The 140554-nt window shown below is 50.6% G+C and overlaps 7 protein-coding genes across 20 annotated transcripts in view; 3 read left to right on the forward strand and 4 right to left on the reverse strand.

Moving 5' to 3' along the window:
- The first annotated feature begins 2742 nt into the window (after nucleotides 1-2742).
- Nucleotides 2743-5645, forward strand: LOC122384889. The gene is made up of 2 exons (XM_043372698.1): nucleotides 2743-3846; nucleotides 4582-5645. Exons 1-2 carry the CDS (start codon nucleotides 2824-2826, stop codon nucleotides 5326-5328), a joined length of 1770 nt encoding a protein of 589 aa, XP_043228633.1. The 5' UTR covers nucleotides 2743-2823; the 3' UTR covers nucleotides 5329-5645.
- Nucleotides 5646-12128: 6483 nt separating this feature from the next.
- LOC122384896 (importin-4-like) lies at nucleotides 12129-32060 on the reverse strand. The gene is made up of 18 exons (XM_043372709.1): nucleotides 31970-32060; nucleotides 26100-26170; nucleotides 24928-25100; nucleotides 24407-24581; nucleotides 24007-24183; nucleotides 23470-23721; nucleotides 23041-23229; nucleotides 22451-22669; nucleotides 22082-22181; nucleotides 21308-21592; nucleotides 20430-20665; nucleotides 19935-20059; nucleotides 19335-19555; nucleotides 18809-19002; nucleotides 18404-18568; nucleotides 17877-18065; nucleotides 17245-17584; nucleotides 12129-12900 (listed from the first exon to the last, which is right to left on the reverse strand). The coding sequence occupies exons 2-18, from the start codon at nucleotides 26166-26168 to the stop codon at nucleotides 12779-12781; spliced, it is 3231 nt and encodes a 1076-aa protein (XP_043228644.1). The 5' UTR covers nucleotides 26169-26170; nucleotides 31970-32060; the 3' UTR covers nucleotides 12129-12778.
- Nucleotides 32061-32545: 485 nt separating this feature from the next.
- Nucleotides 32546-46076, forward strand: LOC122384904 (protein transport protein SFT2-like). 5 transcript variants are annotated; one of them, XM_043372745.1, is made up of 4 exons: nucleotides 32546-32564; nucleotides 37302-37544; nucleotides 45039-45190; nucleotides 45616-46076. In XM_043372745.1, exons 2-4 carry the CDS (start codon nucleotides 37320-37322, stop codon nucleotides 45896-45898), a joined length of 660 nt encoding a protein of 219 aa, XP_043228680.1. In that variant the 5' UTR covers nucleotides 32546-32564; nucleotides 37302-37319; the 3' UTR covers nucleotides 45899-46076. The 5 variants fall into 5 exon arrangements, with proteins under 5 accessions (XP_043228680.1, XP_043228671.1, XP_043228649.1 ...); XM_043372736.1 differs by having other exon boundaries at nucleotides 32550-32644; XM_043372714.1 differs by lacking the exon at nucleotides 32546-32564 and adding an exon at nucleotides 32582-32622.
- A 2858-nt stretch (nucleotides 46077-48934) lies between these two features.
- Nucleotides 48935-54740, reverse strand: LOC122384939 (cytochrome c oxidase assembly protein COX18, mitochondrial-like). 5 transcript variants are annotated; one of them, XM_043372812.1, is made up of 7 exons: nucleotides 54549-54740; nucleotides 53515-53832; nucleotides 52892-53029; nucleotides 50703-50850; nucleotides 50060-50184; nucleotides 49582-49692; nucleotides 48935-49234 (listed from the first exon to the last, which is right to left on the reverse strand). In XM_043372812.1, exons 2-7 carry the CDS (start codon nucleotides 53806-53808, stop codon nucleotides 49064-49066), a joined length of 987 nt encoding a protein of 328 aa, XP_043228747.1. In that variant the 5' UTR covers nucleotides 53809-53832; nucleotides 54549-54740; the 3' UTR covers nucleotides 48935-49063. The 5 variants fall into 5 exon arrangements, with proteins under 5 accessions (XP_043228747.1, XP_043228729.1, XP_043228720.1 ...); XM_043372794.1 differs by having other exon boundaries at nucleotides 54489-54695; XM_043372785.1 differs by having other exon boundaries at nucleotides 54514-54684.
- Nucleotides 54741-55331: 591 nt separating this feature from the next.
- Nucleotides 55332-92804, reverse strand: LOC122384921. Of its 3 annotated transcripts, none has more exons than XM_043372756.1 (8): nucleotides 92775-92804; nucleotides 60521-63329; nucleotides 59800-59952; nucleotides 59460-59561; nucleotides 58024-58228; nucleotides 57629-57705; nucleotides 57228-57323; nucleotides 55332-55983 (listed from the first exon to the last, which is right to left on the reverse strand). In XM_043372756.1, the coding sequence occupies exons 2-8, from the start codon at nucleotides 63272-63274 to the stop codon at nucleotides 55564-55566; spliced, it is 3807 nt and encodes a 1268-aa protein (XP_043228691.1). In that variant the 5' UTR covers nucleotides 63275-63329; nucleotides 92775-92804; the 3' UTR covers nucleotides 55332-55563. The 3 variants fall into 3 exon arrangements, with proteins under 3 accessions (XP_043228691.1, XP_043228707.1, XP_043228699.1); XM_043372772.1 differs by lacking the exon at nucleotides 92775-92804 and adding an exon at nucleotides 64308-64376; XM_043372764.1 differs by lacking the exon at nucleotides 92775-92804 and adding an exon at nucleotides 64283-64313.
- Nucleotides 92805-100575: 7771 nt separating this feature from the next.
- LOC122384978 (xaa-Pro dipeptidase-like) lies at nucleotides 100576-126119 on the forward strand. Of its 4 annotated transcripts, none has more exons than XM_043372877.1 (14): nucleotides 100576-100653; nucleotides 107197-107246; nucleotides 115825-116008; nucleotides 116285-116476; nucleotides 119213-119260; nucleotides 119555-119616; nucleotides 120022-120066; nucleotides 121270-121420; nucleotides 121737-121855; nucleotides 122312-122460; nucleotides 122750-122850; nucleotides 123248-123442; nucleotides 123899-124050; nucleotides 125147-126119. In XM_043372877.1, the coding sequence occupies exons 2-14, from the start codon at nucleotides 107239-107241 to the stop codon at nucleotides 125244-125246; spliced, it is 1506 nt and encodes a 501-aa protein (XP_043228812.1). In that variant the 5' UTR covers nucleotides 100576-100653; nucleotides 107197-107238; the 3' UTR covers nucleotides 125247-126119. The 4 variants fall into 4 exon arrangements, with proteins under 4 accessions (XP_043228812.1, XP_043228801.1, XP_043228794.1 ...); XM_043372866.1 differs by lacking the exon at nucleotides 100576-100653 and adding an exon at nucleotides 105411-105447; XM_043372859.1 differs by lacking the exon at nucleotides 100576-100653 and adding an exon at nucleotides 105422-105643.
- Nucleotides 126120-126203: 84 nt separating this feature from the next.
- Nucleotides 126204-140554, reverse strand: part of LOC122384972 — a 52033-nt gene continuing 37682 nt past the window's right edge. The window contains exon 3 of the mRNA XM_043372845.1: nucleotides 126204-129350. Coding sequence (XP_043228780.1) covers nucleotides 127054-129303 — 2250 coding nt within the window. The 5' untranslated portion in view covers nucleotides 129304-129350 and the 3' untranslated portion in view covers nucleotides 126204-127053. The remainder of the gene's footprint in view (nucleotides 129351-140554) is intronic.

Below are 140554 nucleotides of genomic sequence, written 5' to 3' on the forward strand. Positions count from 1 at the left end.
CTCAACGTGTATTCTCGGCTAAGCGAGCGTGATGCAAATGACTACCAGCAAGTAAAGGAAGCCCTGCTACAGCGCTACGGTTTGACGGCGGAGGGCTACCGCCGTAAGCTCCGAGAGAGCGGACCCGAGCCGGATGAGAGCCCACCTCAATATCTGGAGCGGCTGACGGGCTACCTGCGCCGTTGGGTGAGCTTGGCTGGCGAGGATTTAGAAGACCTAGTTGTGTATGAACAGTTTATGGAAGCATGTCCGAAACAACTGCAGACGCATCTACGCGAGCGCGTTGACTATGACCTGAAAGATTTGGGTGAGCAGGCTTCAAAATTCTTAGAAGCTCACGGCCGCTCGCTTTACAACTGGCCCAGACGCGCCAACGCCAGTGGTGATTCATCCTCCTCGCCCTCTCCACAGGCTTACGGTTCAGCAACTGCGCTACCGACGGCGGTCCAAGATGGTTGCGTCTTTTGTGGGTACCCTTATCCATCGGAAGAGTGTAGGAAGACGCGGGACCTCACGCCGGCTGAGCGACGAGAGCGCTTGATGCGCCGAGCGGGGTGCTTCTGGTGCCTGAAGCCGGCCTCTCACCGAGCAGTTGACTGCCGCCAGGGCCTGGCGCGCTGCTCGATCTGTAATGGCAAGCACAATCCCCTGCTATGCGACCGGTCGTCTGTGCCAGCAGCAGCGAGGGGCAGCCAGTCGAGCAGCGGCACGTCACCCGCTCAATCAGCCACGGTGACGGCGGCCAGTCGCACAGCCACCGAACCTGACCGTGTCGTGCTCATGCAGACGGCCAAAGTGGAGGCATCTGGACTGAAGAGCACGTGCCGCGTGCGAGTCATGTGTGACTCAGGCAGCAACGCCACCTTCATCAGATCTGACACAGCACACATGCTGGGCTGTCGGATTCAGACAAGACAACCGCTCCAGGTGAGCACATTCGGAGGAGGAAAGGCGTCGCATCAGCTGAGTGAGAAGGTGGAAGTGGGACTGACCACACAGGATGGGTCACTGCTACGTGTCGAGGCCTACAAGATTCCCAATATATGTGGCCCTCCGCCTGTCATCGGCATAGAAGAAATACAGCTTCATGAACACCTGAGAGGTCTGAAGCTGGCGGAGGAACCAGGTGCTGCGCTGGCCAGTGGTGGTGAAATTGAGATTCTCCTCGGCCAGGACGTCCTGCAGGACGTTTTTGACGGTGACATGCGCGTCGGTCAGTCCGGGCCAATGGCGATCAGCTCGCGGTTTGGCTGGATCGTATGCGGGCGGTCAGGCTGCGCCACTCCAGCCCCACAAGAGATGATGGCCAACTTCGTGCACACGGAGACGGAGTCGGTGAAGGCGACGCTGGATGACTTGTGGACGCTGGAAGGCATCGGGATCAGCAGTGATGGTGTAGGAGATGGCAGCGTGAAGAAAACGCAGGAAGCCGCTGCCCTGCAGCAGTTCAATGAAACCTGCACTCGCCTTCCTGACGGGCGCTATCAGAACCGTTGGCCATGGAAACATGACACCGGGGACCTCCCCTCAAACGAAGCCATGGCGCTCTCTCGCCTGGAGGCGTGCGAGCGGAGCCTGAGGAAGACTGGAAAACTGAGGCAATATGACAATGCAATCCAAGACTACATCGATCAAGGTCACGCTGAAGAGGCACCCCAGATCCCCACTGGGAAGGTGCATCTACTCCCGCACCATGCAGTCTTCAAGGGAGACAAGATCAGGATTGTCTTTGACGCTGCCGCTGGCCATCCCAACTCGCTGAACGATCACGTCCTCTCTGGTCCAAACATGATTGCTGACCTTACCGGAGTGCTGCTCCGATTTCGAACGAGAAGGATCGGAGTCACCGCTGATATTGAGAAGGCATTCCTTCAGCTGGCTCTACATCCTGATGACCGGGATGTCACGAGGTTCCTGTGGAGGAAGGATGCCTCCGATCTCCGCCCCACCACCTACCGCATGACGCGTGTGGTGTTCGGAGTGACCGCTTCGCCATTCCTGCTTCAGGCAAGCGTACGTCAACATCTGCAGCAGTATGAGGAGGCAGACGGACAGCTGGTCGCTCGCCTGCGGCGCGACCTATACTGCGATGATTTAATCACCAGCGTGAATACACAGGAAGAGGCTGAAGAGCTGTCACAGCGGACCCAAGAGATCTTCAATGATGCCAAGATGAATATGAGACACTGGACCTACAGCTTCGAGACGGACAAGGAGGCACACAAGCCTCTTGGCGAGGAGGCAACAGCTGAGCGTAAAGTGCTGGGAATCTGCTGGATCCCAGGGGACGATCAGCTGGTGTTCAAAACTGCCTTTCTGACGCAGCTCGGTCGAGAAGCACCGGAAACGAAGCGTAACATTCTAAGCGTCTCAGCGCGCTTTTACGACCCGCTTGGCCTTCTTGTTCCCTTTCTGGTTCGAGCGAAGCTGCTGCTGAAGAGATTATGGATCGCTGGCCATTCCTGGGATCAGACGGTAGCCAGTGACGTGCGCAAGGACTGGAGAAAGTGGCTTCTGGAGCTGGAGCAGATCGACGGTTTCAGCATCCCACGTCCCTACGCGACCGGCGGGGACTGCGGCTATCAGCTACACATGTTCTGCGACGCGAGTATGGAGGCCATGGCAGCAGCTGTGTACGTCAAACCGGAAGACAACTCACGCGCGCCCACTCTGGTGATGGCTAAGGCCCGTCTCACCCCACGCCAAGCCATGTCAGTGCCTCGTCTCGAGCTGACAGCGGCCGTGATCGGTGCCCGGTTAGTCACCTACGTGCAAAGTCAACTAGACATCACCACCGAAATCAGCGGCTGCTGGACTGACTCGATGGTAGCGCTTCACTGGATTAGAAGCAATTCCCAGCGGTGGGGAGTATACGTGCGAAACAGAATCAACGAGATCCAGAGCCTCTGCCCGCCGACCTTGTGGAAGCATGTCCCGGGCAATCAGAATCCTGCTGATCTGCCATCCAAAGGAGTACCGGCGGCGCAGCTGAGGAGCAGCCTCTGGCTGCATGGCCCAGAGTGGCTGGAAGGCGACAATTCAGTCTGGCCTCCGCAGACTCCGACAAGCAACGAGCCAGCCGAATGTACAGTGGAAGCAAAGAAGATGGCGCTCACAACGGTAGGAACTCGCGCCAGATCCACTGGGATCGGACAAGTGATGGACATCAACCGCTACAGCAGCTGGAGGAAGCTGATAAGGATCACCGCCTGGGTGCTAAGATGGGCTCGAGGCCGCAGCTTGGCGACAAGCCTCAGCGGTCCTTTGTCGACAAGTGAAATCAGCACCGCTGAGCGTCTGTGGGTCATGGACGCCCAACGAACCGAGTACGGCCAAGACCTGGATGCCCTCCAAGCGGGTCTTGACCTGCCGCGTCAGTCGAGCTTGAAGGCTCTCAACCCCGTGCTAGAAGAGGGCATACTGAGAAAGGATGGACGACTTCAGTATTCCAGTCTCTCAGAAGAGGAGATACGACCGGTGATTCTCCCGCCTGGTCACCGGCTGGTTTATCTCCTGGCTATGAAGATCCACGAAGAACTCTGTCACGCTGGAGTTCAGCAAGTTGTGGATGCCATCAGAGATCGCTATTGGATCACCCGGGGGCGGCAAACCGTGCGCGCCTCCCTGAACCAGTGCCGCAAATGCCACTTGTTCCGAGCCCAACCGTTCGCCATGAGACCGGCTCCTCTGCCTCGGAGCCGGGTGACAGCCGCTCGACCCTTCAGCTGCACTGGCATCGACTACGCTGGGCCGCTATATGTGAAGCGGCCGTTTGGATCCGAGCCCGAGAAGGTCTACATAGCGGTTTTCACCTGTGCCGTCACGCGCGCCCTGCATCTGGAGCTGGTGGGTTCCCTGCGGACGGAAGACTTCCTCCGCGCCTACCGTCGTTTTGCCGCTCGCAGACTCAGTCCGACCAGCATTATCAGCGACAACGCCACCTACTTCCAGGCCGCCTCTGCCGTCCTGGCCACGGAGGGAGTTTCTTGGAGCTTCATCGTGGAGCGGGCTCCATGGTGGGGCGGCTTCTGGGAGTCGATGGTGAAACTTACGAAGCACGCGCTGCGCCGCACACTTGGTGCAGCACTTCTCTCATGGGAGGAGCTAGAGACAGTGCTCTGTTCCGTGGAGGGGGCCATCAATGAACGTCCTCTCACTCAAGTCAGTGATGACCCGGATGACCTGCGACCGCTGAGACCGTCAGACTTCCTTCACTGCTCTCTGGAATCTGGTCCGAGTCCCGTCCGGGAGAGCGAAGCCCAGCGCCTGACACGCCGCCGCCGTTACCAGAGCCGAGTCATGGAATCCCTGTGGAATCGCTGGCAGCGTGAATATCTGAGGCACCTCAGAGATCAGCACCGACCTGAAGTGGAGCTAGCACCCACATCAGGCGATCTCGTGCTGATCGAAGGCGAGACCTCTCCCAATCGCCTGACCTGGACAACTGGCGTGATCTGTGCCGTGCATCCTGGACGGGATGGACGATCCCGTGCTGCCTCGGTGCGCACTGGGCGTGGTATCGTAAGGCGGCCCATACAGAAGCTGTATCTTGCCGTCACGCGCGCCCTGCATCTGGAGCTGGTGGGTTCCCTGCGGACGGAAGACTTCCTCCGCGCCTACCGTCGTTTTGCCGCTCGCAGACTCAGTCCGACCAGCATTATCAGCGACAACGCCACCTACTTCCAGGCCGCCTCTGCCGTCCTGGCCACGGAGGGAGTTTCTTGGAGCTTCATCGTGGAGCGGGCTCCATGGTGGGGCGGCTTCTGGGAGTCGATGGTGAAACTTACGAAGCACGCGCTGCGCCGCACACTTGGTGCAGCACTTCTCTCATGGGAGGAGCTAGAGACAGTGCTCTGTTCCGTGGAGGGGGCCATCAATGAACGTCCTCTCACTCAAGTCAGTGATGACCCGGATGACCTGCGACCGCTGAGACCGTCAGACTTCCTTCACTGCTCTCTGGAATCTGGTCCGAGTCCCGTCCGGGAGAGCGAAGCCCAGCGCCTGACACGCCGCCGCCGTTACCAGAGCCGAGTCATGGAATCCCTGTGGAATCGCTGGCAGCGTGAATATCTGAGGCACCTCAGAGATCAGCACCGACCTGAAGTGGAGCTAGCACCCACATCAGGCGATCTCGTGCTGATCGAAGGCGAGACCTCTCCCAATCGCCTGACCTGGACAACTGGCGTGATCTGTGCCGTGCATCCTGGACGGGATGGACGATCCCGTGCTGCCTCGGTGCGCACTGGGCGTGGTATCGTAAGGCGGCCCATACAGAAGCTGTATCTCTTGGAGGCCGCATCAGCCAGCCAGACGTCTCCAGAGGTCTGAGTGAGCGCAAATGGTGAAAGTCAATCCACCAGGAAGGGGCATGGGTGCTCGTGCTCCTATGCTCTCGTCATTGTGTACTATTATGATTTATGTGTTACTATTGTCTTGACTTCCACCCCGGGGAGTATGTTGTGTATTTGCGGTGTTCTGCTAGCAATTATAAAATGACCTCAACATGGAGGTGCCGAGCAGTGCAATGTCTCCCGCAAATATTGTGATTGTTTTTGGATAAAATCTGGGTTCGAGGGGGGACTTGGGAGTGACATGAAAAATGGAATACAGGAAGTGATATATTGTGATTTTGAATATTGAATAGACTGAAGAAAGGAATAATATCTGGAACAGTACCCTATTCTGAGATGCGACTAAAACATCGTACCCCATTCTGAGATCCGTCTTAAACATCATACACTGCTCTGAGATCCGTCAACAGTATCGTGCCCGGCTATGAGATCAGTCTAAAATATCGTACCCTGCTCTGAGATTCGTCTAAAACATCGTATCCTATTCTGAGATCCGTCCATCGTATACTGCTCTGAGGTCCGTCTAAAACATCTTATACTGTTCTAAGGCCCATATACTCTTTACAGTCTACACATAACGTCATCGCACCTTGCTATAATATCTGTCTACCACTACAGACCCACGTGGTCCTTCTTCGTGTGACCGTAAAGCGACCTGTGCCATGCCACCACCTGGGCCAGCGCCTGCAGCTGGTCCTCATCTTTCATTCTGTCCATCATCTCCTGTGCCAGCTTCACTCCGCGATCCGCTCCATCATTCACAACTGCCAGGCTGTTGACGTATTTGTGAACTGCGTTGTAACCTGAGATACTTTTGCATTTTTTTGACAGGCTTTTGCAACCATTCGAGAGCGCACTAATCCAGAATCTGGATGAGTGCGCCCTCGAATGGTTGCAAGAGCCTGTCAAAAATGGAAAAGTATCTTACCCTGTAGGTTACAACGCAGCACAAATACGTCAACAGCCTGGCAGTTGTGAATGATGGAGCGGATCGCGGAGTGAAGCTGGCACAGGAGATGATGGACAGAACGAAAGATGAGGACCAGCTGCAGGCGCTGGCCCAGGTGGTGGCATGGCACAGGTCGCTTTACGGTCACACGAAGAAGGACGTTACATGGGTCTGTAGTGGTAGACAGATATTTAACAGGGTGCGATGACGTTACGTGTAGACCGTTGAGTGTAAATGGACATCAGAGCAGTGTACGATGTTTAAGACGGATCTCAGAATGGGGTTCGATGTTTTAGAAGCAGCTCAGAATAGGGTACGATGTTTCAGACGGTTTTCAGAGCAAGGCATTATGTTTGTTTAGACGGATCTCGGAGCAGGGTACGGTGATGTTACGCGTGGACGGTCTCAGGACAGGGTACGGTGAACTTAATACCCATAGCTGCAATGTAAATTTGATTCTGTTCAATCTGCGTTTATGTGGTGTGCCATTGCCGCAGACGGTTCGATCTGAAGCGAGACATTTGAAGCACTAACCTGAGACCTTTATTTGATCGCTTACTCCCAAACGAAATCAGCGGCACATGAAATCACCCACACCAAGATTAAAACTGGCATTGCCTTCTATCCGGTAGGCACGCACGCAGTCGCGCGCGCACACACACAAACACACACATACACACACGCACAGAGGCATACGGGCACGCACACACACAGTTTCACACGTATGTATGCGTACATAAACCCGGATTTTCATCATTGTGCAATGTGCGTGGGATCTGAGCATCACTGAGCATCGAAGAAGGTAATATTGCTACGCTGCTTACACATATTTCCCATTTTGCATTCGGAGACTACAACGCTGCACTATCATATAACACCAAAATGCAAATAAAACTTCAGAGCACTAGCGGCAACCTTGTTCACCGGTAGTTTACTCTATAAATTGGTGTGTGAGGTTCAAATGAACCAAGGAACGGGATCCCGATGTATCCTAAGTGAATTGGAAAACTTTGTGAATTTTGGGACACCCTTGAGTGTGCACCATTACGAGACGCAGCAAATGGTATCCGATTTTAAGGTCTCAAGTCAACCGATGACATTTAGGTTAGGTATAGGTCGTGTCCCAAAGCACGGGTTCGTTTTTTATAACTTCGCAAAAAAATGGTCGCAGAGTCGCGATTTTGACACCATCGTGATCGTATTCGTCATGCTCAGGCAGGCGCGCACACAGGATTTTTGAATGGGGGGGGGGGGGGCACGACCTTCGAACTGGGCCCCCCATGCCGAAGGGCCCCCCCCCGAAAAAAATACGGGCCACGGGGTTATATTTCGGTTGGTTTGAAGCTTGAGCAATTGGTTTGTCAATGCATGGTAAAACAATTATTTCGGTACCAGCTTAATTTTCAAAACATATATATTTTTACGCTAGCATGTTTTTTTTTTCTCAAATGCGACTCAGAGCCGGTACATATATCTAATCAACTAATTTATTACGTAAAACATTTCATTAATAAACATTTTTGCAAGTCCCTCAGAAATCAGCCCCGGGCAGCGACTGACTGCCGGCCGGCCGACCGGCCCCGGGTGGCTAGAAGCAGGGGCCGGTCACTGTTTGGCCCGGATGTTAGGAGCGGGAGAAGCACTCCCTTTTCACGTATATTCGCATATCTTTTAGGCACATCGACATGAAATGTCATTATATCTGATCTGATACGATGCGGGATTACAGACTAGAGATCCAGCTTATAACATATATTTAATGTTTAACCGATGAATCAAATCAACAGGACTATGTACGATGCATGTCGGACACGTACCCAGAATTTCGCCCAAGAGGGGGTCACCTGCTGGTGCCCTGACCCCGGGCCCGCGAGTCACCCGGGGGCCCGGGGTCAGCGCAGGCAAGGATGTATCCAGGACCTTTCGATGGGAGGAGGGAAGCACGGTGGGTCCAGTCTCACTGGCAGACGGGTCTCTTTAAAACGGTCTTTGCATGAGAAAATGTGGAAAATTGGCACGTAAAAGGATCATTTATGCCCGAGGAGTGTGCCTGATGTACACTAATGCCTAATGTACATGGTATTTCACGAGCGAGCGAGCTCCTCAGAGTCACCGGTGTGTGGCGCGCTCAGAGGTGCCAGTGAAAGGCCGTCAGATGCGCTGGTGTTGGGTCCTCACAGGCGCCGTTGCGGGGTCTTAGGGTTTAGAGACACTGGTGGGGCCATCATTGGCATGTGTGTGGCCCTGCAAAATGGCCTGCAAGTGGAAAGTGGCCCTTCATAGGCTGGCAAGGACACTCAGAGGCTGGTAAGAGGCCCTCAGAGTCACTGGTACGTGGCCCTCAGAGGCGTCGGTGTGGGGACTCTCAGAGCCGCCGATGTAGGCCCTTAAGATGCTCTGGTGGGGGTCCCTTGGAGGTGGCGCGAGGGCCTCGCAGTTGCCGTTGTGGGTGCCTTTAGAAACACTGGTGTGGGCCGTTTGTTTATCACAGACGGATGTGGAGCCATAGCAGCCCATCCCTCGTTGGCCGTTGCCCGTTACTAGGGCCCTGAGCGGCCGGCGAGGTCTCTCAGAAACCGGCATTGGGCCTTTATGAAGATAATTGTGGCTATATAGGAGCCAATAACGCCCCCCCCCCCCCCCCCTCCACAAGCCCTGTGGTGTCCTTCCGAGTTGAAGTGCGGCCAGCGCGAACCCTCTGCTACCAACTGGCGCCGCAGGGCCCCTCGGTTTCGAAGGAACCCTAAACCCGAGAACGGGCACGTACCCCTCGCTCCCTTGCTATGTCACTGAATCCAAGTGATCAGGGACCCTTTAGGTAATCAGGGGCGTTTCAGATGACCAGGGGTTTTCAATTGATCAGGGGCCCACCAGGTGACCATGGGCCCCTCTGGTAACCAGGCGCCCCTCAAGTAACCAGAGACCCCATCAATAACCAGGGCCCCTCAGTAAACGGGGGCCACTCAGGTAACTGTAGGAGTCCCGCAGATAACCAGGGGCGGCAAGGTTTCTCAGGTCCGCTTTTGACAAGGCTCTTATTGACTCAGGTGCGAGCCCTTTGCCATCAGCAGAGGGCCCTTTCAAGCCTTTTGAGGGCCGTTTAACGTCTCTCGAGTTCCCATTGAGGCCTTCTAAGGACTCTTTGAGCAGTCGAGGGGCCTTTGAGGCCTTTTGAGGGCCTCTTGACGTCAGCTGAGGACCGTTGGACGCCAGCTGAGGACCGTTTTTGGGCCTTCTGATGGCCATTAGACGCCAATGGATGACCCTCTGACACCAACTGGGGCCCCCTGACACCAGCTAAGGGCACTTTAAGTTTGACGCTAGCTCAGGGCCCTCTGACATCAGCTGGGGGGCCCTCTGCCGCCAGCTCAAGGCCCTTTGACGCTCTTTAAGGCCTTCTGAGGGCCTCTTGAGGTCTTCTAAGGGCCCTTGAGGCTTTCTAAGGGCCCCTTGAGGCTTTTTGAGGGCCGCTTGACGCCAGCTGAGGACCGTTGGACTCCAGCTGAGGACCGTTTGGGGCCTTCTGATGGCCATTTGGCGCCAGCTGAGGGCCATCTGGCACCAGCTAGGGGCCCTCTGACACCAGCTAAGGACCCTTTAGGGCCTTTGGAGAGCCGTTTGACGCAAGGGCATGGCCCTCTGACGCCAGCTCAGGGACCTTTCACACCCTTTAAGGCCTTCTGACGTCCGTTTGACGTTAGTTGAGGGCCCTTTGAGGCCATCTGAGGGCCCTTTTAGGCCATCCATCTGAGAGCCATTTGAGGACATCTGAGGGCCCCTTAAGGCCATCTGGGGCCCTTCGAGGCCATCTGAGGGCCCTTTGACACCATCTAAGGGCCCTTTGACACCAGATGAGGGAGGGTCCTATGACGCTAACTGAGGGCCCTTTGAGGTCATCTGAGGGCCCTTCGAGGCCATCTGAGGGCCTTTTGAGACCATCTGAGGGCCCTTTGTACACGGTCTTCGGTGGTCTAAGGATTAGTTAGAGGCCCATTTGAGGCGGCCTTCGGCCGCCTCAAATGGGCCCCTGTTCCTTCGAGCTGGGCCCCCCAACTCGAATGGGGGGGGGGGGGGGCACGGGCCCGTGTGCCCCCCCCCCCTTGTGTGCGCCCTTGTGCTCAGGTGTGCCGTATGGTAGGTAGTTGGTACCTATGCTTTTTATTTGGTTGAACTCGGGTCAAGGTCAGGTCAAAGCCACTCCGGTAATAAAGTTGGTCGAAGGAAGACATGATCATCCGATTCGGCAGGCTTTCCTCGAGTCAATTGATTCCATTCCCTACTCGCTAGCCGAATTTGATCGGGATTTATGGAAAAAGCTCCTTAGTGATGTCATAAATGACGTCATACAGGGTCAACGATGCAAAAGCGCAACATCGGACCTTGCAAAGAGGTCCGATGGCAAGCGCATTTCCATGTGCTTGAGATAGTCATATCATTCCCGGCGCCAAAATGGGTTTCAATATTTCCCCCATTGACTTATGTATAATAGTGAGGTCACGTGAACGACCTACCCTCGGTTGACCCTTTGGCATAATCCGAGATATACAAGTTGTGAGACCTCTGAAGGATACTAACTAGGTCCGGTCCTGCCTGTTAGTTTGAGGATCTCCATATGAAAGCTCATCTGCTACCGAGGGCGTTGCGAAGTTGCTATATTTTAGGACCGTTCAGAGGCCGGACGTTCACTTAGGACGTCTATTTCAGTGACCTGACCTAACCTGAAAACGCAGTTGGTGTCGCAAGATCAGGCTCGAGTCTAAACTCAGGCATGCCAAGCTTAAGCTCGTTATCGCTGATGTGTTTCGAGCTATCGTGAAAAACCATATGCCCCCCCCCCCCCCTCTTCGCCGGTAGGGGTGAAGTTTCAATCGAGGCGTTCCCAATTTGGTTCGAACCTGGATTGAGGCCTAGCGCATCGAATTTTCGAACGTTTCACGCTGCCCAGGTCAAACGAGGCCACGTACTAACTAACGGTTTGCGATGACAATTGTTAGGTAGGTACGGTCTATGGGCTACCGAATTGATCGCAACTGCTTTTGATGGCAATTATTCTTATGCGTATATTTAGGAACACATGAAGTTTTTTTTTTTGCTTCTAACTAAACTAACCCGTAAATGACCTAAGGCCATCTCGTGACTTCTAATGGGTAAAATCGCTAGTGAAACAGTAGGTCCAGGTCCTGGCAAACCACGTAGCGCCATTTTCAGTCGGATGGGCACAATCTTCTGTGCAAATTTGGGGGTCACCTTGCTGACCCCTGTAAGGCAAACGGCTAGGAGTGATACCGAATGATTTGGGGCACGTATTCCACAACTGAAGGTCTATGTAAAGCAAGTCTCAAATGGATCTGAGACGTACCGAACCTGGGCTGAATCTGGGACGAATATGGGCAGCCTTGACGGACATGCGCCGCCCGGTCCCTGGACACGTCCCCACCTGAGCTACCTGGAGCGGGGTATGCTCTCGCAAACGTAGCTTACAGCGGGGGGGGGGGGGAGAGGAGCATTGTTAGCAGGGAATTTGGCAATAATACTGTTGGGGACACAGGAAGAAACAAATCCATCAGATCCTCATCATTTCCGGACATCTTAGACATCAATCTGCTCCTGACCCGGGTTCAACAGTTCCACCTTTCAACTGGGTAGAATCGACTTTCTCTCTTCACGAGCAATACGCTCGTTTTTCCGCGAAGTTTTAGCCCTATCGACTCCCCTCCCCTACACGTTAGAGGCTGTGAAAGCGCCAATACGGGCCAGAGTTAAGCCTGAACGCCCGAGGGACTGCACCCATATTGCCACCCTATCAATCCCATCACCAGAGCAGCCGATAGCAACACTGTCGTTTATTGACAAATCAGCGGCGCGCATTTCGCACCGCCATAAAATGTAAAACTATCAAATGCGCCATCAAAACGCTCAGCAACGCCCGTATATCCGAGGACGCGGCTCCCACGGCCCGTATCGGGGACTCCGGCAGTGACCGGGCCTCCGCCGCTGGCCTGGGCCCGTGACTATTCCGCTTGGTAACACTTCTGCCCCCTCCTCCCCAAAACAAACACGCACCAGACAACAGTCACACGAAAACAAGTGTGACGCATAGGCTGCAGCCCGTTAGACTAGTCCCCAGAAAAGTGAAACATAACTTTTTCTTGCTTAGTAGGCATGTTACACGACCGGACACGGATCCGAGCAGATGTGGTCACTGTTTAGCGGGCGTGTGAATACTATACGTTATGTATACCTACCCTTTTATCCGATGTGAACTCATCTGCGTAGGAAACTGATCAGATCAGGATCACAGACACCGTCGCGCCCGTGTACCCATTCATAGAGTACGGAGACACGGCGGCAGCACTCACAAACTCTGTCCGGGCGCGGCTCGTCGTGGCTCCGTTTCAGTTGATTCGGTTACCGCTGGCGCGGCGGTGTTAGCGGCGGTCTGGTGGGGGCACTGTCGGTGACCAGTCGGCCGCGGCCATCAGCTGATGGCGGCCAGCTTGTTCTGCAACTCGGCCGGCAGCGTGGGCACCAGGCCCGAGTACTGGTCGGGGAAGTCGCGGCGAACACTCAGCACGAACTCGCGCACCAGAGTGGCCGTCTCTGCGGGCGGGGACGGACGGCGGTCATATTACGTCTCCTCTCCAGTCTCAGCGGCGATCACAACACGCGGTCAATGAGCACAGCAGGTTGTCGGTGGTCGGTTATGTAACGTTTCAACACGGCTGGCGTGCGTCGAGCCATTAATTTATGGTCACGAAAGTAGCCCACCACTCCATAAGCGTTCTGGGTTCCCGTTGCAGGCATTTTGCTTTCTTTGTACTATCGCAGCTTTCACTGAAACATGCAAATTCTCAAATGTAAACATTTCTTCTTCTAATGATGTGCTGAGAGAGCACGACATCTGCCCTTTAACCCTATTCCTGGCGGGGGGGGGGGGGGGGGGGGGCCTCAGGAGCCCCCCCCCTGAGGTTTTTTGGTTATATCTCCCAAACGCGTTGAGCTAGGAAGCTCAAATTTTCTGACTTTTACTAAAAGGCTTCTACGCAACATGTCTGAAAATTTTGAGTTGATCTGACCTCAGGTCAGGTCACCAGAGGTGGTTTGGTGACGCTACCTCAGAAAAGTTTGCAATCACGCCAGAGCTAGAGTTTTTGACCGATCAATTTCTTCTCTTCAGGGTTTAGTTAGGGTACCAGTATGTGCAATTTGTTTATCTCGGAATTTTGATATCGGTGACCTAAGGTCAGGTCAATTTCGCGACCTCCCCATTATAAGTCAATGGGGGAAAAATCAACTCCCTGTTTTTACCACTAAAACGGGTCGGAATGGTCCCATATACCATACATGACTTCATATACGATCAACCTTCACTACCTTGAGGTCTGTTTTGCTGTTGGGCAGCTGTGAGGTCATGTGACGTCACCAAAGGTCACCAAAGGTTTTTGGCCAATAACTCCGTACAGGAACAAGATACAGACGCGTGGATGGTCTCATTGTGTTCAGCTCGTCAAGACGCATCGAATGATATACATGATGACCTCGAGGTCACGTGACCTGAGGTCAACCTTTGACCTTGACCTTTCGAGGTCAACATATATATCATTCGATGCGGATTGACGAGAGGATCACGATGATGCCCTTAGTTTGTTCCTATCTTGACTAATTCGAAAGTTATTCGAGAAAAACTCTCCATATCTAGTGCCGCCATTTTGACTTTTTCGACCCCTGTGACGTCATCTTTGACCTGACCTGAAAATGACCTTAGTAAAAATTGTAGATCTTGGCCGTGCGTATCCGATGCCGTTTACCGCTTGTCGCTATCTTGCTTCGTTCTCGAGATCTCAGGGGGGGGGGGCCGAATCGGCCCCCCCCCCGCCAGTTTCTTGTCCCGGCGGAGCCCGCCAGGAATAGGGTTAAGGCTGAAACAGACTCTTTCCGCATCAATCGCTCGCTCGCATCGCTCGCACGACTCGGATCTGAAAATCGTATGTCTCGCAAGCACTTCTCGCACGACTCGCTCGTCCGCATCACCCGCAGTTCTCGCATCGACTTCTCGCATCGATCGCACTGTCCGTGCGAGAGGGAACTCAAGGTATCGATGTAGAAGAAGTACAAGTAGGTATCTAAATTTGTGTGAAAATTTGTTTTCATGCAATGCCTCACCTTTTGACGGCAAACTACAAACGTATATCGTACTATGTGTCGGTTTATTGTAGTCCAAATTCAACCGCATTGTTCTAACAAGATCTGACATCTTGCGCCGGGCCGTTGCTCGGCACCAATAGCGCCGGGCCCTGGGGGACCGAACATGACCCGTCTTACTTGATTCCTGGCCCACGAAGCGGTAAGTGGCATTCCAAATAACGTCAAAAATCATGGACCTGAACTTCGACTTGACTTTAAAAAATGACCGATATATTATCGTCTTGGTTTTGGACGCTCCTTTGAAAGCCACTAACCACATATCCCTATGCTACCCAAGAGCCGAGCTAGAAGGGGTGGGTGTCCACAGATCCCCGGGCACGGCGCGGTTGGCGCCGAGCACCGGCTCGGCGCGGGTTAAAGGGACACTCCCACCTTAACATTAGTTTTGAGTTGAGATAGCCAAATTGGTGGCCATGGCCTGCAAATACCGGTTTGGGCACTCACAACATCGACAAATGCTTTAAATCGGAGATATGGAATTTCAAACTTGCAGTTTTCGGATTCTAAGGGGCTAGTGCATTGGTATGCCCCCTTAGAATTTGTGACGTCAGCGGAGATCTAACGATTTTTAAATCTTTTACTAAAACGTTTGGTAGCACGCGGTGGTATATGCTGCTTTGCGCGCAACAAATGCCGCACTTTCAAATAAAGTCGCTAGGAACAGCGGATATCCCAAAAAGTAAACAAAAGTAAAAGTCTAATATCTTGAAAACCGGTGAATATTTTTCGATGAAATTTGGTAGATATTCGTTTTCGCTCTTTCTGAACCGAGCGACATCACTTTCGTGCCAATTCATTAACTTTTTTGAAGGTGGGAGGGTCCCTTTAACGGCTGCTGCTAGGCTGGTGATGTTTGCTTGGATGAAGGAGGTGCGTCTAGTAGTGATGTTCGCGTTGTCTGCGTTGACGGTTGTCATGGTAGTCTGGTCGTTCCCCGTGGGGTCAGTCGCAGAAGCATCGCCAGCGGAATACTGCCCCTCCCTCCGATTCCAGGATGCTTCCCTACTCGTTAGTCCCTGAGTAACGTGGGTCGTGGGGGTCGTGGGCACTGGGCAGTCACCACCGTGCACCGACTCGTCCGGAACTGGCGGTGTGGTGACAGTCGGACTGTTGTGGACAGCGGTTGTGGGCTTATCCGAGTGCTGGAACGTGCTGGAACAATGGAAACCCACAGGTTGATAAGATCACGAATAAGTACCAAGTTAGACAGTATAGACGATTGCCCAATCAAGCAAAGTTTGGTCACTCGCCAATGAAATGGCATTCACGGTAAAGTGCGTTTGAGTATAGGCAGCAATCAGCATGATCTGAAAGGTTTGTCGGTAATAGAAACAATGTTCGTTCTGAAAAATCGTATTAATAACTCATAAACTTATGAGATTGAAAAAGAAAATGCTGTTAAGGCTATCAGAGAAAAAAAAACAAAAAGAGGAAAGAGGGGACAGAAAAACAAAGAAATGGTGCTGACCTTGCGGAGAAGGGGATGGGAAGAAGCCAGAAGGAGCAGGTGGAAGATGGACATAGAATATAGACTCAGCACCCGTCCCATTCTTTTGACAGAAGCCCAGTTTTCATGTCAATTGTCTCCGTATCTTCCTACATGAAATGAGTTTCCTGCCTTTGATTCAAGAGACTAAGAGAGCTCTTTAATGTGCAATCATGGCTTAATTTGAGGCCAATTCTATTATCATTTTGGCGGAATTTATCGGAAAAGGCGGCAAAGGCTATGCAAAACCCTTTCTAGAAGGTGTTTTTTATCTATTTCAAGTAGGCCAGCAACGGTTAGCACTAGCGATTTTCCTGAAGTTTAGTGTAGCTAAAAACAACGGAAACTTCATCCTGCAATCAAAAAGATCAAGTAATTATTATCTTTATTAATCACGAAGGTAATCTATAGCTAGGGTTACTTTGGTACTTACCTACTTTTGGCTAGGTTGGGTTGAGCCTTTGAGGAGGTAGGTAGCTGGTACCTACTTGATTCCGTCAGGCAGATCTTTCAATCATTTTGCAGATGTTGACGCACGAATAACGGCTAAATTTATAGAATTACGAATGTCTTTAGAAAATAGCATTAACCTATGCCCAATTAAGTGCTAATTAGACCCTAAGACATGGAAAATACGCACTAGCATCAATCGCATCCACCAATATAAATTGCCAAGGTCAAGTTTGTTTACATTCCAAGATGGCGGACGTGCTGCCCTCTGCAAAATCGCATCGCCCGCACGGAAAAGTTGACTGAACTTCAACTCTCTCGCATCCCGAAAAGATGTCGCTGCGGGCGATGCGAGCGAGAGGTGCGGGCGATGCTTGCGGGTGATGCGGGCGATGCGAGCGAGGCGTCAGGACGACGCGGGAAGACTGTCAGGGGGATACGATTTCCTGATGCGGGTAGTGCGAGAGATGCGTGCGATCGATGCGAGAGGAAACTAATGTATTTGAATAGGCTCTCGCATGCGATTTCCTGAACGCGGAAAGAGTCTGTTTCAGCCTTTAGAGGGAAAATAAGTTATCAACTCTCCCCAAGGACCATGCCTAAACTAAAGACATCAATCATCACATATGCCCATTTAGCTCAGACTACATAAAAGATACTAATTTCGAGGGCCATAGGAGTGCAGTACGATTGTAGCGTCAGTGCAATGATCTGAAAGACAACCTCCGTCCTTCTTGCACGTGGCGTGGATTGTACGAGTGTGGTACAAGCGCAGTACGAGTGTCATGACCCGTGTGACGTACCTCCCTCCTTCTCCTGCCGCGTGGCGTGGATGGTGGCCGCGCAGCTCAGCAGCTCTGCCATGTGGCCGCCCAGACACGGGTGGCGCCGACCGTACAGGTGCGCCAGACACCGGAACACCGTCTCGTTCTCCGTGAAATCCTCGCGCAGCGGCAGACAGGACACGAATACGGGGAACACCTGATCCATGGGCACAGCGTCCGTGTCGACCAGGATCAGCCGGGCCACGGCCCCGCAGATGTTGTCGCGCGTCCGGTGCTTCTTGGTGGAGCCGAGCGCTCCCGACAGCGCGGACAGCATGGCCGGGAACTCGGAGCGGGACGTCTCACCGCCGGCGCGACGCTGACAGACACACACAGACAGACAGGTCAGGGCCACTGCCAGCCACCGACGGCAGTTGGGCACAGAGGAACAGCAGTCATCGAAACATCACAAAAACAGTACCAGTCTGATCTGTCCAATCGTGTATCGTCAAACGCCGGAGTTCGCAGTATACAGGCCTGCCGATAGCAAGTGAGTGTTAAACTCGAGGCACACTGAACCAGCAGTGGTTTTAGCACACATATCTACTGTGAACCTGTCAGTCGGATCAGAGCCGGGCCGCGCACCACGACAGCGCCTCTGAGCTACTCACCGCCAGCTCGCCCAGGCCGAACACGGCGTTACTCTGAACGTCATCCGAGTCGGCATCTCCAGCAGCCGCCAGGAAGATGGCCAGCAGCTGGGCGAACAGCTGCCGCACGGCCTCCTCGCCGAGAAACTCGAGACACTCGGCCAGACAGCCGACGGCGAACGAGCGCTCCGTGTCCGAACGCGTCCGCTTCTGGGAACCGGGAACGGAACGTGAGGGTAGTGAGGTGATGGCGGGGAGGGATAGAGAGATAGAAACTCCGTTACATAGTTCGGAAACAAATCTTACAAGAGGTGAACACTGAACCTCAACTTTGCCGCAAACAAGTCCATCAGGATACAAGCATACGGATCACAAAGTCTAATGACATCTAGTTCTGCTGCGTCACTTCAGTCTTCCACAAAAAGGTTATGTTACTGCAAACTGTTGCGTCACAAATCGTGACTAGAACCTACATGACAAAATACGCATGCCCCGGCCCGGTCTGGGTTACCACGGCCCGAACGATCCTGTCTCGTCACCTCACTGACCGTTTTGTTGAGGAGCTGCGGGTAGAGGTCCATGAAGACCTGGATGAACTGCTGGGTGGGCAGGGCGCGACCCAGGCTGGGCACCACGTCCCCGGCGTACTCGATCAGCATCTCGTCGTACTCGGAGTCGTCCTCGTCCGACTCCCGCTGGTCCTGACAGGCCGTCTGGAGGCGCGGCAAAAAGGGAGTATTAGAGGGGTACATAGGACGTAGAAAGGAGTACTGAGGACTCCCGCTGTTCCTGACAAGTCGTCATCATCCAGATTCCAGACAGACATCCAGAGGCGTACAAAGGACATCAGAGACGTACAGAGGCGTGTACCTATACACGATGCATACGACAGTGCGCTGCACCGATTTCCCTGCCGCTCTCCAAAGAGCACAGGGTCCTGACTGCGTGCACACCTTGTAAGCCATGACGTCGCGAACCGAGTTGAGGATGGCGTCGAGGTGTCCCTCTCCCTTCAGCACGGGCGGCCCGACGGCCTTGAGCACCTCGGCGTACCCATCGAGTGCCGACATCACCACGATGGCCTCGTCGTCTGTCTTCACCAGCTCGTGCATCTTGGGCACGAACACGGAGAGCGCCTGCTGCAGACCTGCGGCGGCACACAGCTGTCAGTCGGATTGAATAGGATCTGAAGACACACAACAGTCGGTCTTTTAGTCGAATCGGGTCAAAACACCATTCACATCAGCATTCAAAGAGGTCTCTGGACTAGACAAAGTGTCATGGCAACTGGCCAACAGTCGGAGAATCAGCACCGAACAGTGCCAACAACGGGGCGCACGGACACCAGATAAACCACTATTTCATTGCACACCGTCCTGCCCCAAAAGGCCCCTTCACCGATACCCCGACTCCCATATAACCATAGAGCTCATAGGAGATCCCTCAGTGGCGCACCACACCCCCGACGGCCCTCCTCACCTTCCACGGCGTCTGAGCGCGACAGCGACACGCAGAACTGAGCCAGCGCGTCCACGGCCGCCTTCCGGATGTCGTCCTGCGGGTGGATGAGCAGCTTGTACGTCTCGTCGAAACACTTCTCCAGGTGTGGCAGGAAGACGGGGCCGCACTCCTCCGCCAGGATGCGCAGGGAGTTGAGGGCGTCCTCCTTCTCGTCCAGGTAGCTGTTCTCCACGTTGTACCTGAGAGCAGCAGATCGGATTACAGGTGGAGTTAGAGGAATGGTCAGAAAGTCCCACAGCCTACTAAATGGCAGCCCAAATGGCTACCAGTTCGTCCGTTTGAGGGCAGTGGGGAAAGGGTATTCAATCCTTCAGTGAACAATAAACAATCATTTCAAGCCGAGAGGTCACAGCTGCTGTCGAAATTCAATTAAGCGTTACAGTCAACCATTAGCAAATTTCATAACATTACATGAATCGGTGGCTTGAGTGGAAAACTACACTGAAAACCAATACCAAAGGTCCACAACACCCGACGGGCTCATATTCCATGTAAGATGGCGTATTTGCTAGGGGGGGGGGGGGAGGGGAGAAAACACCGTATAGAACCGATGCTCACCCTGTGACGTCCTCATCGTCATCGTCCTCATCGGCCGTGTCCTCGAGGTCCTCATCGCCGGCCGAGACGTCCTCAAACAGTTCGAGGACGGCCGGCGCGGTGCCCTCCTCGTCTCGGTACTGCAGCTGTGGACGGGTTACAGAGACACGGGGTCACTGGAGGTCACATACGGGGTAACTGTCGAGGACAACACATATTGACACACGGGGCACTGTAGGTCACACATAGGTCACCGTTGGTCTCACACGTGTTACCGGTCCCGCTCCCGGGCACTTCAGTAGAAGGCCAGAGTGTCAATGATTATGTGTTATGCATGAGAAGCAGAAGGGTGAGCAGCTGACAATCCCCTCTGTAAAGTCAGTTGCTCTCCTGGCAGTGAAAGCCGCAACACTTTGAAACGACAAATTCCCTGAGCCACAGTGAATAGACGATACACAACCAAACATATAATCACACAATCAATCCCTGTTTATCCCTATAAAGTCGTCGACTGACCGTGACGCCCTCGATGCTGGCCAGCGTCTCGCACATCCACTCGGTGATTTTGGGCAGGTAGCTCTGCATCTGTTCCTTCATCACCGTGCTGACGGAGGCGAACAGGCCGTACGCGGCGCGCCGCATGTCTGGATCGTCGTGTTTCTCCACCAGCGAGATGCCCAGCGTCATCGACTCGCCGCAGAGCGGCCCGAACGTGGCCGGCCCGATCGTCTTGGCCAGCACGCCGAGGGTGTCTGTGGGGGGGGGGGGGGGAGTGAGCACCGATCGGGCGGAGAATAGCACCGGCAGGGTATCCGCGGGGGGGGGGGGGGGGCAAGGGGACGGGGAGTGAGTGGAGACGGACAGGTTGGACACTGCAGACTAAAATACAGGACTAGTGCGGCTTATGGACATGACTCAGTGATAAGTAATACCAGATGAGGTATGTGTCATAGAACAGTCATAAGTACAAAGGTGAAGAGTGAAGACACCGCGTGAGTCAGATAATCCGTAACTAAATCATGGCGTGATAGACATATCGAACGCCACTTCATTTTAAGCCCATTGATTAGTGCATGGCTTAGCACAACACTCAAAAGCGCTGCGATACTCTGGGGATCTACCTACTTCATTCACAGACAATGCAAGCTTAGTGCTAGGACGTGGGAAGGGTCGGACGGGTACGGGGCCAGGGCCGGTCAGGTCGGGTCGGGTCGGGTCGGGTCCGGTCGGGCCGGGTCGGGCCGGGTCCGGTCGGGTCGGGTCGGGTCGGGTCGGGCCGGGCCGGGTCGGGCCAGGGCCGGTCGGGTCGGGTCGGGTCGGGCCGGGTCCGGTCGGGTCGGGTCGGGTCGGGTCCGGTCGGGTCGGGTCGGGCCGGGCCCGCTCGGGTCACTCACCGAGCGCCTGCACCTGCAACTCTCCGTTCTCGCCGCTCCTCTCAGCCAGCAGGTACTGGCGCAGCGCCATCATCACCGGTTCAAAGTAGGGCACCAGGCCCTCCCTGGCGGCGTTTCCCAGCGCGCCCACCGCGCTGATGGCCAGCTCCCGGACGTGCTGGTGGCCGTCGCCGGGCAGCTGCAGCAGCTGCAGCAGGTTCTGCATCAGCGGCGGCAGGTACTGCATCACGTCCTCGCCCAGCGTCTCGCAGAACGTCTCCAGCGCGTAGAACATGCGGTCGCAGCCTGTGGAGACAGGCAGGGAGGCCGGTCAGATTGAGCATTGGAAGGCGCATATCACGCCACAGCGGGTAGAACCGAGCGGCGGCAAGCGACGCGGACCGAAGCTTGTTAGATTAGTTACAACGTGACAATGATAAGACCCGGCAGCAGATTGCAGAATATTCTAACAGGCCTCTACCGAGGATTAGTGACAAACCCACACATGAAGTTTCTGAAGATAGGCCGAGCATACTCGACAGAGCTGGCCGCTAGCCGGTAGTACGCGACTGAATGCTAGTCATACTCAAACGGCGGTGTATTAATACAATATCATCTGTTGGGCGACGCACTAGGCTATCATGGAGACAACATACATAAATAACGAGCGTTCAGTCCAGCAGACTAGCCGGATCGGTCGGATACGCGGCCGATTCAATCCAGCTGTACTGGCCGAGCCGGTGACTCGGTGACTTAGCTCCCCTCGTTATCATGTCCCGCAGCGCTTCTGCTTACCTGGTGGATCCTTCCCGCCCGACTGCAGAGTGCTGGTGATGGAGGCAAGGTAGGTGAAGAGCACCGGCATCAGCTCCGTCGAGTACTTGGCAATGTCCGGCTGTAGAAAATAGGAAATACAGAAAACGAGTCACGAAACCGGTGTTTGAAAAGAGAACGTGGCATTCCTTCGTACGAAACACGAGACATCGCACAGTTCAATCCTGTACCAGACGCAACTCAGGCAGCCCGAAATTAGCCCCAAGTCATTGTACCCGTTGGTTCAAACTGAACAATGAGACATAAATAGCGCACGGCATTCTAACAGCGACGATCAGATAATCGGCGATGGATAATCGGGGCGGAGATAATCACCCGGAGTCAACTCACCTGCAGATGCTCGGCGAACTGTCCGAGCGCGAACAGCGCCGCGTTGCGCACCACTGTACTCGGGTGCTGGATGCCGGCGCAGACGTGCTGCAGCCAGCCGGCCAGGTACTTGGTGCGCACGCGCTCCGAGCACCCCTCGGCGGTCATGGCCAGCGCCAGGAAGGCCGCCTTGCGCTGGTACTCGTCGTTACTCTCCAGCAGCAGCTGCACGTGCTGCAACTGAACACGCGAAACGGTATTCAGCAAAAACGCATTTTGACACGCTGGACAAGCAGCGAAGAGTCAAACAATTGTCTCGGCCCGAAAATCGACTAGATCCTGACAGACTTAATGACCTCCCTAGTCCTTCCTCTTCATTACATATATCGTCACGCTACATCTGTAATATAACTGTGCAGTTTTTGTCATGACACCGGACCATCATTTAACATGTAAATACAAAACTTCATTGATAGCTGCGAAAGAGCCCCTTCTCCACCTTCCCGTTTGGTCAAGCAGTGCCGAACTATTAAACGTCCGCAGTGAGAGGAGTGGAGGCCGCCTTATCATGCTGCGGCAGTGGCCTGCTCACAGGACCCGCGTCGGCTCACCAGCGGCGCCAGCAGTTTCTCGGGCGGCAGGTTGATGGCCAGCGAGTCGATGAGCCGGGTGGAGGCCGTCACCAGGGTGTTACTCTCCTCCGTGACCTCAGAGTCGTCCTCATCGTCGTCAGACTTGGTGCACAGCAGCGGCATCACCACCGACAGAATCGGCTCCACCAGCTTGTGCTTGGTGATCACCTAACGGGGGCAGAGGGGCATGGTGAGCGGGGCGCTGAGCGAAGGATGCCGCAGACGACAGGAGAGACCGATCAGCATGGCGGGCAGCGAGGTCGGAACAGCCAACATCCGACCTAGCCACATTATATGACATGAGCTAGCCATATGCGAGCTAGCCAACCAGTCATATTGTGTGGCTCAATACACTGAACTGAACATGGCACAGGAGCTAGGCACCGCCGTTAACACTTCCACCCGTACCTTCTTTTTGAGCCTCGTCATCCAGTCGATGCAGTGGAGCGCCTTGCAGCGCAGCGGCTCGCCCAGATTGGCGTCGGCCGCCAGTCGGAGGCACAGCTCGACCACGGCCGGCACGTGGGGTACCAGGATGGCCACCTCCTGCTCCACCAGGGCGTCCACCAGGTCCAGCGCCTCCATCGCCTGGTCCTCGTCGTGCCCGGCCAGGCCGCTGATGGAGCGCAGCACGGGCGGCAGCAGCGCCTGGAAGCCGGTCTGCGTACACCGGCCGGGGGGCGGAGGTTACAGCCGTGCGGGGCAGAGTGGAGAGGGAGTGCAACTGATGGATAAACGGACTGCTGGCACTTCTAGGGAGACAAACGTCCAATGTAAAAAATCAAATCCGGGATCGACGTTTGGTGTTTACAAACATGGTTGACGCTCAATGGACGGCTGGGGACTATAAGACCGTCATATTTTGCTTACCCATCCGAAATAAATAAAGAACAAATGCAGTTTCACCATCCGGCCTACCGTTAAACCAATCATCCAACCCCTCACCAGCTGGTCGCTGCTCATGACGGGCGTCAGGTTGGTCATGGCCAGGATGACGTGGTAGTGGACGGCCGGGCTGGGCGTGGCCAGCAGCAGACCGAACAGGTTCAGCAGCGTGGCGACGTGCGGACACAGCTGCTCGGCGCAGCTCTGACTGATGATACTCAGCGTGTAGATTCCCAGCTGCAGTACAACGAAAAAAAAAAAACACACGTCGAACATCAAAACTGGGAGTAATGAGTAGTTGGCTAAATGTAAATCAAGCGCGAAAAAAGTCTTTCGTGAAAAAAACATAAATGAATGGTTCCGTTAGAGCACGATCACCCAGACACGGGGTCGGTACTTTGCAGCCAAACTGCTATACTCAGCAAGAGTCGATACGACGGATAATTAAAATTCCACCCACCTCCTTATCCTGCAGGCTCTCCGATGTCATGGTCTGCGAGAGGAAGTCGAGCAGTGCCGGCCACCGATGTTCCGGCAGCTCGTGCTTGGCTATGGTTCCCACCACCTGGGCGATCGAGCTCTTGATGAAGCGCTCCGGCTCGGCGGCCAGCACGCGCAGGATCTCCTCCTTCAGCCTGTCGATAGGAGTCGTAGAAGAGTCAGAAAAGAGTCAGAAGGGAGTCAGTGACACCAGCCGCGGAAGCAGAGCGAGCTTAGAGAAAATGACAATCGAATACAGGCGCATAGGAATGCACGAAGTATGCGTTACGCACCATTGAAAGCGTTATAAATAGGCATAGCGGCAATTGCTGTGTGCAAGCTCCACTGTCCATAATTAAGCACACACTTCCGAGAACTACAAAGGAACTCGCCAGAATCCTTCCGAAATACTATAAATCACACTTCCTATCGTAAATAGTTTCTTCCCATTACTCCAGATACAAGACACATCTACCGAATTTAGTCCCTCCGTCGACCTACCTGTTCTGAAACTGGTCGCCCAGCTTGGCCCACATGCGCGCCTTGGCGAGCCGCTTGCGGAGGATGACGGCGGCATACTGGCGAACCTGCGGACTGGAGGATGTGCCCAGCACGGCGCACAGCTGTTCCACAGCGCCCGGCTGCTGCAGCAGCGTCTTCAGCTCCTCGGTGGCCTGGCGAGACGCGTACAAACGACATCGTTAAATCACAGAGACCGACCTCCGGACACAACATGGAAATCTAGTGACGTGCTCTGAGACGCGACGATGGCGTGGTCGGCAGGGTCCGTCGAGGGCCGTGGACCCAGGACACTACCGCCTTGATCCGTCGCTCCCTGGACAGTCCGGCTGGATCTTCGATTTCATAGGTGAGCTGCGGCAGTTGCGAGGACTGAGGCGATACTGATCGGTTATATCTAAATGGCGCTCGCACTGAGGATAGCCTTTTGATCAACGGAAAACGCGATTACCACGGTTAAGGCATGGTTCGATGTTATGGAAATAAATGTAAACTTCCCTTGTAACGTTCCCTCGCACCATTTTTATGTTAGTGTGATAACAAGAGCAATAAGGTGATTTGGACGGCGATACGTCTTTTGACCAGTCCTGCACCACCATCAAAAGCCCGCCGTGATGTAGAGTAGCCCGAGCACAGCGAAGCTTGCCAAATGTAATCACTTTGATAATGGCGAAGAATCTTCAAAGTTCAACTATTCACGTTTATCAAAGTGAGGCCTAAATGCTGAGTCCGATTTTTGTCCAATAACTTTAAGTGGTAACAGGCTAGGCTTTTGGGCTTTGGCAACATCACGTAACACGTTCGTCATGAACACAGCACAGCCGGGTCGAAATGTCGAATGAAGGGTCTTTTTTCTCGTCAACGGGCCTTGTCCTCAGGTCAGGGCCAGGTCGAAGACTGCTGTTATGTGCTGTTGATGAGTCGCTGACTGCTGCCTTATCACTCTTGGATGCACCAGATGACCCCTCGCCGTAAGTTTTTAAGCTCATTTCCTCGTGGACTGGTGTCTTTTCGGGAGCGGGCCATTATGGTCCTACCTACCTCCTAATGATTCTGGACTCATGCAAGTTACAATGGGAATCCCTGAATTAGACCTCAAATGGAAATTATACCATAGCAATGTGCGCATTGTCAAAATATGATGTCAGACTCACCTGCTGAATAACATTATTGTCAGCAACCAGCAGCCGGTTCAGGACTGTCTCCATATTTTCGACCGTCATTTCTGCAAAGACAAATGGACATGTCAGGAGAATCACATAGTATGTATGTACATATGTATGTATGTATGTATGTATGTATGACCTGGACCTTACCAGAGCCTTGGAGGGTATTGGCCTGGGCCATCCCATCAATGTTTGGTGAATTGATAATGAAAAGGAAACATGTATAAAGGGAAACCTTAGATCAGCCCACACAAAAGAAGCCTAAGCGCTGCAACATGAAGTTCGAAACTCGGCGATAAAACGCAGTCAAAATTGTTGTGAAGGGGCCATTTGCCCACTGATGGTCAAGACTAAGTTTCCAATACATCAAAATCTCAAGCATCAGTGCTGTAACTCAACACATCATCACAGTTGGGTCCATATTATCGGGGTTTCAACGCGCTGACGCAGAGTCTGTTGGTAGGTACTTGGTGTCTGGTGACCTCAGTTTTTGTTTTGGATGCTTAACCCGCGCCCTGCTGGGGGGGGGGAGGGGGGGGGGGTGTTTGAACACCCCCCCCCTTGTGGTTTTCGGCACACCTTATCATGCATCAATTCTACACATGTTGTAAAGAATTCAGACCAAGGTCATTTAAAGGGACACTCCCACCTTAACATTAGTTTTGAGTTGAGATAGCCAAATTGGTGGCCATGGCCTGCAAATACCGGTTTGGGCACTGACAACATCGACAAATGCTTTAATTCGGAGATATGGAATTTCAAACTTGCAGTTTTCGGATTCTAAGGGGCTAGTGCATTGGTATGCCCCCTTAGAATTTGTGACGTCAGCGGAGATCTAACGATTTTTAAATCTTTTACTAAAACGTTTGGTAGCACGCGGTGGTATATGCTGCTTTGCGCGCAACAAATGCCGCACTTTCAAATAAAGTCGCTAGGAACAGCGGAGATCCCAAAAAGTAAACAAAAGTAAAAGTCTAATATCTTGAAAACCGGTGAATATTTTTCGATGAAATTTGGTAGATATTCGTTTTCGCTCTTTCTGAACCGAGCGACATCACTTTCGTGCCAATTCATTAACTTTTTTGAAGGTGGGAGGGCCCCTTTAAAGTGACACCACCTCATAAAAAGTTTCAATGTCTGCCATAGCTACACCGAGTGACCGATCGCTTTGAAACTTTCAGCGATTCCTAAGAGCAATAGTATGTACAAAAGGGAAACCTTATGACAATTATGTCTGTTGGGATGTCCTCCCGGGTACTTCTTTTTGCTGACGACGCCAAAATTTATCGCAAAATAGCCTGTCCAAAAGATGCAACAAGCTTACAAGGAGATCTTGAACGTCTGCACCAGTGGTCGAAAACTTGGCATCTCAGGCTAAACCCATCAAAATGCAAAACGTTCAGAATGACTCTAAAAACAAAACCACTGGTCACGGCATATTCAATCGGAGGCACGGTTTTGGAACATGTGTACGAAATTCGAGATTTGGGCGTTATTTTGGACACAAAACTTACATTCGGACCCCACGTTCATCAGATGGTATCAAAAACAAATCGTGCTTTGGGTGTCCTAATCAGATCGTATCAAAGGGCTACCCCGGGAGGACATCCCAATCTCAATGTATCATCTGTCATGGTATCATATGTACTTCGCCTATGTTCGTTCCAACATGGAATACTGCAGTGTAATTTGGAGTGGAGCCGCCGCAGTGCATCTCGACAGGATTGGCCGGATCGAACACAAGTTTTTAATGTGGCTGAACGCCAACTGTCATCATCGCTCAACTTCCATCTCATATGCCGATTTGTTGAAACATTTTAACCTCACTTCCGTATCTGCCAGGCTGGTGCAGCACGATATCATGTTTGTTCGCAACGTGCTTAGAGGCAGAATTAAGTCCGCACTCTTGCTGCAGGCGTTCTCGCTTAGTGTGCCTATCCGCGCAACTAGGCAACAGGCGAGTGCGCTGCTGCATGTGCCATTTGCAAGGGTGAACGCAATGAAAAACGGCTTATTTACAAGGCTGCCGAGGCAGCTCAACCGGCTTGTAGAGAGACTTCCCGCGGTGGACGTGTTCTGCGACGGTATTTTCACATTCCGTAGCAGCGTCAGACATTTTGTGGCGGAAATGTGACGCTAATGGAAATGCCTCGCTGTATTCGATGTGCCTGCCTGGCAGGTTCATTCATTTCATTTACTAGCATTTTACTGGCATCTTGTCGTCATCCTTGTTGTCACTTATCGCACTCTATTGAGTATTCTTATTCTTATTTTTATTTATACCTTCTATCTTTTATATCTATTTTTTTTATTTTTTTTTTTACCGGCCGTATATTTATTGGTCTTTTATTATATGTATACCTACCCGAGTGTGTCGTCTTTGTACCTATGCATGTAACTTATTCGTTTTAAAAGTGAGACTTCGTCTTTTAATGGGTCCTCCCGTCGGCGATATGAATAAATAAATAAAATAAAATAAATAAATAAATGTATATCTCAGAATTTTGATATCGATGACCTAAGGTCAGGTCAATTTTGCGACCTCCCCATTTTAACCCTCGCATGTGTAGGGGGGGGGGGGGTCGGATGGACCCCCCCCCATGGTTTTTCGCGAATAACTCGCGTAAAAAGCGGCCGATCGCGACGAAACTTTCAGTACCCTCGCATTGATCAATTTGACACCTACCCTGAAAATTTCATGACCCTGACTCAAATGACCTTTGACCTGTGACCTCTTTTCCGAGACCATGTTTGGCCGGAATCGCGATTTCGCGTATGTCGGCTCGCACTAGCCGCGTGTTTGCAAGCTTTTCGTGGTTTCAAACGTTCAAACATGTGATTTGATGTTACTCCCGTCTGTGTCAAGGTCACCTGAGGGTCAGGTCAGGTCATTGACCTTTGGTGACCTCGGGTGACCTCGGGTCACTTTTTCGAGTTTTACATGTTACTAGGCTAGTTTTTGGAGCTGAATTCGAATTTAGCAACCATTTGAACATTTACGAAGTAGTTTTGGTGACTTCGTAACATGTTACGAAGCTGTCAGAGGCGGTTGACACGTACTACGAATACCCGTCACGACGCCTACTGGTTGACCTGACCTGACCTGACCCGACCTGGTCTAAATGCTTCAAGACATCATCTGTGATCAAAACTAACACGATATTCGTGATCAGCACCCCGAAAAACCCCTTAGCACCCACACTTTACGACTTTCTAACAGGTCCCGATTTTCCCGACTTTGGGTCATTGACCTGACCTGGAAGGTCAACCAATGACCTAGGACCTTAAAATTGGGTATCATCGGCTTCCTCTCGTCACGGGCAACACGCTCGTTTTTTCCGCGAAGCTCTAGCTCGATCAGGGGCGAAACGGCAAGGGGGGGTCCAACCGACCCCCCCCCCCCTACACATTAGAAGCTGGCAAACGCCGCACACATGCGAGGGTTAAGTCAATGGGAGAAAATTGAAAGGCGCTTTTTTGAACGAAAGCCATTATAAACACTCCCAAACACTGAATAACAAGTAACTAAGACACACTGAACATGAAAATGGTATCCGTGACCCCGGTTTATACCCCTGAGGTCATCTCAGGTCACGGATGGTATCTAACAGTTTTTCGCGAATAACTTTTGATAAAGGCGTGCTAGAGCGATGAAAACGTCTTGGATGTGTTCAGCTCAACGATACGGATCGACTGATATGCAACATGACCCTTTCCGGTCAGGTCATGACCTTGACCTGAGGTCAAATTTTTAAATTGACTGTTCAAGGTCAAGTTACAGTTCATTCGATGCGTCTTGACGAGAGGAACACGATGCCGGTAAAAGTAAGCTCGTGCAAGGCTTGGGTCAAATGTTATCGCAGAAAAACTGTTTTCGAAAAAATCGGCTATTTTGGCAGTTTTTGCTCCCTGCAGGCAAAACCGTTGAAGATAGGTTAAATCTGAGAGAATTACTCAGAAAGGGCGTTAATACGGCTATCGAATGCGCTTTTCCGCGGCGCTGTAGCTCTATTGGTTCCCGAGTTATGCGTTGGCTTCTTGGAAATTGTCGACATTCGACCTGAAAATCGGCGAAATTTTGCCTTCAATGACCTCTGGTAACCTGACCTTTGACCTGACCAAAAGCGACCGAAGTGATTTCGTAATTATTTTTGGCGCTCTTTCGAACGCCGCCTTCCGCGTATCGCTACATGGGCCAGGAGCCGAGTTAGAAGGGGGTGTTCAAACACCGCCTTGGAGGGTATTTGGAAATCCAGCAGGGCGTGGAAATCCAGGACCCCCAGCCGGGCGCGAGTTAATAGAGTAGTTTTCAGAGCCAATAACGAATTTAGCATTCATTTGATGATTTGGAAACTACCTACCTACTTTTACAGACTACATGACATGAGAGGGAGGCATCATTGGTGGTAAATACTGGCCAAGAACAAGTGGTGAGACAAATGCTGGTTGGCCATAACTGACCTGCACCCAACCTACTCTAGATGCATTATGCATTATCAAACAAAACTGGTGTGAAAATCGGAATCAGGACCCCAAAATACCCTGGAAAAGACTCGTCTGCTTCGCTTCAAGAAAATCTGACAGGTCCTGATTTTCCTGACAGATAGGCTATTGACCTGACCCAGAAGGTCAGCCAATGATCTAAAATCTAAAAATCGGTAAGCATTTGCTTCCGCTTGTTACAGGCAATACGCCCGCTTTTTTTTTCCACAAGGCTCTATCTCGATCAAGGGTCGAGCGGCTGGGAGGGGTTTGACCGAACCGAGGTCCACCGTCCGTGTATGCCAGCCGCAGTGAAAACGCTGAAATTTGTGGCAATAACCGCACTAGTGATTCCATTCCATTCCAGAGTGTTTATTGCGCATCGACAACCTAGTAAAACGATCGGAAAATGAACATGAATAACAGAGATAAAGCAAAATAATCTGTCACACACGCACATTTATTCCCAATGAACAGCGCTGAGCGCTCTCAAATGCACGGTAGTTGGGTAGATGTCGGTCCTCGGCCCGCGCATTTCGCGTTTGATTCATTAGCAAGCTTCGTATGAGAGCTCTCCAGGCTTATACCCCGATTCGTAATTGCACGCCTGTGCGCCTGGGCCATATGGCCATGCACGCATGAGATTTGAAATGCATGCCTGAGTGAGGAATGAGGTTAGTGGAGGCCCCGTGCACGCCCGAGATCTTGTCGAAACCTGCCACGTTTTGCAGTCTGGCCGCCAATGCCTCCCAGAGCCGAGCGATGCGCTTCGTGTTGTAACAGTGCGAACTTGCGGGCGACCCACATGATTATGGGACCACCAGTGCTGGCATTGTCCGTTCTGAGTTCTGACCAGCGCACACTCAATTAGACTTGAGAGGACACTGAATTACATGTCAAAGCTCCAACAATGTTTATTCTTCAATTTTCTTCATCTATCTCGTATGGTCTGGGATGTCATCGCAAAGCCAATTCTGCACCGCACTATACTAAATCCACAGACCACAACGCACCACACCAAAATCCGCACCAGCCGAACAAGACCGCACCAACTAGATCTTGTTGAAATTGCCATACTTTGCAGACTGTCCTGCAATGATGCTAAGCTTATTCTGATTCATTGTCATCCCAATGATAATTGAACTCTCATGGTAATGAACATAATGGAATGGAGCAAAAATTGACAACTTTAACAGATATTCCATAAACAAGCATTGGTGCGAGCCCAGACTGAGACAGCAAGGAACGAGCTTAATTAAATCGTGCAAGTCTTAGGTGAACTCAAGAGTGGACCAGGATAAAAACACCGCAAGAAAGGTATTCTTAAAGAGCAGTGTAAGCCAACCAACGATGAATTAAGAAATCAATTAACATACCGTATTCGCTCCCGCGGCGACCCGCCCGCCGTTCACGTCCCACACGTGGAGAAAAGGCATGTCAAGGAAGGAGATTTGTTGATGTTGGGGGAGAATAATGGACGACAGAAACAAAAATAATAAATTAGCTGCAGCAGCCTAAATGACGTCATTGGGGGTTATCTCGAGGGTAGCAAACCCGATAGAAATGAAGTAGGCGGTAAATTCAGTTTTGGATTTGTGATTTCTATGCAATGCTTCTAAATTCTATGAATTTGGAAGGCTGTAACAGTTGTGAAACTTTCATAAAAATACTGCCGCACAATCTCACCATTCTTATGACGTCTCACTGAACTCTATGACGTCTTCACCTTAAATGTCGCAAATGCGCAATATTACAAACTGCTCTCAAAGCTGTTCGCCTGCATCGTTGAGGCTTAATATTTCTGTGCTTCTCATTGGTGAATATACGCGAGCTTTGCTGTCGACCAATAAGAGCTGAGAAACGCCAGCAACCATATTCCATGTATAGCAGTTTAGGCAATGCCTGAAAAGTAATGAACACAAAAATGTACTGTTGTGCGTTTAGCTGTGGTTTGGCTGCATTTGTGCTGTTGTGCTGTGCTTTGGTTGTGATTTATTGGATTTATTGTAGTGTGTTGTAGGTATCGGTTGTGCGTTATCGAAGTTGAAGTGGTGAGAATTAATTACCATCTTTGTATAGCAAATTTCCAAATCCCTCAGATCAAGATTCCTGCTATCTGATAGCTCAATGAGAAACGGATTGATTTGAGTTATTTATTGCGGGATACCGTGGCATCCTGATCCAATACCTTCAGGCTTCATGACTGGCTTTTAAACCACTAAACAAAAAACTAAAACAACAAAAAATTTTGGTAGGTACCTATAGCTCTTGAAACTGCTCAGCCATGAATTAATGTAATCTTCACGAAGCAGTGTGTCTGGGGAGCATTCTGAGAGCTGTTCATGGACCCTGTGTGCGGTCGGACCGCACACAGCCTCCAAGCTCCGCCCACTACGTCCCTACGTCAGCCTTGCGTCACCGCACACAGCGACCGCTGTGGCCGGTCGGGACTGGCCACAGCGGACCGTCCACCGCACGCAGCCGTGACGTCAGAGCCGCCTACCCATCCCCTACCCCCACGCCTGCTGGACGTACCGCACACACCGCACGCAGCAGTGTGCGGTGCCCGTGAACACCCCTCTGGTCTGGTCTAGGGGTAAGTTCCTTGTCTCTAGATTTGGCCATCCGAGGTCGATTCCCAGGCAATGCACATGGCATTGCCGCTGCCTGACCCTTGGAACAGCGTGTGAGTTCTGGTTAGGACTTGGTCCACTGGACATAGTGCTTAACCCAAACCAATTAACCAGTAAAACACCTTTTGGGCGAAGAACGAGCGAGCGAGATAGTGAGCCCTGCACTTGCGGAAGGGCAAGAGGGTACTTCCAATGGGCTTGTGCAAAGCACTTTTCTAACCGGTCGCTAGTGGTGTGCCAAATGTGAACGTAATCGGCCCAGCCGTTCCTGAGATCTGGAAGCGGTATTCTGCATGTGTGCATGTGCAAACGGGGTCCAAAAACTGACTTTTGCTCGGCACCCTACTAACCGGTCCCCAACCGTGTACCAAATTTGAGCGCAATCGGCCCAGCCGTTCTCGAGATCTGGAAGTGCCCCCTGCACGTGCGCACGTGCAACGTGCAGTAGCACCCTAACCACAACACATGGGAATGCATTGCCTGGTGGGTGCCTACCTGTATGCCAAGTTTCAGCGAAATCGCCCCAGTAATTACCGAGTTATTGAAATGGGAACAAATTTGGCACCTCTTCTTTTTGTATTTTGCACGTGCAGTGGGGTCACTCACATAGATCAAGAGTATCCGACCTTTGATAGAAGGGATGCAGCTACCCTACAAAAATTACCGCAAGACAAGAAATGCGTTTCCCTGCACTTGGGTCGCCAATATGACAGGCAGGGGTATCACATGGGAGGCACCGAGCTCGTACAAGTTTTGGTGGAAAAGGATCTGGGGGTGCAGATGGACCACCAGCTGAAATTCCGAGAGCAAGCGGCGGCCGCCATCTTCAAGGCTTCTCACATGCTAGCAGTCATTCGGCGATCCTTCTGCGTCATCGACGAAACCACGTTGCCACTGCTCTTCCGGACAATGGTCCGCCCCCATCTGGAGTATGCCAACGCGGTCTGGGGGCCATTCAACAGAGCGGACCAGAAGGGGATTGAAAGGGTCCAAAGGAGAGCCACAAAGCTCGTCGCCAGCATCCGCGAACTCCCCTACGAGGCGAGGCTCCAGACACTTAACCTGCCGTCTCTCTACTACCGTCGTCGCCGCGGCGATATGATAACGGTCTACCAAGTGCTCCACGGGGGAGTTGACGTTGATGCGTCCAAGTTCTTTACGCGAGCAGCGACGTCCCGGACCCGTGGACACACATGGAAGCTTTCCAAGTCCAGGACCAACTCCAGAGTCAGACGAAACGCGTTCAGCGTTAGAGTCGTGAACGACTGGAATTCGCTGCCATCGACTGTTGTTGATGCGCCTTCAGTCGACTCATTCAAGGCCAGGCTCGACAGTCACTGGGCACGCTTCATGCACATGACTCACCCATACGACTGAAACATCACACAATACAGACAAACAGCTCGACAAGACCGGATCCCAAAGGCCAAGTGGCCTTTCTAAATTCCGCGATTTATAAGTATAAGTAAGTATAAGTATAAGACAATCGCCCAAGCGGCTACTGAGATATGAGCCTCTCAAAATCACTACTTTTGCAAAACAGCTTGAACACCCTTGACTTTTCACGTGGCACGTGCCACGACAGTCACTGAGATGTATCAAAAGTAGCCAATTACAGGGTAGAAGGGATGGGGCTACCCAGAAAAAAAGACCGCAGGCCAATCGGTCCAGTGGGTGCTGAGATATAAGCCTCTTAAAAGCGTTACAGGCCGGGCCGGGCCGGGCCGGGCCGCTCATACTGAGATTTTTCCCTTATATTGAAGACTTCGCTTCGCTCGCTGCGCTCGCTCGCTCGTAACCAACCAACGGAGCAGTGTAACCCCTCGTCAGGTATGGACAATGGACATTAATTATTCAATTTTAGTTTTCAAAAATTGGAAATTGGATATTTTGTGGACAAAATGACATGTCTGATAAATGAGCTGGGTAAAAATTTCTTATGACTGCTTAGGTACTTGCTTACTTATGAAGTACGGAATTTGGATAGGCCAGAGGCGTTTAGAAACCTTTCTAGTCGAGCTCCTCATGCACAGACTATTTGTCTGCATGAGGGATGTCATATGCAAGGTGTGCCCAGTAAGCACCAAGCTGGTTTTTGAATTGAGTTCAGGGTGTCGGAAGCGATGGCCGCTGGGAGCTGGTGGTAGGCTGTTTGAGACGATGATGCAGATGGAGAACACATTGGGCCGAATCCTGGAGACCGCTCGCAGCTTGGCTAGTCTCCACTGGTGTCCTCTTTTAGCAGGAGTTCTGTCGGCTGCCATCTCAAAGAAGCTGGAGGGTCCATGTCAAGTCCACCGCGGAGCAGCTGATAAACCGCGATCATATCTCCACGTATCCGTCTGTAGTACAGCGTTGGTAGTTCAAGCTGCAGCACTTTCAGTCGCTCTCGATACGAGATGTGTCGAAGATCGGGAACCAGCTTGGTCGCCCGCCTCTGCACCCGCTCTACCAGCCACTGGTCCGCCCGGCTGAAGGGACCCCACGCTAGATTTACGTACCATAAAGTGGGGCTATTTGAGACAGTGGGGCTATTTGAGACAGTATTTAAACTCGATATAAAATGAAGATCGTTTGATTTTTGTGTGATATCTTTGCTCAGGGAGGTGTGGAATCGAGCAGTATGCCAGTAAATCGCCTGGGCAAAAAATTAAGCATACATTTTAAGTGGTTTTTATTTTATAGCTATTTTAAATACTGTCTCAAATAGCCCCACTGTCTCAAATAGCCCCACTGTCTCAAATAGCCCCACCTTACGGTACTCAAGGTGGGGTCAGACAAGGGCCTTGAGGAGCAAGGGGAGGGTTGATTTGTCGAGCAGGTGGAAGGACCGATGAATCACTGCAATCACTTGTGTTGCCTTCCTTACGGCTGCAGCAGCATGCTTCCGGAATTTGAGTTGGGTACTGGGTAGTGGCCTGGGTATCCATGAGAACGCCAAGGTCTCTCTCGACCTCTGACTCCGCGACTGTTGTTCCCCCATCCGGTATGTGGTACCGGTTGCCTCCGCCAATGTGGAGCACCTTGCACTTTCCAGGGTTGAATGACAGCTGCCACCTGTCCGCCCAGTGAAGTGCCGCGTTCAGGTCCTCCTGCAGGGATGCCGAGTCGGACAGATAGTAGATAGGTCGGTAGGGTTTGCTGTCGTTGGCGAATATCTTTATCCCGCAGTGTAGTGGCTCCGGCAGGTCGTTCACGTACAGCGTGAAGAGCAGTGGAGCAAGGACTGAACCCTGTGGAACACTACTTGGTACAGGAGCCCAGTCTGACTTGCTGCTTCTAACAGTGACTCGCTGCTTCCGTCCTTTCAAGAATGCGCCGATCCATCTCAGAATCTTGCCTCCGATGTCGTGAGGTTCTACTTTCCTCAGCAGCCGTCTAGGTGGGACTGTGTTGAGCGCCTTGGCCAGGCGAAGGTCTGGGTATATGACGTCGACAGGTCGGTTGCTCTCAAGCATGCTGTTCCATTCTTCTATCGTTAGCATCAGCTGAGTAGAGCAGGACCTCCCTGGACGAAAACCGTGTTGGGCGTCGTTGATCAGGTTTTCCGACTTGAGGACTCTGGACCCAAAATAAAATAAGACAATACCTATTTGTATTGTCACGAACCATATATCGACCTAGATGTTCATCCATACGATCGCTTTCCCTAAAAACTTACAATATAAACAGCAATGTCCAAACCTAACCTAACCTCATCTAACGCAACCTCACCTGACCGGAGGCGAGGAGTTCGAATGTACCTAACTTATAAATATTTTGTGTAAAAATTTTCTTGAGTATCGATGAATTGTGACTTCTTAAAGCTAAGAAGGATGATTCTTTCCTTTTTGTTTCTGTTTTGTTAATTAATTGCAATTATTATAGGGTAATAAAGGTGTGTATAGCTAAGCTGAGCCTTATGATGTAGGTACAGTTATTTATTCCCAATACATACTTACGTCAATAATTTGATTTAGGGTTTCTGCATTTACCTAAGTCTAATGCATTAACAATTAAAACCACAAAATGATGAAATTGTATGGAGAGATTGAGATTTATTTGCTTGGATGTCTACATGAGCCTTTTATTTCAGATATAAAACTGATTTGCAATGCCTTCTGGTGCAAGTAAGGATTCCCTTAAGGAGTATGTGAAGTCGATTGCTGCTCCTGGGACAAATACAGCAAATATATTTGGCCTTAAAACATGGATGTCCTCATCTCGTGGCGAGGCAGTTGCACCGCTGATGGAGAACGAGGACAACTTTGAGGATCCAAGCCAGGCATCCAGCAATGCTTCCTGGTTTGGCAGTGACACATCCAACTTCTTAGGCCTGGTGAGCTTTGTTACACACTTCAGCTTAACCCGCGCCCCATTGGGCTATTGGTGGACCCTACTACCCGTTGGGGGGGGGGGGGGGGGTGGTGGGTCGCCCCTCTAAGATCTCGGAAAGTTACCGACCGATTTGGAAAATTCAAGCGGCGTTTAATAGCGCCACCGGGGAGCTATGTTGTGACCAACTTTTGTTGATCTAGGTGCAACCGATGACGTCACAGGTCAGGTCAAAAATCGCATTTTTCACCGATTACGGGCCTTCTAAGGAATCCGTTGTAACATCGAATAAAAGGCATGTAATCATCGATGCAGCGTTGGTCGCCTAATACATATGTTGCTTAGGAGGTCACTGATGCCAGGTCAGGTCACAGAGGTCAGGTCACAACGGGTCACAATATGGACCCAACTATATTGGGGTCGTGTAATGCGTCGTTTATGGGCAATTTTACATTTGAAATTCAATGATGCAGGTTAGACGACCATTAGGGACGTTTTAGGTTTCGTTCTTATGGAGGTCAGGTCAAGTCAAGGTCAGGTAAAAAAAGATCACATTTCAAAGTTGATATTTTACAGAAAAAGGCATCTATTCGATGCAGCTCGTCACGGGGAATCCAATGCTGATCTTCTTTTTACCTTGCGTGTTCTATAACCAGAGCCTATTTTAAGGGAATTTGACTGGGGGGGCAACCTGGAAAATTGTCTCTAATAATCCATCAACCCTCGCCCGTATTGGTATTTTCCAGCTGCGAACGTATATGGGGGGGGGGGGGTCCGTTGGACCTTCCCCCTTGCCGTTTCGACCCTGCTCGAGCTAGAGCTTCGTGGAAAAAACGACCGTGTTGCCCGTGATGACAGGAAGCCGATGATACCCAATTTTAACCCTCGCCGACCCTCGCCGACACGGGGGGGGGGGGGGTTGATGCAACCCCCCTAAGGTTTTTTCGCGAATAACTCGCGTAAAAAGCTGCCGATTGCAACGAAACTTTCAGTACCCTCGCATTTATCAATTTTACACCTACCCTGAAAATTTCATGACCCTGACCCAACTGACCTTTGACCTGTGACCTACTTTCCGAGACCATGTTTGGCCGGAATAACGATTCGGCGTATGTCGACTCGCATTAGCCGCGCTTTTGCAAGCTTTTCGTGCTTTCAAACGTTCAAACATGTGATTTGATGTCGCTCCCATGCATTAGGGTGGATGTCAAGGTCACCTGAAGGTCAGGTCAGGTCAGTGACCTTTGATGACCTCGGTTCACTTTTTCGAGTTTTACATGTTTCTAGGCCAGTTTTTGGAGCTGAATTCGAATTTAGCAACCCGATGAACATTTACGAAGCCTAGTTTTAGTGCCTTTATAACATGTTACGAAGCTGTCAGAGGCGGTTGACACCTACTAGGAATACCCGGCAGGACCCCTACTGGTTGACCTGACCTGACCTGACCCGACCTGGACTAAATGCATGAAGACATCATCTGTGATCAAAACTCACATGATATCATTCGGATCAGCACCCCGAAAAACCCCATAGCAGCCACACTTTACGACGTTCTAACAGGTCCCGATTTTCGGGTCATTGACCTGACCTGGAAGGTCACCCGATGACCTAGAACATTAAAATTAGATATCATCGGCTTCCTCTCGTGACGGGCAGCACGCTCGTTTTTTCCGCGAAGCTCTAGCTCGATCAGGGGCCAAGCGCGAGGGGGGACGTACCAACCCCCCGCCGTCGAAGGACGCAAAATGGCCTGTGCCGGCGAGTGTTAAGGTCCTAGGTCGTCATCACTTGACCTTCCAGGTCAGGTCAATGACCCAAAAGTCGGGAAAATCGAGACCTGTTAGAGCATCGTAAAGGGTGGCTGCTATGTTTTTTCGGGGTGATGATCACGAATATCATGTTAGTTATGATTATAGATGATGTCTTCATGCATTTAGGCCAGGTCGGGTCAGGTCAGGTCAGGTCAACCAGTAAGGGTTTTGCCGGGTGTTCGTAGTAGGTGGCAACCGCCTCTGACAGCCTCGTAACATGTTACGAAGGCACCAAAACTACTTCGCAAACGGTCAAATGGTTGCTAAATTCGAATTTAGCTCCAAAAACTAGCCTAGAATCTTACAGAACTCGAAAATGTGAACCGAGGTCATCAAAGGTAAATGACCTGACCTGACCTTCCGGTGACCTTGACACCCACCCTAATGCATGGGAGCAACATCATATCCCATGTTTGAACGTTTGAAACCACGAAAAGACTGCAAACGAGCGGCTAATGCGAGGCGACATACGCCGAATCGCGATCCCGGCCAAACATGGTGCCATGGTGCTAGGCCGCCGCGCCGGTGCATCTGAAAGAACTGTGGGTGCCCCTGACAAGCCTGAAGTTCCAACGACAGGCCCGTGGTGCCCCTGACAGGCCCATGATGCCCTTGCGAGGCCGTTGGTGTCCCTGCTAGGCCGGTGGTGCCTCTGCTAGGCCGCTGGTGCCCCTGGGCCCTGAGAGGACTGTGGTGCTCCTGACAAGCCTGGAGTGTCCCCGACAGGCACGTGGTGCCACTTACAGGCCCAAGATGTCCCTGCGAGGCCGGTGGTGCCCCTGCCAGGCATGTGGTGTCCCTGCTAGGCCTCTGGTTCCCCTGACAGGCCTGTGGTGTCCCTTGGCCCTGACAAGCTTGAGGTGCCCCCGACAGGCCCGTGGTGTCGCTGACAGGTCCGTGGTGCCCTTGCTAGGCCTGTGGTGCCTCTGGCAGGCCTGTGGTGCCCCTGGCGGGCCTGTGGTGGTATCCCTGACAGGCCCAAGGTGGCGCCCCTGCGAGGCCGGTGGGGCCTCTGGCAGGTCTGTGGTGCCCCTGGCAGACCTATGGTGCTCTTCCTAGGTCGATGGTGCTCCCAACAGGTCTGTGGTGCCCCTGACAGGCCGGTGGTGCCCCAGGCAGGCCTGTGGTGTCCCCGGGCCAAAGGGGGCGGGGGTCATAACCCATGTGACCCACCATTGGATCCACCACTGGTCATTACTTGCAGACTGACTCATTTGACATCCATTGCAAAACAAGTCACAGTTGTATGTTTGTCACCGTGTTCCTTTATGCCCATTTTTATAGTGGGCACATCTCGACGACTGGGGGGGGGGGCAATTCTGTTGAGTGCGGGGGCATTTGCCCCCCCCCCCCCCCCAGTTAACATGTTAAAATAGGCCCTGTCTATAACGGCGAAAAATTGAGTTTGAAAATTCACTTAATAAATTTTTAGTTTTTTTTTTTTCGCCATAACTGCCAAAAATGAGGCCATCGAGCTCAAATTTGGCATGTGAAGAGCAAATCAATAGTTCTATTACATATTTTCCAGTTTTCGTTTTTTTCAAAACTTTGATTTTTTTGGATATCCCAAAAATTACTTTTTTAGTTTGGGGATCTTTTTTTTTAAATCAGAGATAGCAGTTCTGTAGCCCTCTGATTTCTACACCTTTTTATTTTTTCCCCTATCCCCAAAACTGTAGGCGTGACAGCTCTTCCCGCAAAACCTTCTTGGCAGAACATGACGTCACTTAACGTCATTAACGGCCAACCGTTAATAGCCTCTGGAAATTTTTGGTCACTAGGTGTAAAATTGATGCCCGGAGGGATCCTGAAATTGTTTCGTGGTGACAGTGGCGCAGCCAGGGGGGGTGAAAGGGGTGAGATCTCACCCCCGTGTCTTATCCTGGGGGCCCACCGTCAATTCGAACTGTAACGTTATGCAGCCTGACACTTTTTTATCATAATGTCAAGGTCCGTCATAGGACTGAAAAACAGTTTTCAGGCCTGATAGCCCCCCCCCCTTTAGGATTTATAGTCCCATTTTATGATTTAAGAGGGTACATCCAAGACCCGATTGAACTAATCCAAGGCCTAGGAGGGCCCGTTCGATGGCATGAGAGGGCCAGTTCAGGCCTGAGAGCGCCCAGTTGAGGTCTGTGAGGGCCCATTTCAGGCCTGAAGGGGCCATTTGAAGCTTGAGAGGGCCCATTTCAGGCCCTAGAGGGCCTGTTTGAGGCCTGAGAGGGGCCCATTTCAGGCCTGAGAGGGCCCAGTTGATGCCTGTGAGGGCCCATTTCAGGCCTGAAGGGGTCCATTTCAGGCCCTAGAGGGCATGTTTGAGGCCTGATAGGGCCCATTTCAGGCCTGAGAGGGGCCCATTTCAGGCCTGAGGGGGCCCATTTCAAGCTTGAGAAGGCCCATTTCATGCCCTAGAGGGCCTGTTTGGGGCTAAAGAGGGTCCGTTTGAGGCCAGAGAGGGCCAGTTTGGGGGCTGAGAGGGGCCCATTTCAGGCACCATTTCAGACCTGAGAGGGCCCAGTTACGGTATGAGGGGGCCCTTTTTCGACATTTCCGGGCTGAGGGGGCCCATTTCAGGTCTGAGAGGGCTAATGTCAGGCCTGAGAGGGCCCATTTCAGGCCCTAGAGGACCTATTTGAGGCCTGAGAGGGGCCCATTTCAGGTCTGAGAGGGCTAATGTCAGGCCTGAGAAGGCCCATTTCAGGCCCTAGAGGACCTATTTGAGGCCAGAGAGGGGCCCATTTCAGGCCTGAGAGGGCCCATTTGATGCTGTGAGGGCCCATTTTAGGCCTGAAGGGGTCCATTTCAGGCCCTAGAGGGCATGTTTGAGGCCTGATAGGGCCCATTTCAGGCCTGAGAGGGGCCCATTTCAGGCCTGAGGGGGCCATTTCAAGCTTGAGAGGGCCCATTTCATGCCCTAGAGGGCCTGTTTGAGGCTAGAGAGGGCCCGTTTGAGGCCAGAGAGGGCCCGTTTGAGGCCAGAGAGGGCCCGTTTGAGGGCTGAGAGGGGCCCATTTCAGGCATAAGAGGCACCATTTCAGACCTGAGAGGGCCCACTTACGGTATGAGGGGGGCCTTTTTCGACCTGATAGGGACCATTTCCGGGCTGACGGGGCCCATTTCAGGTCTGAGAGGGCCAATTTCAGGTCTGAGAGGGCTAATGTCAGGCCTGAGAGGGCCCATTTCAGGCCCTAGAGGACCTAGCTGAGGCCTGAGAGGGGCCCATTTGAGGTCTGAGAGGGCTAATGTCAGGCCTGAGAGGGCCCATTTCAGGCCCTAGAGGACCTATTTGAGGCCTGAGAGTCTACTTCAGGCCTGAGAAGGGCCCATTTCAGGTCTGAGAGGGCCAGTTCAGGCCTGAGAAGACATCCCAGGAATGAAAGGATCATCCTATGTGTGGGAGGGTCCGTACTCCGTGCCTGGTCTGGGTCTGAGAGGGCCTATCCCAATCCTGGTTGAGCCGATATCATGTTTGATATAGGTCAACTCACCACATGTATATTGATGGCCCAGTTCATGTCTAATGGGCCCATCAGGAAGCCTACCCCAAGCGTGAGGGGGCCCATAGAGGTTTTTGAGGCTCATGGAGGTCAGAAGCGTCTGAACACCTTCAATTAGGGGGGGGGGGGGCACTGCCGACTTTTGGTCCCATTCTTTCCATGCAACGCCCATGGGGCTAATGTTAAAATGCCAAAATCAAAGGGGGGCACGGTGCCCCGGTGCCCTCCCCGTTCCGCCGCTTATGATGGAGGTCCCGCAGTACGATATGTCAGCCTCTGAGAAAGCCATGCAGGGCCCTGCCAAGCCGACATCTGAAAATCTTCTCCTCATGCCTGTGCCTGCCTCGCCGCCCGGCCCCACCCCGACGTCTAGGGCTTTGACGCCTAGGTATTTATCAGGACCCCACACCGGTCCATGATGGCTCCAAACTGACACCTGAGGCTCCTGCGCCGGCTTTTGAGGGGCCCACCGACCTCTGATAGCCACCACGCAGGCCTCAAAAGACCATGTAGATTGTCGATATCTAAACCCCGAAGTCTTGGAAGGCCTGTGCTCTATGCAGATTCTTGAGGGCTTTACGTGGGCTTGTAAATAACCCTAACTGGCTCTAGCCTAGCTCGACCGCGACCCGCAGAGCAGGGCCCCAAGCTTTCCAGTTTTACGCCCCTGAGGGGTGTTTGAATATCCCCTTCTAACCTGACTCCAGGGTCACGTAGCGACAAGTGCGGCGGTAGGCGGCTTTCTCAAGAGCGTCGAAAATCATGGAGAAATTGCTTCAGTCATATTGCAGTTCAGACCAAAGCACACGTCATCATGTTCATCGAAGGAAAAGTTTCGCCTATTTCGACACTCGAGGACATAAAAAGCTATAGCGCGCTGAAAGTGGGTTCGATAGGGATCGATCTCTAACTCGTGCAATCAGCCATGGGGGGGGGGGGGAGGGGCGCATCGGCCAAACCCGATCATAATTTAAGACGGCTAGAAAGACGAGCAAAGCAACGGATAGCTATAGGATGCTTCAGAATCGTAGAGGTCATTTTTCGATTAGGTCATCGCTGAGATCATTGAAGATGAAATTATGATAAAATTATGATTAACACAAAGACAAGATTACGACGAATTTTTCTTTATATTTTTCACAAATAACCGTATAACTCGTGAACCAAAGAGCTAGAGCTTTGCGGAACAACTCATTCGATAGGCCTTTCAAAACGCTTTCGCTTTTAAGATTTGACCTCAATGCCTCATGTCAATGGTTTGGCAACAGAGCAGAGGGTAAAACCGGCAAAACCATCTAAATAGTCGCATTTTACCAAAACAGTTTTGCTAAGAATTTTTGCAAGGTCTTTGGTGAGAGAAACTATGAGACATTTACTTAATCATCATTCTCTTGTTAACATGCATCGAATGAGCTACCTATAATTTCACATAAAAAGTTCAACTTTAAAATGTGACCGCAGATCAAGGTCATGCCCTTACTTGAGAAGTTCATGATGGTCATCAACCGATCCGTATGGATGATTAACACCTTCAAGACAATATCATAACTCTACCTCCTCTCCTATATGAAAAGTAACAGTCGAAAAACTGATGTTGAGCTTTTTTAAAAGCCTTTTGACCTAGCCCGACCCTTTGAGTGGCCGCTGGCCATCAATTGCACGCTGTCCATCAAATATGGGCAGAATGGTCGTGTTTCTATAAATATGCTGTTGTTTTTTTACGTGCCTCTTCAGATCAAGAGATATTTGTCCTTTTCCCCGATTTGACTGGTAATGATGACAATGATCTGAACTTTCGTTGTTGGTAAGGGGCCCCCATTTGGTTGAGGGGGGCCCACTTTGCTGGGGGGCCCATCGCGAACGTCTCTCACCCCCGTCGCCAGAGTTCTGGCTGCGCCACTGCGTGGTGATATCTGCTATACTTTGGGAGATATCGACTGAACAGGAGAGGGGGCGGGGCGTTTCGCCCCCCCCCCCCCAACCGGTTAAAGTAATTAGAAAATGAAAAAAAAATTGAAAAAGGCTCTAAGTTCTCCAGGATTCGCTTTCATTAATTCATGTGCTTCCTTACGCTACCATGTGTTCCATGAAGTGTTTCTTATCTGTTGCCTCATGTGCGCCTTATGCACCTAAGGAAGTGCTCCTGCTGTTTATGTTCTCATTTGAGCGGTGTTTTTCTTTGTTCGGCAGAGTCGGAAACAGCGAGTGATTGGTTTCATGACCTGCCTGTGTCTGGGCTCAATCTGCTTCACCGTGGCGGGTTTCACCATTCCCTTCATCGCCTTCAAGGCCAGGAAGTTTGCCACCCTTTTCACGCTCGGGAGCTTCTTCTGTATGTCCAGGTGAGGACAGAGGAGGGCATGACAAATAATTGGGGGTTTTGCAATGTCGAAATGGCTGACTTGGGAATGATTTATTGCAAAGTGGATTTCTTGAAACATAATTCATCACCTATTTTTACCGACTTTGTGAAAAGGGGCTCACCCAAGCTCAACAGCTGTTGGCGTTTTTAGTCTTTGACGCATCAGGGCTACTGTTTGATTTGGCGTGCTCTAGCCCCACCATTCGTATATTTTTATGCGATGAATTTTTATCTGCATTCTCTTTTTGGAGCATGATTTCTACGTTTACTCTGTTTTGTTGATATGGTTTTGAGCATAACGAATCATACTTATTTATCTAGTTATTTTGGAGCGACTGTGTATTTCCTGTTGCGCTGTCCCGGAGCCGTGTGTGACGTGGGCCGGCGCCATGTCTGCTCGGTCAGTTTCTCGCTGCTGTGGGGCCCCTGGGCGCACCTGAAGCACGTCTGCTCGCGGGAGCGGCTGCCATTCACCTCTGTCTACGTGGCGTCGCTGGCGGCCACGCTCTACTGCTCGCTGCACCTACACAGCACGGCACTGACGGTGGTGTGCGCGCTCTGCCAGCTGGTGGCACTCGTCTGGTTCGTAGCCTGCCACATCCCCGGCGGAGAGCGCGGCCTGCGCTTCTTCTCGACACTGTGCTCGTCGGCGGTGCGCTCCACGGCGTCCCGGACACTCCCGGTGTGAGACGGCGAGACCGGTGGAGGGCTGTCGACTGTTTCCTAGGGTATATTGTGTATGTTGGGCGGGAAGTGGCCGCTCGGCCAGGCAGCTTGTGATCGTGTGTGTCGGTACGCCGGCCGGAAGACACCCCTTCGTGTGATCGAGCTGTTATTTATGTTCATTGTTCATGCTTGTCTCGTCATTGTATGCCAATTTGGGGTTGATGTTGGTGAGGTGGAATATTGCTCGATAAAGGTCGGGACACCAGTTTTTTTTTGCAAGCCTTCATTCCATGATGAAATGCTAGATCTTCCTCGTAACGTTTTGGGGACTTGGGGAGTTTGTTTGAATTAGAAAACAATATGAGCTACGAATGTCCAATATCGGACGTGGAGAAGATTGGGTTATCAGGGGCGTTCCACGACAAATCGACAAATAAAAAGTTAAATTTGCACCCTCATATTTTATTCTTCGTTGAAAACTGGTGTAAGGGGTTGTGATGGGCGGGGAAGCCAGCTGTGGCAAGGATTTTTTTCTTCGAACAACGGTTTCCGAGATATAGCCTCAGGCAATTCCTGGAGTTCACGCTGCAGCCCTATGTTTGGCGGCCTATAACTCAGAAGCTATTGGTTTTTTACGATAAAAACTTTATATGGTTCAACTCATTATCAACCAACAAACATTTTGGCTATCTCGGATTTTCAATTTTTGAAAATTTTGATCACGTGACCTTTTGTCCTATTTTTCGAAGAGTGACCTTGATATTTTCCCCACTGAAAGTTGCAATTTTGTTTGATGACGATTAAAGCCTTATCGATTGTCATTCATATGCGATAATAAAAAAAGTGGTTATCGCCCTGCGTTGACCTCAGGTCAGGTCATTTTTATGACCTGTCCATTATTACGAGCGGGAGCGACAGCGAGATCTCGAGAATAAAGCAAGATAGCGACAAGCGGTAAACGGTTAAGGGTACACACGGATAAGGTCTATAATTTTTACAAAGGTCATTTTCAGGTCAGGTCAACGATGACGTCACAGGAGCTAAAAGGAAGTCAAAATAGCGGCACTATACATATATATGAAGTTTTTCTCGAATAACTTTCAAGGAATCCCAGCTACGAACAAACTAATAGCACCATCGTGATCCTCTCGTCGATCCGCATCGAAACATATGTATGTTGACCTCGAAAGGTCGAAAGGTCAAAAGTTGACCTTAGATCACGTGACCTAAGATCAACTTTTGACCTTTCGACCTTTCGAGGTCAACATACATATGTTTCGATGCGGATCGACGAGAGGATCACGATGGTGCTATTAGTTTGTTCCTAGCTGGGATACCTTGAAAGTTATTCGAGAAAAACTTCATATTATGCATAGTGCCGCTATTTTGACTTCCTTTTAGCTCCTGTGACGTCATCTTTGACCTGACCTGAAAATGACCTCAGTAAAAATTATAGACCTTATCCGTGTGTACCCTTTACCGTTTACCGCTTGTCGCTATCTTGCTTTATTCTCGAGATCTCGCTGTCGCTCCCGCTCGTAATAATGGACAGATCATAAAAATGACCTGACCTGAGGTCAACGCAGGGCGATAACCACTTTTTTTACTATCGCATATGAATGAAAATTGATAAGGCTTTAATCGTCATCAGACAAAATTGCAACTTTCAGTGGGGAAAATATCAAGGTCACTCTTCGAAAAATAGGACAAAAGGTCACGTGATCAAAATTTTCAAAAATTGAGAATCCGAGATAGCCAAAATGTTTGTTGGTTGATTGTGAGTTGAACCATATGAAGTTTTTATCGTAAAAAAACAATAGTTTCTGAGTTATAGGCCGCCAAACATAGGGCTGCAGCGCGAACTCCAAGAATTGCCCGAGGCTATATCTCGGAAACCGTTGTTCGAAGAAAAAAATCCTTGCCACAGCTGGCTTCCCCGCCCATCACAACCCATTAGACCAATTTTAAGCAAAAAATAAAACATGAGGGTGCAGGGCACTTGTCGATTTGTCGTGGAACGCCCCATCAGTTAAAAAAAAAACTTTGGACAAAACCGTTTTGGTTTCGACCACCACTGGGTTCTGTTCACTGTGATCGTTATAAATCCATACGAATGTATTCAAACAGCTGACGATTGTTGCAGCCATCTGCTTACTTGACCATCGAGTTTTGAGATGATGAGGGCCGAGCTCGCCTGACCTGCGCATGCATCTCAAACCTCGTCTCAAATACTTTGTGTTTTGCTTTGGACAAGTCCGCTTTTACCAGGTTTCGAGAATTTCTATCTTATTAGCCGCCATGAGCTCGCTTGAGAGCTCAGGTAATCACGTATCTCTTTTCAACATCGTGATTCGCAGTGTTTGCTTTTGCAGAGCTGAGAACTTTGGCAATCTCCATCCCAGCATCCTATCGGCTTTGCATGTGTTTGGCTTCACAATGGGTGTTCTGCTGTTTTGATGGCTTTGATGAGAGTGCAATGCGCGCTGATGTTTTAATGTTATATTTAAATACACTGCGTGTGATGTTTGTCGGAACCTTTTCAGACGTGGGTGGTGGCTGGGCGACCTATCCGGTATCAACACGTAGGAGACTCAACAACGAAAATAACGGATGAATGTTCTTTAACCCGTCAACTGCAAAGGCAGCGCCCGCACGACATCGCGTTCACAGACCCGGCTTGACCAATCGTACGTTTCTCCGTCGGACCGACAGTAGGAAGAGGATGAGCAGCGAGTATAGGTTGTGACGTGGCACTACTGCTGCCCGCCACTCAGCTCATCCCGAGGGACAGGTCTCCGGGCCGGACGCGCTAACAGTCATCATAAGAGCTAATACACCACTAGGTCTTTCTGCAAGATGCTGAGTTCCATTGACTGTTGAGCCCAGATTACAAACACGACCAAGGAACACTAGAATAAGACGGACGCCAACTAAATCCTAGAGGGAGCTGCACCATCAAAGCGCGCTGACGCTGCCATTTCATTTATGGTTGCATTTTTATTTGTACTGCGTTCATCAGACATTGCACCTACTCTTTTAGGGCTGCAACGGCAAGAAGTTGTTTGCATAAATACACATTTATATTTGTCAAACACACAAAAAAGATGCCCATTCATCCCACACACCACACTGCATATATCATTTATCACGCCTCAGTCTTACCCTCACAACTACAGCGACACTAGCGTCATCTTCTGCCGATTCTGCGCAGCGTGTTTTCGTACAGCTGCCGGTAGGGGTGCTGCTGCTGACTGGGTGAGAGCGGCACGCCGGCCGCCCGCCGCAGTGAGGGCGACATGAGGGCCAGGTTGGAGAGCAGCCCGCAGAACGACGAGATGGTCCAGTAGAACACGACCGCCTGACGGCAGCACGGAGGGGACGCTGGTCACTCAGGGTCACACAGGGCCGTTCAGGGCAGTTCAGGGTTACACATGTTCACTCTGCTTCACACGATGATCCGTACGGTTCCATGAGGTCGCAACTCGCAGAAACGTACAGAGTCACGCTGGGCTTGCTAACCCTTCTGAACAAGATAGAATTGGTCTAAACGACTGGACTGGGCATCAAGACAATACAAGTGAAGAGAAAAAAGAACAGACAATTTTTGGCAAGCCGACCTCATGAGTAACTGCTCTGACCCACAGAGATAGACGCAAGGCAGCCAGCGTCCCAACCCACCGAACTAGACGCTAGACAGTGACCTACCGAGGGCAGCTGGGCGGCCACAGGTACCACAATGACGGTCACGCCGCGCGCCAAGTTGGTCATCCAGCGCTGTAGCCGCGTGCCCCGCTGGACCCGACTGAGCACACCCACCTGGGGGCGGACAAACGGCGTCAGGTCAGAGGTCATGGGCGGTCACTAAAGGTCAGCGGACGGGAGCAGGAAACTCCCGAGCTGGCTTAGAAGGCGTCCAGAGAGCATGGCTTGGCATCAAATATCGACACTCAAGAAACTAACAGCCACTCTTGAAACAAGCGTGAAAAATGACAAGTAGCGTAAAGGACATCGGTCCAATGCCAGCAAGTTGCACTAAAAGGAAACCCCTTCAATCTGCATCACGGCTGCAAAAAAAAAAAAAAAAAAAACAGCGACGAGATTACTCCTCATCGCGCGACGCGTGACCCACGTAGAATCTCCATTCCCCCTCTCTCTCCTTCCCTCCCTCTATCTCCCTTCTCACCTCGATGGCACACAGGTTACAGACGGCGAAGAGCACCGGCAGTGCGAGTGTGGGGTCCGGCATGGCCAGATTCGGGAACCACAACACACCGCCCACAGCCAGCTGAAGACGGACCAGCTGAGCCGCTGGACAGAGGAGAGAGACGGGTCAACTCGACGGACCGACAGACAATAAGACGACCCAGCTGAGCCGCTGGACGGAGAGATGGGTCCGACGGTCAGACAGACATACGAACGGACAGACGGACCAGCTGAGCCGCTGGAAGGAGAGAGACGGGTCAGACGGTCAGACAGACATACGAACGGACAGACGGACCAGCTGAGCCGCTGAAAGAAGAGAGGAGAGACGGGTCAGCTAGAACACGTGGAGCCTTCAGACGGCCAGCATAGACAGACGGCTCAAACAAATAGACGGCCAAGCAGGCCGACAGACGGACCAGCTGAGCCGATGGACAGATAGGGGGGGGGGGCAGAAATCAATTGAAAAACCTCCTAGTTATCTGATCAGACCAGGCCAGACCAGCCCCTAACCACCAGCCTCCCTAGCAAGACCAGATTCGCTACTCACAGCACACCTCGTCAGACGACAAGACCCGCCGCCACCAACCTCCCTCGCCCTCCGTCAGCGGTCACAGTGGCCTTACCGGCGTCCCTGGCGGGCAGTGCCCAGGACAGGTTCCTCAGTGCCATGGAGAGGCCGATCCAGAAGGGGAACTGGAACCAGAGCACCAGGCCCGCCTTCAGCGGGTGGCAGTTGTGCTGGGCGATCAGCTCAGACATCTGCTTCTTCACCTGTCGGAACACAAAGGGGGAGAGGGGTGAGTAAGACGGTCAGCGAAGGAGCAGATGGGTGGGAGAAGAAGAGGGACGGAGACGAGGGATGGGTGGTGTCGCCGCCGTCGTGCGGCTCCGGTGAGGAAGGACGGCCGTTTGGTGGCCGCCAGCCGCCGAGACAGCCGGCAGCCGTCCGGGGTCCACCTGGTCCCCTCTCGGGACCGGAGGCGGCCGTCGTCGAACCCCTTTCTATCCTTCAGACAGCATGTGGCCAGCCTCAAGGCCAGGATGGTCAGAAGGTGCAACGCCCTGAGAGCAGTTGGAGGTAAAGCCTGGGGCGCGAGCACCACGGACCTGAGGACGCTCTACCTGGCTTACATCAGGGCGTGCGCGGACTACGCTGCAGCGGGCTGGATGTCAGGAGTGGCCCCCACTACGCTGGAGCAGTTGGAGGTCGCCCAGCGCCAGGCATGCCGGATCATCACCGGCTGCCTCAGGTCCACCCCGGCGCCAGCGCTGGAGCGCGAGGCGGACGTGATGCCGTTCGCGATACGGCGGAGGCAGCTGACGGCCGCGGCGACCCAGCGGCACCTGAGGGACCTCCCGGGGGATCCCCTGCAGCCGGTGCTGACAGCGACGAGGCCCAGACAGCGGCTCCACCGAGATCGAGGCTGGGCCGACACGGGACTCAGTACGTCCTCGGACGCTGGTCTGGGAGACCTCCCGCGGGAGCCGGTGCTGGTGGTCCCACGGACGCCGCCGTGGGAGAGTGCCGCGGGAGGCGTCACCATCAGCAGTGCTGTCGCGAGACCGACAAAGAGAACGGACCCACCGGACAAGCGGCTGGAGGCGGCACAAGAGACCCTGGCGGGACTCCCGCCAGCCGACTACACCGTATTCACAGACGGATCGGCCACAGACGGTGTCGAAAATGGCGGGGCGGGAGCCGTTGTCTTCCGGGGGGCGACAGAGCTGGAGAGGATCCGATTCCGGACCCCTGCAGGCCGCTGGACCTCCAGCTACCGCGCGGAGCTAACGGCGCTCGACTCTGCCCTCGCGTCCCTCCTGAGGGGCGCGGAGGGCCCTGCTCCGCGGGAGGTACGAATATGCACCGACTCCCAGTCGGCCCTGCGTCGCCTCGCGGAGGGCCCGGCGGCGCAGACGGATGTCCTGGCGGACAGAGTCTGGCAGGCTGCTGGACCTAGCCGACCGCGGGACGCACACGTCCCTGCAGTGGGTTCCCGGCCACGCCGGGCTCCCCGGCAACGAGCTGGCCGACGAGATCGCACGGGAAGCCGCCAACCTGGAGCAGCATGACGTGCCGATAGACCTCCCGTCAGCAAAAGCCAGGCTGAGGAGGCACGCCCACCGGGAGTGGGAACAGCGGCTGCAACCGACCCGCTACGCCCTGCAGAACGGAGTGCGCCGCCCCCCTACGGCTGAGCGCCTGGGACTCTCCCGCCGGGAGTGCGTGGAGGTCGCGAGACTCCGTACCGGCCACTCACTGATGCTGCGGGAGTATCGACACCGAATTGGCCTGGAAGATGACCCCACCTGCCCGGAGTGCGGGCTGGAGGATGAGACACTAACTCACCTCCTGACCGACTGCCCCGCCCGGGCAGATGCGAGACGAAGGATATTCGGAGAGGACGAGCCGGAGATAAAGGAAGCACTGGGAGAACCGACGAAGCTGGTGGAGCTCCTGAGGCGGCTGGGCCGCCTGTGAGGCGTCCCCCCGTATGGCTTCCAGCCAAGGGCCGGAAGCACTTCAACTTCAACTTCAGGGATGGGTGAGACTGACGGACTGGGAGTGGGAACGGATCGGGGTAGAAGAATTAAAGACGGACGGAGGGGAGGGAGGGGGACACAGTGGATGGGAGGGGCTGGGGAGAGAAGCATGCATGTGGATTGTGGATGAACTTTTTATGAGGGAGGAGGAAGCAGACACAAGGTTGAGTTGGGACACCCGGCCGTCCCCCTACATCCCGACAACGGACACCGCCCTCTGACACACATTAGTGATTAGACCCTGACACCCCGACGCATACTATTCACTTACGGCCTTGTTGAAGACGCGTTTGGCACGCTTCTGATCCCACTGGTACTTCCGAACAGCGACAGACATCTCTTTTTTGATTTCCACAACTACGGCATCCATCTCCGGCCGCAGGTTCTCAAACTTGGCCAGGATGTAACTCTGAAAGATTGCCACGGACTTGAGACAAATATAAACGACCAAGAAATTGTACACTCAGAGAAATCCCAAATATTGTACGGATCTACACTATGCATACACTTGATATTGATGTTCCCGATCATAACTATACCGATTATCAGAATTCGCCCGATCGGACCGTAGGGGTCGGGGCTTTCGCGATAAGATCTGCTTAGCGTGGTCATTGGCTCTGTCAATCGGTCCATTAATTTGTAGAAAATATGTATGTATGTATGTATTGACACCAAAAGCCTTCCACATATGGCGTGGCGATTACGGCTTATGATTATGATTTGGACTTGGCTTATAAAACAGTCATAGGTACCTCTCCAATACGCAGAGTTACTTGACCCCCGATAACACCCCTAGTTCCCTTTTACGACCCACAACGGCCACAAGAGTAACACCTGTCGGCTCTGCGCTACATCCTGAGCACTGTCCGTCAGGTACACCGCCCAACCGCCCACCTGGTAGAGCCCAAGCGGTAGGGTGACCAGGCCGCGCGCCGCCACCGTCGTCACCAGCACGGTGGCCCACCAGGGCAGGCCGCTGACGTCATGCAGGCTGACGATGCCCTCCTGGACGGCTAGCACGGGCCGTGAGGAGGCGACGCTCTGCAGCACCTCGGCGACGCCGTCCCGTCGCGCCGACACGGAGAAATGGCGCGCCACCGGCCGGTCACCGCCGGCGCCAACAGCCGCGACTCGCGCCGCCGCCGACAGGTGGCAGGACGGGCGCAGCAGCAGGCAGCGCAGCGCCATCGCCGCTGCTCAGGAGAGACCAGTCTGGAAAGATGAGAAAACACTGTAAAAATTAGCTTGATCAGCTAAAACTAACTGCAAAAAGTCCACGCGCTGCTTGGAAGTAGAGGGTCTGGGTCACTACACATATGGCATCATGCAAGTGATGCAACAAGATCTTCTTGGCAGGAACCTGGGCCTACAGCTACCTATTCAACATATCAAACTCAACAAAACTCAGAACAGTACCAATACCTACTTAGAAGTTAGAGCTTTGTACACTTTTATCACATCTTCATTTCTATGCTCAACACTGATTCCTCCTGCATCCACAAATCACAATTTCAATTTAAGAAAACATACCACTTATAACAGTTTTTGAACTGATATAGCAGTTTTGTAGCTTGAGCTGGGCCTATCACAAACCAGGAGCTTTAAAGGCTCAATGATTACCCTAGGCTGCCATTTCATTTTTGTTCCAGCTCATTCCTTACTTTTCCCTTGCTGAAAAATGCCAAGAAGCCGGCCACCAGTTGCAGTGGCAGGGATGGGAATTGGCTGCTCGTCAGCCAATTAATTTGCCAGTAACTTCCGCTGAAAACACTATCTAATGGTCGTTTCATTTATGACTTGAAGCCAAAAATAACCAATCAAATACCAAACTAACCAGTAGGTCAAGGTGAGGTAGGTTAGGTACCTACCTATGTCATGTGTAGTCAAGATTACCTTGTTTTAACCTGCCCTCGCTGGCAATGGCGTACCTATCTCTCTGGCTCTTAATGGATTTGAATTTTGAAAAGATTTAAATGTTCACTTTCTATCAAATCTATCTTTAAAAAACATTGATTCCCTCATGGGCAGGGCTTTGGGCTGGGCTTGGATGTTAAATAAATGCGCTGCTTTCGCATGAAGTGCGCCAGCTCGAACATGAGGATCGCCGTTACTAAATTCTGTTAATGGTTCATCACAAAATAAAAAATGAAAATTATCCATAAAGTACTATTCATAAAGCAGAATGATAGCAAAGAACCGCAGAGAAAAATTATGGCCGTGTTCAAATACACTAAAAGAAGGCAAAACAACATGAATTGCGGCCACAGGAAAAGTGTCAAAGAGTCTTCAATTCGGTATTGCGGCACAGTATAGATTCGGGCGTTACCAGTAGTGCCATCTATCGAGCCGCCATAGCACTTTGATGTGAACGGCATCGCTTTTAAGGCTTTGCACAATGGACATTGCACGGTGCAAGCGCAGTGATCAGCGCCAGCACGAGGTGTCTCATAGGATCAAGTGAGGTGTTCTGAGGACCCCGACACGTTATATTTCTCTAAAGACAGCCTAATGTGCGAACACTTGCCGATTTTCACTAATCAGTCTGGGGGTTAGATTCACCCGGGCTAATTACATTCGTTTGAGCTCAATCGACAGCCTTGCGATATCAAAGTAGCGCCTGGCGGGTGCCGGCGACTCTCTGCTGTCTTTAGAAACCGATCAATTTGAGATAAGATAAATGTTGCATTTTCTCAACGTGGACAAACAGTACGTCCGCATTGTGAACGGCTTTATTCTTTATTTTAATTCTCAGCATCAAATGCAAAACACTAATTTGCATAGGAACAAACCTTGGAACGAAGACTAGGTCACGCCTTAGCCAGTGCAAAACCCTTAAAAGCTCACCATATCGATCACTCATACCTGAGTCGACATCGTTAACACAACACCATTCACAAACCGGTATAAAGGCACGGTCACATACGCCTCAGTAGGCCGCTAGTCCTACTTCACCGTCACATCATGTACCAGCCGCATATGTCTGCTCAGAATCCAGGCCAGTTTGAACGCCCGGCCGCACGTGCCGCACTGGTGTTTCCGCACGTCGCTGTGCGCGAAAATGGCGTGCTTCTTGAGGTCGCAGGCGGCCGTGAACTGTTTGCCGCACTGTTCGCACGTGTAGCGGCGCGGCTGGTGGGTACGCACGTGCTGTTTGAGGCTGGAGGTGTACAGGTAGCGTCTGGGACAGAGTGGACACTGCTGCAGCTCGTGCGGGTGCTCGGCGGCCCAGTGGCGCTGCAGCGCCGCGCTGGTGGGGAAACTACTCCGACAGAGCGCGCAGTCAAAGGAGCGCCGCCGCCGCCGCCGCCGCCGGACCGGCGGGGCACGCGGCTCCGGCGCCGACTGAGAGTCGTCTGAGGGAGGCTGGGGACGGGGAATGGATCAGCGTTACACAACGGGCGGTAACACAGCTCGGCAAGTGGTGTGCTGACACGAATTGATCAGCGTCACACAACCGCCAGCGGTAACACAGAGGAATGTGGTGTGCTGAAGCGGGTATGGGTCAAGCAGGTGATTAGACTGACCGTGTCGGAGTACAACACTTCGGTGCATCCAAAACACAGTCCTGAACAACGATTATTTACTGGACATATCACACAATAGCCATAGGTACCACCAGTAAAACGCCTTTTGGGCGAAGAACGAGCGAGCGAGATAGTGAGCCCTGCACGTGCGGAAGGGCGAGAGGGTGCTTCCAACGGGCTTGCGCAAAGCACCCTTCTAACTGGTCGCTAGCGGTGTGCCAAATTTGAACGCAATCGGCCCAGCCGTTCCTGAGATCTGGAAGCGGCATTCTGCACGTGCGCACGTGCAAACGGGGTCCAAAATGACTTTTGCACGGCACCCTACTAACTGGTCCCCAACCGTGTACCAAATTTGAGCGCAATCGGCCCAGCCGTTCTCGAGATCTGGAAACGCCCCCTGCACGTGCGCACGTGCAGTAGCACCCTAACCGCAACACATGGGAATGCATTGCCTGGTGGGTGCCTACCTGTATGCCAAGTTTCAGCGAAATCGCCCCAGTAATTACCGAGTTACGGAAATGGGAACAAATTTGGCACCTCTTATTGTTGTATTTTGCACGTGCACTGGGGGTGACCCACATGCATCGAGAGTATCCTATTTTGGGTAGAAGGGATGCTGCTACCCTACAAAAATTACCGCAAGTCAATCGCTCAAGCGGCTGCTGAGATATGAGCCTCTCAAAATCACTACTTTTGCAAAACAGCTTGAACACCCTTGACTTTTCACGTGGCACGTGCCACGACGGTCACTGAGATGTATCAAAAGTAGTCAATTACAGGGTAGAAGGGATGGGGCTACCCAACAAAAAAGACCGCAGGCCAATCGGTCTAGCGGTTGCTGAGATATAAGCCTCTCAAAAGCGTTACAGGCCGGGCCGGGCCGGGCCGGGCCGGGCCGCTCATACTGATATTTTTCCGTTATATTGAAAAGACTCACTTCGCTCGCTGCGCTCGCTCGCTCGTAATAATTTGTAGACTCATTACTACTCAGCAAGCGAAAGCTACGATCTACCAGCATCAGTCGAATCAACAACTCGCTACCCCTGACCAGGTATCCCCGACGTTAGGTGAGCTCGTACATACCTCGGCGACCACGTCCTGCGGCATGTCCTCGTCCAGCAGGGGGGAGCAGTTGCTGACCGCGTCTATCGTCTCCGACTGCACCAGGTCGGCTGGCTCCTGGAGGGGGGAGGGGTCACAGCACTGACGAGGATTAAAGAGTCTGTCAGTCAGGGGTTACAAATATCAAAGCTGTGGCATTGTGATAAAAACCAGCACTGTGCAGACAAATTGTGGGCCGAGTCCGGGCTGAAGTGACCAGCCTGCCGGAGACCGGTCAAGGGAGAGCGATGAAGGATAAATAAATATCTGACTATACCCTAGGCTCAGAACTACTGTACCAAACACAGTGTCTGAACAGTGACCCTGGCCTATCCAGAGACAACCCTATGACATCGTCTGTGACTCTTTGGGTTTGAGCGTACCTGATAGATGACGAGGTCTCCGTTCTCCAGAGTCTCCGTTCGAACCACCGTCTGTGAGATCTCCCGGTCGCTCTCTCCTAGCAATGTGACCACAGTTATATAGATCAGATGTTTGAGAGAGAGCGCCTTGGCCAGTGACACACAGCAGACCTGTACACAACAGCTGAACAATCTGACAAATTTCAAGTCTCTTACCTTATCACACAGCGAAAGACGAGCATATGAAGTCAGGACCACGAGGAATTCCATAACAAGAAGACGGGACGTGACACGGCCTTCGTGAAAGGAGAGGATGACACAAATATTTCGGCCTTCGTTGGAGAACACCCGATCCCGGCATCACCTGACACCCGCCGCCCTGTACCCAGCCCACCCGCCACCTCCGTCTTACTCACCTATAGTGATGAAGGCCACCGGCTGCCCGGTCGCGGTGTCGCCGATCTCCGCCGGCGTCTCCGCTGCTGGCGACTCGCTGTCGTGTGTGGGGTCGGCTGTGGCCGGGACGAACTCAGTCCCGGCGTTCTCCGGAGGGTCGGCAGAGTTCAACAGCGGGGTGGCCGGCCGCGCCAGGGGACGGGGAGACGAGAACTTCAGCCGCACCTGGCCAGGGAAGGGCACAGAGTCAGCTTATCAATTAAGAACTTATTCTGGGTAAATGTGGTGACTTCATCACTTATGTTCACTGATTTGGGCCATTTGGAGGTGAATGTGACATTGTGAGTTAAAAGCTTTGCCTTGAGCAAACTAGCAATTATAATACCAGTAAAACGCCTTTTGGGCGAAGAACGAGCGAGCGAGATAGTGAGCCCTGCACGTGCGGAAGGGCGAGAGGGTACTTCCAACGGGCTTGTGCAAAGCACCCTTCTAACCGGTCGCTAGCGGTGTGCCAAATTTGAACGCAATCGGCCCAGCCGTTCCTGAGATCTGGAAGCGGCATTCTGCACGTGCGCACGTGCAAACGGGGTCCAAAATGACTTTTGCACGGCACCCTACTAACTGGTCCCCAACCATGTACCAAATTTGAGCGCAATCGGCCCAGCCATTCTCGAGATCTGCAAACACCCCCTGCACGTGCGCACGTGCAGTAGCACCCTAACCGCAACACATGGGAATGCATTGCCTGGTGGGTGCCTACCTGTATGCGAAGTTTCAGCGAAATCGCCCCAGTAATTACCGAGTTACTGAAATGGGAATAAATTTGGCACCTCTTATTGTTGTATTTTGCACGTGCACTGGGGGTGACCCACATGCTTCGAGAGTATCCTATTTTGGGTAGAAGAGATGCTGCTACCCTACAAAAATTACCGGAAGTCAATCGCCCAAGCGGCTGCTGAGATATGAGCCTCTCAAAATCACTACTTTTGCAAAACAGCTTGAACACCCTTGACTTTTCACGTGGCACGTGCCACGACGGTCACTGAGATGTATCAAAAGTAGTCAATTACGGGGTAGAAGGGATTGGGCTACCGAACAAAAAAGACCGCAGGCCAATCGGTCCAGCGGCTGCTGAGATATAAGCCTCTCAAAAGCGTTACAGGCCGGGCCGGGCCGCTCATACTGAGATTTTTCCGTTATATTGAAAAGACTCACTTCGCTCGCTGCGCTCGCTCGCTCGTAACAAACGGAAATCCGAGCGACCTTACCTTTCTGAGTTGTCTAAACAAATTTCGTTTTAATCTAAATTCAAACACGTCATGGCAGCACGAACTTTGTCCAGAAACCAATTGCACACCCATTAATGGGAGAGTGTAGATCACTGAAAAATCACACTCCCACTCTAGCTTGACAGGGGGCTCTAATAGTTTCCAATGATGACAGCTGCATTTCTCACGTCTTTCTCGATGGCGGTGAGCCTGGCTTGTAGTTCGTCGGCCTCATCGAGAAGGGCAGCACACGAAGTGCAGATCTCGGAGACGGAAAGATCACCGCTTCCCTGTCAAAGGACCCGAAAAGGGTTACAACATTACACAGCATCAAAGGCGTTAGTTAAGTGCCACAAACGCTGTGGGATGATATCAAACTTTTATCCACTATTTTTAATGACTTTTAAGTAGTAGGATGTCAACAATTGGAACGAAACCTAAGCAGAAAAAAAAACGATTCAATGAAGGCACAGTGGATCTTTCTCTAGACAATCACAAGACGGTTGACACAGAGGAGCACCCGCCTACCTCCTCGAGCGGCTGCAGTACCAGTGAGGAGAGCATATCGGCCACCAGGCGACCGGACGGCCGCGTGCGGGAGCGGAAAATGTTGAGCCGGATCACCAGCGGGTGTTTGCAGACCACGCAGGTGCCGAACGGACCCAGTTCGGCGCGCTGTCTCTGTCGGATCGGACAGGGCCGGACAGGTCAGTCGGGACAATGACGACAGACTATAAACGGACCTAGCCAGGGACGTTGGTGAATACCGGGTGACGGACGGTGGGTCAGGTGAGGTTACGACAAGTAAAACTACAATGAAGGTATGGGTCAAACACCAATTCATCAATGTGTGTCGACTACTTGTTAGGGTCGAGTCAATTTGTCATTTATGCGGCTCAGATTCAGCGCAACCCATCACACTGGTTACTTTTACTTAAAAAATGCCTCATTGGTTAGGCCAGACTAAGTCACAGTGCAGTCAGGTGTGCGAAACAGACCCTATTGCTGTGAGCGAATGCAGTCTTTCAGGTGGACAACTTCATCACCAAGTGCTCATATTTGAATAGTTATCTAGATGTAAATGTGTCGTGCCGTGCTAAACAAAGTTCAAAGCCCAAAGTCCATGCCATTTCTATGATAAAACTGAAAACACTAAAATTCAAATTTTTGTACAAGAAAACACGGCGTACCAACGTGATTTGACAGCACTTTGTACCCAAGGTGCAGCATTAGCCAAATGTCTACTTACCGGGCCCTCGATCACCGCGTCTGTGCCACCGTCAGCTGCTGCTTCCTCAGGTGCGTCTGCCCGCTCCCTTGTCAGCACCTGCCTCTTCTTCCCACCAACCTCCACTGACCGTACGCCGGAGTAACCCGACGGCGGCCGCGCGCGGCGGTGCAGACTGCAGCGCGCGTGACGCCGCAGGTGCGCCAGTTTAGCCGTCACCTCGCGCCGACACCAGCGGCAGAACGGGCGGCGTCTGTCCCAGGGCGAGCGGCGCAGCCAGGCGCGCAGCTCCGGCACCGACTCCCAGTTGGAGAGGTAGGTGAGCCGGCGGCGGGCCGGCGCCGGTCGCCCGCCGACCTCCTCCTGAGGACCGTCAGCGCTGCAGTCGCGCTGGTCATCGGCCGCCGGTCCGTCCTCGCCAGCAGCGTCTGCCATTTCCCCGGCACCATCTCCGGTCCCGCACACAGTCTCTTCTGTTTCAGATTCGGCCTCCGCGGTGGCCGTTCCGCCCTCCTTCTCGCTGCCCGGAGGCTGAAACTCGACTCGCACTTCTGCCTTTGTCACGTTTCGGATGTGTCGCCGAGAGGCGCCGTGTCTCCGCACGTGAGCTAATTTAGGCTGTATATCACGGCTACACACCAGACAATGGGCGTAGCGAGGTCTGTCGGAGCTGCGGCACAGCCAGCCGGCCAGCTCGGGTCGCTGCTCCCACGAGGGGTTGTACTTGGCGTGGTTCACCCAGCGGCGGGGCGCATGGGAGGTATTGCCGTCCCCATCACCACCATTGGACTTTGGGGGCGTCGGAGCTGACGGAGGGACGATGGCGGTGTCGGGAACTAGCTCAGTCTCAGGATCGGACTGGCACTGAGAACGGTCAGCCGTCACAGGGAGTCCATCTCCGGTCCCGCACACAGTCTCTCCTGTTTCAGATTCAGCCTCCGCGGTGGCCGTTCCGCCCTCCTTCTCGCTGCCCGGAGGCTGAAACTCGACTCGCACTTCTTCTGCCTTTGTCGCGTTTCGGATGTGTCGCCGAGAGGCGCCGTGTCTCCGCACGTGAGCTAATTTAGGCTGTATATCACGGCTACACACCAGACAATGGGCGTAGCGAGGTCTGGCGGAGCTGCGACACAGCCAGCCGGCCAGCTCGGGTCGCTGCTCCCACGAGGGGTTGTACTTGGCGTGGTTCACCCAGCGGCGGGGCGTATGGGAGGTATTGCCGTCCCCATCACCACCATTGGACTTTGAGGGCGTCGGAGCTGACGGAGGGACGATGGCGGTGTCGGGAACTAGCTCAGTCTCAGGGTCGGACTGGCACTGAGCGCGGTCAGCCGTCACAGGGAGTCCATCTCCGGTCCCGCACACAGTCTCTTCTGTTTCAGATTCGGCCTCCGCGGTGGTGGTTCCGCCCTCATTCTCGCTGCCCGGAGGCCGAAACTCGACTCGCACTTCTTCTGCCTTTGTCGCGTTTCGGATGTGTCGCCGAGAGGCGCCGTGTCTCCGCACGTGAGCTAATTTAGGCTGTATATCACGGCTACACACCAGACAATGGGCGTAGCGAGGTCTGGCAGAGCTGCGGCACAGCCAGCCGGCCAGCTCGGGTCGCTGCTCCCACGAGGGGTTGTACTTGGCGTGGTTCACCCATCGGCGGGGCGCCGTGGAGGTATTGCCGTCCCCATCAGCACCACCGGTGTCCGAGGATGGAGGGACGACGGCGGTGTCGGGAACTAGCTCAGTCTCAGGGTCGGACTGGCACTGAGCGCGGTCAGCCGTCACAGGGAGTCCGTCATTCTCTGGGCGATATAAAACCACCAGGGGAACGTCACCCTCCCGGTCGAATTGGACCAACGGGGATCGGTCGTTCTTTGTATGGATCTGAACCAAAGGGGACCCCTCGCTCTCTGGGTCGAGTAGGACTAATGATGTCCCGTCACTATCTGGGTGAGGTCGAACCAACGGGGAATGGTCACTCTCTGGCATGTGTTGGGCAGGGACCAAGCCAGCTGTGTCACTCTGGTCGTCTCCAGCGTCACTCCCACCAGTCTCCCGCCCGCCGGTCTCCTCTGTTCCCTGGTCGGCGTTGCAGAGCCCCGCAGAGTCCAGCGGTGCCGGCTCAGGCTCGCTCACCAGACCGGCGGCGGCGGCCAGCCGCGCGTGCCTCCGACTCTGCGCGTGCCTTTGAACAAACACCCATTTGGCCGTGATCTCGCGGTAACAGTAGAGGCAGAACGCCTTTCGCCAGTCGGCGGCAGAGCGGCGCAGCCAGGCGGCCATGCCAGGCCGCTGCCGCCACAGCTCGATGGTCTGTGCACGAGACTGTTTGCCAGTGCTGGTACGGCCGAGCACACCACTAGGAGCTTCATCAGTAGCGCCCACATGCTCTACAGGTCGTTGACTGAGCCGCCGGTGACGCTGGCTGGTTCCATGCTGTCTGAGGTTCAAAAGCTTTGGCACTAACTCCTGATTGCAGCACACACAGAAAGCATTGTTGGGATTGTGTGGAGAGCGGCACATCCAGTCACTCAGATCAGACATTGTCTGCCACCTGGGGTCGTACTTGAGCACCTGCTCACGTGGTCTGCGGACAGCTCGAGCCATCTCCAAGTGGTTTCTTGTCGAGTGAGTGCGCAGTTGTTGCAGACTAGCCTTCACACGCACATCACAAATCGAGCATATACCAAACTTTGTGGATGCAGGATCTGGTTGCAGCCAACTCTTAAACTCTGGATCAAGCATCCAGCTTGGCTGGAATTGGGGCTCCATTTTAATGCCCACCATCAGAAAATGATACCTATAATGACTCTAAAACAAAGCTCCAGCTTGCAATGTAAGCCTGAAAAGAGTGAACACATTAAATTGATTAAAGGCTGAAACAGACTTTTGCATTCAGGAAATCGCATGCAAGAGCCTATTTAAATGCATCATAATTCTTCCAGCATCAATCACATGCGGGAGGTGCATGCGATTGATCACAGCATGTTTCATGTATTTGAATAGGCTCTAGCATACAATGTCCTGACCACTCAAATCTGTTTCAGGCTTAACAGTTAACATACCCAATGATGAGGATATCACCACATCAGCATATCAGGCCTTGGCGTTACCTGGTCAGCATTGTGTTGCGCCACCTGGCTGACCAGGTGGCACCACATGATTGCCATTAATATATTTATATGAACACGGTAGGTCGTAGGTAGTAGATGGACCTAAACGCATAAAATGGCACTAATAGATGGCTGGTTGGTTTTGGGTTAAGCACCATATCCGGGCTCTGATCAGCGGCCGGCTAGTACTCTTGCCGGTGCTCACATGACATACGTGCTGGTTGCCCCGGCAATGGGCTATTGACCAATGAGAAGCGAGGAAAGTGCAACGTCACTGCGATTTTTCATATACCTGTGCCCCCCGTAGTGCGCTTCTCATTGGTCAATAGCCCGTTGCCGGGGCAACGTGCACGTATGTGTGCGCGGGCTAGCGCGCTAGCCGGCCGCCGAACAGCGCTCCGGTGGACCAAGTGCTAACAGAACTCTCACGCTGTTCCAAGCAGTCAGGCAGCTGCAATGCCGCGTGCATTGCCCAGGAATCAAACCCAGATGGCGGCACTAATAAGGAAATTGATAGATTTGTTTGTTTTGTTTTGTTGAGTTAGGCCCTTTCGGTTTGAACTTTGACAAGACCATTTCAGATCCGGAAGGGTGAAAGGAATTAGGGGAGACATTGGTCTGGGCAGACACCCTAGAGCGGTAGAGAGTCACCAGGGTTGAGCCAGTACGAATGTTCATTTACCAGCTATGAGCTTGAAAAGACTTACTTCAACAAAATTAGCTGCCTATCAACTTCTTCTTAAAGGGACCCTCCCAATGTAACGGAAGTTGGCACAGATTCAGCACAGATTCAGCACAGCACAGATTCGGTAGGGGGAAAAAAGGCCCCGGTAGAGGGAAACCTTTATGACCCGTTTTCCCCTAGAAATGACGTCACAAAGAGGTAAAAATGGGTATCAATCGAAAGCTCTCGTTTACCCAGACACAGTCCCGCAGGAAAATTCCACTTTTTTCCCATAGGAAAGTTTTTACGGGAAAATCAAAATTTTGGGTCAATGGGGGGTCCCCCCCGATTTCGTTCAAAATCGGCACACAGGTGCCCCACCACCAGCCGAGAAACTTTCCCCAAAACGGTCCCCGTTGCATTGACGTTTAAGGCCCTTAAAGCCCCGTAAACTCGTAAAAAATCCGTAAATTCGCCCTTGTACGGCCAAAAACGGGGCGCTATGGTAAAAATGGGTATCAATCGAAAGCTCTCGTTTACCCAGACACAGTCCTGCAGAAAAATTCCACTTTTTCCCCATAGGAAAGTTTTTACGGGAAAATCAAAATTTTGGGTCAATGGGGGGGTCCCCCCGATTTCGTTCAAAATCGGCACACAGGTGCCCCACCACCAGCCGAGAAACTTTCCCCAAAACGGTCCCCGTTGCATTGACGTTTAAGGCCCGTAAAGCCCCCTAGACTCGTAAAATATCCGTAAAATCGCCTTTGTACGGACAAAAAAGTGGTGCTATGGTAAAAATGGGTATCAATCGAAAGCTCTCGTTTACCCAGACACAGTCCTGCAGGAAAATTCCACTTTTTTCCCATAGGAAAGTTTTTACGGGAAAATCAAAATTTTGGGTCAATGGGGGGTCCCCCCCGATTTCGTTCAAAATCGGCACACAGGTGCCCCACCACCAGCCGAGAAACTTTCCCCAAAACGGTCCCCGTTGCATTGACGTTTAAGGCCCTTAAAGCCCCGTAAACTCGTAAAAAATCCGTAGATTCGCCCTTGTACGGCCAAAAACGGGGCGCTAGGGTAAAAATGGGTATCAATCGAAAGCTCTCGTTTACCCAGACACAGTCCTGCAGGAAAATTCCACTTTTTCCCCATAGGAAAGTTTTTACGGGAAAATCAAAATTTCGGGTCAATGGGGGGTCCCCCCGATTTCGTTCAAAATCGGCACACAGGTGCCCCACCACCAGCCGAGAAACTTTCCCCAAAACGGTCCCCGTTGCATTGACGTTTAAGGCCCTTAAAGCCCCGTAAACTCGTAAAAAATCCGTAAATTCGCCCTTGTACGGCCAAAAACGGGGCGCTAGGGTAAAAATGGGTATCAATCGAAAGCTCTCGTTTACCCAGACACAGTCCTGCAGGAAAATTCCACTTTTTCCCCATAGGAAAGTTTTTAAGGGAAAATCAAAATTTCGGGTCAATGGGGGGTCCCCCCCCGATTTCGTTTTAAATCGGCACACAGGTGCCCCACCACCAGCCGAGAAACTTTCCCCAAAACGGTCCCCGTTGCATTGACGTTTAAGGCCCGTAAAGCCCCCTAGACTCGTAAAATATCCGTAAAATCGCCTTTGTACGGACAAAAAAGTGGTGCTATGGTAAAAATGGGTATCAATCGAAAGCTCTCGTTTACCCAGACACAGTCCTGCAGGAAAATTTCACTTTTTCCCCATAGGAAAGTTTTTACGGGAAAATAAAAACTTTCCTATGGGGAAAAAGTGAAATTTTCCTGCAGGACTGTGTCTGGGTAAACGAGAGCTTTCGATTGATACCCATTTTTACCCTAGCGCCCCGTTTTTGGCCGTACAAGGGCGAATTTACGGATTTTTTACGAGTTTACGGGGCTTTAAGGGCCTTAAACGTCAATGCAACGGGGACCGTTTTGGGGAAAGTTTCTCGGCTGGTGGTGGGGCACCTGTGTGCCGATTTTGAACGAAATCGGGGGGGACCCCCCATTGACCCAAAATTTTGATTTTCCCGTAAAAACTTTCCTATGGGAAAAAAGTGGAATTTTCCTGCAGGACTGTGTCTGGGTAAACGAGAGCTTTCGATTGATACCCATTTTTACCATAGCACCACTTTTTTGTCCGTACAAAGGCGATTTTACGGATATTTTACGAGTCTAGGGGGCTTTACGGGCCTTAAACGTCAATGCAACGGGGACCGTTTTGGGGAAAGTTTCTCGGCTGGTGGTGGGGCACCTGTGTGCTGATTTTGAACGAAATCGGGGGGGACCCCCCATTGACCCGAAATTTTGATTTTCCCGTAAAAACTTTCCTATGGGGAAAAAGTGGAATTTTCCTGCAGGACTGTGTCTGGGTAAACGAGAGCTTTCGATTGATACCCATTTTTACCCTAGCGCCCCGTTTTTGGCCGTACAAGGGCGAATTTACGGATTTTTACGAGTTTACGGGGCTTTAAGGGCCTTAAACGTCAATGCAACGGGGACCGTTTTGGGGAAAGTTTCTCGGCTGGTGGTGGGGCACCTGTGTGCCGATTTTGAACGAAATCGGGGGGGACCCCCCATTGACCCGAAATTTTGATTTTCCCGTAAAAACTTTCCTATGGGGAAAAAGTGGAATTTTCCTGCAGGACTGTGTCTGGGTAAACGAGAGCTTTCGATTGATACCCATTTTTACCCTAGCGCCCCGTTTTTGGCCGTACAAGGGCGAATTTACGGATTTTTTACGAGTTTACGGGGCTTTAAGGGCCTTAAACGTCAATGCAACGGGGACCGTTTTGGGGAAAGTTTCTCGGCTGGTGGTGGGGCACCTGTGTGCCGATTTTGAACGAAATCGGGGGGGACCCCCCATTGACCCGAAATTTTGATTTTCCCGTAAAAACTTTCCTATGGGGAAAAAGTGGAATTTTCCTGCAGGACTGTGTCTGGGTAAACGAGAGCTTTCGATTGATACCCATTTTTACCCTAGCGCCCCGTTTTTGGCCGTACAAGGGCGAATTTACGGATTTTTTACGAGTTTACGGGGCTTTAAGGGCCTTAAACGTCAATGCAACGGGGACCGTTTTGGGGAAAGTTTCTCGGCTGGTGGTGGGGCACCTGTGTGCCGATTTTGAACGAAATCGGGGGGGACCCCCCATTGACCCGAAATTTTGATTTTCCCGTAAAAACTTTCCTATGGGGAAAAAGTGGAATTTTCCTACAGGACTGTGTCTGGGTAAACGAGAGCTTTCGATTGATACCCATTTTTACCCTAGCGCCCCGTTTTTGGCCGTACAAGGGCGAATTTACGGATTTTTTACGAGTTTACGGGGCTTTAAGGGCCTTAAACGTCAATGCAACGGGGACCGTTTTGGGGAAAGTTTCTCGGCTGGTGGTGAGGCACCTGTGTGCCGATTTTGAACGAAATCGGGGGGGACCCCCATTGACCCAAAATTTTGATTTTCCCGTAAAAACTTTCCTATGGGAAAAAAGTGGAATTTTCCTGCAGGACTGTGTCTGGGTAAACGAGAGCTTTCGATTGATACCCATTTTTACCATAGCACCACTTTTTTGTCCGTACAAAGGCGATTTTACGGATATTTTACGAGTCTAGGGGGCTTTACGGGCCTTAAACGTCAATGCAACGGGGACCGTTTTGGGGAAAGTTTCTCGGCTGGTGGTGGGGCACCTGTGTGCCGATTTTGAACGAAATCGGGGGGGACCCCCCATTGACCCAAAATTTTGATTTTCCCGTAAAAACTTTCCTATGGGAAAAAGTGGAATTTTCCTGCAGGACTGTGTCTGGGTAAACGAGAGCTTTCGATTGATACCCATTTTTACCATAGCACCACTTTTTTGTCCGTACAAAGGCGATTTTACGGATATTTTACGAGTCTAGGGGGCTTTACGGGCCTTAAACGTCAATGCAACGGGGACCGTTTTGGGGAAAGTTTCTCGGCTGGTGGTGGGGCACCTGTGTGCCGATTTTGAACGAAATCGGGGGGGGGACCCCCCATTGACCCGAAATTTTGATTTTCCCGTAAAAACTTTCCTATGGGGAAAAAGTGGAATTTTCCTGCAGGACTGCGTCTGGGTAAACGAGAGCTTTCGATTGATACCCATTTTTACCCTAGCGCCCCGTTTTTGGCCGTACAAGGGCGAATTTACGGATTTTTTACGAGTTTACGGGGCTTTAAGGGCCTTAAACGTCAATGCAACGGGGACCGTTTTGGGGAAAGTTTCTCGGCTGGTGGTGGGGCACCTGTGTGCCGATTTTGAACGAAATCGGGGGGAACCCCCATTGACCCGAAATTTTGATTTTCCCGTAAAAACTTTCCTATGGGGAAAAAGTGGAATTTTCCTGCAGGACTGTGTCTGGGTAAACGAGAGCTTTCGATTGATACCCATTTTTACCCTAACGCCCCGTTTTTGGCCGTACAAGGGCGAATTTACGGATTTTTTACGAGTTTACGGGGCTTTAAGGGCCTTAAACGTCAATGCAACGGGGACCGTTTTGGGGAAAGTTTCTCGGCTGGTGGTGGGGCACCTGTGTGCCGATTTTGAACGAAATCGGGGAGGACCCCCCATTGACCCAAAATTTTGATTTTCCCGTAAAAACTTTCCTATGGGGAAAAAGTGGAATTTTCCTGCAGGACTGTGTCTGGGTAAACGAGAGCTTTCGATTGATACCCATTTTTACCCTAGCGCCCCGTTTTTGGCCGTACAAGGGCGAATTTACGGATTTTTTACGAGTTTACGGGGCTTTAAGGGCCTTAAACGTCAATGCAACGGGGACCGTTTTGGGGAAAGTTTCTCGGCTGGTGGTGGGGCACCTGTGTGCCGATTTTGAACGAAATCGGGGGGGACCCCCCATTGACCCAAAATTTTGATTTTCCCGTAAAAACTTTCCTATGGGGAAAAAGTGGAATTTTCCTGCAGGACTGTGTCTGGGTAAACGAGAGCTTTCGATTGATACCCATTTTTACCATAGCACCACTTTTTTGTCCGTACAAAGGCGATTTTACGGATATTTTACGAGTCTAGGGGGCTTTACGGGCCTTAAACGTGAATGCAACGGGGACCGTTTTGGGGAAAGTTTCTCGGCTGGTGGTGGGGCACCTGTGTGCCGATTTTGAACGAAATCGGGGGGGACCCCCCATTGACCCGAAATTTTGATTTTCCCGTAAAAACTTTCCTATGGGGAAAAAGTGGAATTTTCCTGCAGGACTGTGTCTGGGTAAACGAGAGCTTTCGATTGATACCCATTTTTACCCTAGCGCCCCGTTTTTGGCCGTACAAGGGCGAATTTACGGATTTTTTACGAGTTTACGGGGCTTTAAGGGCCTTAAACGTCAATGCAACGGGGACCGTTTTGGGGAAAGTTTCTCGGCTGGTGGTGGGGCACCTGTGTGCCGATTTTGAACGAAATCGGGGGGGACCCCCCATTGACCCGAAATTTTGATTTTCCCGTAAAAACTTTCCTATGGGGAAAAAGTGGAATTTTCCTGCAGGACTGTGTCTGGGTAAACGAGAGCTTTCGATTGATACCCATTTTTACCCTAGCGCCTCGTTTTTGGCCGTACAAGGGCGAATTTACGGATTTTTTACGAGTTTACGGGGCTTTAAGGGCCTTAAACGTCAATGCAACGGGGACCGTTTTGGGGAAAGTTTCTCGGCTGGTGGTGGGGCACCTGTGTGCCGATTTTGAACGAAATCGGGGGGGACCCCCCATTGACCCGAAATTTTGATTTTCCCGTAAAAACTTTCCTATGGGGAAAAAGTGGAATTTTCCTGCAAGACTGTGTCTGGGTAAACGAGAGCTTTCGATTGATACCCATTTTTACCCTAGCGCCCCGTTTTTGGCCGTACAAGGGCGAATTTACGGATTTTTTACGAGTTTACGGGGCTTTAAGGGCCTTAAACGTCAATGCAACGGGGACCGTTTTGGGGAGTTTCTCGGCTGGTGGTGAGGCACCTGTGTGCCGATTTTGAACGAAATCGGGGGGACCCCCCATTGACCCAAAATTTTGATTTTCCCGTAAAAACTTGCCTATGGGAAAAAAGTGGAATTTTCCTGCAGGACTGTGTCTGGGTAAACGAGAGCTTTCGATTGATACCCATTTTTACCTCTTTGTGACGTCATTTCTAGGGGAAAACGGGTCATAAAGGTTTCCCTCTACCGGGGCCTTTTTTCCCCCTACCGAATCTGTGCTGTGCTGAATCTGTGCTGAATCTGTGCCAACTTCCGTTACATACCCTCCCACCTTAACATTAGTTTTGAGTTGAGATAGCCAAGTTTGCGGCCAGGGCCCTGTTTCACCGGTGATAGCAGCACGCTGCTATCACGTTTCGCGAGCTGACGTCATGTCATGACGCCATACTGTTGACGTGATGGGCAGTTCCGGCGCACGATTGCCGCGACCTTGGCCGCGGCATTAAGTGACGTATGAGCCTTTAAAAGTAAGAGTTTATGCAGTCATGATAGTATATTTATTTTCAATATATATTTTTTTAATATGATGTATTTAAAAAAAGTTGTTTTTAAGGAAAATTTGGACGTAAACTTCGAACATTTAGTTGATGACGTAAAACAATATTGCGGCAATCGTGCGCCAGAATTATCCCTTACGTCAGCAGTATGACGTCATCACATTACGTCAGCTCGCGCAATTTGATAGTGGCGTGCTGCTATCACCGGTGAAACAGGGCCCAGGCTCAGAAACGGCTCTCTCTATGTAACGGAAGTTGGCACAGATTCAGCACAGGTTCAGCACAGCACAGATTCGGTAGGGGGAAAAAAGGCCCCGGTAGAGGGAAACCTTTATGACCCGTTTTCCCCTAGAAATGACGTCACAAAGAGGTAAAAATGGGTATCAATCGAAAGCTCTCGTTTACCCAGACACAGTCCTGCAGGAAATTTCCACTTTTTTCCCATAGGAAAGTTTTTACGGGAAAATCAAAATTTCGGGTCAATGGGGGGTCCCCCCCGATTTCGTTCAAAATCGGCACACAGGTGCCCCACCACCAGCCGAGAAACTTTCCCCAAAACGGTCCCCGTTGCATTGACGTTTAAGGCCCTTAAAGCCCCGTAAACTCGTAAAAAATCCGTAAATTCGCCCTTGTACGGCCAAAAACGGGGCGCTAGGGTAAAAATGGGTATCAATCGAAAGCTCTCGTTTACCCAGACACAGTCCTGCAGGAAAATTCCACTTTTTTCCCATAGGAAAGTTTTTACGGGAAAATCAAAATTTTGGGTCAATGGGGGGTCCCCCCCGATTTCGTTCAAAATCGGCACACAGGTGCCCCACCACCAGCCGAGAAACTTTCCCCAAAACGGTCCCCGTTGCATTGACGTTTAAGGCCCTTAAAGCCCCGTAAACTCGTAAAAAAATCCGTAAATTCGCCCTTGTACAGCCAAAAACGGGGCACTAGGGTAAAAATGGGTATCAATCGAAAGCTCTCGTTTACCCAGACACAGTCCTGCAGGAAAATTCCACTTTTTTCCCATAGGAAAGTTTTTACGGGAAAATCAAAATTTTGGGTCAATGGGGGGTCCCCCCCGATTTCGTTCAAAATCGGCACACAGGTGCCCCACCACCAGCCGAGAAACTTTCCCCAAAACGGTCCCCGTTGCATTGACGTTTAAGGCCCTTAAAGCCCCGTAAACTCGTAAAAAATCCGTAAATTCGCCCTTGTACGGCCAAAAACGGGGCGCTAGGGTAAAAATGGGTATCAATCGAAAGCTCTCGTTTACCCAGACACAGTCCTGCAGGAAAATTCCACTTTTTCCCCATAGGAAAGTTTTTACGGGAAAATCAAAATTTTGGGTCAATGGGGGGTCCCCCCCGATTTCGTTCAAAATCGGCACACAGGTGCCCCACCACCAGCCGAGAAACTTTCCCCAAAACGGTCCCCGTTGCATTGACGTTTAAGGCCCTTAAAGCCCCGTAAACTCGTAAAAAATCCGTAAATTCGCCCTTGTACGGCCAAAAACGGGGCGCTAGGGTAAAAATGGGTATCAATCGAAAGCTCTCGTTTACCCAGACACAGTCCTGCAGGAAAATTCCACTTTTTCCCCATAGGAAAGTTTTTACGGGAAAATCAAAATTTCGGGTTAATGGGGGGTCCCCCCCGATTTCGTTCAAAATCGGCACACAGGTGCCCCACCACCAGCCGAGAAACTTTCCCCAAAACGGTCCCCGTTGCAATGACGTTTAAGGCCCGTAAAGCCCCCTAGACTCGTAAAATATCCGTAAAATCGCCTTTGTACGGACAAAAAAGTGGTGCTATGGTAAAAATGGGTATCAATCGAAAGCTCTCGTTTACCCAGACACAGTCCTGCAGGAAAATTCCACTTTTTCCCCATAGGAAAGTTTTTACGGGAAAATCAAAATTTCGGGTCAATGGGGGGTCCCCCCCGATTTCGTTCAAAATCGGCACACAGGTGCCCCACCACCAGCCGAGAAACTTTCCCCAAAACGGTCCCCGTTGCATTGACGTTTAAGGCCCGTAAAGCCCCCTAGACTCGTAAAATATCCGTAAAATCGCCTTTGTACGGACAAAAAAGTGGTGCTATGGTAAAAATGGGTATCAATCGAAAGCTCTCGTTTACCCAGACACAGTCCTGCAGGAAAATTCCACTTTTTTCCCATAGGAAAGTTTTTACGGGAAAATCAAAATTTTGGGTCAATGGGGGGTCCCCCCCGATTTCGTTCAAAATCGGCACACAGGTGCCCCACCACCAGCCGAGAAACTTTCCCCAAAACGGTCCCCGTTGCATTGACGTTTAAGGCCCTTAAAGCCCCGTAAACTCGTAAAAAATCCGTAAATTCGCCCTTGTACGGCCAAAAACGGGGCGCTAGGGTAAAAATGGGTATCAATCGAAAGCTCTCGTTTACCCAGACACAGTCCTGCAGGAAAATTCCACTTTTTCCCCATAGGAAAGTTTTTACGGGAAAATCAAAATTTCGGGTCAATGGGGGGTCCCCCCGATTTCGTTCAAAATCGGCACACAGGTGCCCCACCACCAGCCGAGAAACTTTCCCCAAAACGGTCCCCGTTGCATTGACGTTTAAGGCCCGTAAAGCCCCCTAGACTCGTAAAATATCCGTAAAATCGCCTTTGTACGGACAAAAAAGTGGTGCTATGGTAAAAATGGGTATCAATCGAAAGCTCTCGTTTACCCAGACACAGTCCTGCAGGAAAATTCCACTTTTTTCCCATTCCACTTTTTTCCCATAGGAAAGTTTTTACGGGAAAATCAAAATTTTGGGTCAATGGGGGGTCCCCCCCGATTTCGTTCAAAATCGGCACACAGGTGCCCCACCACCAGCCGAGAAACTTTCCCCAAAACGGTCCCCGTTGCATTGACGTTTAAGGCCCTTAAAGCCCCGTAAACTCGTAAAAAATCCGTAAATTCGCCCTTGTACGGCCAAAAACGGGGCGCTAGGGTAAAAATGGGTATCAATCGAAAGCTCTCGTTTACCCAGACACAGTCCTGCAGGAAAATTCCACTTTTTCCCCATAGGAAAGTTTTTACGGGAAAATCAAAATTTTGGGTCAATGGGGGGTCCCCCCCGATTTCGTTCAAAATCGGCACACAGGTGCCCCACCACCAGCCGAGAAACTTTCCCCAAAACGGTCCCCGTTGCATTGACGTTTAAGGCCCTTAAAGCCCCGTAAACTCGTAAAAAATCCGTAAATTCGCCCTTGTACGGCCAAAAACGGGGCGCTAGGGTAAAAATGGGTATCAATCGAAAGCTCTCGTTTACCCAGACACAGTCCTGCAGGAAAATTCCACTTTTTCCCCATAGGAAAGTTTTTACGGGAAAATCAAAATTTCGGGTCAATGGGGGGTCCCCTCCGATTTCGTTCAAAATCGGCACACAGGTGCCCCACCACCAGCCGAGAAACTTTCCCCAAAACGGTCCCCGTTGCATTGACGTTTAAGGCCCGTAAAGCCCCCTAGACTCGTAAAATATCCGTAAAATCGCCTTTGTACGGACAAAAAAGTGGTGCTATGGTAAAAATGGGTATCAATCGAAAGCTCTCGTTTACCCAGACACAGTCCTGCAGGAAAATTCCACTTTTTTCCCATAGGAAAGTTTTTACGGGAAAATCAAAATTTCGGGTCAATGGGGGGTCCCCCTAGATTTCGTTCAAAATCGGCACACAGGTGCCCCACCACCAGCCGAGAAACTTTCCCCAAAACGGTCCCCGTTGCATTGACGTTTAAGGCCCGTAAAGCCCCCTAGACTCGTAAAATATCCGTAAAATCGCCTTTGTACGGCCAAAAACGGGGCGCTAGGGTAAAAATGGGTATCAATCGAAAGCTCTCTTTTACCCAGACACAGTCCTGCAGGAAAATTCCACTTTTTCCCCATAGGAAAGTTTTTACGGGAAAATCAAAATTTTGGGTCAATGGGGGGTCCCCCCCGATTTCGTTCAAAATCGGCACACAGGTGCCCCACCACCAGCCGAGAAACTTTCCCCAAAACGGTCCCCGTTGCATTGACGTTTAAGGCCCTTAAAGCCCCGTAAACTCGTAAAAAATCCGTAAATTCGCCCTTGTACGGCCAAAAACGGGGCGCTAGGGTAAAAATGGGTATCAATCGAAAGCTCTCGTTTACCCAGACACAGTCCTGCAGGAAAATTCCACTTTTTCCCCATAGGAAAGTTTTTACGGGAAAATCAAAATTTCGGGTCAATGGGGGGTCCCCCCGATTTCGTTCAAAATCGGCACACAGGTGCCCCACCACCAGCCGAGAAACTTTCCCTAAAACGGTCCCCGTTGCATTGACGTTTAAGGCCCGTAAAGCCCCCTAGACTCGTAAAATATCCGTAAAATCGCCTTTGTACGGACAAAAAAGTGGTGCTATGGTAAAAATGGGTATCAATCGAAAGCTCTCGTTTACCCAGACACAGTCCTGCAGGAAAATTCCACTTTTTCCCCATAGGAAAGTTTTTACGGGAAAATCAAAATTTCGGGTCAATGGGGGGTCCCCCCCGATTTCGTTCAAAATCGGCACACAGTTGCCCCACCACCAGCCGAGAAACTTTCCCCAAAACGGTCCCCGTTGCATTGACGTTTAAGGCCCTTAAAGCCCCGTAAACTCGTAAAAAATCCGTAAATTCGCCCTTGTACGGCCAAAAACGGGGCGCTAGGGTAAAAATGGGTATCAATCGAAAGCTCTCGTTTACCCAGACACAGTCCTGCAGGAAAATTCCACTTTTTCCCCATAGGAAAGTTTTTACGGGAAAATCAAAATTTCGGGTCAATGGGGGGTCCCCCCCGATTTCGTTCAAAATCGGCACACAGGTGCCCCACCACCAGCCGAGAAACTTTCCCCAAAACGGACCCCGTTGCATTAACGTTTAAGGCCCGTAAAGCCCCCTAGACTAGTAAAATATCCGTAAAATCGCCTTTGTACGGACAAAAAAGTGGTGCTATGGTAAAAATGGGTATCAATCGAAAGCTCTCGTTTACCCAGATACAGTCCTGCAGGAAAATTCCACTTTTTCCCCATAGGAAAGTTTTACGGGAAAATCAAAATTTTGGGTCAATGGGGGGTCCCCCCCGATTTCGTTCAAAATCGGCACACAGGTGCCCCACCACCAGCCGAGAAACTTTCCCCAAAACGGTCCCCGTTGCATTGACGTTTAAGGCCCTTAAAGCCCCGTAAACTCGTAAAAAATCCGTAAATTCGCCCTTGTACGGCCAAAAACGGGGCGCTAGGGTAAAAATGGGTATCAATCGAAAGCTCTCGTTTACCCAGACACAGTCCTGCAGGAAAATTCCACTTTTCCCCATAGGAAAGTTTTTACGGGAAAATCAAAATTTCGGGTCAATGGGGGGTCCCCCCCGATTTCGGCTGGTGGTGGGGCACCTGTGTGCCGATTTTGAACGAAATCGGGGGGGACCCCCCATTGACCCGAAATTTTGATTTTCCCGTAAAAACTTTCCTATGGGGAAAAAGTGGAATTTTCCTGCAGGACTGTGTCTCGGTAAACGAGAGCTTTCGATTGATACCCATTTTTACCCTAGCGCCCCGTTTTTGGCCGTACAAGGGCGAATTTACGGATTTTTTACGAGTTTACGGGGCTTTAAGGGCCTTAAACGTCAATGCAACGGGGACCGTTTTGGGGAAAGTTTCTCGGCTGGTGGTGGGGCACCTGTGTGCCGATTTTGAACGAAATCGGGGGGGACCCCCCCATTGACCCAAAATTTTGATTTTCCCGTAAAAACTTTCCTATAGGAAAAAAGTGGAATTTTCCTGCAGGACTGTGTCTGGGTAAACGAGAGCTTTCGATTGATACCCATTTTTACCATAGCGCCCCGTTTTTGGCCGTACAAGGGCGAATTTACGGATTTTTTACGAGTTTACGGGGCTTTAAGGGCCTTAAACGTCAATGCAACGGGGACCGTTTTGGGGAAAGTTTCTCGGCTGGTGGTGGGGCACCTGTGTGCCGATTTTGAACGAAATCGGGGGGGACCCCCCATTGACCCAAAATTTTGATTTTCCCGTAAAAACTTTCCTATGGGAAAAAAGTGGAATTTTCCTGCAGGACTGTGTCTCGGTAAACGAGAGCTTTCGATTGATACCCATTTTTACCCTAGTGCCCCGTTTTTGGCTGTACAAGGGCGAATTTACGGATTTTTTACGAGTTTACGGGGCTTTAAGGGCCTTAAACGTCAATGCAACGGGGACCGTTTTGGGGAAAGTTTCTCGGCTGGTGGTGGGGCACCTGTGTGCCGATTTTGAACGAAATCGGGGGGGACCCCCCATTGACCCAAAATTTTGATTTTCCCGTAAAAACTTTCCTATGGGAAAAAAGTGGAATTTTCCTGCAGGACTGTGTCTGGGTAAACGAGAGCTTTCGATTGATACCCATTTTTACCCTAGCGCCCCGTTTTTGGCCGTACAAGGGCGAATTTACGGATTTTTTACGAGTTTACGGGGCTTTAAGGGCCTTAAACGTCAATGCAACGGGGACCGTTTTGGGGAAAGTTTCTCGGCTGGTGGTGGGGCACCTGTGTGCCGATTTTGAACGAAATCGGGGGGGACCCCCCATTGACCCAAAATTTTGATTTTCCCGTAAAAACTTTCCTATGGGAAAAAAGTGGAATTTTCCTGCAGGACTGTGTCTGGGTAAACGAGAGCTTTCGATTGATACCCATTTTTACCCTAGCGCCCCGTTTTTGGCCGTACAAGGGCGAAATTACGGATTTTTTACGAGTTTACGGGGCTTTAAGGGCCTTAAACGTCAATGCAACGGGGACCGTTTTGGGGAAAGTTTCTCGGCTGGTGGTGGGGCACCTGTGTGCCGATTTTGAACGAAATCGGGGGGGACCCCCCATTGACCCAAAATTTTGATTTTCCCGTAAAAACTTTCCTATGGGAAAAAAGTGGAATTTTCCTGCAGGACTGTGTCTGGGTAAACGAGAGCTTTCGATTGATACCCATTTTTACCATAGCACCACTTTTTTGTCCGTAGAAAGGCGATTTTACGGATATTTTACGAGTCTAGGGGGCTTTACGGGCCTTAAACGTCAATGCAACGGGGACCGTTTTGGGGAAAGTTTCTCGGCTGGTGGTGGGGCACCTGTGTGCCGATTTTGAACGAAATCGGGGGGGACCCCCCATTGACCCGAAATTTTGATTTTCCCGTAAAAACTTTCCTATGGGAAAAAAGTGGAATTTTCCTGCAGGACTGTGTCTGGGTAAACGAGAGCTTTCGATTGATACCCATTTTTACCCTAGCGCCCCGTTTTTGGCCGTACAAGGGCGAATTTACGGATTTTTTACGAGTTTACGGGGCTTTAAGGGCCTTAAACGTCAATGCAACGGGGACCGTTTTGGGGAAAGTTTCTCGGCTGGTGGTGGGGCACCTGTGTGCCGATTTTGAACGAAATCGGGGGGGACCCCCCATTGACCCAAAATTTTGATTTTCCCGTAAAAACTTTCCTATGGGAAAAAAGTGGAATTTTCCTGCAGGACTGTGTCTGGGTAAACGAGAGCTTTCGATTGATACCCATTTTTACCATAGCACCACTTTTTTGTCCGTACAAAGGCGATTTTACGGATATTTTACGAGTCTAGGGGGCTTTACGGGCCTTAAACGTCAATGCAACGGGGACCGTTTTGGGGAAAGTTTCTCGGCTGGTGGTGGGGCACCTGTGTGCCGATTTTGAACGAAATCGGGGGGGACCCCCCATTGACCCGAAATTTTGATTTTCCCGTAAAAACTTTCCTATGGGGAAAAAGTGGAATTTTCCTGCAGGACTGTGTCTGGGTAAACGAGAGCTTTCGATTGATACCCATTTTTACCATAGCACCACTTTTTTGTCCGTACAAAGGCGATTTTACGGATATTTTACGAGTCTAGGGGGCTTTACGGGCCTTAAACGTCAATGCAACGGGGACCGTTTTGGGGAAAGTTTCTCGGCTGGTGGTGGGGCACCTGTGTGCCGATTTTGAACGAAATCGGGGGGGACCCCCCATTAACCCGAAATTTTGATTTTCCCGTAAAAACTTTCCTATGGGGAAAAAGTGGAATTTTCCTGCAGGACTGTGTCTGGGTAAACGAGAGCTTTCGATTGATACCCATTTTTACCCTAGCGCCCCGTTTTTGGCCGTACAAGGGCGAATTTACGGATTTTTTACGAGTTTACGGGGCTTTAAGGGCCTTAAACGTCAATGCAACGGGGACCGTTTTGGGGAAAGTTTCTCGGCTGGTGGTGGGGCACCTGTGTGCCGATTTTGAACGAAATCGGGGGGGACCCCCCATTGACCCAAAATTTTGATTTTCCCGTAAAAACTTTCCTATGGGGAAAAAGTGGAATTTTCCTGCAGGACTGTGTCTGGGTAAACGAGAGCTTTCGATTGATACCCATTTTTACCCTAGCGCCCCGTTTTTGGCCGTACAAGGGCGAATTTACGGATTTTTTACGAGTTTACGGGGCTTTAAGGGCCTTAAACGTCAATGCAACGGGGACCGTTTTGGGGAAAGTTTCTCGGCTGGTGGTGGGGCACCTGTGTGCCGATTTTGAACGAAATCGGGGGGGACCCCCCATTGACCCAAAATTTTGATTTTCCCGTAAAAACTTTCCTATGGGAAAAAAGTGGAATTTTCCTGCAGGACTGTGTCTGGGTAAACGAGAGCTTTCGATTGATACCCATTTTTACCCTAGTGCCCCGTTTTTGGCTGTACAAGGGCGAATTTACGGATTTTTTACGAGTTTACGGGGCTTTAAGGGCCTTAAACGTCAATGCAACGGGGACCGTTTTGGGGAAAGTTTCTCGGCTGGTGGTGGGGCACCTGTGTGCCGATTTTGAACGAAATCGGGGGGGACCCCCCATTGACCCAAAATTTTGATTTTCCCGTAAAAACTTTCCTATGGGAAAAAAGTGGAATTTTCCTGCAGGACTGTGTCTGGGTAAACGAGAGCTTTCGATTGATACCCATTTTTACCCTAGCGCCCCGTTTTTGGCCGTACAAGGGCGAATTTACGGATTTTTTACGAGTTTACGGGGCTTTAAGGGCCTTAAACGTCAATGCAACGGGGACCGTTTTGGGGAAAGTTTCTCGGCTGGTGGTGGGGCACCTGTGTGCCGATTTTGAACGAAATCGGGGGGGACCCCCCATTGACCCAAAATTTTGATTTTCCCGTAAAAACTTTCCTATGGGAAAAAAGTGGAATTTTCCTGCAGGACTGTGTCTGGGTAAACGAGAGCTTTCGATTGATACCCATTTTTACCCTAGCGCCCCGTTTTTGGCCGTACAAGGGCGAAATTACGGATTTTTTACGAGTTTACGGGGCTTTAAGGGCCTTAAACGTCAATGCAACGGGGACCGTTTTGGGGAAAGTTTCTCGGCTGGTGGTGGGGCACCTGTGTGCCGATTTTGAACGAAATCGGGGGGGACCCCCCATTGACCCAAAATTTTGATTTTCCCGTAAAAACTTTCCTATGGGAAAAAAGTGGAATTTTCCTGCAGGACTGTGTCTGGGTAAACGAGAGCTTTCGATTGATACCCATTTTTACCCTAGCGCCCCGTTTTTGGCCGTACAAGGGCGAATTTACGGATTTTTTACGAGTTTACGGGGCTTTAAGGGCCTTAAACGTCAATGCAACGGGGACCGTTTTGGGGAAAGTTTCTCGGCTGGTGGTGGGGCACCTGTGTGCCGATTTTGAACGAAATCGGGGGGGACCCCCCATTGACCCAAAATTTTGATTTTCCCGTAAAAACTTTCCTATGGGAAAAAAGTGGAATTTTCCTGCAGGACTGTGTCTGGGTAAACGAGAGCTTTCGATTGATACCCATTTTTACCCTAGCGCCCCGTTTTTGGCCGTACAAGGGCGAAATTACGGATTTTTTACGAGTTTACGGGGCTTTAAGGGCCTTAAACGTCAATGCAACGGGGACCGTTTTGGGGAAAGTTTCTCGGCTGGTGGTGGGGCACCTGTGTGCCGATTTTGAACGAAATCGGGGGGGACCCCCCATTGACCCAAAATTTTGATTTTCCCGTAAAAACTTTCCTATGGGAAAAAAGTGGAATTTTCCTGCAGGACTGTGTCTGGGTAAACGAGAGCTTTCGATTGATACCCATTTTTACCCTAGCGCCCCGTTTTTGGCCGTACAAGGGCGAATTTACGGATTTTTTACGAGTTTACGGGGCTTTAAGGGCCTTAAACGTCAATGCAACGGGGACCGTTTTGGGGAAAGTTTCTCGGCTGGTGGTGGGGCACCTGTGTGCCGATTTTGAACGAAATCGGGGGGGACCCCCCATTGACCCAAAATTTTGATTTTCCCGTAAAAACTTTCCTATGGGAAAAAAGTGGAATTTTCCTGCAGGACTGTGTCTGGGTAAACGAGAGCTTTCGATTGATACCCATTTTTACCCTAGCGCCCCGTTTTTGGCCGTACAAGGGCGAAATTACGGATTTTTTACGAGTTTACGGGGCTTTAAGGGCCTTAAACGTCAATGCAACGGGGACCGTTTTGGGGAAAGTTTCTCGGCTGGTGGTGGGGCACCTGTGTGCCGATTTTGAACGAAATCGGGGGGGACCCCCCATTGACCCAAAATTTTGATTTTCCCGTAAAAACTTTCCTATGGGAAAAAAGTGGAATTTTCCTGCAGGACTGTGTCTGGGTAAACGAGAGCTTTCGATTGATACCCATTTTTACCATAGCACCACTTTTTTGTCCGTAGAAAGGCGATTTTACGGATATTTTACGAGTCTAGGGGGCTTTACGGGCCTTAAACGTCAATGCAACGGGGACCGTTTTGGGGAAAGTTTCTCGGCTGGTGGTGGGGCACCTGTGTGCCGATTTTGAACGAAATCGGGGGGGACCCCCCATTGACCCGAAATTTTGATTTTCCCGTAAAAACTTTCCTATGGGAAAAAAGTGGAATTTTCCTGCAGGACTGTGTCTGGGTAAACGAGAGCTTTCGATTGATACCCATTTTTACCCTAGCGCCCCGTTTTTGGCCGTACAAGGGCGAATTTACGGATTTTTTACGAGTTTACGGGGCTTTAAGGGCCTTAAACGTCAATGCAACGGGGACCGTTTTGGGGAAAGTTTCTCGGCTGGTGGTGGGGCACCTGTGTGCCGATTTTGAACGAAATCGGGGGGGACCCCCCATTGACCCAAAATTTTGATTTTCCCGTAAAAACTTTCCTATGGGAAAAAAGTGGAATTTTCCTGCAGGACTGTGTCTGGGTAAACGAGAGCTTTCGATTGATACCCATTTTTACCATAGCACCACTTTTTTGTCCGTACAAAGGCGATTTTACGGATATTTTACGAGTCTAGGGGGCTTTACGGGCCTTAAACGTCAATGCAACGGGGACCGTTTTGGGGAAAGTTTCTCGGCTGGTGGTGGGGCACCTGTGTGCCGATTTTGAACGAAATCGGGGGGACCCCCCATTAACCCGAAATTTTGATTTTCCCGTAAAAACTTTCCTATGGGGAAAAAGTGGAATTTTCCTGCAGGACTGTGTCTGGGTAAACGAGAGCTTTCGATTGATACCCATTTTTACCCTAGCGCCCCGTTTTTGGCCGTACAAGGGCGAATTTACGGATTTTTTACGAGTTTACGGGGCTTTAAGGGCCTTAAACGTCAATGCAACGGGGACCGTTTTGGGGAAAGTTTCTCGGCTGGTGGTGGGGCACCTGTGTGCCGATTTTGAACGAAATCGGGGGGGACCCCCCATTGACCCAAAATTTTGATTTTCCCGTAAAAACTTTCCTATGGGGAAAAAGTGGAATTTTCCTGCAGGACTGTGTCTGGGTAAACGAGAGCTTTCGATTGATACCCATTTTTACCCTAGCGCCCCGTTTTTGGCCGTACAAGGGCGAATTTACGGATTTTTTACGAGTTTACGGGGCTTTAAGGGCCTTAAACGTCAATGCAACGGGGACCGTTTTGGGGAAAGTTTCTCGGCTGGTGGTGGGGCACCTGTGTGCCGATTTTGAACGAAATCGGGGGGGACCCCCCATTGACCCAAAATTTTGATTTTCCCGTAAAAACTTTCCTATGGGAAAAAAGTGGAATTTTCCTGCAGGACTGTGTCTGGGTAAACGAGAGCTTTCGATTGATACCCATTTTTACCCTAGTGCCCCGTTTTTGGCTGTACAAGGGCGAATTTACGGATTTTTTACGAGTTTACGGGGCTTTAAGGGCCTTAAACGTCAATGCAACGGGGACCGTTTTGGGGAAAGTTTCTCGGCTGGTGGTGGGGCACCTGTGTGCCGATTTTGAACGAAATCGGGGGGGACCCCCCATTGACCCAAAATTTTGATTTTCCCGTAAAAACTTTCCTATGGGAAAAAAGTGGAATTTTCCTGCAGGACTGTGTCTGGGTAAACGAGAGCTTTCGATTGATACCCATTTTTACCCTAGCGCCCCGTTTTTGGCCGTACAAGGGCGAATTTACGGATTTTTTACGAGTTTACGGGGCTTTAAGGGCCTTAAACGTCAATGCAACGGGGACCGTTTTGGGGAAAGTTTCTCGGCTGGTGGTGGGGCACCTGTGTGCCGATTTTGAACGAAATCGGGGGGGACCCCCCATTGACCCAAAATTTTGATTTTCCCGTAAAAACTTTCCTATGGGAAAAAAGTGGAATTTTCCTGCAGGACTGTGTCTGGGTAAACGAGAGCTTTCGATTGATACCCATTTTTACCCTAGCGCCCCGTTTTTGGCCGTACAAGGGCGAAATTACGGATTTTTTACGAGTTTACGGGGCTTTAAGGGCCTTAAACGTCAATGCAACGGGGACCGTTTTGGGGAAAGTTTCTCGGCTGGTGGTGGGGCACCTGTGTGCCGATTTTGAACGAAATCGGGGGGGACCCCCCATTGACCCAAAATTTTGATTTTCCCGTAAAAACTTTCCTATGGGAAAAAAGTGGAATTTTCCTGCAGGACTGTGTCTGGGTAAACGAGAGCTTTCGATTGATACCCATTTTTACCATAGCACCACTTTTTTGTCCGTAGAAAGGCGATTTTACGGATATTTTACGAGTCTAGGGGGCTTTACGGGCCTTAAACGTCAATGCAACGGGGACCGTTTTGGGGAAAGTTTCTCGGCTGGTGGTGGGGCACCTGTGTGCCGATTTTGAACGAAATCGGGGGGGACCCCCCATTGACCCAAAATTTTGATTTTCCCGTAAAAACTTTCCTATGGGGAAAAAGTGGAATTTTCCTGCAGGACTGTGTCTGGGTAAACGAGAGCTTTCGATTGATACCCATTTTTACCCTAGCGCCCCGTTTTTGGCCGTACAAGGGCGAATTTACGGATTTTTTACGAGTTTACGGGGCTTTAAGGGCCTTAAACGTCAATGCAACGGGGACCGTTTTGGGGAAAGTTTCTCGGCTGGTGGTGGGGCACCTGTGTGCCGATTTTGAACGAAATCGGGGGGGACCCCCCATTGACCCAAAATTTTGATTTTCCCGTAAAAACTTTCCTATGGGAAAAAAGTGGAATTTTCCTGCAGGACTGTGTCTGGGTAAACGAGAGCTTTCGATTGATACCCATTTTTACCCTAGTGCCCCGTTTTTGGCCGTACAAGGGCGAATTTACGGATTTTTTACGAGTTTACGGGGCTTTAAGGGCCTTAAACGTCAATGCAACGGGGACCGTTTTGGGGAAAGTTTCTCGGCTGGTGGTGGGGCACCTGTGTGCCGATTTTGAACGAAATCGGGGGGGACCCCCCATTGACCCAAAATTTTGATTTTCCCGTAAAAACTTTCCTATGGGAAAAAAGTGGAATTTTCCTGCAGGACTGTGTCTGGGTAAACGAGAGCTTTCGATTGATACCCATTTTTACCATAGCACCACTTTTTTGTCCGTAGAAAGGCGATTTTACGGATATTTTACGAGTCTAGGGGGCTTTACGGGCCTTAAACGTCAATGCAACGGGGACCGTTTTGGGGAAAGTTTCTCGGCTGGTGGTGGGGCACCTGTGTGCCGATTTTGAACGAAATCGGGGGGGACCCCCCATTGACCCGAAATTTTGATTTTCCCGTAAAAACTTTCCTATGGGGAAAAAGTGGAATTTTCCTGCATGACTGTGTCTGGGTAAACGAGAGCTTTCGATTGATACCCATTTTTACCCTAGCGCCCCGTTTTTGGCCGTACAAGGGCGAATTTACGGATTTTTTACGAGTTTACGGGGCTTTAAGGGCCTTAAACGTCAATGCAACGGGGACCGTTTTGGGGAAAGTTTCTCGGCTGGTGGTGGGGCACCTGTGTGCCGATTTTGAACGAAATCGGGGGGGGACCCCCCATTGACCCAAAATTTTGATTTTCCCGTAAAAACTTTCCTATGGGAAAAAAGTGGAATTTTCCTGCAGGACTGTGTCTGGGTAAACGAGAGCTTTCGATTGATACCCATTTTTACCATAGCACCACTTTTTTGTCCGTACAAAGGCGATTTTACGGATATTTTACGAGTCTAGGGGGCTTTACGGGCCTTAAACGTCAATGCAACGGGGACCGTTTTGGGGAAAGTTTCTCGGCTGGTGGTGGGGCACCTGTGTGCCGATTTTGAACGAAATCGGGGGGGACCCCCCATTGACCCGAAATTTTGATTTTCCCGTAAAAACTTTCCTATGGGGAAAAAGTGGAATTTTCCTGCAGGACTGTGTCTGGGTAAACGAGAGCTTTCGATTGATACCCATTTTTACCATAGCACCACTTTTTTGTCCGTACAAAGGCGATTTTACGGATATTTTACGAGTCTAGGGGGCTTTACGGGCCTTAAACGTCAATGCAACGGGGACCGTTTTGGGGAAAGTTTCTCGGCTGGTGGTGGGGCACCTGTGTGCCGATTTTGAACGAAATCGGGGGGGACCCCCCATTAACCCGAAATTTTGATTTTCCCGTAAAAACTTTCCTATGGGGAAAAAGTGGAATTTTCCTGCAGGACTGTGTCTGGGTAAACGAGAGCTTTCGATTGATACCCATTTTTACCCTAGCGCCCCGTTTTTGGCCGTACAAGGGCGAATTTACGGATTTTTTACGAGTTTACGGGGCTTTAAGGGCCTTAAACGTCAATGCAACGGGGACCGTTTTGGGGAAAGTTTCTCGGCTGGTGGTGGGGCACCTGTGTGCCGATTTTGAACGAAATCGGGGGGGGGGACCCCCCATTGACCCAAAATTTTGATTTTCCCGTAAAAACTTTCCTATGGGGAAAAAGTGGAATTTTCCTGCAGGACTGTGTCTGGGTAAACGAGAGCTTTCGATTGATACCCATTTTTACCCTAGCGCCCCGTTTTTGGCCGTACAAGGGCGAATTTACGGATTTTTTACGAGTTTACGGGGCTTTAAGGGCCTTAAACGTCAATGCAACGGGGACCGTTTTGGGGAAAGTTTCTCGGCTGGTGGTGGGGCACCTGTGTGCCGATTTTGAACGAAATCGGGGGGGACCCCCCATTGACCCAAAATTTTGATTTTCCCGTAAAAACTTTCCTATGGGAAAAAAGTGGAATTTTCCTGCAGGACTGTGTCTGGGTAAACGAGAGCTTTCGATTGATACCCATTTTTACCCTAGTGCCCCGTTTTTGGCCGTACAAGGGCGAATTTACGGATTTTTTACGAGTTTACGGGGCTTTAAGGGCCTTAAACGTCAATGCAACGGGGACCGTTTTGGGGAAAGTTTCTCGGCTGGTGGTGGGGCACCTGTGTGCCGATTTTGAACGAAATCGGGGGGGACCCCCCATTGACCCAAAATTTTGATTTTCCCGTAAAAACTTTCCTATGGGAAAAAAGTGGAATTTTCCTGCAGGACTGTGTCTGGGTAAACGAGAGCTTTCGATTGATACCCATTTTTACCATAGCACCACTTTTTTGTCCGTAGAAAGGCGATTTTACGGATATTTTACGAGTCTAGGGGGCTTTACGGGCCTTAAACGTCAATGCAACGGGGACCGTTTTGGGGAAAGTTTCTCGGCTGGTGGTGGGGCACCTGTGTGCCGATTTTGAACGAAATCGGGGGGGACCCCCCATTGACCCGAAATTTTGATTTTCCCGTAAAAACTTTCCTATGGGGAAAAAGTGGAATTTTCCTGCATGACTGTGTCTGGGTAAACAAGAGCTTTCGATTGATACCCATTTTTACCCTAGCGCCCCGTTTTTGGCCGTACAAGGGCGAATTTACGGATTTTTTACGAGTTTACGGGGCTTTAAGGGCCTTAAACGTCAATGCAACGGGGACCGTTTTGGGGAAAGTTTCTCGGCTGGTGGTGGGGCACCTGTGTGCCGATTTTGAACGAAATCGGGGGGGACCCCCCATTGACCCAAAATTTTGATTTTCCCGTAAAAACTTTCCTATGGGAAAAAAGTGGAATTTTCCTGCAGGACTGTGTCTGGGTAAACGAGAGCTTTCGATTGATACCCATTTTTACCTCTTTGTGACATCATTTCTAGGGGAAAATGGGTCATAAAGGTTTCCCTCTACCGGGGCCTTTTTTCCCCCTACCGAATCTGTGCTGTGCTGAATCTGTGCTGAATCTGTGCCAACTTCCGTTACATGCTCTCTCTATCGTCTGGATAAAAATAGGCCCCGCCCATCCCAATCAGCTGCTGCATGACGAGTTGATGACGACAACCACTACTTACCAGCAACCAATCTAGGGATAGCGTACGTGACAGTAATGGTGCAGCGGTTGCAAAATATTGCATTGTTATTCAAACGGTTTTTGCTTTTTGATTGTGATTGTATTGAGATATGTGATTAGATGAGGTGTTGTTGAAGGCAGGTATTTTTTTAAATATTTTTTGACAATTTTTTGCCCCCTTGTGCTGAACCCGGGACCACCTGAAGTCTAAACCTCATTTTATATAACATGTCAATGCTGATGCTGTCCAGCTCAGAGTTTTTTTTTGGGGGGGGGGGCAAACCAAAACAATTTATCGATTCTTTCCATGCATCGTCCATAGGCGTAATGTTAAAATTATGCCGTTTGGGGGGGGCAAATGCCTATTTTGCCCCCCCTGGATCCGCCACTGACTGCTCCGATCCTGGTCATGCAACCAACGTTCATGGGTGGTGTTTCACGGCAGAGCACTGCAGTGCGCTGCGTGTGTCAGAGCATTGGGTTGCCATGGCAGTGTCAACAAAGTTCACTGTGACGCTAAGCTATATGACAGCATCCCAGAACGCTAGCACGCTGCGGTACCAGCACCAGCAGCATGCTAGCAGTATTTGAACTCAAACCTCTGTTCTTGGTACGGTTTTTCAGAACATCTCACTCTGTTCCAAACGCGATTCATCATAAACTAAGAGATCACATGCAACGTCATTTGAGTGATGCTATGGTATGCCGTAGCTACCAGTGCACACAGTGTCTGGATGGTGAAACAGGGCCATTATTAATCACATTTGCTTTGCTTTGTTTCAGCAGAAACCTGTCTGCACATGGGAGGAGCGCAACAAAAGCCCATCAAGTTCATGCATGGCAGTGGATCTCAACAGCAGAAAACCAGAAAGAACATGGATGCTTGTAGATTGCAGTTGTACACTGCTGTTATCACGTGATGTGTGTGGCTGGCATTGCTCCTGGCAAGAACCACCTGCAAGTGATGAGATGGTGCCTCAGTCGTTGAGTGTGCTGCAGTGTGAGAGGCGCCCTGATCTCTACTTTGTGATGGGTTTCCATTGGAAGTTCAACTGAGAAGTGAGAAGTGACTGTGACCATGCTTGAGCATGCCAGTGGAGCTTTACATGCTTAGGGCAGCTTTTGAACAGATGCTGACCATGGCATGTCCCATCCAGTTATCACGTGCATAGAATGGTGGGGGGAGGGCAACTCTGGTTGAGTCAGCCCTACTGCGCTGGGGGTACAGATGGCCGCTTACGTTTGGTGTGTCCTGCACTGCATTATCAAGCCCAGTCTGCTGCCACAGGCAATGGATCGGGCTGCACTATATTAAAGGCAGACTATCTTGCAAAGGAGGCTGGCATCCTCTCCCATAATGACACACCAATTGGCAATCATCGCTGCGATGATCACGAGGGTGTCCGCTTATCTAACATGGTGAGGTGGAGAGCCAGCTCAAGCTGGCCTGAGGGATGGTTTTACTTCATCTGAGGCCCCCTTTCTCCGCCTGCCAGGTCCGGTCAAACGACCGCTTCACAGTGAACGACTTGCAGTGGATGCCGTCCCACAGCGCAACGAGCGCGCCGACCAGAGGCGGCGGCCAAGAGGCGGCCGCGCTCCCCCAGTCGACGGTCCCGGTGGACGTCGGCAACGCCCACCGCGCGACCATCAGATCGGCTCGCGACCGCGCCGTCGCCGACTGACCGCATGACTGGTATCTGTTCTTGATGTGGGACCGACTGCCACCGCCGGTCGCGGAAGGGCATCGCTCATCGGCCATCGACGTTCACCAGCTTCGCGTGGGTCACTGTTCGGGCTGCCACCAATACACCGAATCGGATGGAACCCTGTCGGCGAATGCCGGCGGTGCCCCGACATCGACTGCGCGGCGGCCAGTGCATCGCGTGCCGGGAGGAGGCTGGCACCCCCGATCGGTCATTGGTCACAAACCGTGTCCCAGCTCATGACTGCATCCAGCGCAGCTCTGTGCGATGTTCTGCTGCAGTCTGCCGCGTGTGTTGAAAGAAGAATGAACACGAGAAAACCTCAAAACTTTATGCCTATTAGTATTTGACCAGTATTGGAATAAGTTTGGATTTTGAGAATTTGTGTCCCTGTGCTTGTGCCTGTGTGGAAAGGCATGCTTTACGGTGTACCATCTCAATTTGTGCGGCTGCTGACAAGCCACCTGGGTGCCAACGTATGTGCGAATCCGCGAATACGTTGTGTTTCGTCAGTCGGTATCGTTCTGAAAATATTGACTGCAATAGGCTATATAGCGTATGACGGTTCAGCCCAGCAGTAATAACTGACCATTGATTGGGCGAATTTTGTGTGGTGGTTCGCTAATACATAACCTAAAGAGTGTTTTGCCGGAGTTGTTTAGTAGCAGAACTGACCGGAATATAAGTAGAATGCAACGGTTTGAATCGTTAATTTGTTGAAACGATTGTTCTCTGAGACCACTGTGTAACTTTTGACCTGAGAATCACCAATTATAACGACAATGGTGGAAGCAGTAGGCACTGTAGAGTGTAGGCAGCACTATATAGTTGGCACACTTACGCAAGCACACGACTTACGCAGTGGACATCTGCATCATGCATGTTAAGGTTTACTGGGAAGAGTGAGAAATTAGTCAAGGCGATATTTCCAATTGAGCTGGGGCGGAGAGGGGGAGGGGACGTATGGTCAGCTATGCCAATAATTCATTCTCGTTATGCAGCTGTGTAAAAGGGCGTCGTTTTTTTCTTGGGTGAGACCTTCCCCATTGGCCATTTCCAAGCTAAATCGTGGTGGAGAGTCTGGAGACCTCAGCCTCGGTAGTCGGTACCCTGCGCGCTGCGCCACCTTGCGAAACATAAAGCAGCAGTCCTGACATCTACAGGCGTTACTTTTCATGAAAGCGTGGATGTGTTCGCGCTTATGCGAAGAAAATTCTTCCGAGTATGGTTGATAATGAGATTAATTGTTGTCATTTATTTATTAATTCATTGGCAAAAGTACCCTAATAAATCGGTAAAGTAGCTTAAACTGTATCGTATTTCCTTGAGAAAAAATGACGAACTCATCCTAAGACATCCAGATTATTGGATGCGTTCGTCAGTTGTAAGTAGTTCAAGTTTTTGGAAAAAGTTGCTTGTGGAAAATCATAATATTTCAAAGATATGCCTATTTTCGAATAGTTTATGCATTTATCTGCATTGAAAAATGATTGTAAAGCAAAAGTGCAAACGATTGTTGTCAATTTATTCTCTCAAATCACTATTTACGAACGCACAAAACTCCAGCTTTTAATTTAGTGCGTGTGCGAATTGCGGTCAGGAAAAAAGATTTAAACTGTCTATATTCCTCTTAAAACAATGAAGGATGAATGAGAAAAACGCTGTTTTGAACAATTGTATGTTTATTTTTTCTCAATTAAGCAAAAAACCAAAATTTTCAACTATTATTACATTTGCTCTCACAAAACCCATCACTTTTAAGCATGACGTCATGTCAGCCAAACTTACTAGCGCCATCTCTGGAGAGCATCTTTCGAAACCTCCAGACGATAGAGAGAGCCTCAGAAACCACCATTTATCCTGGGCCCTGTTTCACCGGTGATAGCAGCAAGCTACTATCAAATTGCGCGAGCTGACGTAATGTGATGACGTCATACTGCTGACGTAAGGGGCAATTCTGGCGCACGATTGCCGCAATGTTGTTTTACGTCATCAGCTAAATGTTCGAAGTTAATGTCCAAATTTTTCCCAAACCCAACTTCTTTTAAATACATCATATTGAAAAAATATATATCAAAAATATATATACTATCATGACTGCGTTAACTCTTACTTTTAGGCTCATACGTCACTTAATGCCGCCGCCAAGGTCGCGGTAATCGTGCGCCGGAACTATCCATTACGTCAACAGTATGGCGTCACAGCATGACGTCAGCTCGCGAAACTTAATAGCAGCTTGCTGCTATCACCGGTGAAACAGGGCCCAGGTTGCAACCCCCGCAGCTTTATGGTGTTCAAGAAATTTCTTCCCTTTACTTGCAGGGTGGGACCAGCGTGGTCCGGAGGGCTGTTCGGCTGCGCAGCCAAAATGAAATATGCTGCAGCACGCATGCGCAGTGAGGACTGCGTCGCCCGTTAGTCCCGCCCACACCACTGCGTCACCGCCTGTGTGACGTCACCTACTGAAGCATGCTTCGTTTTCCTGCAGCACGAAATTCGGTGCTGCAGGAGGCGAAAGTGGCGCGGATTAAAGTTTGCCATCCAATATTTCTTATTGCAAGCGGTTTGTATGCTGTTTTTCGGGTATCATTATCACTCTTTTCGGTGGCACATTGCTATTAACCACATTTGAACGCAATTTAACTGTTATTCGAGCGAAAATCACCAGTCCACCCGCGCAACGGTTCGCCGCGTTTGAAATAGGCTGCAGCGACGCTCGGCCGCGGCGTGCCGGCGGAGAGTGGGCGGAGCCAGGCGGTTGACGTCACCCAAGTATGACGCACGCAGCACAGATCTATGCTGCAGGGACCCGGGCCCTGTTTCACCGGTGATAGCAGCAAGCTGCTATCAAATTGCGCGAGCTGACGTAATGTGATGACGTCATACTGCTGACGTAAGGGGCAATTCTGGCGCACGATTGCCGCAATATTGTTTTACGTCATCAGCTAAATGTTCGAAGTTAATGTCAAAATTTTTCCTAAACCCAACTTCTTTTAAATACATCATATTGGAAAAATATATATCAAAAATATATATACTATCATGACTGCGTAAACTCTTACTTTTAGGCTCATACGTCACTTAATGCCGCCGCCAAGGTCGCGGCAATCGTGCGCCGGAACTACCCATTACGACAACAGTATGGCGTCACGACATGACGTCAGCTCGCGAAACGTGATAGCAGCTTGCTGCTATCACCGGTGAAACAGGGCCCCGAACAGCCCTCCTATCTCTTAACCATTACGGGAGTCTGATGACGTCATCAGGCTTTCGAACGTCCGTTAAATGTTTGACTAAAACGTTTTGTAGCACGCGGTGGTATATGCTGCTTTGCGCGCAACAAATGCCGCACTTTCAAATAAAGTCGCTAGGAACAGCGGAGATCCCAAAAAGTAAACAAAAGTAAAAGTCTAATATCTTGAAAACCGGTGAATATTTTTCGATGGAATTTGGTAGATATTCGTTTTTGCTCTTTCTGAACCGAGCGACATCACTTTCATGCCAATTCATTAACATTTTTGAAGGTGGGATGGTCCCTTTAAATTGAAATGGTGTTTTGGATGCCTACTAATATTTTGACTTACTCAGCACTGGCCACTGAGCGTCAAAGACAAAGCAATCCAAATCATTTTCTTTATCGTATTTTTGCTATCTAAATTAGTTCTGACGCCCGCACCCAAGGCCCCCAACGGTATACACTTCACTCAATATACCCTGGGTATACATATACAGTACTGCCAATGGTACTGCCCCCGTGCACTGCCCTACTGCCTTGCCCCCACATTCGTATCAGGGTATATAGAACAACATTCGTATATTGGAATTACAAGGTATATTCGAAAATCTTGGTATATTCACGGTGACTATAATATATTTATAGTCACTGTGGGTATATTGATTATATAGCCTTGATATTGATATAGGACTTTGGCTTACAGCTTGCACAAATATTTAGTGGTCACAGTTTTCTAGCGACTGTCACACATGCGTCATTGATGAACCGCACACTTTTTGTCTGGGCCCTGGCCCTCTCCCTGTTCACGGACCCGTGTGCGGTCGGACCGCACACAGCCTCGAAGCTCCGCCCACCGCGTCCCTACGTCAGCCTTCCGTCACCGCACACAGCGATCGCTGTGGCCGGTCGGGACTGGCCACAGCGGACCGTCCACCGCACGCAGCCGTGACGTCAGAACCGCCTACCCATCCCCTACCCCCACGCCTGCTGGACGTACCGCACACACCGCACGCAGCAGTGTGCGGTGCCCGTGAACACCCTTCCTGTTTCACCGGTGATAGCAGCACGCCACTATCAAATTGCGCGAGCTGACGTAATGTGATGACGTCATACTGCTGACGTAAGGGATAATTCTGGCGCACGATTGCCGCAATATTGTTTAACGTCATCAACTAAATGTTCTAAGTTAATGTCCAAATTTTTCCTAAACCCAACTTCTTTTAAATACATCATATTGAAAAAAATATATATCAAAAATATATATACTATCATGACTGCGTAAACTCTTACTTTTAGGCTCATACGTCACTTAATGCCGCCGCCAAGGTCGCGGCAATCGTGCGCCGGAACTACCCATTACGACAACATGTAACGGAAGTTGGCACAGATTCAGCACAGATTCAGCACAGCACAGATTCGGTAGGGGGAAAAAAGGCCCCGGTAGAGGGAAACCTTTATGACCCGTTTTCCCCTAGAAATGACGTCACAAAGAGGTAAAAATGGGTATCATTCGAAAGCTCTCGTTTACCCAGACACAGTCCTGCAGGAAAATTTCACTTTTTCCCCATAGGAAAGTTTGTACGGGAAAATCAAAATTTTGGGTCAATGGGGGGTCCCCCCCCGATTTCGTTCAAAATCGGCACACAGGTGCCCCACCACCAGCCGAGAAACTTTCCCCAAAACGGTCCCCGTTGCATTGACGTTTAAGGCCCGTAAAGCCCCCTAGACTCGTAAAATATCCGTAAAATCGCCTTTGTACGGACAAAAAAGTGGTGCTATGGTAAAAATGGGTATCAATCGAAAGCTCTCGTTTACCCAGACACAGTCCTCCAGGAAAATTTCACATTTTCCCCATAGGAAAGTTTGTACGGGAAAATCAAAATTTTGGGTCAATGGGGGGTCCCCCCCGATTTCGTTCAAAATCGGCACACAGGTGCCCCACCACCAGCCGAGAAACTTTCCCCAAAACGGTCCCCGTTGCATTGACGTTTAAGGCCCGTAAAGCCCCCTAGACTCGTAAAATATCCGTAAAATCGCCTTTGTACGGACAAAAAAGTGGTGCTATGGTAAAAATGGGTATCAATCGAAAGCTCTCGTTTACCCAGACACAGTCCTCCAGGAAAATTTCACTTTTTCCCCATAGGAAAGTTTGTACGGGAAAATCAAAATTTTGGGTCAATGGGGGGTCCCACCCGATTTCGTTCAAAATCGGCACACAGGTGCCCCACCACCAGCCGAGAAACTTTCCCCAAAACGGTCCCCGTTGCATTGACGTTTAAGGCCCGTAAAGCCCCCTAGACTCGTAAAATATCCGTAAAATCGCCTTTGTACGGACAAAAAAGTGGTGCTATGGTAAAAATGGGTATCAATCGAAAGCTCTCGCTTACCCAGACACAGTCCTGCAGGAAAATTTCACTTTTTCCCCATAGGAAAGTTTGTACGGGAAAATCAAAATTTTGGGTCAATGGGGGGTCCCCCCCGATTTCGTTCAAAATCGGCACACAGGTGCCCCACCACCAGCCGAGAAACTTTCCCCAAAACGGTCCCCGTTGCATTGACGTTCAAGGCCCGTAAAGCCCCCTAGACTCGTAAAATATCCGTAAAATCGCCTTTGTACGGACAAAAAAGTGGTGCTATGGTAAAAATGGGTTTCAATCGAAAGCTCTCGTTTACCCAGACACAGTCCTCCAGGAAAATTTCACTTTTTCCCCATAGGAAAGTTTGGACGGGAAAATCAAAATTTTGGGTCAATGAGGGCCCCCCCCCCGATTTCGTTCAAAATCGGCACACAGGTGCCCCACCACCAGCCGAGAAACTTTCCCCAAAACGGTCCCCGTTGCATTGACGTTTAAGGCCCGTAAAGCCCCCTAGACTCGTAAAATATCCGTAAAATCGCCTTTGTACGGACAAAAAAGTGGTGCTATGGTAAAAATGGGTATCAATCGAAAGCTCTCGCTTACCCAGACACAGTCCTGCAGGAAAATTTCACTTTTTCCCCATAGGAAAGTTTGTACGGGAAAATCAAAATTTTGGGTCAATGGGGGGTCCCCCCCGATTTCGTTCAAAATCGGCACACAGGTGCCCCACCACCAACCGAGAAACTTTCCCTAAAACGGTCCCCGTTGCATTGACGTTTAAGGCCCGTAAAGCCCCCTAGACTCGTAAAATATCCGTAAAATCGCCTTTGTACGGACAAAAAAGTGGTGCTATGGTAAAAATGGGTATCAATCGAAAGCTCTCGTTTACCCAGACACAGTCCTGCAGGAAAATTTCACTTTTTCCCATAGGAAAGTTTGTACGGGAAAATCAAAATTTTGGGTCAATGGGGGGTCCCCCCCGATTTCGTTCAAAATCGGCACACAGGTGCCCCACCACCAGCCGAGAATTTTTCCCCAAAACGGTCCCCGTTGCATTGACGTTTAAGGCCCGTAAAGCCCCCTAGACTCGTAAAATATCCGTAAAATCGCCTTTGTACGGACAAAAAAGTGATGCTATGGTAAAAATGGGTATCAATCGAAAGCTCTCGTTTACCCAGACACAGTCCTGCAGGAAAATTTCACTTTTTCCCCATTGGAAAGTTTGTACGGGAAAAACAAAATTTTGGGTCAATGGGGGGTCCCCCCGATTTCGTTCAAAATCGGCACACAGGTGCCCCACCACCAGCCGAGAAACTTTCCCCAAAACGGTCCCCGTTGCATTGACGTTTAAGGCCCGTAAAGCCCCCTAGACTCGTAAAATATCCGTAAAATCGCCTTTGTACGGACAAAAAAGTGGTGCTATGGTAAAAATGGGTATCAATCGAAAGCTCTCGCTTACCCAGACACAGTCCTGCAGGAAAATTTCACTTTTTCCCCATAAGAAAGTTTGTACGGGAAAATCAAAATTTTGGGTCAATGGGGGGTCCCCCCCGATTTCGTTCAAAATCGGCACACAGGTGCCCCACCACCAGCCGAGAAACTTTCCCCAAAACGGTCCCCGTTGCATTGACGTTCAAGGCCCGTAAAGCCCCCTAGACTCGTAAAATATCCGTAAAATCGCCTTTGTACGGACAAAAAAGTGGTGCTATGGTAAAAATGGGTTTCAATCGAAAGCTCTCCTTTACCCAGACACAGTCCTCCAGGAAAATTTCACTTTTTCCCCATAGGAAAGTTTGGACGGGAAAATCAAAATTTTGGGTCAATGAGGCCCCCCCCCCCGATTTCGTTCAAAATCGGCACACAGGTGCCCCACCACCAGCCGAGAAACTTTCCCCAAAACGGTCCCCGTTGCATTGACGTTTAAGGCCCGTAAAGCCCCCTAGACTCGTAAAATATCCGTAAAATCGCCTTTGTACGGACAAAAAAGTGGTGCTATGGTAAAAATGGGTATCAATCGAAAGCTCTCGCTTACCCAGACACAGTCCTGCAGGAAAATTTCACTTTTTCCCCATAGGAAAGTTTGTACGGGAAAATCAAAATTTTGGGTCAATGGGGGGTCCCCCCCGATTTCGTTCAAAATCGGCACACAGGTGCCCCACCACCAACCGAGAAACTTTCCCTAAAACGGTCCCCGTTGCATTGACGTTTAAGGCCCGTAAAGCCCCCTAGACTCGTAAAATATCCGTAAAATCGCCTTTGTACGGACAAAAAAGTGGTGCTATGGTAAAAATGGGTATCAATCGAAAGCTCTCGTTTACCCAGACACAGTCCTGCAGGAAAATTTCACTTTTTCCCATAGGAAAGTTTGTACGGGAAAATCAAAATTTTGGGTCAATGGGGGGTCCCCCCCGATTTCGTTCAAAATCGGCACACAGGTGCCCCACCACCAGCCGAGAATTTTTCCCCAAAACGGTCCCCGTTGCATTGACGTTTAAGGCCCATAAAGCCCCCTAGACTCGTAAAATATCCGTAAAATCGCCTTTGTACGGACAAAAAAGTGGTGCTATGGTAAAAATGGGTATCAATCGAAAGCTCTCGTTTACCCAGACACAGTCCTGCAGGAAAATTTCACTTTTTCCCCATTGGAAAGTTTGTACGGGAAAAACAAAATTTTGGGTCAATGGGGGGTCCCCCCCGATTTCGTTCAAAATCGGCACACAGGTGCCCCACCACCAGCCGAGAAACTTTCCCCAAAACGGTCCCCGTTGCATTGACGTTTAAGGCCCGTAAAGCCCCCTAGACTCGTAAAATATCCGTAAAATCGCCTTTGTACGGACAAAAAAGTGGTGCTATGGTAAAAATGGGTATCAATCGAAAGCTCTCGTTTACCCAGACACAGTCCTGCAGGAAAATTTCACTTTTTCCCCATAGGAAAGTTTGTACGGGAAAATCAAAATTTTGGGTCAATGGGGGGTCCCCCCCGATTTCGTTCAAAATCGGCACACAGGTGCCCCACCACCAGCCGAGAAACTTTCCCCAAAACGGTCCCCGTTGCATTGACGTTTAAGGCCCGTAAAGCCCCCTAGACTCGTAAAATATCCGTAAAATCGCCTTTGTACGGACAAAAAAGTGGTGCTATGGTAAAAATGGGTATCAATCGAAAGCTCTCGTTTACCCAGACACAGTCCTCCAGGAAAATTTCACTTTTTCCCCATAGGAAAGTTTGTACGGAAAATCAAAATTTTGGGTCAATGGGGGGTCCCACCCGATTTCGTTCAAAATCGGCACACAGGTGCCCCACCACCAGCCGAGAAACTTTCCCCAAAACGGTCCCCGTTGCATTGACGTTTAAGGCCCGTAAAGCCCCCTAGACTCGTAAAATATCCGTAAAATCGCCTTTGTACGGACAAAAAAGTGGTGCTATGGTAAAAATGGGTATCAATCGAAAGCTCTCGCTTACCCAGACACAGTCCTGCAGGAAAATTTCACTTTTTCCCCATAGGAAAGTTTGTACGGGAAAATCAAAATTTTGGGTCAATGGGGGGTCCCCCCCCGATTTCGTTCAAAATCGGCACACAGGTGCCCCACCACCAGCCGAGAAACTTTCCCCAAAACGGTCCCCGTTGCATTGACGTTTAAGGCCCGTAAAGCCCCCTAGACTCGTAAAATATCCGTAAAATCGCCTTTGTACGGACAAAAAAGTGGTGCTATGGTAAAAATGGGTATCAATCGAAAGCTCTCGTTTACCCAGACACAGTCCTCCAGGAAAATTTCACTTTTTCCCCATAGGAAAGTTTGTACGGGAAAATCAAAATTTTGGGTCAATGGGGGGTCCCCCCCGATTTCGTTCAAAATCGGCACACAGGTGCCCCACCACCAGCCGAGAAACTTTCCCCAAAACGGTCCCCGTTGCATTGATGTTTAAGGCCCGTAAAGCACCCTAGAATCGTAAAATATCCGTAAAATCCGTAAAATAAATCCGTAAAACATCGGCACCTGTGTGCCGATTTTGAACGAAATCGGGGGGGACCCCCCATTGACCCAAAATTTTGATTTTCCCGTACAAACTTTCCTATGGGGAAAAAGTGAAATTTTCCTGCAGGACTGTGTCTGGGTAAGCGAGAGCTTTCGATTGATACCCATTTTTACCATAGCACCACTTTTTTGTCCGTACAAAGGCGATTTTACGGATATTTTACGAGTCTAGGGGGCTTTACGGGCCTTAAACGTCAATGCAACGGGGACCGTTTTGGGGAAAGTTTCTCGGCTGGTGGTGGGGCACCTGTGTGCCGATTTTGAACGAAATCGGGAGGGACCCCCCATTGACCCAAAATTTTGATTTTCCCGTACAAACTTTCCAATGGGGAAAAAGTGAAATTTTCCTGCAGGACTGTGTCTGGGTAAACGAGAGCTTTCGATTGATACCCATTTTTACCATAGCACCACTTTTTTGTCCGTACAAAGGCGATTTTACGGATATTTTACGAGTCTAGGGGGCTTTACGGGCCTTAAACGTCAATGCAACGGGGACCGTTTTGGGGAAAGTTTCTCGGCTGGTGGTGGGGCACCTGTGTGCCGATTTTGAACGAAATCGGGGGGACCCCCCATTGACCCAAAATTTTGATTTTCCCGTACAAACTTTCCTATGGGGAAAAAGTGAAATTTTCCTGGAGGACTGTGTCTGGGTAAACGAGTGCTTTCGATTGATACCCATTTTTACCATAGCACCACTTTTTTGTCCGTACAAAGGCGATTTTACGGATATTTTACGAGTCTAGGGGGCTTTACGGGCCTTGAACGTCAATGCAACGGGGACCGTTTTGGGGAAAGTTTCTCGACTGGTGGTGGGGCACCTGTGTGCCGATTTTGAACGAAATCGGGGGGGACCCCCCATTGACCCAAAATTTTGATTTTCCCGTACAAACTTTCCTATGGGGAAAATGTGAAATTTTCCTGGAGGACTGTGTCTGGGTAAACGAGAGCTTTCGATTGATACCCATTTTTACCATAGCACCACTTTTTTGTCCGTACAAAGGCGATTTTACGGATATTTTACGAGTCTAGGGGGCTTTACGGGCCTTAAACGTCAATGCAACGGGGACCGTTTTGGGGAAAGTTTCTCGGCTGGTGGTGGGGCACCTGTGTGCCGATTTTGAACGAAATCGGGGGGGACCCCCCATTGACCCAAAATTTTGATTTTCCCGTACAAACTTTCCTATGGGGAAAAAGTGAAATTTTCCTGCAGGACTGTGTCTGGGTAAACGAGAGCTTTCGAATGATACCCATTTTTACCTCTTTGTGACGTCATTTCTAGGGGAAAACGGGTCATAAAGGTTTCCCTCTACCGGGGCCTTTTTTCCCCCTACCGAATCTGTGCTGTGCTGAATCTGTGCTGAATCTGTGCCAACTTCCGTTACATTACGACAATCAGTATGGCGTCACGACATGACGTCAGCTCGCGAAACGTGATAGCAGCTTGCTGCTATCACCGGTGAAACAGGGCCCCTGTTTCACCGGTGATAGCAGCAAGCTACTATCAAATTGCGCGAGCTGACGTAATGTGATGACGTCATACTGCTGACGTAAGGGGCAATTCTGGCGCACGATTGCCGCAAAATTGTTTTACGTCATCAACTAAATGTTCGAAGTTAACGTCCAAATTTTCCTTAAACCAAACTTCTTTTAAATACATTATATTGAAAAAATATATATCAAAAATAAATATACAATCATGACTGCGTAAACTCTTACTTTTAGGCTCATACGTCACTTAATGCCGCCGCCAAGGTCGCGGCAATCGTGCGCCGGAACTACCCATTACGTCAACAGTATGGCGTCACGACATGACGTCAGCTCGCGAAACGTGATAGCAGCTTGCTGCTATCACCGGTGAAACAGGGCCCCGTAGTTCTCTCCCTAAACTGTAAATTTATGACGACATTCCCCAAGAAATGTTTTTTTCGGAAAAGATGAAATGTAAGATCTTACATATTGCTGGTCAGTGGTCAAACATCATATTTGAAAAACACTGAGCGAAACACAATTGAAAAGCCACACTTGGTCTACCTTCGCCTCGAAAGTCGGTAATAAATTTCTCTAACTTTTTTTCATGGTGCCACGCTAAAAAAAACGCTGCTAAGTACCACCAACGCGCGGCTGGTACGGACGCCTGCCACGCCACCCTCCTCACTTCGGCCGAACCGCTGCTTCGAACCAGGGCAGGTCAGCTTCTCGACCTGTCACCTGGCGGCAGCAGCGGTATCCCCATCGACATGCGGCGCGCCGCCAGGTTACAGCACTTAACAGCTCAGCGTTCTTCGGTGAACCCCCACGAAGATGCGCGCATAGCATGCATACCGTTCCATGCTCTTGTTTGTACATGTACGTGATTGATTTTGTGTTAAAATTTCACTATCGCAGCTGGCACTGTTTCAGAGAAATAGAAAAAGAGAAAAAACTTATCTTGCTTCGAAACGTCTCATGCCACCCACTGCCTTTACCCCCCCTCCCTCTCACGCTCACCACCCGCCCTCCTCCCGCCTCTTACTTTTCTGCCGTCCCTCAATCACTCCCTTGTCAATCCTGCCAACATTTAATTTGTGTTGTTTCACTTTGCAGATGAAGCGGCCGGGCACCTTCTGGCGATGTTCCAAGAGGAAGACCAAATTTACACGGTCTCCCCCAACGCGAGAGGCCCCAGCGTGCGCGACGATGCACTCTTCGTGGAGGGCATTGAAGTCTGCAGACTTTGTGGTACCACAAAGGTAGAACACTGACGTGGGCCGCTTCATTCGCTGTCTACGCTCAGAAAACGAACCGAAAGGTTGAAAACACAGCGTGTGTTCTGCTGCGGTTTGTTCTCAGAACAGACAACAGTAAAATACCAAAGAAACTAGAGGGTGTCCCGGAGCTGCTCAACAGCTGTATGTAAAAGAGCGAATGAAGCGGCACACGTCAGGGAGGAAGCGGGTGTGCAGGGAGCGAATTCTGAGTTATGTTCCGTATTCGAATGTGTGATGGTTTTCCTGGCTCCGTTCCTCGCCAAACAAGCCCCACCCCCGCTGGACCCGCGAGTAGCCGGCCGGCCCGGGCTGCGACGTCGGCGAGTCAACCGGTATTCCGTGATCGGCCGGGGCTGCACGGCCGGCGACAGTGCAGCGGTCGCCGACGGACCTAGGTGGTCCTAGGTCTAGCTCCCCGCATTCGATATTTTGCGTTGTTTTTTCTGCTCTGGAGTGGACCGATACTTGTACACGATACTTTAATTTCGGAAATAGACTTTTTGTTGCAACGTATGTTTTTATTGAGTTTGTATGTGCATTGTGCAATGGAGCGTGGCCGTCGGGAGGGGTAAATATCTGAGGTGGGGTGTAAAAAAACGTCTGCAGAGTACGCAGACGTTTTTCTCCACGACAAAGGGTTACCCTTTCCATTTACCCCCTGTCGTTGGGTAATTTTTACCCCATTATAGAGGGTAAAGAACGGGGGTAACTCCTTGCCAGAGGGTTAACGCCGGGGGTTACTCCCTGTCAGAGGGTAAATGAAAAGGGTCTACCCTCTGTGCGAGTGTAATTAAAAGGGTTTACCCCTGGATTGGGGGTAAAATCGAAAGGGTTTACTCCCTGTGCGAGGGTATCCTAGAAGAGTTACTCCACGGTGGGGTGTAAAAAACGTCTGCGGAGTACGCTACTCCGTAACAGCGGGTTTACCCCCCAGCCGGGAGTAAAAAAGTTTCCAGTGTACCGAACTACATGGCGGATCAAAGGGGGGACACTTGGGGCAAAGCCCCCTCCCCCCCCCCGCAGCGCCCAAAATCGACGAAAATTTTCGTTTTTGTCGAGGATAAAACGAAAACTAAACAAATATTCATTAGAAAAAGTATCTTTTAAACTGCACAGCAGCGCGAAAGGAATCGAAATCCGATGAGTTTTTAGAATTTGGGGAAACTTTTTGGGGGTATGCCCTCCCCCGCAGGCATATTTACGTCTGGACAACGAGTTGCGTTGGAGAGGCCGGAAATAGTGGCGATTTCAGGACCGCAATAATGGACCGTCATTGGAATGATTCTTTTTTAAACCGTGCACTGTTTTCGGCCGGAATTTAATAGTTACTACAAAATATTTTGTAATTACGTTTCCACCAAGAATGAATGCCATCAGGGCTAAATTTTTAATACTATTGCATTTTGTCAAGAAGCATATAGTGCTGTTATATTGCAGTTTTAGCGCGTTTGTTACAAAACATGAAGCGAATAAGCGTCAGTGTAATTCATCAACAGTGCGAGAAGTTAACTTGAGGGAAAGCTATGCTAATTGCTCTTGTCCATCCACTAAAATTTATTAAATATTTTGCTTTGTGTATTCCAAAAGGAGAGGGAACTATTTCATTTGTGCCTTCATGTCAGAATTGAAGGTGGATCATTAAATTTTCAACGCAGTTTACAAACAAGCATTTGGTCTTTCTCGTTTATAAGCAGTGGCTAAGAAAAGGTTGATCAATCCTGAAGTTCAGTCATCGTACCTCAACTTGGCAGCAAGATCCCCCAAGGACAGAGGATATATTGTATACATGTCCTGTAAATCAAAACAAACAAGCATTTGGTCTTTCTCGTATATAAGCAGTGGCTAAGAAAAGGTTGATCAATCCTGAAGTTCAGTCATCATACCTCAACTTGGCAGCAAGATCCCCCAAGGACAGAGGATATATTGTAAACCTGTCCTGTTAATCAAAACATTTTTGTGCCTTCAAAGGCTTAAGTTATCTGTGGTGTGTTCGGAGTTAGGCTATATGGCCGTTTTTGTTGTATGTTTATGTGGAGATTGAATATAACTGTGACCCTGTGCTTGTTTGTATACTTACGGTCAAACAGGGAACAGCACATTCACATAACATACTCTACTCACCTAGCACCTAACTCATAGCTGTACCCTGCAGGATCTGTACTTGTTCATGTCTCGAGCATTAACAAAGCACTAAAGTGGCTTAGTAATCATTTCCCACATTTTCTGAGCATCTAACATGACATACAACAGTGCAGAGCAGCTTCAGAGAAGAAACACTTTAATTGCACAGACTCACACCAGCCACCCAATGAGCCAGTTCCTCAGTTGACTGTTTCCCTGCACAGCTTGGCAATGTGAGCTAACTTTTGGCAAGTTGAAGGTTAGCAGGTAAGATTGAGTTAGGGTAAGTACCTACCTATAACTGGGTGCTACTGCCATGCAGGTCTTGGGTAGGCTGCAAATATGTGTGATGATTGAGGTTAGGTCAGCTGTCAGGTTAGTCAGGTATGCTCATTGCTCAGGTCACATTTTTATGGACATTTGGCAAATTCAAAAGCTAACAAGCTCATCTAAGCTAACCCGACTAAACATACACAACTACTGACCATAGGAACTGAGCACCTACCTACTTGTGCCTACATCTCATACCATGTCAAAGTAGAGTTCCTTGGCGGAAGATTACCCTCAGTACTTTTTATCCCAGCCCTGTGAAGAAAACTAATACTTCTAAGCTCTGAGTCACTGCTGGCCATCCACAGGAAGAAACGCTGAGACTGAGAGCTTTGCCATTGTATATTGGACCAATAATGACTATCACAAATGACTATGAACACATAATATGATCACATCGTTGCATGGATTGTCACATTGACAATTTTACTACCATCCTTTTTTAAAGAAATACAGTGATGATGATTAACATCAAAATCAACATAAAGTGGATTTAGTGATCCAAGCTTTCTCCTCCAGTAGACCAGTAGCAATGGAATGATCGCATGTTTCATTTGCCAGACACTGAGTACCTGATGCACATTACAATCAACTGCCCAAGTCCATTCATTCCAGATTTTAACTTGATAGTTAGCACTAATTTATCTTGCTGTTGTAAGTTATCATTCAATATTCATACCAATACATCAATATGCGCTCATCAGTCAACATTTTCTGGCATGATCCTGCTCAGCATGCTCTTCAGTATTGCTCCAAGGTCTGCAATATTATAGCTTGTTTTTGGACAATAAGCTCTTTTAATTTTACTTTTTCTTGCCGATATATGAGCCCGATCAACTTGCGTTTATCAACCAAAATTTCATAACTTGTTCAACTTGATATTGATATTGCTCAATGCTCAGTAGGTACTCAGTAGTCAGGACCTCTGTCAGCCTCCTGGATACTTCAGATTGTTTTCAGTCAACATGCTTCTTAAATATGATATAAGTCAATCTTAAGGGATTCAAAACATCCAACAAAACGACGTACAAGAGCAAGAAAACCACCAGATAAACTAAAAACGGCCTTGGAACAGATCCAAGTTGTGTGTGCTCCATTTGTTTGTTTACAATGATTGTAGTGCTGATGTATTTTTAGGACTCTGAACGTCGGCTTATAAAAAATGAAACATTTTTACAAAAGTTGTAAGGCAAGTAATATTTATCTGAAAGAACTAAAATATTCAAAAGCCAAACACTGTAATACATGAATCGGAACGAAAAAGTAACCCAAAAATCCAGCCTAATTACCGGCTCCTAAAACTGCAACACAATCAGCACTTTTCCCCGCAACTCGTTGTCCAGACGTAAATATGCCCCCCGCAGCGTCCAAGACCGCCTTTCTAGATCCGCCAATGGGATTTGGAGGAATCTGGAGGATTTTTGTAACTGATCTGGAGGATTACAGCCTTCTCCATCTGGCAGCACTGCTTTTTTCTTCCTTATTTCTCGAGGAATATCTCATCTCTCTACGGATAACGAACACATCCTTTGTACCGGTTAGAATGTTGACGAGTTCAGGTTGACTCCGTTGACTCCTACGTCTCTTTTCACTTGTCTCAGTCTTGTCTCTGAGTCGGAACCGAGTCTTTTGACCCCGTGCCCCTGTGGTCTCTGAGGGCAAGGGTGATTGCAGTTGCAGTTGACCTATAATCTCACTGTTTTTGGTTAGAGTTCCTGGTGTCTGCTCTGAAGGTGGGTCAGATGACAGGGGCTCTTATTTTATTATGCCTGTAACAGCCGGCCTTGGTAACAGCTGCTCTACTGAGCTCAGCGCTCAGCGCTGAGCTGCTCAGTCAGTGCTCGGTCAATTGAAGTCACCTGGGCCCTGTTTCACAGGTGATAGCAGCACAATGCTTTTACACGTGTCAAATTGGGTTTCCAATCCATGGAGACATCAACAGGCCCATTGCTCCAACACTACCACAAGTGTGATGTCAGCACATTCAATTTGATAGCAGCGTGGTTGCAGCGTCCCGTGAAACACCGCCCTGCATCACACATGGATATGCTACTTCTTTGCTCCTTTTTTCGTTTCAGATTAATGCTGTTTCTTTCCTTTCATGGTTTATTTTCCAAAGTCCTGTAGTTCATAGGGTTGGGGGAATGGGGTGGGTCCGGTTCTGAGATGAAGGCCTGTGGGCAGTAGTAGAGCAGATGCCACATGAATGTTTTCCAACCAAGAGAGGTACTGTTGGTTGTAGGTTTGTAGGTTGTAGGTTAGGTTAAGTTAGGTTTGTTTAGGTTTAGAAAGAAGGACCTCCTGGCTCCTCCGGGCTCCGGGCATAGTGATCAGCGCCTCTCCTTGGTTTGGAAAGCTTCGTATGACTGTGACACCTTCTCTACTAATACCGGCCTGTGTCACCATCACTCCAACTGTGTGTGGGGATCAGGAATGGGCAGTGATGCTGTTCAATAAGCCCTTGTATCTGCTGAGTGCTATGCAGTGGGCTGTTATATCTGCTGAGTGCTGCAGAATGAATCTCTGTATCTGCTGAGAGCTGAGTTCTGTCCAATGGGACCCTGTATCTGCTGAGTGCTCAGTGCTGAATACTGGGTAGTAGCTAGTGGGCCCCTGTGGCTGTGTCTAAGGTAGCAAGCTTCCACTGTACTGCTGAGTTGGTGCTAGGTAGTAGGTATTGGTAGTGTAGGCAGGCAGTCTGCATGTCTCTTGCTTTAGTGTTGGGCAGTCAGGGACCATGCATTTTCACAATACAGAGGCCATTTACCTGCACTGGTGATTTCCTGTATCCCTTGAGGCTTGAGTCAATAAGATATGGAATGTTAGTGCCTGGCCCTGACCTGATGCCTATACTGAGTATACTGAGACATTAACTGTATGTGCTGACCATCTGCACCTACAACAAAGACACTGCATCATTTGCACAGCCTGGTGATATGGTATCCCTAGGGTCTCTGTCATCGGAAGTCTGATCCCCTGTAGCTGAGGGTGAAGGACCCCACATCTGCTTGGTTAATGTATCAGCCACTAGAAAAACACCATAGGGCTTAATTGAAGCTCTACCTATGCAACCTTGGCTCATCCAACAGAGCTGACCGGCATGCACCATTGATATCAATGATCTTATATGATACTCAATAAACTTATTGGATGGGAAGGGAAAAGTCAAGGTTGAAGGGTGCACCTTAAACATTTCATGCTGAGCTTCAAATGCTCAATTCTCTCTGGTGTGCAATAACACATTTGTGGGCCTGGTGTGACAATATTGTCTTTCTCTTTTTTCCAGATAAAGTGGTGCACAACCTCCAGAGTTCACTAAACCAAAATAATGGCAAGGTGAGAGCTACAGTGATACACTGACTATTAATTTCACATCAATGAAGATTGAAGACTCTGGCCATCACTATTCACCTCAATGCACTAAACGTACAAGGATATATGGATATATGGAGCTGGTTTTGTAATGAAAATGTGGCTATGTTTATCAGTGCTAGCTACTTTTTTGTTGCCATTTACAGAGTAGGTGTGCTGAGTTATTTTGCAAACTATTTTTTTTCGCGTGTATCTATACCATTCAAGTAAGTGTAGGTATTGTAAATAATCTGCCGTGCAAAGGCAAAAACGCATAACTAACAATTTTGGCAAAATTTGTTTTTTTATACTATTCGATTCCTCTCTATGAGCTACACATGCTCATATCAATATTAAAGTCTATACGTCATTTAATAACTAAATATTTCATATATAAGTTTGGAAAAAGCACACACAACACAATTAGGCAGGCATCCACAGAGGCAAAAACACATAACCTTTACATATCTACTCCCTGCTGGTAATCGTCTGGATTAAATAATCCTCCTTCCAAAACAAAAACGCATATCTGTTGCAGATATGCGTATTGTTGGTCTCCGTGTGCAGTAATGTCTTTGCATTCCAAGACAAAAACGCATATCTGTGCAGATACGCGTTTTTGGCTTGGTAAACAGTGAACGAGCAACGTAGATGTGCGTTTTTGTCGTGGTGGAGCGATTCTCAATTACGAGGCGTGTCATAAAAGTTCCAGGACTGGTGCCACACAAGTTTTATTTCACATCCAGGCTACAAACTATAGGTTATCCCCTTCGAAGTAATCCCCCTGGCACCGCATGCACTTCTCCATCCTTCTCTGCCAGGCTTGCATGCACTGCTGGAAGGATTCTTGCGGGATGCTTCTCAGCTCCGTCGTCACGGCCTTTTTGATGTCGTCCGCATCATCAAAACGGGTCCCCTTCATGACCTCCTTGAGCTCGGGGAAGAGAAAGAAGTCGCACGGAGCGAGGTCAGGTGAGTAGGGCGGCTGCTCCAGCACGGCGATGTTCTTCTTGGCCAAGAACTCTCTGATGCTCAGGGCATTGTGAGCAGGCGCATTGTCGTGGTGAAGCAGCCACGAGTTGCCCTGCCACAACTCCCGCCTCTTCTCGCGCACTGCACGAAGCAGACGCCGCAGTACTTCTTTGTACACATGTTGGTTGACTGTCTGGCCCTGTGGCAAGAACTCGCAGTGGACGATGCCCCTCACATCGAAGAAAGCGATCAACATGACCTTGAAGCTGGACCTGGACTGCCTTGCTTTCTTCGGCCGTGGCGACGCCGGACTCTTCCATTGAAGGCTCTGGCGTTTGGTCTCCGGGTCGTACTCAAATACCCAGGACTCATCGCCGGTGATGACTCTCCTGAGCAAGTGTGGTTCAGTTTCCAGACGCTCGAGGATGTCCTGACACACCTGCATGCGTCGTCCCTTCTGGTCATCGTTCAGGAGTCTCGGCACCATCTTCGCACAGACTTTATGCATGCCCAGATCTTCAGTGATAATCTTCCACACGCTGTTGTGGTTCATGCCAAGCTCATCTGCGATCTGTCGAACAGTCAACCGACGATCGTCACGCACCATCTGCTTGATGCGCTCAACATTGGCCTCATTCCTGCTCGTTGAGAGTCTTCCACTCCTGGGGTCATCTTCCACGTCCTCCCGGCCCTCTTTGAACCTCTTGCACCACTCAAAAACACGTGAGCGTGACATTGTCTCATCCCCGTGCACTTTTTGCAGCATACCCAGTGCTTCTGACGGCGTTTTCCCCAACTGCACCAAAAACTTCAAGTTTGTTCGCTGTTCAGCGCTCATTGTTAAACGACCTACAACAGAGGACATGATTTTAAAAGCACGTAAGAAAAAGATTAGTGACTGTAGAGGGTTGGGAGCGCAGTTGTATACTCCAGAAGGATTACTTTGAAGGGGGAATATGGTGGTTTGTGGCTTGGGTTTGAAATTTATCTTTTAGGACACCAGTCCTGGAACTTTAATGACACACCTCGTATGTTCATTCGACGAACTTTGCAGATATGCGTTTTTGACCGCTTCTCCTGAGCGGAGGTATCGTAGTGAAACACGTGATTCTTTTTTCGATGAGTGAATCAGCCGTGAAAAGGGAAAGGCTTGTAACCAATATTATTTGCGAATGTAAGTTCTTGAATCATTGGATTCCACTATATTATCACAATGAGGACAATGAGATGATCCATTCCATTCAAGTCGAGGGCCCCCTAATCATTAGACCGCCGAAGACCGTGTTAAAATGAGATGAAATAAAGATTAAAAGACCGGGAGGGCCCATCTCGTTCCCCAGCAGTCTTATATGAGTCCATAAAATGCCTAGTAGCGCAGCCAGGGTGATTGTGGTGAAATTGCAATGGCACTCAAAAGGCCTCAAAGGGCCCACGGATGGCGTGACAGGGTCCTCGGATGGTCTCGAGGGCCATCAGTTAGCGTCAAATGGCCCTCATCTGGTGTCAAAGGGCCCTCAGATGGCCTCAAAGGGCCCTCAATTAGCGTCAAAGGGCCTCATCTGGTGTCAAAGGGCCCTCAGATGGTGTCAAGGGGCCCTCAGATGGCCTGAAAGGGCCCAAGATGACCTCAAAGGCCTTTCGAATGGCCTCAAAGGGCCCTCACCAACGTCAAACGGACCTCAGAAGGCCTTCAAGGGCGTCAAAGGGCCCTGAGCTGGCGTCAGAGGGTCCTGAGCTCGCGTCAAACGGCTCTCCGAAGGCCTTAAAGGGTCCTTAGCTGATGTCAGAGGACCCCCAGCTGGTGTCGGAGGGCCCTCAGGTGGCGCCAAATGGCCATCAGAAGGCCTCAAACGGTCCTCAGCTGGAGTCCAACGGTCCTCAGCTGGCGTCAAGCGGCCCTCAAAAAGCCTCAAGGGGCCCTTAGAAGGCCTCAAGGGGCCCTCAGAAGGCCTAAAAGGGCGTCAAAGGGCCCTGAGCTAGCATCAGAGGGCCCCAGCTGTTGTCAGAGGGATCTGAGCTGGCGTCAAACTTAAAGAGACCTTAGCTGGCGTCAAAGAGCCCCCAGTTGGTTCAGAGGGTCCTCAATTGGCGTCTAATGGCCATCAAAAGGCCCCAAACGGTCCTCAGCTGACGTCAAGAGGCCCTCAAAAGGCCTCAAAGGCCCCTCGGCTGCTCAAAGGGCCCTTAGAAGGCTTCAAAGGGAGCTCAAGATACGTCAAACGGCCCTCAAGAGACCTTAAACGGCTCAGAAGTCAAAAGTCTAAAGGCTTGAAAGGGCCCTCTGCTGGTGGCAAAAGGCTCGCACCTGACGTCAATAACAGCCTCGTCAAAAACGGACCTGAGAGACCTTGCCGGACCCTGGTTATTTGAGGGACTCCTACAGTTACCTAAGAGGCCTCCGTTTACTGAGGGGGCCCTGGTTATTTAAGGGGTCCCTGGTTACTTGAGGGCCCCTGGGTACCAGAGGTTCCCCTGGCCACCTGGTGGGCCCCTGATCAATTGAAAACCCCTGGTCATCTGAGAGGCCCCTGATTACCTGAAGGGTTCCTTCCTGATCACTTGGATTCAGTGGCATAGCCAGGAAGCGAGGGTGTACGTGCCCGTTCTCGGGTTTAGGGTTCCTTCGAACCCGAGGGGCCCTGCGGCGCCAGTTGGTGGCAGAGGGTTCGTGCTAGCCGCGCTTCAACTCGGAAAGACACCACAGTCCACAGGGCTTGTGAGAGCACGTAATTGGCTCCTATGTAGCCACACTTATCTCCATAAAGGCCCAATGCCGGTTTATGAGAGACCTTGCCGACCTCTGATGGCCTTAGTAACCAGGGCTGCGGAGTCGATGGATTTTCGGCGACTCCGACTCCGACTCCGACTCCGGCTTTCAAAAACCAGTTCCGACTCCGACTCCGACTCCGGGCAGAATTGTCGACTCCGACCGACTCCAACTCCCGACTCCGACTCCGCAGACCTAGCAGGGCTGCGGAGTCGACAGATTTTCGGTGACTCCGACTCCGACTCCGACTCCGGTCACAACTGTCGACTCCGACCGACTCCGACTCCGACTCCGACTCCGACTCCGACTCCGCAGCCCTGCTAGTAACGGCCAATGAGGGATCAGCTGCAATGGCTCCACATCCTTCTGTGATAGCCCCACGGCCCACAGCAGTGTTTCTAAAAGCCACCACGACGGCACCTGCGAAGCTCCTCACGCCACCTCCAAGGGACCCACACCAGCGCATCTTAAGGGCCTACATCGGCGGCTCTGAGAGTCCCCACACCGACGCCTCTGAGGGCCACGTACCAGTGACTTTGAGGGCCTCTTACCAGCCTCTGAGTATCCTTGCCAGCCTATGAAGGGCCACTTTCCACTCGCAGGCCACTCTGCACGGCCACACACATGCCAATGATGGCCCCACCAGTGTCTCTAAGCCCTGAGACCCCGCAACGGCGCCTGTGAGGACCAAAACCAACGCATCTGACGGCCTTCCACTGGCACCTCTGAGCGCCGCCACACACCGGTGACTCTGAGGACGGTGACTCAGAGGAGCTCGCTCGCTTCTCTCGCTCGTAAAATACTATGTACCTTAGACATTAGTGTATATTAGGGACACTCCTCGGGCATAAATGATAGGTACATTTACTTGCCAATTTTCCACATTTTCTCACGGCAAAGACCGTTATAAAGAGGCCCGTCTGCCAGTGGGACTAGACCCACCGCGCCCCCTCCCCCCTTCCCATCGAAAGGTCCTGGATACGTCCTTGCCTGGGCTGACCCCGGGCCCCTGGATGATTCGCGGGCCCCTTCAAGAGCGGGTGACCCCTTCTTGGGCGAAATCCTTGGTACGTGTCTGACGTACATCGTACGTAGTCCTTTTGATTTGATTCATCGGTCAAATATTTAATATAAGTTATAAGCTGGATCTCTGGTCTGTGATCTCGCATCGTATCAGATATAATGACATTGCATGTCAATGTGCCTAAATAGGTAAATACGCGAATATGCGTGAAAAAGAGTGCTGCTCCCGCTCCTACACATCCGGACCAAACAGTGACTGGCCCCTGCTTCCAGCCACCCGGGGCCGGTCGGCCGGCCGGCAGTCCGTCGCTGCCCGGGGCTGATTTCTGAGGGACTTGCAAAAACGCTTATTAATTGAACGTTTTACCATGTTTTACGTAATGAGTTAGATGATTAGGTATACCGGGTGTCCACGTCAAAAGTGTACCCAGACTTTTCTCCGTATTTTATCTTAAAAACATCGCACTCACAAACAATTGCCCTCGTTTGAGAGCCAAGGCAATGGCAAAACAATTGCTATGCCTTTCAACTGTGTTCGGCACTCTGCTGACCAGCGCGTGCCGTCTAGAGCAACTGCTCTATATGAGCCGCTTTGCGTCGGGCCACCGCCGGCAGACGGACCGTGGCATGTGAAATCCCACAATGCCCCGTGCACTGGGGATCCCATTGCCTAGAAAAAGTTCAGACCATGCCTCTGCACAGCAAGAAAGTATCGGTTTGGGTGGCAATGAGGCATGGAGGGGGCATTATCGACCCCTTCTTTTTCGAAGACGACAGGGGAGAGACAAACACAACACCGTAACGCTAGAACGCTACGCCTCGGAGGCACTGGAACCATTCTGGCGAGAGCTGAAGCGGAGACGCGGGATCCGTCGCCATGAAGAATGGTTTCAACAAGACGGGGCGCCGCCCCACACCGCCAAACGGTCGCTGGAATTTCTGGAAGAGCACTTTCCTGACCGCCACATCAGCTTGAAAAGCGCAGTGGAATGGGCTCCACACTCGCCCGACCTCAGCCCTCTAGATTTCTTCTTGTGGGGCTTTCTCAAGGACTTGTGCATACGCTGGCAATCCAGGGTCGACCCAGGAGCTGAAAGACTTCATCATCGACGAGATCCGTCGCCTTCCTTCCCACATCGTTGACCAGGCGATCACCCACCTCCAGACCGGCGGTGACCCGCCGGCGGTGACCCGACGCAAAGGGGCTCATATAGAGCAGTTGCTCTAGACGGCACGCGCTGGTCAGCAGAGTGCCGAGCACAGTTGAAAAGCATAGCAAATGTTTTGCCATTGCCTTGGCTCTCAAACGAGGGCAATTGTTCGTGAGTGTGATGTTTTTAAGATAAAATATGGAGAAAAGTCTGGGTACACTTTTGACGTGGACACCCTGTATCTACCGACTCTGAGACTGTGTCCCCTTTGAATAAAACATGCCAGCGTAAAACAAATATTATAAATGTTTTGAAAATTAAGCTGGTGTTTTGTCATGCATTGACAAAAGCTAAAGCTTCAACGCAAATAATTCATCCCTCAATTACTATATTAGCGTGAAATGTTCAGTGCATGATTTCTTTCAGAAAAAAAATAGTGGCGCATGTTGCCGTGTAAGCATCAAGTCAATTGGCCCAAAACTTTGCTAATAACAAAAGTGTACCGTGTAAACAACATCCCGCCGCCTGGCGCCTCAGCGGCCGTTATCCTAATATAAGGCCTTGGCTGTTATTAGCCGCCTAAATTATAGACTGTGCCGGCGCCGGACATTTCCGTCTTTGCAATGCGCTGTAACCGCTGATAATAATCGATTCGCTTCTAAATCCCAATGGAGCCTTGCAAATGTACTGGCAATTTAATGATCAAAGAAATACGAAAATCGGCCGGTAAAATTTTGAGTTACGAGGGTTTACCTATGCACAAAATTGCGGCTGAAACTTTCCGCGTCGGCTGATCCCGCCGTAACCGGCGGCTGATCCCGCCGGAACAGGGGGGGCATAGGGGCCATGCCCTCCCCCCTGGAGCCCAAAAGGGCCCCCCATCGCGCCTCGCGGTGTCATAAGTACGGTAAGGGGCACAATAAAAGTAGCGTATAAACTATAAAGGGCCCCTCGGGGCACTCCACTGGGTTCGCGGGGCCTTTCAGGCCTGAGACCTTGCCGCTAGGGCCCTCTGGGCTCTCTTCATTGGTCATAAAAGGGCCCTTCGGGCCTGAGGCTTTGCCACTGGGCCCTTGGGGCCCTCTCCATTGGGTTCGCAGGGGCCCTTCGTAATTTTAAGGTAGTTAATAATACGTATATAAGCAAATAAATACGTCATGAAATTAAGAAAATGTTGGGCCCCTTCGCTCACATCGCCCCTTTCGGTTTGATTGCCCTCCTCCCCCCTGAAGAAAATCCTGGCTACGCCCCTGCCCTTAGACGGCTTATATGACCCTCAGACGGCTTACGAGGCTCTCATGGGCTGTAGGGGCCTTTGGCGGTCTGAAGGACCCTCATCCGACCTACGGGGACCTCAAGACCGCCTTCAGAACCGGCTGAACGACTCTATGAAGCTATTAGTGGGCCTATCTAGCAGGGACCCATGGACTGCTCTGCTTGCCCCTCAGTTCTAACATTTTTTATCATTTTTATTTTTTTTATTTGGGCCCCCTCCAAAAAATAGTGGATGAAATCCGATAACTTTTTGGATTTTGAGGGGGTTTACCTTGGGCCCCTGAAAGTTTGGCCCCCTGCTGGAGGAAATCCTGGCTACGCCCCTGCCCCCCCCCCCCCTCCCCTGGAAGACTGGAAACGCGCGGATAATGTGAGTTGATATACGCCGAATCGCGATTTCGGCCAAACACGGTCTTGAGAAATAAGTCACAGCTCAAAGGTCATTTGGGTCAAGGTCATCAGATTTTTTCGAGTAGGTGTAAACTTTCTAAATTCAAGGGCAAGTAAAGTTTTGTTGCGATCGGTCGCTTTTTGCGCGAGTTATTCTCGAAAAGCCGAGGGGTCCATACTCCATACGACCCCTCCCCCGCTCTACAAGTGCGAGGATTAAAAGGCCGGCAACCTTTTTACGGAACCAGGCACTTGCGTGAGGATCCACGACAGCGTCACAACATTATGTAAACCACCGCACAAACGTCTTGCCAGCTATGTGAATCTGCATCTCCCGTATTGATCACAGGGTGTGGTCAGTTACGTGTGCATATGTATTTACGGGCATAAGTTTTGTATGCACGAGCCACGAAACAACAAGCGTATCATCCAATATGTTAGTTGTCTAGTTCGATAGGACGATTGTGGCAATTATGCACATCTTACTATACGTCTTTTTTCCAGCTAGCTGGTGGCGTCTGTGTCCAATGGCACGTGCGCATATCTCCCAATACGCGTATTTGCCTATAGTGCTACTGCCTTGTGCCGAGTGGCAAATACGCATATCTACCGTTGTGTGGATTTGCCCAGATACGCGTTTGTTGTTGGCATGGGTCACCCCCGCAAAGAAAATATTGCAATGGCAGAAAAACTTTTATGTAATTATATTAATATTTATTACTTTTGGACTATGATACGCATGTACATAGGTAGAGCGCGTTATTCTGTTTCAAATGATATATACATTGCTGCGCTTCTGGTCAGTGGAAGGCCACAATGACGGAAAAACACAAAACTCGCCCCTGTGTAAAATTTTGTGCTGACAGAAAAATGTTAGATATGCGTTTTTGCCTTTGCACGGCAGTAATGTGAATGTGCCAGGGGATGTGTGGTTCCGTCCTCCCGTTCCCCCGAAGTCACCCTCGGCCCGGCTGCGCCGTTCCAGCGAGGGCTTCTGCCTGGGCTCGCACACGCTGCAGGTGCCCATGGAGCTGCACCGGCTGAACCGACGGCGCCTCTGTGACGAGCTGCGGCGCACTGACGGCGTGCCGCCGGCCGCCGTTGTGGTCCTGCAGGGCGGCCAGTCGTCCAACCGCTACTGCACCGATGTCGAGCCGGAGTTCCGACAGGTGCGGCGAATGGCCGTCGAAATTCGATTTTGATCCTGCGGTGTTCGATATTCATCGGCTTTCGTGCTTTCGATCGCCGCCCGCTATCAATTTAAGAGCGTGTGCATGTTCCAAATTTGTTAATTTTTGAACCTGTATGTCCAAAGTATAGAAGATATTCACAGATAACAAAGACCTTTTAAGCATGCATAGACGCTTGTCTGTGTCTTTGTATCTACTATCTACCCACCACACCGCACCCCTCCCATTCGCCCTCACCCGCGTTCCGCCGCGCAGGAGTCGTTCTTCCACTGGGCGGTGGGCGTTCTGGTGCCGGACTGTTACGCCGCTATCGAGGTGGCCACCGGCCGTACCACCGTCTTCTACCCCCGGCTGGACGAGGTGTACGCCACCTGGATGGGACGACTCCTGCAGCCGGATGACGTCAAGGCGCAGTATGAGGTGGAAGACGTCAAATACGTCGACGAGGTGAGTCGTTGGATGGTGCGAACTTTTACCAAGTTTGTGACGTAAAAGGTCAGGACTTTGGTTGTGTTTGGCCCTCAGCTACAAGGTAGCTGAGCCTAGCTTGCAAGGTAGCTGAGCTCAACCTTCTTAGTTAGGCAACCTTGCTAGGTGGACCAAAGCTTAGCTCATGGATGGAGGATTGGCCAGTCAGTTTTATAGGTCGATAAAGAGATACGAGTAGACGGTTATTTTTGGCTATCCGGCATGACATCGTTTACTGAATAATTTTTCCTGAGCTTAGATTACGAACGGTCTCTCATCGTTGCGCTCGTGACGATTAACCTGGATTTGACGGTGTAAAATCCTCCAACGTATCTAGGAGTAGACGTGTTGGCAATTTCTTTTCTTTTTCTGCGGAGCGGCAGTGGACTTGTCGGGAGCGGTAGGACCGGTCTCGAAGTCCGTGCATCCACCGGGGCGCAGGGACCGGTGACGAGCGTTGTGTTTTGTCGGTGAGCTGTGCGCGCTGCTTCGTCACTCTGTTTTGTTAAAGGTAGTGTGCCACCTTTGAAAGATTTCCCATTTTATTTTTCCTAGGATAAGAAGCTTCTGTTTTTACCTAATATCGCAAAAAAAAAATCAAAAATGGGTCTGGAATAGTGCCTTTTTCGCCTAAAAGTTTTTCGGTTTTTAGATATGTTTAACAACTGTAGTGGGCTCACCTGCAAACAGGCGTCGGGCAACAATCGCGAATGCGGCGCACTTGTGACAATAAGCAAAGGTCATTATAGTGTTACGACCATACGACGTACGGGAATGAGTTATCAGCTGTCTAATCGTAGACAACACAATGTCGAGCCTTAAACTGTAAGCCCGTATTGGTATTGTTTCTTTTATTTGGCTGTCGAACATTATTTATGGTTTGAAATATGATTTTATGTAAAATAATTGATATGAAAAAGCCGTCTTATAAGTTATGACCCCATTTCACCACACGCAAGTGGCAGAAATGACAATGATCAGCTGACGCATTTTTCTTGGCCGAAGTCAGAGCGCGCGGCCCGACGCACCACGCGTATTTGGAAATTCCGACCTCGACGAGCATCAGAAGCCACCTAACAGGCGTGTTCGAAACCGCAGGAGATGATGATGAACGGGTTTATCGAAACTTGATTGGATGAGCATATCGGTAATAGCGATTTCAGTGTGTGCATTTATTGTTCATAGTGGTGTGAAATGTGGTTGGGGTACGACCGACAACCCGTCGGGGCGAATTTCGCACTGGGGTACTCAAAATTTGAAGAATTTAAGACGTTTCCATGAGTTTTGAAGGTATGGATAAGTTCTAAAAATCCGGTTCTCCTTATCTGGGCCATTAACTCCATACGGTCCAAGAAAGCTGGCACACTACCTTTAATCTCAAATTCAGCTGCTGTGACTTCGCTACCGTTTTTGCTTCGTATCGGCCGTCTTTTTCTAGCGAGTTTACAGTCACGCCGGGCGGTATCGCGCGCTTTTTCTTAGTCCGTCCCACTTTCCGTGTCTTAGAGGCTATAGCCTCAACTAGAGGCTGCATCTTTCAAAACTCGTTGCGTCATTTGCAGACTGTATGATGCTCTTCTTCTGCCTATCAGCCTTTTAACCCGGCAGTTGCTGGGGTATTTCGCCACCCACCGTTTGCCTGGGGGGGGGGGGGGGCGTTAAACGCCCCCAGCCGATAACTCGAGAACCAATAGGCGCAGCGAAACGCACGGGGCGGCAAACGAAAGAACGCGACGAGACGCTTCAGATGAGTACTTTAAAGTTGAATTTTCAGGTCACAGGTCGGGTCAAGGTCAGGTAAAACACCTGAAATCGGGCTTTCAGTAGCATGGACTTCAGGACTTCGCAATGGGCGCCTCTCGTCATAAACTCTGTCAAAACGGTGCACAATCCTTCATATAAGGCCTACAAGAGTGTCAGCTCCATGTAGGGGTCAGTCAAGCATAGGTCAGGTCAGGGTCAAGGTCAGGTCAACCGGTAGGCAAATATCCCCGAAAATCAAAACTGATATTTGCAGCCTGTGAGTTGTGACACATGTTTTATGGGTAATTTGGGGCGTAAAACACGATGGTGACATTCATTTTATCATATGTGTACGTGTTTGGCTCAAAAAGTTCAATTTAAGAAATGCATGTATCATGGTCGTGAAGTAGTGACGAGAAATTGCCAAGATTCAGTTCAAGATTTTGGAAAATGCGGAACGATAATCAATAATCGAAGATAGCCATTTGATTGTTCATGGTATTGGCAGTCTAATGGCGTTTACGGCATGTCTGTATGTCTATTCTGTGATTTTATATGATTTTTTGAACATATGCCGTTTTTGGTCGAAAACTCAGAAATCATGACGTCACTAAAACCTCGATACCTCAAAAATTTTCGGACCGATTTTTTTGAAAATTTGTCACAATACACTTCAATCAATTCCCTACAGGTACCCAAAATTTGGCGCGCCTGCGGCGCGCCGTTTTAATGCTATGGCCCGGCGAAAAAGTGGGGGCGTTTAACGCCCCCCCCCCCCCCCCCAGCAACTCGCGGGTTAACACGGTTACCTTTAGGTATGGTATGGTACAAAGTGCGTTTTGTGCCATGTTATTCCTTCTGTGTTGCACGGTACCTATTACCTACCGTACGCTGTTGTACGAGTATGTATATAACGTCCAATGCATACCATGCCGTGTGATGCTGACCGCCTGTTTCTGTCCATGTCCCCAGCTGGCAGCCGTCCTGAAGGGCATGAAACCGGACTCGCTGCTGCTGCTGGTAGGTTGTGATCTCGGGCCGGTCATGAGTCCGTCTGACGTTGACAGACGGCGAGTACTATTCCGGGAGCAGTGCCAGTATTGAGAAGAAGTGGGACATAGTAGATTGCTGTTAATTCGTGAGACCTTCATTACACGCTGGTAGTAATGAAGGTCTCTTGAACTTTTTTTTTTTGCGCCGCCCTGGAATTTTTTATCAATACTTACGTTTAAATTAGGCTTAAGACCTCCAGTCAGTTAATTTATGCAGTTGCTAAATCCTTGTCACATTCGTGTGTCTGTGTTCCCTTTCCAGCAAGGCGTCAACTCTGACAGTAAGCTGACCACCCGTCCTGCGGCGTTCGACGGAATGAGCGAGTGAGTGCCCCTCCCTCTGTCTCGGGACCGAATGACACTTTTAGGGGGTCTAATGGCATCATGGAATGCCATTAGACCCATGGCATTTCCCGCTGCAGTAATTGCCTGTTACTTTTTTAGACATTTATATTTTTTAACCGAAGCAAGTTGTGTGACCATGCGTACTTTGTGCAGCGCTGTGACATGTTGATCAAAGCAATCGATTATGTATTTGCAGTTCGCAGATAGTCCTGAGTGTGGTCAATTTGTTAAAGTTTTATGCGATTATTGGTCATTCTATGATTGAGCTGAGTATGTCCGTAAACAGTAGCCTCTTGTCAGCGCGATAACCCCTCCCCTCCCCTTCCCCTCCCCTGTCCCTGAGTCTGATAACTAAAATAATCGATCTCCCTCCTTCACCGGCAGGTTCAAGACGGACTACGAGGTCCTGTACCCAGTCATGGCGGAACTGTAAGTGTTCTTTCCCCCTCCCCGCCTTTGAAATTACGGGGCAGATACGCAGACTATTTCTGGGCATTACTCGCCCCGGCCCGGCCGACCGACCAACCTGCCGGTACATTGAGAGTGGTCGCGGTCGGGATGCTCCGGTAGCCGATAACATTGTACGAAGTTCAGCAGCCGCTGCGCACGGCCCCATTGAAGCCGAGCCACTTGAGTGGATTTGTCGGAGGTGGGGACCCGGCGGATAATACACCGAGGGCGGTGATGTGGCTCAGCGATCTCATGTGACCGGTAGGGGCTCGGCCGTGGCCAGAAAGCCTCACAGCGGACTCAACGACCGGTAAGGGCTAGGTCAGTTGGTCTCAAGGCGGGCTCACGTGGATTTTGTTTTGGTTCAGTCAGATAACACCACAGCGGGCTAACGGATATTATGAGAGCTCGGTCAGATGGCCTCACGTCGAGATCACGAAAATTATGGGTGTTCGGCCCGATAGTCTCACGTCGGGCTCTCAGGAAGTGATGGCTCGGTGAGATAGCCTCACGGCGGGCTCGTTATGATAGCCTCACGGACCGACGAGGGCTCGTTCAGATAACGAGCGCTATCAGTCGGCCTCTGAACCGACCGGCGTCGCTGCAGTATTCTGGCCGGGGCAGAGCTGATTCCCGATACAGTCGGCCTCGGGTCCTGTTTCTTCGGTCGGGCCGACTATCTGGTCAGGGCGCCCGATCGGTACGCGTGGAAATGTACGGGACCGGTCTGATAATGCGCGTGGAATGCGGCGGGGGGGGGGGGGGGTCAGCCGGGTTGCGCAACTTACTATAGAAGCAAATAAGCTTACCGGAGTGACCGCCTCTTATTTAGCAAACGATGCAATGCGTCTGGGAATGAGTTAGTGATACATGGACCTTATATACTGTACGGCCCTCGCGAGATTAAGCGGTAGGTCTTGCACTTTTAAATTTCCAGTTATATCTCAGAAACTAATCGATCTCCGTTGAAGCCATTTTACACGATCATGGCCGGCTTGTGAACCAACAAGTCGATCGCATCTTCAACACTTGAAAGCTTAAGACGACGAAGATATAGCCTGAAGTACACTAAATTTTCTAGGTGCAAAACCTACCGCTAAAACCCGCGAGACCTGTACATATAGCTTGAACAAGTGGCCCGCTCGTAGCCTTTCTGATCCCTCCCCTGCCCCCTCTCCTCAGGCGCGTCTATAAGACCCACCTGGAGGCGCAGGTGATCCGCTTCTCCAACCTGATCTCGTCTCGCGCCCACATTGAGGTGATGAAGAAGATCCGTCCCGGCATGAAGGAATACCAGCTGGAAGCCATCTTCAAACAGTACGCCTACTATTACGTACGTGCCCGCGACCGGTCGGGTCTGGGTGGGCGGGAAGCGGGACTGAAACAGCGACTTTTGGTGGTGGGGGGGAGGGGGCTAGTTGTTTCTCGGTAGAAATGAAACGTCTTTGGGGTTCGTCTGTCACTAAACAGTAAACAGCTACAGCACCTGACTTAGCGGGGTAAGCATGCCAGGTACTTTTGTGGAATTTCAGAGACTGGCACCCTTGTAACACAACATATTTACACGTATGAGTGACTGCTGTTGAGACTCGTGGTGTCGCTATTCTCCACGTGTCATGATGCTTCACTGACACGTGCCGTTTCCACAGGGCGGCTGTCGCCACGTGGCTTACACGTGTATCTGCGGCTCGGGAGGTAACGGCGCCGTGCTGCACTACGGCCACGCGGGCGCGCCCAACGACAAGACGGTCAACGATGGTGACATGTGGTCAGTGCTGGAGGGACGGAACGGGATGGTCGGGATAGGTGGGACGAGACGGGGCGGGATGGGACGAGACGGTGGAGCGAGGCATGGTGGGATGATGTGAACGAAACGGAAAGGGACGGGACGGAAAAGGAAGAGACGGTGTGGAGGGGGGGGGGGGAAAGTAGCTCAGCACGGGTCGGGGACAGGTTCAATTAATACTGTTTAGCGGGGGAGGGGAGGCCTTTGCCCACTAAGGTCTTGGCTCAGCCGGTAATGTATGTTGGGGATATGAGCTCCCTTTCGCTGGTTCGCCATTGGAGTTACAGCAATCCAAGCATAAGCTACTGCCACGTACTATCAGTCACTGAGCTGACTCCCTTGTATTCAGTCTGTTCGGCTGAGTTGCCTGTCTGCAGTCTGTTGGACTGACCCGCCCCTCCTCACCTGTTTTACTGACCCGCCCCTCCCGGTTCACAGCTTGTTCGATATGGGCGCCGAGTACTACTGCTACACCTCGGACATCACGTGCTCGTTCCCTGCCAACGGCAAGTTCACCGACAAACAGAAGACCATCTACAACCTGGTGCTCAAGGCCACGCGAGCCGTCATGGCCGCCATCAAACCGGGTAGGTCCCACGAACGGACGGATGGATAGACAGAAAAACGGACAGAGGGATAGGGGAACAGATGACTGATGGACAGATGGACAGACAGACGGACAGATGGACAAGGATGGGCAGATGGACAGCTGTAGGATGAGATCAGACAGTTAAGTTCAGGCGATGATTAATGTGCGTGGATGGCTGACCGCTGTTACCAGCATGCTGACTTCTGCCGTCTCCCTGTGACCAGTTTTTTTCATTTCTGATTACCCTCTCAGTCGTCTGATCCTTACCCTGACCCCTACCTTCCCAGGCGTCTCGTGGGTGGACATGCACCGGCTGGCCAACCGGGTGACGCTGGAGGAACTCAAGGAGGCCGGCATCCTCCGCGGCAACGTCGACGACATGATGGAGGTATGCCGGACGGACGGAGGGAGGGGAAAGGGCTTGATGGGAGTCTCGGAGGGGAGGGAGATAGGGGATGCTGATAGCGCGCTGGCAGGCTGTGCTGAGAGTGTGCAGTGTAAAGGGGCTCTGTATTAATTTACATATCGCCTGACGATTTTGGTATCCTGACTCACTCCTCCACTCTTTTGGTGACCTCTAGCGGAACATAGTCTCCCTCTACAGGAGATTATCATTAACAAACCCCCTCCTCAGATCTCGGTATGCAGAACCCACTCTTTCCCTTCACATCCTCTCCCCCATTGGAGTCCTCGTGGCCTGACCCCACTCCTAAGCTCCCAACGGCAGGTGAACTGAACCCATACCCCCACTGACATGCGAACCCTCACACCCCCCCCCCCCGCAGGCGAACCTGGGCGCCACGTTCCAGCCGCACGGCCTGGGCCACTTCCTGGGCTGTGACGTCCACGACGTGGGCGGCTACCTGAGCGGCCACCCGAGCCGCCGCTCCGAGCCGGGCCTGCGCAACCTGCGCACGGCGCGCACCCTACAGGCCGGCATGGTGCTCACCACCGAGCCCGGCTGCTACTTCATCGACCACGTGAGTGGGGGGGGGGGAGGGGGGGGGTCAGTTCGGGTCGGACTGCCAGGCTGGAGGGGATGTTGCAAGGTTAAGAGCGGCATGCAGAAACATTGTATGTGTCAAGGTGCAAAGAGTTTGTTATCGCGTTTAGATACAATGAAAGGATCGTTTATTTCATTGCATTGTAAAGTTACATTTGATAGCATAGACGTTTAAATTCTATGATGAACCCCAAGCCCGGGGCTGTCATTGCTCTGTTCCTGTTTTAGTTTTGTTTCATAAGTGGTTAGAAGTAAGCGTTGTACTGTGCGAATGTGCGAAAGCGAATGCCTGTCTGACCTTCCCACGCCGCCCACCGCCCTCAGCTTCTGGACCAGGCGCTGGCGGACCCGGTGCTCAGCCAGTTCCTGGTCCCGGAGAGGATCCAGGAGTACCGCAACTGATCGCCCCCCCCCCCCCCCTCCTCCCACTCAGTTGCTGGACCAGGCGCTGGCGGACCCGGTGCTCAGCCAGTTCCTGGTCCCGGAGAGGATCCAGGAGTACCGCGGGTTCGGCGGCGTGAGGATCGAGGACGACCTCATCGTCACCGACACCGGCATGGAGTGTTTCACCGTGGTGCCGCGCAGGTGAGGATCACCCGCCTCTCTCTTTCTCTCTCTCTCTCTCTCTCTCTCTCTCTCTCTCTCTCTCTCTCTCTCTCTCTCTCTCTCTCTCTCTCTCTCTCTCTCTCTCTCTCTCTCTCTCTCTCTCTCTCTCTCTCTCTCTCTCTCTCTCTCTCTCTCTCTCTCTCTCTCTCTCTCTCTCTCTCTCTCTCTCTCTCTCTCTCTCTCTCTCTCTCTCTCTCTCTCTCTCTCTCTCTCTCTCTCTCTCTCTCTCTCTCTCTCTCTCTCTCTCTCTCTCTCTCTCTCTCTCTCTCTCTCTCTCTCTCTCTCTCTCTCTCTCTCTCTCTCTCTCTCTCTCTCTCTCTCTCTCTCTCTCTCTCTCTCTCTCTCTCTCTCTCTCTCTCTCTCTCTCTCTCTCTCTCTCTCTCTCTCTCTCTCTCTCTCTCTTTCTCCTTTCTCCTCCCCTTCCGCCTCGTTCAGAGGGAGCTGCCGCCCCGTCCGACAATCCGTGCCTGACTCTGTGAAACGGATCTCCATGGGTCGGTGGTGTGTTAATTACAGATGACTAGCCATTAGACTAGTGAAGGCTCATGGGGACGAGAAATTGAAATTACGGTGGCACGATCTACTCGTTGTTTATTGCCTGTCAAATATTGCTTGTGTATTGTATCGAGAGTACATGAACCTCCAGGCTCCACGAATCAAACTATTAAAACAGTTACATTTAAGGCGTACCGGTTTCGTCTATTGACTTCTTCAGCGCCGTATGAAGCTGAACGGTGGTCAGTTGTCAGCGCCGTATGAAGCATACGGCGCTGAAGAAGTCAATAGACGAAACCGGTACGCCTTAAATGTAACTGTTTTAATAGTTTGATTCGTGGAGCCTGGAGGTTCATGTACTCTCGATACAATACTTGTCCATTTATAACTACAATTGCTTGTGTACTTTCAAATCTTTTATGGCATGCAGGCCTAGGATTATAATAGTTCTAGGTATTCTTGCACATATAATCATGGGCGGCCCAGCCCTTTCAATTTAGCCCACAGCACATACCTTCGCCCTTCACCCAAACTTTCGATCCGCCGTGCTGACCCGTCCCTTTCACTCTCTCCTTTGCAGTATCGAGGAGATCGAGGCGGTAATGGCCGAGGGACGGCAGCAGGAGGTGGTGGTCCCCCAGCTCCAGAGCGACTTTGCCGCGCCCAAAATGGTCCTCTAGGCGGCCGGTATGGCGTGCGGGAGAGGAGCGGAGCCCAGGACGCCGCTGGCACTGTATCAGGGCTGGCGGCAGCGGAGGCGGTCAGTGGCTGGTGGTGATCAGAGATCGGTGAGCAGTGGTCGATGATCGGCGATCAATGATCCGAGATGGGTGAGCAGTGGTCGGTGGAGAGTGGTGAGTGATCAGTGAGCAGTGATCAGTAGTTATTGGCCGGTGAGCGGTGGTCAATGGTGAGTGGTCGATGATAATTGATCAGTGGTCAGTGGTTAGAGGTCAGTGATCGGTCAGTGCCCGGGACCAGCGGTCGGTAGTCGGCGAGCTGTATGGTGCTGGCTACATGGTGGGTGCTTTTGGCTTTTTGATGTGTGCCTTCCTCAGCCTGGAATTAGACTCCACGAAATTAGACCGAGTGAGTATGGTAATATTGTTTCAAAAGCAAATGTCTGCGAAAGGAAAGGACTTGAAAACGGACTGGAAAAAGGATATAAGACAATGCACAATTACTAAGGTTCACCGTGTAGCCATGCCTTTGTCTAACATCCACCATTCCATGACAGTGGTCACTGGTCCTACCATTCTGTGTCCCATCCCGGTAACCGACGTACCGACCTGTGCCCCCTTCCCCCTTCCCCCGCCTTGCGCGCCATAGATCCCAGGTGATACTGGTCTTAGGTTGTGGTCTATGGCACCATTTATTGGTGACTGGTGACTTTGGTGATCCCAGTGATTCTACGGTGGTGATCTGTGCCATGATAACTATCGCGCAACGGTGTTACAATTATACAGACTTGAAGTACAAAGTCTGGATGCTTAAGGGTGTATTGCATGCAGTGATATTTTCTATTTACGGAAATGAATATACTACAACCGCGTTAACTATTTGTTCTGCTTTTCCCAGCCAAGTTTCTCAACGTATTTATCGTATTTGAATTTGGCGGGATCTGAAATCAACATGCGCTGTGCTCGGCGAAGAATATTAGATGATCCTCATTTTGGTCATTTATTCTGGGTCATTTTGGTAGTTGTGAGGGAGTAGGTATACATTTCAGGGCAGCCTGACTCAGTTGGAATGGATTCCTGTAACTTGCGTCGCCACCAGTCCTTACTGCAAGACCGGGGCCCTGTTTCACGGCACGACGCTACAGCGCGCCACGCGTATCGCGGTATTGGGTTTCCATGAAAACAGCAACACACTCGGACGCTCCAACTTTGAAAATGTCCGAGCTTGTTGCTGTTGGAAACCCAATACTGCGATACGCGTGGCGCGCTGTAGCGTTGAGCCATGAAACAGGGCTCAGAAGTCCCCCATACATACAGCGGCGGATGGACAATGCGTCCCGCTCGGGAAACTGGTCCTCCTCCGAACCACACATACCCATCGCGACACGGGCCTTTCACACAGCGAATTGGCCAGTCGGCCATGACTAGCACAGCCGTTATTACAAGAAAAATAAGCCGGATTGGCTCACTAGGCTGTCGGAGTACTACCGAGTTATTACTCGTTAGAATAAACTTTAAATATGCATGGTTACATGCAGCCGAATTATTCACGTTTCGCTGGGTGGTAAGCATGTGTACTGTGTAGCCGTGCGTTAATACTGGTTAGATGTTTTACGTCCCAAATATGCACTTAACCTGTCGTTCATCACACGTCCACACGTCATCACATCGCTTCACACATCACTTCATGTCAGGTCCCCTTCGAAAAGCATCGTTTGTACTGTCAGACAACACCCGGTGACCCGCGCCACTTATCAGATTCAGAACAGAACCACAGTTTCTCCATCTGGGCGCCAGATGTCTCAGCTCAGGTGGCACTCTCCGCTTTCAAGCACTGAGGGGTGCGCGCGTCGCCCATCGAGTTATGATTGTAGGCGCAGTGCCGCGCCAGGAACTTGCTGGCGTAGAACCTGGCCGGGCACAGTCCGCAGCTGTATTTGGGCCTCATCTGCACGCGCACATGCCGCTCGTGGACGTGCGACACCAGCTGAAAGTGTTCGGCGAAGCGCGCCTTGCAGAGGTTGCAGCCGTACGCGGCGCCGGCGGAGGTCACTGGCGGTTCGCGGGGCGGCGCCGGCAGGAGTGTGGATGGAGGCGAGGGCGGCCGGCGGCGGCTGCCGCAGCTCAGCAGCCAGGAGAGGGAGGGCCGGCGCCGCCGCGGCGGCTGAGCGGGGTACGGCGGCGGCAGCCGGGCGCCCCGGGACACCTCAAAGTCGTCCTCGGACGGGGGCGCCGGCGGCGGCCGCGCCGCGCTGGCCGCACCCACCAGCCACCGCGAGTCGGACTCGAACTCCGAGTCAGAGTCGTCCGAGTCGGTGGCCGACCCGGTGAGCAGCGGCGGGTGGCGCGGCGGCGGCGGCAGCGCGGTGAAGGAGAGCTGACGGCGCGGCGGCAGGCGGACGAACTGGGCCGTGCCACAGGCGGCGCGCGCGGGCGGCGGCCGCCGCTGCACGCCGCTCAGCTCCGCCTCCAGCCGGCTCAGCGCCGACACCACGCGGCTGAAGCGCTCGGCGCTGTCTGTGGCCTCCTGCGCCGAGTCGCCGGCGCGCCGCCCGCGGCCCGGCGACGGGCTGGAGCTGGAGGAACCGGCCCGCCAGCCGGGCGGCGCCGGCCGGCTCAGCGCCTCCGGCCGCTCCACCGAGCTGGCCCGGCTCCGTAGGATGCCCGGCCGCGGCGGCGCTCCACCCGACACCTGGCGGCGGGACGGCGAGTCGGGCGGAATCAGTTCATGCGAGGCGGCGAACCGCAGCGTCTTTGGCGAGCGCGGCACCTTGGGTGACAGGGTCGGTGTGCTGGCCGCCGGTGGGCAGAATGGTGCGCGGGAGAGCAGCGGCGTCACCGGCCGCGACTGACTCGAGTGGGCCACGCTGCTCTGGAGGAGACCGACTCGCCGCGGCCCGACCGGAGAGTCCGGGCCGGCCTGTCGTCGCCACCGCGGGACCGACCTCTGCCGGGGGTCGGGGTCACGCTGACCGCCGAGCGCCTGGTCAGCACTGGTCGCCACATCTGCGGTAAAGCCGTCTTTCACAGCGGAAAGGTCACCGCCGCCACCGCCACACACATCTCCACTGGAGCCGGTACTAACACCGCCACTGGGACCGTTACTGAGTCCGATGTGTCCACTGAGACCGTCTCTGTGTCTAAACCCGCTCACCAGGCCACCACTATCTCTCAGAGGTGCCACTGCCGCTACCGGCGGCTGCACAGCTCGCGTCTCTCGCTCAAACGATGCCGACCTCAACCCAAAGCCTTCCCCAGCTGTCTGGACTCCTCTCCAGCCTCGCGTCTCTCCCACATTCTCCCCTCCCCTCTGCGCACCAACTCCTCCGCCGGCCGCTGCGCCTCCCAACGGTTTGAAACTTCCCACTGTCGCACGACCCCTTCCGAAGCTGCCAGTTCCGTCACTGTTATCTCGGTGACCGTTCACTCCGTTATCGTTCATTGCGCCATTGTTCACCTTACACCCGTTTACAGCATGAAGAGCAGGCGTGTAGCGATTCGCCGGGAGTACATCAGTCATGTGGTTGTTAACCGACAAACCGTTCACTCTGCATCCGAACTCCGTTCGTCCCTCCGTGTCGTATGACTGTCCAGCCATCCCATACGGTTCATCGCTTCGTCCGTCCGTGCCGCACTGTCCGTCGGCCCGTCCCTCCGTACCGAATGGTCGTCCTTCCATCCCGTACGACCCATCAATCCGCCCGTCCGTACCGTAGCCGTCGCCGCCGTGGCCGTCGATACCTTCTCCGCTGGTGTTTCGACTGGCTGGCGGTGAGCCGCTCTCAGTGCTGTATCCCGACGAGCTCTTCTTGTCTCCGGGCTCCGTGGCGAGGTCGTCAGGCTCGGGGCCCGGACAGCGCACGTATAGGCCGCGCCACTGGCCCAGCTGACGCTCCATGGAGCTCAGCTGCTGGATGTCGGCCGTCAGCTGGTCCATGCACTGGGAGAGGTTGATGCGCTGCAGCTCGCGGATCAGGCCGTCCACGTCTCGCGGCGGGCCGTGCCGCGGTGGGACGGGCGGCGGCGGCGCGCCGGCCGCGCTGCTCTGGGCTGGCATCTGGCGGCAGTGAGACGAACTCAGTTGAACGGCCGGCTGGTGCTCATCTGTCAACAGAGGCAGAGAGGGATCGATCAGTCGGTGATAGACCGAGACTTGAAGATCACTGACAAATAGGTACAGAATGCATTAAGATAGTTAAGAGCACTCCTTCGCACGAGGGGTGCCACGCAAACCTACTGAAGGCGTATGTTTTGGTGTGTATGTACTATGTACTGCGGCACAATGTACCGACAGGAGTGTGTACTGCGGCACAATATACCGACAGGAGTGTGTATGGTAGCACAATTTGCCTTCAGCAGTGTGTATTACGGCACAGTATAGCGACAGGAGTGTGTACTGCGGCACAGTATACCGACGGGTGTGTATATTGCGGTACTGTGTATCCACAGGCATAGGCGCGGGAACCGGGGGGGGGGGGCAGTGGGGGGCAGCTTGTCCCCACCCCCAACTTTGGGGCCGTGGGGGTGGTGCCCCCCACAACTTTGAGACGGAATACTGCACTTTTTTGCAAATGTTTTCTTTTTTTGTTGAAAAAGGCAAGACATGAAAAATATGTGATCTAAAACCGGTGAGAAAACTAGATTTGATGGAACCCTAGGTTAATCTCTATTATGGCGTACCCTCCCTCCCCCCCCCACCCAGTCTGAGTAGTTCCCGCACCCCTGTCCACAGGAGTGTGTACTGCGGCACAGTGTACCAACTACCAACAGCAGTACGTGTACTGTGGCACAGTATACCGGCAATAGTGTGCTCTGCGGTACAGCATACCCACAGGAATAGGAGTGCGTACTGCAGGACAGTGTATTCGCACAGGCACATACGTCAACGTGTATATCGTTGGATGAATGCATCATAATCGTGCACTTCACACAACACATTCGGTTGTGAGAGAACATGTTCCTGAAAACGCTGACCTCAAACCTCGGGACGTTCAGGTCGTGGGTGTAATAACAAAGTCATCAAGTAGTTCTTATTCTGCACACGCTTTATGCTCGAATGGTGCGGTCATATTTCACCCTTACATCCATGCTAACTCAAATGATCTTATCACACAGCTAGCTCTCGTATGACATGACATAAGAAACCTTGGGTCCTGGCGAGCCCTGACGTAGGTTCGTACTAGCCTGACAGTAGCCGGAAATTCCGCCATGTCAGGCGATAAATTACGATGCGTATTAACGCTCGGGGCCTTTCGCAGCGAACATTTCTAACGAAGAGTGTCTGCGTGCCGAGTCCGCGAAATTCGGCAGCGGCATGCGTGAGCTGTCCCTTTGAACCGTTACTGCCATGTCCAATGTGCTTGCCAGGAGCTACGAGTGGCGAATGCACAGCTCATTCAATGATGTCATCTGCACGTTGCGGTGATTCATGGACTATGTCATTAAAGTCAAGTCGAGGTGTATGACTCCATTGTGCATAGATCAACGCCATATGGCAGACATCTTTGAATGTGTGCGTTAGGGCTCTATGTGTGACGCGCATAACGCATTCATGTCCCCACTAAATTGTGCCCCGACTAAAAGCTACCATCCTATTGACTATCGTGCGGTCTCTAATATGCTCCCACACAGAAGTTCGCGCGTGCTGTGGTGACTGCGGTAGCCGCCTCCTGCATAAAAACCTACCGCACGGAACAATGGATGTCCAGCGCGGTCCAACAATGACCGACACATCACTCCCAGGTGTGGCCCTGTGGTCGCCGCCGACCGAACACGTGTTGTTGTCACGGGCGGGCGTAAGAAGTGGTCCGCTGCCGGGTGGGGTCTGAGGTGAGGGCAGGGGTCACCGGGTCACCTGCTGGCGGCAGCACAGAGGTGAAACGGCCGGGAACAGCGGAATGTAACGAAGACTGTGTGGTACAGAGGCGACAACCATTGAAAAAGCCCCTAAGGTGTCCTTACGGTTTGTAATGGGAAGATATTTTAGTATCCGACTCTCTCGCACAATCCTAACTGATGAGATCGTAAGCATTATTATAACCAGGGAGCACAGATTGGTTAAAAGTAGAATCTGCTGAATAAATCCTCGGATAACAAATCCAGCCTCTTATTGTGGCCACTTGAGCTGTTCACGGATTTCTCCGTAGAAGCACCAGTATAACGCCTTTTAGGGCGACTAACGGAGCGAGCGAGAGGGTGGGCCTTGCACGTGCGAAATTGCGAGGGGGTACCTCCAACTGACTTGTGCACGGCACCCTACTAACTGGTCTCTAGCGATGTGCCAAATTTGGGCACAATCGGCCCAGCCGTTCTCGAGATCTGGAAGCGGCACCCTGCACGTGCGCACGTGCAAGATGGGTCCCAACTGACTTGTGCACGGCACCCTACTAACCGGTCCCTAACCGTGTACCAAATTTGAGCGCAATCGGTCCAGCCGTTCCCGAGATCTGGAAACGACCCCTGCACGTGCGCACGTGCAGCAGCACCCCAACTCTGGCACATGTATATGCAGTGCCTAGTGGGTGCCTACCTACATGCCAACTTTCAGCGCAATCGGCCAAGTAGTTACCGAGATATTGCAACAATTACAAAACTGATACCTCTTCGTTTTGCACGTGGCACGTGCATAAGGGGTCACCCACATGCATCGGGAATAGTCCAATACTTGGTAGAAGGAATGAAGCTACCCTACAAAAATTACCGCGTGTAAATCGGTCAAGTGGTTGCTGAGATATAAGCCTCGCAAAAGCGTGACCACGGCCGGCCGGCCGGCCGGCCGGCCGGCCGCTCATACTCAGAAATTTCCGTTAATCTAAGGAAAGACTACGCTCGCTTCGCTCGCTCCGTAATAACTGGCCCCGGTTAATAAAGCCACCGCTTAATGAATCCACAACGCCGTGTCCAAAAGTTGGATTTATTAGCAGATTCTACTGTATTCTACTGTACAGTCACCAGCAGTTGCTACCCATCACCCCCGGACGGCGGGGGAGCAAGCTACCACCGCCCCTGCGAGACTAGCGCCGCCATGCGCCAAGAAGTGGAAACACCACGTGACTGAGGCCACGTGAGGGCAGGGTCACGTGATGGAGGGGCGGAGCAATAGTAGCTTTTCCGCCCGACACTAACTGAAATGCGGCGCTGTGATTGGGCGCCTTAGCATGAATGAAGCCCCGGCGCCAGAATCAGCCGTTCGCCTTATATGGAAAGTGAGCCTTTGCGTTTCACTGTTGGTTTGAGAGCCACGGCACCATACGAATTAGGAGCCCCTTTGAACGGGTCACCGCCCGAGGCACTGAGGCGACGGCTGTGCCGGGCAAAGTCTCGCCTGGTGGGAGAGGTGGGCCAGGGAAAGTGCGATCGAGTAGCCACTGGGACGTGGATTGGTATTATCCAACCGCGACAAACGATGTCAGCAGCCTCTTCTCGTGTCATAGACAGTGTCTATGACACGAAAAGCTAGACAGACAACGTGGGCAGTGCCCAATTAAAAGCTACTAAGCGATCCAGTTAAGACGTTGGCGAGGTAGCCAGACCAAATAAAAAGTTTTTAATTCGATTTTGGTTTACAAGTGACATACAAGCCCGCTGTGATGGACCAAAAAAAGGAGCTGAACAGTCCATACAACTTCTAAAAAGCTCAACGGTTTAAAAATTCAAAAATTAAATGTTAAAATTCAGCCTGCATGTTTAAACTCTGGTCCGGCGCTGGCAGGAAGCTTATATTGCCACTTGCAATTCCATTTCCACTACGTTGTAATACTAGGGTTGGCTATTAAGTAATGGAAGTGCCTTAAGCAATTAAACGTTTTTGCACGTGCACATGTTTTCTTGGTGTCATTTCATGCGCCGATGTTTTTTCTATCCAATGGTGAAGACCACATGTCCTTAGCTACTTCTTGCTCCAAGTTATCGTCGTTTTCCCAAGAGACCACCCGAACCTGCGGCGCACCATGAAAAAGGAGTCTGGCAATGGCCAAAATCGCGCGCCAAGCGCCAGCGCGAGGTCATCAGAGCTTATTGCCTTATTGTTATGGCTACACAATGGACAATTTCTATATTTTCATCAAAACAATACACATTGGCACGATAAATGACAGCATACACTACTCCACATAATCGCCTTCAAGCATCACACACCATTCCAGCCTCGTCTTGACCAACTCCTGGAACGCCGCCAGAAGACTGATCGGCGCTTTCTTTCTCAAACCGATGAAACCACCGACATATCGTCTGTGGGGAGGCTGCGTCGCTCCATACACTTAGAAAATAAATTTTCTGATATTGGTAGGCCTTTTCCCTACGACAAACTGAGCTCTAATGACCTTGCACTCGGCGCTGGCGCGCGGCTTTGGCCATTGCCAGGTGGTGCGCCACAGGTTCGGGAGGTCTCTTGGGAAAACGACGATAGCTTATAGCAAAAAGTAGCTAGGGACATGTGGTCTTCACCATTGGATAGAAAAAAGATCGGCGCATGAAATGACACCTAAATAATGTGTGCACGTGCAAACCCGTTTAATTGCTTAAGGCACTTCCATTACTTAAAGGAAATAGTTCACTTTCACGAAATTATTTTTTTGCAACGATTTATTATTTTTTATGTTCAAAATAATCAGCAAAGAAAATAAAACCTTTTTATAACAAAAGATTTTTTTTCTATATTTTGATATAGGAAGAACTTTTCAGTTTCTGTAAGGCACACGCGATCCAGTATGAAAAGAGCATGGGTCCCGAAAATTCTTCAGAAACAGAGAAATTATCGCAGCCACCGGCATTTGGGCGATCTGCTCGATCTGATAATGTTCCCCTGAATGTCCTAATTGATCAGTACGAGAATTTCTCTAGAGTTCTCGTAGATAATTTCTCTAGTTTCTGAAGAATTTTCGGGACCCATGCTCTTTTCATACTGGATGGAAATATATGCAAGGCACACATCCTCAACGCAAGACACCTTTTTCGGGACGAGAAATAGAATATCTTTGCCTAGGGTGATCGTTGGGCTGTAAAAGCTCCTGATATATGCTCGTCTCAGCCCAAGCTACGGAACTGCTATTCCAGTTCAAAACCCATGTTAAAAAGTGAACTATTTCCTTTAATAGTCAACCCTAGTATAACCAAGAGTTCTGTGAGAGCAGCAACTGAAAGCCCCGTTGAGGGGGGGGGGGGCGGCGCGAAACGGCCCCCTCTCTCCTTTTCAGTCGATATCTCCTAAAGTATAGCAAATGTCGCCACCAAACTTTCAAGACCCCTCCGGGCATCATTTTTACACCTTGTGACCAAATTTTTCCAGAGCTCTTATGAAAGATTAGTCACAAATGACGTCAGAGGGATGCCATTTTCTGTCATTTTCGACCCAATAAAAGGTTTAGCGGGAAGAGCTGTCACGCTTACAGTTTTGAAGATAACGAAAAATATTCAAGATCAAAAAGATGTAAAATAAACAGCGCTACCAAACTGCTAACTCTTATTTCCAAACAAAAATTGATTTTGACCATCAAAACAAAACTATAGAAGTATACCACCCCGAAAATACCAACAACTTTCAAAACTAAAACTGAAATATATGTTATAAAACTATCTGCTCTAGATATGCCAAACTTAAACTCGATAGCTCCATCTCTAGCAAAGTTATGGAAAAAACTTCTCAAAATTTATTACGTAAAATTTTCAAATTCAATTTTAGCCGTCACAGAACCCACAAAGCAAGCAAAAGGCCACCATTGGACTTCCTGTGATGAGCTGCATCGAATAGATACCCCTTTTATGCAAAATATCAACTTTGAAATTTGACCTTCTTTGACCTGACCTTGACCTGACCTCCACCAGAACGTAATCTAAACTGGCCCCAATGGCCGTCTAGCTCACACCATTGAATTTTAAATGTAAAATTAGCCATAAAACATGTATCACACGACCCTAGCATAGTTGGGTTCATATTGTGACCCTTAGTGACCTGACCTCTGTGAACTGACCTGGCATCAATGACCTCTTTAGGCAACATATGTATTAGACAACCAACGCTCCATCGATGTTTTTCGATAACATGCCTTTTATTTGATGTGTTAACTGACTGTAACGCATTCCTTAGACTAAATCGGTGAAAAAATGCGACCTTTGACCTGACTTGTGACGTCATGGGTTGCACCTAGGTCAACGAAACCTGGTAACAAGGTAGTTACCTGGTGGGGCTATCGAACACTCTTTGAATGTTTAAAATCGGTCGGTAACTTTCCGAGATCTCAGGTGGAGGGCGAAACGGCTGCAACACCCGATCAGGTGGTAGGGTCCGCCAATAGCCCAAGAGGGCGCGGAATATTTATTCACTCATACAGTGTCATTTATATTGAGCACACCTTTCTCACGCCATGACATGGTCCTCTCGTAATAGAACGAGATGAGGAGTGTTTTCACGCCTCCTTATGCACGGCTCTAATTGAGCTATCAACTGTCAGCGATTTTCGGACAATGAAGTTCTTAGTTCCTACTGAATCCAATTTTATTTCAAACGATTGTCACTGTGCTAGTTTTCTTCTTATACGTTTTTGAAAAAAAAACGCTGAAGAAGTCTTTGATAGACGAAACCAGTCCGCTTATTCTTTTTCTAATTGTTTTTTGAATATATTCGTAGACTAATGGCTCTTTACTACACAATTTGAGAATGTTTGGTATTACTTTGGCCCGAACGATGTGCAGCTGAATTTTCCCTCTTGAATGATTATGGACAGCTCGCGCTCAACCTAAACTACCGACAAGCAGAAGAAAATCCGATACAAGCCTACCTCAATCCTCTCACCTTATTCAACCGTTGAAACGTTAACCCGCGCCCCGTAAGGGGGGGGGGCCGAAACGGCCCCCCCTGTCCTTTTCGGTCGATATCTCCTAAACGGCTGGAGATATCGCCACCAAACTTTCAGGACCCCTCCGGGCATCAATTTTACACATTGTGACCAAAAATTTTTCCAGAGGCTGTGATAGGTTGGCCAGAAATGACGTCAGAGTGACGTCATGTTCTGTCATTTTCGACCGAAAAAAGACCTTCGCGAGAAGACCTGTCAGGCCTACAGCTTTGAAGATACAGAAAAATGATCAAAACATAAAAGGTGTAGAATTGACAGGGCTACAAAACTGCTATCTCGGATTTTTGAAATTTTTGAGTTTTGATCCCCAAAAATCAAAAAAGCATTTTTTTGGATATATTAGCCAGAAAATCCAAAAAGTTTTTTGAGTTTCGAAAAAAAAACGGAATATATGTGATAGTACCTACCGTCTTCTATCTACATACCAAATTTCAGATCGATACCTCGTTTTTTGGCCAAGTTATAGCGAAAAAACTGTTCAAAAATGATGACGTCAAATTTTCAAACTCAATTTTTGGCAATTCTAGAACTCGTAGAGCAAAACAAAGACCACCATTAGACTCCCCGTGACGAGTTGCATCGAATGGATACCCATTTTATGCAAAAATATCAACTTTGAAATTTGACCTAATTTGACCTGACCTTGACCTGACCTTCACCAAAACGTGACCTAGGCTGGCCCCAAAGGCTGCCTAACCCACATAATCGCATTTGTCATGTAAAATGGACCATAAAACATGTATCACACGACACATTCATATTGTGACCCCCGGTGACCTGACCTCGCTGTGACCTGACCTGGTATCAGTGACCTCAGATAGCAAAGTATGTGTTTGACGAACAATATACCATCGATGGTTTTCAATAAATTACCAATTTACTCGATTTCACAGCACATTTCTTGAATTGCCTGTGAACGGTGAAAATCTGACCTTTGACCTGACCTGTGACGTCATCGATTTGACCTAGGTCAATGAAATTTGGTCACAAGGTAGTTCCCGGGTAGGGCTATCAAACGCCGTTTGAATTTTGAAAATCGGCCGGTAACTTTCCGAGATCTTAGGGGGGGCCGAAACGGCCCCCCCCCCCCTACGGGTGGTAGGGTCCGCCGGTAGCCCTACGGGGCGCGGGTTAAAGGCATTTGTTCAGTCCGAGTCGCTATGTCGACCACCCGCGCCGTGCTGGGGGGGGGGGGGCGTTTTTACGCCCTTCCCCCTCAGATTTTTCGCGAATATCTCAAAAAACGGCGACGCGACGCGTAGCGTCATTCAAGGTCAGGTCACCAGGTAACGTCAAGTGACCTCACCTCAGAAAAAAAATCGAAAGCTCGTTGTAGCTACACCGACTGAGCGATCACTTTAAAACTTTCAGTGCTTGCTTAGGGTAGCAGTATGTATAAAATGGATACCTCGGATTTTTTCATGTCTGTGACCTAAGGTCAGGTCAGTTTTGCGACTGATCCATTAGGTATAAGTCAATGGGAGAAAATTGAAATGCGCCTCTTTTGGACGAATTTCGTGCTACACCCTCTCAAACATCGGTCCATAGGTAAACATGACACACTGAATCGGAAAATTGCACCTGTGACCCCTGTGTGTGCCCCTGAGGTCATTTGAGGACATGTTGGCGAAAAACCGTTAAAAGAGCTATCGAATGCGCTTTTCCGCGGCGCTGTAGCTCTATTGGTTCCCGAGTTAGCCGTCGGGTGTTCGAAATCGTTGAAATCAACAAAATTTGACCTTTGATGAACCCTGGTGACCTGACCTTTGCCCTGACCTTAAAATGACCGAGTGTTTTCCTCCTTATTTTTGACGCTCTTTCGATTGTCGCTTACCGCGTGTCGCTACGTGGCCCAGGAGCCGAGTTAGACGGAGGGGCGTAAAACGCCCCCCAGCACTCGATGGAAGACGGAGGGGCGTAAAACGCCCCCCCCCCCAGCACTCGATGGAAAGTTAATGCCACCAACACGGCGGCGCGGGTTAATTGTTATGTTAGCTAGCTCCTGTTGTAAGCTGTGGAGTCGTGGACCTGATCTTGAAGGAACTGGGCCTAACATTTTCATAGCAAACGTAAAAAAAAATGTTTAATAGGTTGTGCAAAAAATAGCATCTTTTATTAAACATTTGCGAAACCTTCAACATCATCCCCAGACCCCATTAGTGCCGAGCTCCCAACGACGACCATAAAAGCGTCCCCATCCCGTCATAGGCGGCGGAACGGGGAGGGCACCGGGGCACCGTGCCCCCTTTGACTTTGGCATTTCAACATTAGCCCAATGAGCGTTGCATGGAAATAATAGGACGAAAAGTCGGCAGTGCCCCCCCCCTTAATTGAAGGTGTTCCGCCGCTACTGCATCCCGTCAACGTGGGTTTATCACAAGGATGCTAAGATTTAATTTCCAATCTGAAGCTGTAATGATGGAAAGCAAATTTGCACTTTACATGTGAAACAAGCTGACACAACTAAATATTTCCTCTCTCGCTCCCTCTCACTGATTTACCCATTGCCCTCTTTCTCATTTTACCCTCTCTGGTTTTCCTTTTCAGTTTTTTTTTCTCTCTCTCTCTCTCTCTCTCTCTCTCTCTCTCTCTCTCTCTCTCTCTCTCTCTCTCTCTCTCTCTCTCTCTCTCTCTCTCTCTCTCTCTCTCTCTCTCTCTCTCTCTCTCTCTCTCTCTTTCCTCTCCTCCCGTCCTTATCCCTTCCCTCCAGTCTTTCTTAGCTCTCTCTCTCTCTCTCTTCTCTCTCTCTCTCTCTCTCTCTCTCTCTCTCTCTCTCTCTCTCTCTCTCTCTCTCTCGCTCTCGCTCTCGCTCTCGCTCTCGCTCTCGCTCTCTCTCGCTCTCTCTTCGCTCTCCCTCTCTCTTTCTCTCTCTCTCTATTTCTCTCTCTCCCTCTCTCTTTCTCTCTCTTTCTCTCTCCTCTCTCTCTCTCCCTCTCCATCTCCCTCTCTCTCTCTCTCTTTTCTCACAATATTCTCGACTGTCACAGCGTTGTAGGACTTGTTTCAAGACAGGTCCCAGGCGCTCCCCACTCCGCAGGCCCCAGCCCACACGGCCCAACCGCTCAAACACCCTCCGGCGGATGACCTCTGACCTCGGCGACCTGACCCCAGCCGACCGATCGCGTCCCTCTCCACGCCTCCGCCCCGCTTCCCCTACTACAGCTGCGTAGTAATTGTAGCGTGTGCAAAGGTCACGTGACATTATTTACTTCTGCGGCTTGTTCGGCTGACAAGAGATGGCACTAGTGGTCTGTGGTCAGAGGCGAGGCTAGGTTCTACGACTTCTTGGGGCACACTTTAGGGCAGAAAAGAGGTTTTTTGGCTCCCCATCCCAAAATGCTTCGTATATACAAAAACAAGTTAGATATTCGAAAATCGGAGGACCAAACGGATCGTTTGACGTATCTTGCGCGACTGACAGTTGATCGGTCTTCAAACTACTGAACAAAAACGAGGTGATTAGTAGCAAGTGCTGGTGACTGTACCTGTGAATCACTTGGCGCTATAATAATATTGTGTTTATCCGTTAGCGTTGTTGTGTTTGTATTTGTTTGTCCTTGCGAACGTCGAACTGCAAACTACGGCCGTAGGTGGACATCGGTCTGTAATTGTTTTTCACCAATAAATAATTAACACTTTCACCGTACGAACTGAAGCCATTAGCCATACAAGAGAACCGGGACAGCTTGATGGCTTTTGAAACGAAATGAAACCACTTAAAGTCGATTACTTTTGCGCAGTGCCGAATTACGCAACGCTTAACATTGAAACCACTGTGAGGAACATTTAATTCTGTCTAGGAAATGTCGTTTTAGATAACACTCCAACAGTTTTATGCTGTTAGGCTTAGTACCTACCAAAACAATAAAAATCGACCATGCATAAACTCTCCAATCGATCTTGACCTGACACGAAATGGTCATCGACAGAAAAAAAAAAATGCGAAGGTCGTATGGAGTCAGAGCGCTCGTCGGACCAATATCAACTAGAGAGTTCCAAACGTTACTGACGGTTCATTCTCGATGGCATGTGTGCCTGTCGATGGCATGTGTGCCTGGCGTGACGCAAACAGCATCCTACTGGATGCTGTTTGCGTCACGCGGTAACGTGCCGTCGTGGTGACCCCATTGACCCCGGGCGAGCCGGCAGCATCAGCTGGCCGTGACCTGACCTGACCTGACCTACCTGCCTCACGACCAATTACAGTACCGAAGCGCCAGTCCCACTTGCATCGCCTGTTTTTGTTGGAATTGCCTCACGCATCACGGGCAATGGCACGGATCATAATTGTGTCAATCGGACGCATATGCGGCCACCACTCGACCAGCTTTGAGCACCAGCATTCAGACCAACAGGAGTCTGCCAGAGTCTATCCAGGGCACTGAGATGGTCTGTTTGTCACAACAAAAGTGACACTAACTGTTACATAAAGCGTCGGCCAGGCTAGGCCACCCG

This window comes from Amphibalanus amphitrite, unplaced genomic scaffold (assembly GCF_019059575.1).
Source record: "Amphibalanus amphitrite isolate SeventyFive unplaced genomic scaffold, NRLGWU_Aamphi_draft 000014F_arrow, whole genome shotgun sequence".
Lineage (NCBI taxonomy): Eukaryota > Metazoa > Arthropoda > Thecostraca > Balanomorpha > Balanidae > Amphibalanus > Amphibalanus amphitrite.

Excerpts from the sequence above, each read along its gene's own strand:
- LOC122384904 (XM_043372745.1), top strand. The coding sequence starts at position 37,320 with ATGCCTTCTGGTGCAAGTAAGGATTCCCTTAAGGAGTATGTGAAGTCG. Across the intron at positions 37,545-45,038 it reads CATCCAACTTCTTAGGCCTG|AGTCGGAAACAGCGAGTGAT; the intron begins GTGAGCTTTGTT and ends TTTGTTCGGCAG. Across the intron at positions 45,191-45,615 it reads AGCTTCTTCTGTATGTCCAG|TTTCTCGCTGCTGTGGGGCC; the intron begins GTGAGGACAGAG and ends CTGCTCGGTCAG.
- LOC122384978 (XM_043372877.1), top strand. Across the intron at positions 120,067-121,269 it reads TACCCAGTCATGGCGGAACT|GCGCGTCTATAAGACCCACC; the intron begins GTAAGTGTTCTT and ends CCCTCTCCTCAG. Across the intron at positions 123,443-123,898 it reads GCTGCTACTTCATCGACCAC|TTGCTGGACCAGGCGCTGGC; the intron begins GTGAGTGGGGGG and ends CCTCCCACTCAG.
- LOC122384939 (XM_043372812.1), bottom strand. The coding sequence starts at position 53,808 with ATGGCGCTGCGCTGCCTGCTGCTGCGCCCGTCCTGCCACCTGTCGGCG. Across the intron at positions 50,851-52,891 it reads AACGCGTCTTCAACAAGGCC|GTGAAGAAGCAGATGTCTGA; the intron begins GTAAGTGAATAG and ends GTGTTCCGACAG. Across the intron at positions 49,693-50,059 it reads GTAACCTGTGTGCCATCGAG|GTGGGTGTGCTCAGTCGGGT; the intron begins GTGAGAAGGGAG and ends GTCCGCCCCCAG.
- LOC122384889 (XM_043372698.1), top strand. The coding sequence starts at position 2,824 with ATGGTAGCGCTTCACTGGATTAGAAGCAATTCCCAGCGGTGGGGAGTA. Across the intron at positions 3,847-4,581 it reads GCGCCCTGCATCTGGAGCTG|GTGGGTTCCCTGCGGACGGA; the intron begins GTGGGTTCCCTG and ends CATCTGGAGCTG.
- LOC122384921 (XM_043372756.1), bottom strand. The coding sequence starts at position 63,274 with ATGGTGGGCATTAAAATGGAGCCCCAATTCCAGCCAAGCTGGATGCTT. Across the intron at positions 58,229-59,459 it reads TCACCGCCATCGAGAAAGAC|GTGCGGCTGAAGTTCTCGTC; the intron begins GTGAGAAATGCA and ends TTCCCTGGCCAG. Across the intron at positions 57,706-58,023 it reads GGTGGCCTTCATCACTATAG|GAGAGAGCGACCGGGAGATC; the intron begins GTGAGTAAGACG and ends TCACATTGCTAG.
- LOC122384896 (XM_043372709.1), bottom strand. The coding sequence starts at position 26,168 with ATGACGGTCGAAAATATGGAGACAGTCCTGAACCGGCTGCTGGTTGCT. Across the intron at positions 18,569-18,808 it reads GCGACGTCATGGCTTACAAG|ACGGCCTGTCAGGACCAGCG; the intron begins GTGTGCACGCAG and ends CCGCGCCTCCAG. Across the intron at positions 17,585-17,876 it reads TCGGCCTGGGCGAGCTGGCG|CGTCGCGCCGGCGGTGAGAC; the intron begins GTGAGTAGCTCA and ends TGTGTCTGTCAG.